The sequence below is a fragment of the Schistocerca serialis genome, chromosome 2 (assembly GCF_023864345.2).
Source record: "Schistocerca serialis cubense isolate TAMUIC-IGC-003099 chromosome 2, iqSchSeri2.2, whole genome shotgun sequence".
Lineage (NCBI taxonomy): Eukaryota > Metazoa > Arthropoda > Insecta > Orthoptera > Acrididae > Schistocerca > Schistocerca serialis.
The window spans coordinates 648,274,600-648,396,495 of NC_064639.1; the positions used below are offsets into that span (position 1 = coordinate 648,274,600).

Consider the following 121,896-nt stretch of genomic DNA (forward strand, 5'->3'; position numbering starts at 1 on the left):
TATAAGACAATCTGAGCAGCCGTCTTATATTGTTTGCAGATGACGCTGTCGTTTATCGACTAATGAAGTCATCATAAGATCAAAACAAGGTGCAAATCAATTTAGAAGAGATATCTGAATGGTGCAAAAAGTGGCAGTTGACCCTAAATAACGAAAAGTGTGAGGACATCCACATGGGTGCTAAAAGGAACTCGCTAAACTTCGGTTACACGATCAATCAGTGTAACCTAAAAGTTGTAAATTCAACTAAATAGCTAGGTATTTCAATTACGAACAATTTAAATTGGAAGGAACAAATAGAAAATGTTGTGCGGATGGCTAACCAAAGACTGTGGTTTATTGGTAGGGCACTTAGAAAATGTAACAGATCGCTCGTCCGTCCTCTTTCAGAAGACTGCTGCGCGGTGTGAGACCCTTACCAGTTAGGAGTGACGGAGTACATCGAAAAAGTTCAAAGAAGCGCAGCACGTTTTGTATTATCGCGAAATATAGTGGAGAGTGTCACAGAAATGATAGAGGATTTGGGCTGGACATAATTAAAAGTAAGGCTTTTTCGTTGCGACGGAAACTTCTCACGAAATTCCAATCACCAACTTTCTCCTCCGAATGCGAAAATATTTTGTTGACACCGACCTACGTAGGGAGGAAAGATAACCACGATAAAATAAGGGAAATCAGAGCTCGTACGGAAAGATATAGGTGTTCACTCTTTCTGCGCTCTATACGAGATTGGAATAATAGAAAATTGTGAATGTGGTACGATGAACCCTTTGCCAGGCACTTAAATGTGATTTGCAGAGTATCCATGTAGATGTAGATGTAGATGTAATTATTTAGCTATTTTTACGTATTAATTTGATATTCAAACTCGTAGCTCTTCTTTGCGTCTTTTCCGTCTCCTTTATTAATCTAATCTGGTAAGAGTCCATTACTGATGAACAACATTCATGAATTAGTACATTCATGAATTAGTGGTACGAACGTTTTTCTTTCATAGATCTCTTCCAATGAATCTTAGTTTGGCATCTATTTTTTGTACAACTGATTTCTCATGGTCTCTAGTTTTACGAAAAGCAAACTCTTGGTCATTTACGTACTTCACGCCTGCCAAAGGCTTAATCGCACAGCAAAGTACTTTCCCTCCTACGTACGTGCAGTACAGTAATAGTTGTTTGCGATGAGAGAAAATTGACAGTCCTTGCATCAAGCAACGATGGCGTGTACGTCTTGGTGCAATACAGTGTCTTTCCCATACACAAGAGCTTGGTCGACGAGCCGCTTCATGGAGATCATGAGTTTATCTATAATATCATCTATACATTCTGTGAGTAATAACTGTCTTCAAGAGCAACTCGTTGCCACGTACTTGGTACTTTCATATCTGATGATTAATCCCAATGTTGGAATACTAACAGTGATAAATTCCCTCAATTTGTGTATGCAGTAACTGTATTGGGCCTAAGGCTATTCTCTTTTGTTTTCAGGTCTTCTGGAAGGAGCGTAACGAACAGACACATCGCAAATAGCCTCCATTCGTTGCATGTTGTGGAGAACAGTATCTTAACAAGCGAACTGAAATCTTGTGTACATTATGACATACTGATGTCGTAACATGTTCCATTCTTCCTGTTGATGAATACTAGGCATAATCAATGAATGTCGAGTATAGTTTCCTTCAACTTACAGCCCGGAAGTGAAAGTGCTACCTGAGTCTCTCCCAGAGTGGCCGATGGGAGATATATCTCCGCTAACCGAGTTGGATTACACAGCCGGAAACGTTTGTTGTATCAGTAACGACGGGTGTGTGTTCTAGATTAAATCACATCCACCTGCGTGGTGCAGATGTTCTACAGCTTACTTAGGTTCCGAAAGCTCTGTGAGAAAACAGATTGACTTTTCTGTGCGCTAACCTTGTTAAAGATATGACAGTGTGCTGTCATTAACACGTCACAGACTGTTTGGAAGCCAGAGAGCGAGGAAGCCTAATGTCGTCGTTCACAGTTCCTGATGGAGAACATTATGTTTGTCGTAGAAATATTGTGCAGAAGAGCGGGACCGCCAAAATGGACCATATTAGCTCACATCTTTTCACTAAGAAATATTTTAATCAATGATGTAACCGGGATAATTTCGTTCTCCTCATTACCCACTGAGATGCAGCTTATGCGAAAAAATCTCATCTGCCTGATGATTCAGAGCTATTAGCTGCCTTGACATCTCTAGCAAGTACTTTTGAGGCCCTTGCGCGAAGCACTGGATATTTATAGTACATATGGGTACGGTGAAGGCCGAATGTGAGTATGGAGGTTAACAGATGCCAGACGATTAGAGTGCGGTCCTATGTATTTATCATTATTTTCACGTAACTTTTGCCAATGTCTGCATCTCGACTGGGCTTAACTCCCTTGCCGGTTCTCAATGTATTTCCTCTAAGAATAACTTGTCGCATGGGTCCTCCAGTGCTTCGATTTCGCTTTACTTTCTCAATCACCAGCCTAGCAGTAGTATAGAGAGTTGAACATGTATGATACCCCGGTGGCGTTCTATGACTATTCAGCATGTAATCGATCGTGGTTAACTTTTGATACTTATATTTCCAGTGGTTGGCTTTTCACTCAAGAATTATCGCTGCATTTTAGTTTGTAAAAATGAAATGTGAACACATTTCAGCCTTGGCCTACCTTAACAACAATTGCAATACAGAAAGTTACATCTTACAATCAAGTGAACGTTGGCACTTGTTCTTCAAGTCGTCCTTCCATTTGGATGCACTGGTCTCCGCAGTGAGCTACAAATTTTCACAAACATCCCCTGGATCTTCTCGTAAATCTGTACAAGAACGTACATTTCACTGCTCCAATTCACAACTGTGCTGCACACTTCACTTTGAGATGACCCCAGACTGATAAATCACGGGAGGTAACATGCACTTGGGGGCAAAGTTTTCGATCGTACTCGACCTCTCCATATCGAAGCGTACTGGCTTGTTAGATCTATCACATCAACAGCAAAATGTTCCCATGCCCAGTTTTACATCTGCCACATCCTCCAAACATAGCCAATGGGTGAAATTGATCCCAGACTTACACGAAAAGTTTTAATTAGTTTTTCTATATTTTATACTGAAGTCAGTGGCGGGGCTTAACCATATATTCGTAAATGTCTCGCTCACAACTCATTTAAGGCATTTTTTTCCTCTGTTATCGTATATTATCGCCCATGCCAGTTTTCACTACTCATTACGGCTTGTAGATTGAAAACGAGTTCTTAGAACTGCTCCTAATACACCATCGCTAAGGTCAGCAACACAAACTCAGAACTGGAGAGCTAAGCGCTTACGTGAAAGTGCGTAGAATTAAGTGACTTCATATGGACTTCACGGTACAATTATTTATGAACTAGTTGGAGTACCCGGTTTCGCTCAGGGAATTCATATGAGATTGGGTGGTAGTTGGAGAAAAAGCAAAAATCTTAAATTATAAGAGGCAAAGAAATTTTATTCAAATCACGTTCTAACTATTTACAATACTCGTTAAAGTATAAGAGGTAAAAAATTATTGAAAACATATTCTTATTATTTACATTACTTGTTTATAAACATCATTTTTCATTTTATTACCCGGGATATATATGTACAAATTTTTCGAATTTCCTACACGAGAGCAATCTGCCTATGTTTGACCGTGAGAGAAGCAGGATTCTTTGAGGTTGATGCCCCAGTATTTTAAAGTTTGTCCTTGCACTTTGTTAACTGTAAAACTGTAGGCTAATTTGATGGGAAATTGAAATATTTTAAATAGGGATGCTAGTGCAGTAGAGATCAGTGGTATTCTGGGGGTAAATAGTGTATTTCTTCTGTACTTTCGAGTCATGAGTTCGGCTTTGATGATGTTATTCGATAGCTGTTTGACGATCATCCTTGTTCCATTACACACTTTTCGTGAGTTGAGAATTCTGAGAAGTACGGTACGAGATCCAATTTTAAGTTTTAAGACAGTATAATGGCATTCGTGGTACTTGAAAAGAGTTTAGAAATACTGTAGGGAAGTTCGCATTTCTTCAAAGTTTATAACCGTGTCGATCGATTTGTGTATTGTCTCTACAACATTAATTTTCTTTTGAATATTGAAATTGATATCATCGACAATGTTATCTTTAGATGCCAAAAATATACTTTCAAGCAGCCAGTTCGGATTGGTATTTTTGTGAACAGTGTTCGGATAAATTTTGTCGATGAGTTCGTTTCTAGCAGTGACTACGTAACAGAAAACACTGTTGACTTTAATGAGGCCGGTCGTCTGGTATTTAGTATACGTGTTTGTAAAAGTTGTTGAGCAAAGTATGCTATGGTTTCGTCTTTCGATAGTTCAGCTCTCATATTTTCTGTTAGTAGCAGTATTTTGATGTGTGGCCAGAGATGTGTCTTTCTTTAAGCATACACTGATCTCGCCTGCTGGTGTTGACTTGGGGATAAATGGAAGTGTTTGTCAAAAACCTCCTGAGAGTATGAGTAGAGCTCCGACCATCACTTCAGAGTTCCCTCGCAAGTCTTGCAACGTTCTATCCATGGCTGCGAGTGGTTTTTTTTATGTGCCATTGTACATTCGTCCAAGAACATAATTTACCTGGTTTTAGAAGCTCAGCACGTCCAGACGTTCTTGACATTTACATACTGGGAATTGTTCTTCGGCTATATTCAGGGCGTTGTAGGGCGTAATGGGCAGTTCGTCGTCCTTCCATGTGTGTGGCTGCAATGTCGAATGATACCAGTGCAAAAGCGATGTGTTGTTTAGTTCGTATTTCAGCCAGCAATAGCTTTACTAGAAACGATTTCCCTGTGCCGCTTGGAGCGACCAAGTAAGAAATTCCGTCAGTGGTGTTATCGATCAGGTCCACGACAATGTTGTAAATTTCTTTGTGGCTCTCATTAAGTAGTGGTTTGTTCTGAAAAAGGTACTGAAGTAGTTCATTGATGTCGTAGCTTTTTTCGTTTGTAATTTCGTAGTTTAGAACACTGATAGCATTGATTCGTGAAGCTTGAATCCAAGATAAAACTAAGGTCTGATAGTTTATTGATAAACATTTACCATCTAAGCGAATGAGTGTTTCATTGAAAATCTCGAAGTTAAATTCAGTGGTCTCTTGAGGATGAACTTGTCCGATTTGGTACAGTATGTCATCACTCATACTCTTTTTCAAGGAGTCCCATAGCTGTTTTAGATTCGATTGGTTACGTGTTATTAGAATTGTGGCTTTCAACACTGTACCACACAAGCGGCTCGTAGTAAAATTACGTGCTTATGGAATATCGTCTCAGTTATGTGTCTGGATTTGTGATTTTCTGTCTGAGAGGTTCGTAGTAATTGACAGAAAATCATCGAGCAAAACAGAAGTGATTTCTGGCGTTCCCTAAGGCAGTGTTATAGGCCCCTTGCTGTTCCTTATCGGTATAAACGATCTGGGAGACAATCTGAGCAGCCGTTGACAAATAAAGTCATCAGAAGAGCAAAACAAACTGCAAAACGATTTAGAAAAGATATGGGAATGGTGCGAAAACTGGCAGTTGACCCTAAATAACGAAAAGTTTGAGGCCTTCCACATTAGTGCTTAAAGGAACTCGTTGTACTTCGGTTACACGATAAATCAGTCTAATCTAAAAGCCGTAAATTCAACTAAATACCTACGTATTACAATAAGAACAACTTAAATTGGAAGGAACATACAGAGAATGTTGTGGGGAAGGCTAACGAAAGACTGTTTTTTATTGGCAGGACACTTAGAAAATGTAACAGACCTTCAAGAAGACTGCGTACACTACGCTTGTCCGTCTTCTTTCAGAATACTGCTGCGCGCGTGGGATCCTTACCAGATGGGACTGACAGGACTGACGGAGTACATCGAAAAAGTTCAAAGAAAGGCAGCACGTTTTGTATTATCGCGAAATATGGGAGAGAGTGTCACAGAAACGATACAGAATTTGGGCTGATTAAAAGAAAGGCGTCTTGCGTTGCGACGGAACGGTCTTACGAAATTCCAATCATTAACTTTCTCGTCCGAATGCAAAAATATTTCGTTGACACCGACCCACATATGAGGAGCGGTCACCACTATAAAATAAGGGAAATTAAAGCTTGTACGGAAAGATATAGGTGTTCATTATTTCCGCGCGCTATATGAGATTGGAATAATAGAGAATTGTGATGATGGTTGGATGAACCCTCTGCCAGGCACTTAAATGTGATTTGCTGAGTATCCATGTAGAAGTAGATGTGGATGTAGAAGTATTTTCTTCGTTCAACTGAGGCTGTGGGTAAGGCTTGTTGTAGTGTTAATTTCCAGTGGTTGTCCTTTCCAGTATTCCTAAGCGTCGACATGCTTCTCTGTACGTGTGACATAGGTAATCATCAACAGTCCTGAGAGCTGCGAAGCTTGTTGTTTCCCGTATTTTGTGTAGCAACATCAGAAGATGAAACATTCGGGCGTTGTTCCGAGGTACGGTGTAGATTCGGACTTGTGCTCCAGTTTTCATGGTCCCTGGATAATCTTCTACTGTAATTCCTTTTTTCGCGGTTGAAAGATTTTTCTTGCTGTCCATTCTCCAAATGAACCGCTAGATGTTCCACAGTTAGTTAGCGCTCGTGTGTGGGAAAACCGAAAATCTGCACGCTGCTTCGTTATTGTTGATGCATCTTCCCATTTAGCACACGAGGACGTCGGTGTTTCTGTTATGTTGTTCCCTGTCTTTTGCTACTTGAAATACTGCCATGTCACTGCTTTTATTCACAAATTTGCAACATATTTCATGGATTTCACTGAATAGCAGTATTAATTTTTTTATGTGTTTACGTGAAATAAATCTATTTCCACTTCGTCGCTGCCTCGTATTCGTATTTTTGCTGTGGAGCCGTCGTTTTTGGGTGATCGTTTCTGTGTCTGGGATAGCCATCGACTTCGGTTTGTGTATCGTCCAAATATGGGGTTGCGTACTTTTTTGTACATTTTCCATCACACATACAGGGCGAACTGGGGTTTAATGCAACGAATGGTCCTTGAATCATTTTTTTATTGGTATTTCGAAGATTTTCGGATGTTCTTGCGGACTGGGAAATTCAGCTTGGATGATTTTGTCCATGGGATTGATTCTGACTTGTAGCCATATGAGATTCCATGAGTGAGACAGTCCTTGTTTTTTCCATTCGATTGTGACCATCCAGCGCATAACGGTTCCAAAATGTGGTGTTTTGTGATGATTTTAATAATTCTCGTTTGCTTTTGTCGAAAAACTGGGGCTATTATGTCATGTCGATGCATGGTGGCTTGTCGGTATCTCAGTTATTCTTTGATTTCTGGCCACAAGAGTTGCATGTGAATTTTATGTAGAGGTCATGTCGTCCGTACTTTCGTGAGTCGGTGTTCGCAGCTTAAGTGTATTCGTGCATGCATCTCGGACTTCCTTTGTATGATGAGGGTAGGATTACCACTGTTCGAATGTCATCAATGTTTCCGTCATTTATGACTGCACCTCGAAGGTGGATGTATACTTCCGTGCGTACTTTCCACAGTGTTCCAGAATACCCCACAACATCGGAGAGTGTTCTGGAATGTTCCACAATGATATGGGGTGTTTCAGAATATTCTGGAATCTTTAGCAATATTACAGACTATTCCCGAACATTACAGAACATTGCGGATCATTGAGGAAAATTCTGGAATGTTTTGAGGAACTATCGAATACTGTCGAATATTCTGGAATGTTCTCGAATATTCTCGAATGTTCTGGAATGTTCTAGAAATTTCTAGAGGGCGAAACTTCCCAGTCTTTATGTCTTCAAAAGTATGATCTTCAGGTAAAAACTGGACCCTTTTTCACAGGTAGAGGATAGGAGGCTTCCACATCATATAACTGCCTTGATCGGACCGGGACTCGTTTGTGAGTTTTAGCGGCACGGGCATTGCACACTTACTTTTACAACAGATATTAATTATCATATACGTCGCATTTCCAAAGGCAGTTCGACAACTACTCAATTTTGCACATAATGTGTAGTCATTAATTTCGTCTGAGCTCAAATAACGTGATACTGCATTTGAAATGAAGCAGCGTAAAAGTGACTTTTTATTTTTGCCTACACGTTGAGGGACAAAAAACGGAAACTGCAAAAACACAACACACTACCATGAATAATGCGGTGTACAAACCAAACTGGCATATGAAACAACTTTCAGTCATTTCGGTTTCGTTTTCAAGGGAATCTTATACCATTCCTTCGGCTAACTAAGACCAAATGCAGGTAACGATGATGGAGATGGGTAGCGATCACACATCTTTCTTTCCAAAGTAGACCACAAAGTTGCAACACTACTGAGATCTGGTGACTGTGGTGGTGACCAGGTAGGCGACAGTTCATCATCGTGATAAAAAATCCGGACGATGCAATTTGTGCGAACGGGGCCCTGTCGCCTTGGAACACAGCATCACTATTGAGAAACAAACATTATACCATGGGATGGACATTATACCATTGGATGGTCGTGTGATAACTGGCATTAATGTGAACTTGCCGAGTAACTATAGGTACCATGGAATACCGCGATACGACTGCTCAAATCACTATCGAACGCTCGCCATGTTTTGCTTTTGGGGCTGTAAAAGCGGTCAGAAGATGGAAACACTCTGAAATAAAACACCTGCTCATATGACTTTCATTCATTCGCCTATGGCTTCGGCAGCACGTTTTCTTGTCACGGACATCTGCATCACTGATGGTGGTTTGGGATTTTCAGTTCTTCCTGTAGTTCCCAGCTTATCTGACACCTCTCGGTCTTAGTTTTAAGAGGGTTCGCGAGTGCCACATTCAGTTCTGCATTGACTTTTTCAGCTGCTGTCCTATTTTCCTTCACAGTCCTTTTCAATGACCATCTGTCGCGATCATTCAGTACAGACTTACGTCCGCGTTGGGATTTAGCGGAAGTTTTTCTGTTTTCCCTGTATGCGCTATAAATCTGCCGATACGGTGCCTATTGAAACACCAAACACATTGGCTACTTTGGTTACGGGAAAACATACAATACGAGCCCCAACAATTTGTCCACGTTCGAACTCACTGAGCTCCGACACAATGCTCTCGCAACTGTACAAAACGCTGTACTGACCACGACTGATACTTACAACGTGAGAGCGTACATTGAGCGTTTGCCGTTCGTGATCAAATACAACAGCGCAAATTGCAGGCTTGGCTACCATTTCAATTTCCGTTGAAGTATACATGTCTCGCGGATTGCCATATTTTTGCTCAGTCCCTGTAAAATTCACAAAATTTACTTACTGTCTCCTTTAATTTTAATTGTACGACAGTGAGTTTACGTACATCAAAAGAAAGTTTTGCATCACCTCAGTTCTCAGAACTCCTGAAGACAGACGTTGACTATGGATATTGTATCACAGACACAGTCCCCTTCCCTGTTCAGAGATGTTACTAAACCCGCCCAGAGATTTAAACAACCATACATGAGCAGCGACTATTAGACGCAGGGGGTACGACACCTGATCAGTTCCAGTCACTCCAACAGAAAAGATGTGCACGGCTCCTGTTGTCTCTGGTTCAGCCATGCCTGGACGGTCAATACCGCGGTTCGATCGCGTCCGCATTGTTACTTTGTGCCAGGAAGGGCTCTCAAAAGGGAAATGTCCAGGCGTCCGTGAGTGAACCAAAGCGATGTTGCTCGGACGTGGAGGAGATACAGACAGAGACAGGAACTGTCGATGACATGATTCGCTCAGTGCCTCGTCAGGCCGCCCAAGGGCTACTACTGCAGTGGATGACCAATACCTACGGATTATGGCGTCGTATTACAACTCAAACTGTGCGCAATAGATGTGTGATGCGCAACTTCGTTCCCGACGTCCATGGCGAATACATCTTTGCAACCGAGGCGATATCCATCTTTGCAACCACGACAACATGCAGCGCGGTACAGATGGGCATAGCAACATGACGAATGGACCGCTCTGGATTGGCATGACGTTCTCTTCACAGATGAGTGCCACATATGCCTTCAACCAGACAGTCGTCGGAGACGTGTTTGGAAGCAACTCGGTCGGGCTGAACGCCTTAAACACACTGTACAGTACGCGCAGCAAAGTGGAGGTTAGTTGCTATTGGGGTAGCATTATGTGGGGCCGACGTACTCCTCTGGTGGTCATGGAAGGCGCCATAACGGCTGTACGATACGTAAATGACATGCTCCGACCGATTGTGCAATCATATCTACAGCATATTGGCGAGGCATTCGTCTTCATGAGTGACAATTCGCGCCCTCATCGTGCACATCTTGTGAATGACTTCCTTCAGGATGACGACATCGCTCGACTGGAGAGGCCAGAATGTTCTCCAGACACGAACCCCATCGAACATGCCTGGGATAGATTGAAAAGGACTGTTTATGGGTGACGTGACCCACCAACGACTCTGAGGGATCTACGCAGAATTGCCGTTTCGGAGAGAAACAATCAGGATCAATATTGCCTTGATGAACTTGTGGATAGTATGCCATGACGAATACAGGCATGTATCAATGCAAGACGACGTGCTACTGGGTATTAGAGGTACCGGTGTGTACAGCAATCTGGATCACCACCTCTGAAGGTCTCGCTGTATGGTGGTATAACATGCAATGTGTGATTTTCATAAGCAAAAAAAACATTGGTTGATCTCTATTCCAATTTTCTGTGCAGGTTATGGAACTCTCTGAACCGAGGTGATGAAAAACTTTTTTTGATACGTGTAAATGACCACTGAAAAACACCTTGATAGCCTGAAGACCTCGTCTCATGCAGCTAGTGAGCACCGTCCCTCGTTGTGATCAATGGGTGGCCGTTTCTTACATGCCTACTCTATGTTCAGAATCAATGCACAAACCCTCACTGATTCCGTACCTGTCCGACGCCCCGACGAATTACTAGCAAATATACCTGGGGTGACTTTTCTTTCAAAATAGGGTTCTTCCACACATTTTTCGGATATCATACAATGCAGCAATAGTAAACATAGTAGCGATAAATATATTCAGCGTATATCATTTTTTTTCAGCAGCAAACTTTCAAAGATATGTAAACCTGCCCACTGAATCAGTTCTGTCCCGTAAAAATTCTGTTGGTTATGTAAGTGAACCAAGTAAAAAAAAAGTGTTTGAAATCCTAAGGGACCAAACTGGTAAGGTCATCGGTCCCTAGACTTACGCACTACTTAAACTAATTTATGCTAAGAACAACACACAAGCCCATTACCGAGGGACGACTAGAATCTTCGGCGGGAGAGGTGGTGCAACAAGTAGAACCAGACAGTAACAAGTTATGGGGCAAGGGACATAACTCACCAAATTAATATAGGAGGACCTGCAAAGGAACTCGCGCAGATTCAATGTTTTGTTTTAAGTATGTCTCAATTTTGTGCGACACTCTGTGCGAAGGACATCTATACAACAGCACTTGGCTTTAATTGGCAAATTCGCCACAGCTGCAAAATACTAAAAAGCTACAATCTTTTACTATGGAGAATTTTTGCACATGCACAGAAATAAAACAGTGTAAAACTTGACTGAGAAGAAAGAGTGTATCCATCAAGTGGATACGTACTGCGATAAAACCTGATAAACAATAGATTGAAAATCAAAGTCGTCGTCTTGTAAGTCAGATGTTACTATTGGAAAGCAACTGTTGCTCGCTAATTGTGTTACATAGTATGGTGTCGGAAGTTAACTATCGGGCGAAATGCTGATTACTTACAACAATCGATCGCGCTCGTTTCGAAGTCAATGTCCCTGTAACTTAGAAAAGCATACTTGATACCAATAGAGCAGTAGTGAATTACCTGAAAAACGAATGATCCCAGTGTTCGTTCACCACAAAGAAATGTCCAGTCTGAAATTACTTCACGCTCTGCTACTGAATGGGACACAAATAACTTCGGTGATAAAAAGAATATACGACCGAAATCGAATAAAACATTTAATGACGCAACGATTTCAACAGCAAATGCCAAACCATATTTGAAGCTCAATCAAAATGCTCTGCAAGAGGTTGCTATCAAACTGGTTTGTGATTTTGGTTGTATACAGGATCACACTGGCGTACGAGAAGAATCAAGAAGAATTTCTTCGTAACCAGCATTCCCGGCTTTTTAGTAGAGCTCATGAAGTAAAGCAACAAAAAAAAAACTGTGCCATTTCGGCAGCCAAGATGCCCGGGTGTAAATGTGAAAGCTCGTGGACCAGTCGCAGTCAACACCTTGTTGGGAATTTATACATTTACCATCGATGGTTATGGGATGGATGTTGTTGGACACCAGAACCATCTTTACGTATGACTGATGAGAATTACCAGACTGTGACTCAACTGCTGCAAATTCTTCCACTGCCACTGCTACTGCGGCCACACCTCCTCACTAGCACCCAATATAAAGCCAACTTTATGCCTAAAAGGTGACATAGTGCATACAAGCACCTAAAGACAAGCTTGTAGCCCGACCAATAAATAAGGATAGTGTCGTCAACAACATGCAGGTGGGGAACACGCATCGTAGGGCTATGGAGAAGATCAAACTTATCAGAGTATAACCAGGTGTCAAGTGTGGCACAAGCCTCAGTATAATGCCACCGCAGATGAAGCGGGTAGTTGCCTCACCGGACAGGCTCCATTTCCCCTGCTTCAACTTGTATATAGTTGTGCAACTAATACCCCAGAAGTTGTGGTGACATGCGCCTGACTCAGAAGGCAAGTTTACCAGTGGGCGCCAGTGCTGCATTATAGTTACCAGGACCTCTTCCAACTCCATCTATCTCACCTCACATGCATGGTGAGGCCTAGCGCAGTCCAGATGAGATTAAGACATCATCACTTCTTCAAGAAATCAGAGCAGTTGAGTTACTAATGTACATGAGGCGTTCAGTAAGTAATGCAACAATTGTCTTCTGAAATCAGGTACGTTTTATTCGGGATTCCAAAGCAACATATTATTCCCCACCCTTTTGGTAACAAAACCATATTTTCCAACAAAATACCCGTTATATATGATGGCCTTCAGCTACCTTACTGGGAGGACTTCTATGCCCACAAGTTTCTACTGGTCGACGTCGGAGTCAACGTCTTGCTCCAACAGTAACCTCCTTATCATTGACATACTCGTACTATTCCTTGTGGAGTGTATCCTTCATGGACCCAAACAGACGGGAGGAGCGAGATAAGGAGGGACATCCGGGCTGTAGGTTGGATGAGGAAGCTCTACCCGACCTTGCTCCGATGATGACAGACGCCTTGCCCTACGACTCACCGTGTTTTCTCTCTGCCAGGTCTCCGTAAACATTCAGGATGCATCTATGAATATCTTCGAAGCTCTGTTTTTTAGCCAAAGGAAACTGAAAGACAGCTCTCTCATTGGAACACACCTCCGTTGTACACGACATTGTGAAGGCTACGTTCAGCGTCGCTACCTAGCGGAGCTTCTTCAGGCTATAGGAGCTGCAGCGAGAATATTCCACAACAAATACAAAACTTTTTCAAGCGAAATTGGGCAAGAAAAAATGTGTTGCATTAATTATTGAACGCTCTTAGTAATACGAACGTCTCACTTGATTATTCTGAACATTGTACACGCTCAAAACAACAATGCACCTAACTTCTCGCTTACTGACAGTCCTTCAAAGTGTTATGATTTGGTAACTTATACTATCCCACAATTCTAGACTTTGATGTTCTCAATTCAAGCGACAAAATAAAATATAATTATTTCAGTATCTCCATCTATGCTGACAGTGGAGGGGCACACAGCGCAATGTCATTTTGTTCTAAAAAGCATTAAAAGCATCCTCAGGATCTACTTTCATTATGTTGGTTATTCATCTTACATAAATGATAGATTTCGGGATTCACAGCCTATGAAGAGTCATCAGCGGTATGTGAAAAACCGATAATATCTATATCGATTGAAAGAAATAGGTCCGAGAATATGTAGCCGATAACCACCTGTATTAATGTCAGTAAAAAGCGCCACGTTTGTGTCTAAGGTACGGTATATGAAGGGAGATGAGAAGCCCACGAAAAACAAGAAGACCCTCACGCTTGTGTGGTGGCGTTCGCCTCAGAGGTAAGCTGATTCGAGTTCTGGTTGTGCAAAGTTTTCACTTGCAGTATTTGGCCTGCAAGAGGTGGATGGGTGGTGCTGTAAAGATCCAGATCACAGATCTTCACGCCAGTGCCCTGCATTAATTTCCTACCCTCACCGCAGGGCATCATGAAGTGAGGTCAAGACACTGCTGATCCGTTCGCCAGATGGGGACATTAAGCTTGGCAGTTCCCTTCGTGTTGTTCGAGGGGAATAGGCTTTCTGCCGGTACCGGGATTCGTGCACTCCCTTCATTTCATCCATAACAGCACAAAACCAGTACCACACTATAAAGGCAGTCAGAACAGGTTGGAGGAAGGCACCGGCAAACCACCTCCACTGGGACCGTGCCTAGGACGGCGATGCTAGATTCTTGTGTATGCCCCCTCATGGTCATTTCCTCAATGTGCGACTACTTACTTTTTATTCCTACTATAGACAAAATTACGTGTTGCCAATACTTCTCTGACAACACAAACAAAGTCGAAACGTATCCTGTAATGTACAGTCGTGCTCAAAAGTATCCGAACGACCTGAATTGCATTTCGCCTGATTCGAATGCAACCCACATAACGCAGCTGTCTAGCAGGTCCTCTGATCGCTCCTTGGTACAAACGTTTGACTGATGAAACTGGTTCAAACAAGTCACCACTAGAAAACACTGCTCCGTATCGCAATAACTCAAGATGTAATGTAATACCAAGGTACTAAAAAAATATCAGGGAACACCTTATCACAGATAAGACTGTCCTTAAGGCTAGTAAACTCACATTCATTACAATAAATGACATACCTGAAATGTTACCACTCTCATTATTACGTCAGATAGGTACTTCACGTACTAAGTTCGTCGTATTCCTGATTTCCTCTTCAAAGTAACATACCGTACTTATTATTTAACACAAAATGGCATTAAAAATTTAAGTTATTCAATAGCTGCTAGTTGAGAATATGGATGAACTTCAGATGACACGACGAACCGTCTCGTTCTGCATATGGATTCAAACCCAGATCATGCAGACTAAGCAAAGACTTCTGACTGACGGAAACTAACAGTCATTCCTGACTAGGCATACAGAGAGTAATATACCTCGATTTTAGACAGTATCAGTTAGCAAATATCAACTTTAAATTACGTAACGTAAACATTTTTAACGGACGCGAATTCCTACCCACCATCTATTGCCCTTATTGACGAACTACGAGAAATGTTAAATATTGCTTCTTCACAAGTAACTTACTTGAAATGCCGTGAGGTAAGGCTTTGTGTTGGACAGGTATTCGAGCCCAGACCCTAATTGGATTGTTATCGAAGCACAATCAACTGTGAGATATAGGATTTTCTCGGCAGTAGCTAGATGTTTTAACTAAAATGACGAGACGAAACAATAATTTTTTCCTTCCCAGGACTACAATCTGGCACCTATCGCTGTTATATTCTAGAGAAAACGAACGTTTAATATGGGTTTCTTACACCAGCAGCGACATGTGACCATGTTTGACTAGAAATAATATGACGCAGAGTTCTGTGCTGACTGGGAATCGAACCCCTCACACATCGTAGTTGACTGCACACAAAGAGACGTCAGCTACCGAGTTTTTCTCCACCAACAGCTCGGAATAAAATCCTTGATCTTACAGCGATCTTGGAAACAGTTCTGTGTCTCACTGGGAGTCAAAAACGTCAGATATCGTCAGTGTTGTCAACGAATAAAAATACATTAAAAATCAATATTATTATCCACCAGCAGATAGGTGTTCTCACGCTAGAGCTTGATACTATATAATGAAAATTGTAGTGCCTGGCCAGGATTGGAATCCATTCACGCGCAGTATGTGGAGATGCTGAGGAATCTGCAGTTTTGAACAAACAACAAATTGTAGTCGAGCTGTATTGTCACGATGGGATCAAATTCCACGTTAAGGGCGGTCTGAGTTGCATTCCCAGTTCAGAACCAATTTTATCGACATACAGAAACTCAAATAAAAGATGGAATAAGTGTCCTGTGACCCTACATAGCGTTTGTTTCGTCACTAGAAATAAATAACTAGTATAAGAAATGTTACTGCTGATAGAGTTTCTACGTGTCGCGACTCCTCACTTTATTGTGGATCAACTTAACGTCGACTTGGTAGAGAAGGAATATCACGTTTAACGTGAATTTCACATCACAATGCCATTATACTTTCTTCACTTGGCGTAGCCAGAAGAGAACAGAATGTGTCTCTCCTTATCAAAAACCATCACCAGAAGTTGGAATCGAACCCTGACCACAAGTATACCAAACAATCATGAATCCAACAGACCACCAAACCCTCTTCTCTGTCATTCAATTTGCGACAGCTAGCGTCCCGCACTGTAACTAAGACGTCGCTTGTTCCGGTACTTCACTGCCACATTTTTTAAACGCAATTGTGCTGTCTGCTGATGTTATCTATCTAATGCAACTTTGAACATAATTCCCTTCACTTCTCAACCCAAAATAGTCGCATGTGGAAAAAGGGCTAACTTCTGCGACGTTTTGTTCTTATCAGGTTTAATAGATGGCCAGGCAGCAGATGCATCTCGAAACTTTTGTATTATGTATGGGGAGAGCGCATCGTGCAAAAATACGCCAGGAAAATATTTTCTACATTAGCTGTCGTGTGGCAGTGGCATTTTATTCTTCATCAAACCTTGTTTGACAGCGTTAAGTCAGAACAAGTTTTCTACATGCATGTAATCAATAAACTGCATGTGCATTGTCTGACTGTTATAGATAACATCAGAGAATTCGCATATATCGTTGATGATTAATTTATCTCTCATGTTAACTATTGTTTTAACAACACTAAAAGAAACCTTACGAAAATTGTGCACTGTATTATAAGAAATGAAATAAAACTACCCACGATAATCTTGCGACGAAAGTCTGTTTCAATAAAACTGAGTATCTGTACACAAGCGTGCCTCTATCGGCACGAATTAATAAAATACTACTCACTTAGATTTCGATTGGGTCTGTGTTTGATTGGTATGCTGTGTCATACTCAAGTGGTATGCAAATGTGGCATAAATAAAGTTATGTATTCCTAGAAACCCAAAATTTGCTTGTCAGCAGCGGAAAGAGATGTTACCTGTTGTGCAGGATTGTAAGTTTTTCACCATTGCACTATGAGCGGAAAGCATTTTCTTGCGATTTCGTTATCGATGTTTGATCTGACTGCTTGTAGCTCTTTCACAGAAGGGATAAAAACGTTACAGTCAGCAGGACTGGAACCGTAATCCAGAACAGACGCTTTTTCACAGGTCAGCAAGTTGGCGCAGAGCTAGTGAATAGGCATGTGTCTGAAATCCGTCCTACTAGGTCAATGGTGACTAGAACACGTAGACCGCTGTTTAATGGGCAAGATTAGTTGCGATTTACACCAGCAATGTCTTTCATGGGCTGAAAACAGTAAATTTATAATATTTTGTTACAGCTCAAGCGATAATAACTCAAATTGACCAATGGAAATGACAGGAAAAATCAAGTGAACTCGTCGATCACAGAGTTGCCAAACATACCTTGCCTTGTTGCCTAATCTCAGTTACATTGCCAGTAGGAAGAAGACAAACCGATGTGATCCCACAGCGGCCTCGGAAGTGACCATAGCTGGCGGCTGAAAGACGGGGCTGCGACGGCCTGGAATACGTAATCCGTCTGATTCACGTTTCTATAACTGGGCTTAGGGACTGGAGTGTAGTTACTGATAATACTCAGAAGTGACTGCAAACCAAGCTTCATAATTCAGTAATTTCCATAGTTGTTTTTATATTTCATTCGTAAGTGTACTCATAACTAAGAAACTCATTCACAGAAGTTTTTGTGCCTCGCCGATAGGCGAGCACAACAAACAAATAAAATAAAAGGATGTGTGTGTGTGTGTGTGTGTGTGTGTGTGTGTGTGTGTGTGTGAGAGACAGGCTGTCAGTATAAGCACATTACTGTTGTCAGTATGATGTTGCACTGCCTAGGGCGTGTAATAATAAAGGGCCCGTTTAGGTCAGGTATATTGTATACAGAAGTGGAAGAAATGGTTCAAAATGGCTCTCAGCACTTAACATCTGAGGTCATCAGTCTCCTAGAACTTAGAACTACTTAAACCTAACCTAACCTAAGGACTTCACAAACATCCATGCCCGAGGCAGGATTCGAACCTGCGACTGTAGCGATCGCGAAGTGGCAGGGAGAGCACCACTAAATTCTACAATCCGTATGCGTTGCATACACACAGAAATTACTGTTACAGTGTACTATTGCAGCCCAATGAGTGAATTGTATACTTTCCGGTGAAAAAGATCACTGCAAACAGTCTAAGCTACATTAGGTTACTTAAACTGGTTTCACTCTGACCTAGAATTTATGGTCAGCGACTAAGTGTAAGGTCAATGAGTAGGATGCGGGTTTTGCAACTGTGAAACACTTTCCTACGTTACAGAAGCGAATATTAAATTTGAATATATATTGCGAAAATTTTGAACTTGGATAGCTTAGAACGAAAATCTTTCTCTTTATTGCAAAGTAAAACAATTGATTTTCTGAAACATTCTCCACCATACACAATTTGAAACAGGTCACGTCGACCAAATCATATGAAAAGACTGACAGCGACGTATATCGGAAGGCACTAAGATCCCTTGGCTTTTGGTTTGGCAGTATTTGACAGCCATTTCTAGGTACATGTCAAGGAAGAAAGGCAGAGCGTTTTTGTTATTAAGTAACGTCTTCATCAATTACTTTAGTTTTAATGTAATCTATGAGTAATTGCTGATTGTTTGATATTAACATGAAAAAGGACTCCGTAGACAGGGAAAGAACCCTCTTCTTGGGCAAGTGCATCTATAATGAGCAAAAGGCATTAAATGATGTCAAGCACATGTGGTCCAGCAGCGGTATGAAGAAAATTATAGTAATAATGACGGTAATAATCGAATTATACGGTAACTTCACACATCACAGTGGATTTTCTCGAACTAAGAAATTTGCTGAATTAGTGAAAATTACAAAATGGCTTCACATCGAGGATACGATGCATAGAAGAGTCTTTACATGCTGCTGACATGAGAATAGCATAAGCTCCTCGTCAGTAGCTTATTTCTACTTAACCACTTAATAGACTCTCATTTTTTCCACCGTGACTAATTTTGTAAGCAAGGCACATCATCCGTTACAGCACACTCCTGGGCCTGGGTAATGTGGCCACAATGGTCTGGTGGAACGAACTATCACAGGTGCAATGCGTGGGTTCAGGCATTAATTTTTAAGAGACACAAACAGATTTACTTTATCTCTGGTAACCTCAAGAGAAAGACGTTATAATCCAGAATCCGCATTACACATCACGTTCCTTCATTCCAACTTAGCAGAAGCGTTTTCCGTTGGGAAATGACATAGGCGGAAGTTATGGTAAACAGAAATACTGTCTCTACTAAAGTTACTTACATTAGAAAATTTTATTTTATTTGATGAACCGATAGCCATTTAAAGGAACAGAGCTCTTATTTCACTTGTACTTGATTGAACTAGAGACGTTGAAAAATTTGGTGCTGGACTTTGATTCGAATTCGTATCTCCTCTTTCGAGGAATTAAATCTCTCGGAACAGTATAGTTCAATCATTTCGTTCCTTTCCCCAATACTGCAATCTTCTCTAGTACTCCTCAAAAGGTAAATATGTGGGTCCGAATTCTGATCCAATACAAAAATATTCATAATTTCATTTCAAGCCCTATCACGTGCACACCAGTCTGCTAGTGAAAATTAACGTTCATTTTTAATGCCTGTTCATGTGTTGCCAACAATGGCAATAGGTGTCGTTATTTCTGGTGAAACATGCACACATCTTACTGTTGGTAAGTAAGCAATTGATACTTAAGCTATATTCGTGGATGATAAAGAAGGATGGTAGGTGTGCGGCTCGATTGTCGCTCAGGCACGAAAATTTTTATCCTTATTTTAGATCCAAACACCTAGCGGCTGGTAAGAAAAACCGATACGTAACATTTGATTTTACTTAGTTAACAATCCGATTACGTGTGGGTTCGAATCTCCGTCACACAACTTCACATGATGCGCTTCATCTTAAAATGTATACACGCTTTGTTACTTCTGAATGCAGGTTTATCAGATATCTTTCGTGGTTAGTTAACAGGAACGAAAGGATCTTTATAGGAGTCCAGGTTTATTACAAAACTGTCGTCTTTTATTTTCAAGTTTAGATGTGGTTGCTGATATTGGCGAAAATTTCGGTAATTCAAGCCTCTTCATGACTAGTCATCAATATGATATGATTTGGTTAGATTAATACTTGTTCCATAGCTCATGAATGCGGCCTTTCGTAATGATGTGAAACGTGTCATTTTAAAAAGAGATTTCTTTGCATACCATGATTCAGTTTCTTTACAAGAATTTTTTACTCTCTCTCTATCTCTCATTCTTCTTTATTATTATCTCTCTCTCTCTCTCTCTCTCTCTCTCACACACACACACACACACACACACACACACACACATTCATTTTTTTTTATTTGCTTGTTCTGCTCGACTATCGGCGAGGCACAAAAACGTCTGTCAATGAGTTTATTGGTTTTGAGCCCCACTTACGAAAGAAATATAGAAACAACTATGGAAGTTACTGATTTATGAAGCTTGATTTGCAGTCACTTCTGAGTATTATTAGTAATTACGCTCCAGTTACAGAAATGTGAATCAGATGGATTACGTATTACAGGCCGTCGCATCCGCGTCTTTAAGACGCCACCTATGGTCACTTCCCAGGCCGCTGTGGGATCACATCGGTATGTCTTCTTACTGCTGGTAATGTAACTGAGATTTGGCAACAAGGCTGGGTATGTTTGGCAACTCTGTGGTCGACGAGTTACTTCCTGGTGTGCACGGAATTAAGCCTCAAAGTTCACTTGATGTTTCCTATTATTTCCATTAAATAATTTTGAGTTATTATCGCTATAGCTGTAACAAAATATTGTAAATTTACTGTATTCAGCCCAGGAAAGTCGTTGCACGTGTAAACCGCAACTAATCTCGTCCTTTAAACAGAGGTTTACGAGATCTAGTCACTACTGACCTAGTAAGACGAGTTTCAGACACATGTCTTGTTCCTTGCTTTGTGGTAACGTCCCGACGTGTGAAAAAGCGTCTATTCTGGTTTACTGTTCCAGTCTTGCTGACTGTAACGTTTTTATCTCTTCCGTGAAAGAGCTACAAGCAGTCAGATAAAACATCGATAACGAAATCACAAGAAAATGCATTCCGCTCATAGTGCAATGGTGAAAAACTTACAATCCTGCACAACAGGTAACGCCTCTTTCCGTTGCTGACAAGCAAATTTTGGGTTTCTGGGAATACGTAACTTTATTTATGCCACATTTGCATACCACTTGAGTATCACACAGCATACCAATCAAACACAGACCCAATCGAAATCTAAGTGAGTAGTATTTTATTAATTCGTGCCGATAGAGGCACGCTTGTGTACAGATACTCAGTTTTATTGAAACAGACTTTCGTCTCAAGATTATCGTGGGTAGTTTTATTTCATTTCTTATAATACAGTGTACAATTTTCGTAAGGTTTCTTTTAGGGTTGTTAAAACAATAGTTAATATGAGAGATAAATTAATCATCAACGATGTATGCGAATTCTCTGATGTTATCTATAACAGTCTGACAATGCACATGCAGTTTATTGACTACATGCATGTAGAAAACTTGTTCTGACTTAACGCTGTCAAACAAGGTTTGATGAAGAATAAAATGCCACTGCCACACGACAGCTAATGTAGAAAATACTTTCCTGGCGTATTTCTGCACGATGCGCTCTCCCCATACATAATACAAAAGTTTCGAGATGCATCTGCTGCCTGGCCATCTATTAAACCTGATAAGAACAAAACGTCGCAGAAGTTAGCCCTTTTTCCACATGCTACTATTTTGGGTTGAGAAGTGAAGGGAATTATGTTCAAAGTTGCATTAGATAGATAACATCAGCAGACAGCACAATTGCGTTTAAAAAATGTGGCAGTGAAGTACCGGAACAAGCGACGTCTTAGCTACAGTGCGGGACGCTAGCTGTCGCAAATTGAATGACAGAGAAGAGGGTTTGGTGGTCTGTTGGTTTCATGATTGTTTGGTATACTTGTGGTCAGGGTTCGATTCCAACTTCTGGTGATGGTTTTTGATAAGGAGAGACACATTCTGTTCTCTTCTGGCTACGCCAAGTGAAGAAGGTATAATGGCATTGTGATCTGAAATTCACGTTAAACGTGATATTCCTTCTCTACCGAGTCGACGTTAAGTTGATCCACAATAAAGTGAGGAGTCGCGACACGTAGAAACTCTATCAGCAGTAACATTTCTTATACTAATTATTTGTTTCTAGTGACGAAACAAACGCTATGTAGGGTCACAGGACACTTATTCCATCTTTTATTTGAGTTTCTGTATGTCGATAAAATTGGTTCTGAACTGGGAATGCAACTCAGATCGCCCTTAACGCGGAATTTGATCCCTTCGTGACAATATAGCTCAACTACAATTTGTTGTTTGTTCAAAACTGCAGATTCCTCAGCATCTCCACATACTGCGCGTGAATGGGTTCGAATCCTGGCCAGGCACCACAATTTTCATTATGTAGTATCTAGCTCTAGCGTGAGAACACCTATCTGCTGGTGGATAATAATTTTGATTTTTAATGTATTTTTGTTCGTTGACAACACTGACGATATCTGACGTTTTTGACTCCCAGTGAGACACAGAACTGTTTCCAAGATCGCTGTAGGATCAAGGATTTTATTCCGAGCTGCTGGTGGAGAAAAAATTGGTAGGTGACGTCTCTTTATGTGCAGCCAACAACAATGTGTGAGGGGTTCGATTCCCAGTCAGCACAGAACTCTGCGTCATATTATTTCTAGTTCAAACATGGTCACATGTCGCTGCTGGTGTAAGAAACCCATATTAAACGTTCGTTTTCTCTAGAATATAACAGCGATAGGTGCCAGATTGTAGTCCTAGGAAGGAAAAAATTATTCTTTCGTCTCGTCATTTCAGTTAAAACATCTAGCTACTGCCGAGAAAATCCTATATCTCACAGTTGATTGCGCTTCGATATCAATCCAATTAGGGTCTGGGTTCGAATACCTGTCCAACACAAAGCCTTACCTCACGGCATTTCAAGTAAGTTACTTGTGAAGAAGCAATATTTAACATTTCTCGTAGTTCGTTAACAAGGGCAATAGATGGTGGGTAGGAATTCGCGTCCGTTAAAAATGTTTACGTTACGTAATTTAAAGTTGATATTTGCTAACTGATACTGTCTAAAATCGAGGTATATTACTCTCTGTATGCCTAGTCAGGAATGACTGTTAGTTTCCGTCAGTCAGAAGTCTTTGCTTAGTCTGCATGATCTGGGTTCGAATCCATATGCAGAACGAGACGGTTCGTCGTGTCATCTGAAGTTCATCCATATTCTCAACTAGCTGCTATTGAATAACTTAAATTTTTAATGTCATTTTGTGTTAAACAATAAGTACGGTATGTTACTTTGAAGAGGAAATCAGGTATACGACGAACTTACTACGTGAATTACCAAATGGTTGAAATGGCTCTGAGCACTATGGGACTCAACTGCTGAGGTCATTAGTCCGCTAGAACTTAGAACTAGGTAAACTTAACTAACCTAAGGACATCACAAACATCCATGCCCGAGGCAGGATTCGAACCTGCGACCGTAGCGGTCCTGCGGTTCCAGACTGCAGCGCCTTTAACCGCACGGTCACTTCGGCCGGCCGTGAATTACCTATCTGACGTAATAATGAGAGTGGTAACATTTCAGGTATGTCATTTATTGTAATGAATGTGTGTTTACTAGCCTTAAGGACAGTCTTATCTGTGATAAGGTGTTCCCTTATATTTGTAGTTCCTTGGTATTACTTTACATCTTGAGTTATTGCGATACAGTGCAGTGTTTTCTAGTGGTGACTTGTTTGAACCATTTTCAATAGTCAAACGACCGTACCGAGGAGCGATTAGACGATCTGCTAGACAGCTGCGTTATGTGGTCTGCATTCGAATCAGGCGAAATGCAATTCCGGTCGTTCCAATAGTTTTGAGCATGACTGTACCAACTACTTTCCCGTATCAGGTTTCGTACCGTATGTGTTGGAAGGGAAACGTTTTCAAATAGCTTTACGTAAAGTGTCAGTGTTACGTGACAGAGTACCAGCGATCATGAAATGCATTGAATCGATGTGTATCAGACTGGTTTGGATAACACATCTGGTAATGACACTTGTATTTCGAGATGCGTTGTATGAATAAGTACACTTATGGTTCTAAATTATGGATAATTGCTGAATGTGGTGCCAGACAACGTGGCAGTAAACTAGACTGGCGCTAATAGCATAGCCACATAGGCAACACACACGACACAGATAAGTTGAAAAAACCGTCCCGAAACACATGTGCTACAAAATGCCAATGTTTCCTGCGCATGTATTCCGACACCAGTGTGCGATATGATCACCATGCACACGTACGCAGGCCGCACAACAGGTTAGCATTCTCTGGATCAAATGGTCGCGCAGCTGTTGGGGTACAGCCTCCCATTCTTGCACCAGTGCCTGTCGGAGCTCCTGAAGTGTCGTAGGGGTTCGAAGACGCGCAGCGATACATCGACCAAGAGCATCACAGACGTGCTCGATGGGGCTTTGGTCTGGGAAACAGGCAGGCCACTCCATTCGTCTGATATCTTCTGCTTCAAGGTACTCCTCCACCATGGCAGCTCGGTGGGGCCGTGGGTTATCATCCATTATTAGGAATGTGGGACTCACTGCACCCCTGAAAAGGCGGACATACTGATGCAAAATGACGTCCCGATACACCTGACTTGTTACTGTTCCTCTGTCAAAGGCATGCAGGGGTGTACGAGCACCAATCATAGCCCCACCCCACACCACCACACTACGACCTCCATACAGGACCCTTTCAATGACATTAAGCGATTCGTATCTGGTTCCTGGTTCACGGCAGATGAAAACCCGGCGAGAATTACTGTTCAGACCATACCTGGACACGTCTGGGAACATAACCTGGGACCACTGTTCCAATGACCATGTACTGTGTACTTGACACAAGGTTTTACGGGCTCTCCCGTGACCAGGGGTTAGTGGAATTCACTTTGCAGGTCTCCGGGCGACCAGCCTCCAGTCGATCTAGTATTCTACCCCTCATAAAATCGTCAATAAGTGTTCTTCGAGCCATTTTCAACACACAGTCACCATTAGCACGTCTGAAAACGTCTGCACACTTACTCGCTACACCGTACTCTGACATGCACCAACACACCTCTGCGTACGTTTACTGCTGCCAGCGCCACCGTGCAACCACCGCAGCTCAAATGCACCGCATGGTCATACACCGAGGTGATCTAAACCCGCAAAACGACCACCAGAGCGATTTTTCGCCATGTATCAGCATTATCCTTAATTTATGAGCATGAGTGTAGTAATAATAACGTGCAGCCTGACGAAGTAAACAATCTTTCGTATAATAATTCTCATCATTTCTTACCATCAATTTAGCGGTGCTTCCAGCAATTTACTTGCCTATACGTGAAAGACTGCTGTGAACAGCAGTGAACCTTATCAGTGAACGCACTTGTGCAATGTTCAAAGGTTTTCAAGTTATCTACTAGGGAAACGTTCTTTTAAGTACGTGTATGAAGTGCACTAATTTCTTCAGGAATTAATGTATCTTTATTGCTCATACTTTCATGGCTTCTGGTTTTATTTTCTCTTGACTTGAGAACTCATTGAACTAGTATTTTACGAATATAGTTTCCTTACAAAAAAGGGCACCGAAAAGAAATAATGCATCATTATGTGACAACAGTATTCACGGTGTTTCAGCAACTGTTGATCATTATCGATGTAGATGCAGATAAAGGTGCACGACATTCGGCAAGTTCGGCTTAGCTTGTTACGGCTGTTTTACAAACATAACAAAAGCCTATCTTTACTGATGTGGGCAAACTACACGAAGTTCTGTGCCCTGTTGGGATGGCTATATTTTTCATAACCAACGAAATATCATTTTAATGTTTGGCTAAATGTGTGATAATTATTGTAATTATTCATCTATTGTTAATCCCTTTTACTTATTTGATGTTTTTGTTGGAATGGAATGTAAGATATCAATTTGTTTTATTATCTGGTATCAGAGGTTCCATGAGAAATATCGCATTTTTTTAATTTAAAATAATGACAGTATTTGGAATAAGTAAAGTCGTTAGGATAAGGGTAGTTGCGGGAATATAGAGAAAGCGCGTTTAAAAATGAAATAATAATCCTTGTATGTACATGTCCATACACATAATTTGGAACAAAATTCTTGACAGAGCATTACGATATCCTGTGTAAAAGATATTCGATGCAAAAATGTAATCTTCCCGTACATTTTGTTATTCATTTTCTGTAAGAAATACAAAAATGTTAGTTGATTTAGTTAGCCCTGAAAAGGCTACATAAAGTTGTCCATGAATAAAGAAGGGATTTAGTAAGCAAAATCCAGCTCTTTGAAGACTTTGTCCGTGCGACTTGTGTATAGTGATCGCAAGTGCAACTGTGATAGGCGTCTGATCTCTTGTCAACTGAGAACATGCTTGGGACAGATGATTTTAAGTTTATCCGTGGTATTGCATCAGCGGAGAATTAATTGGAAACTGGGGCCAATGAGAGACTTTCGCGCTTTTACAATTGTAAGAAATGACAGTATTTGAAGTAAGGGTCGCTGGGATAAGGGTAATTGGCAACAATGACAAATATGTTTGTCGTTTTGGGATAAGAAGTTCGTTTGGAAAAGTCAACTTGTACGACGGGCTGAGCTAATGGATTACCACAGCGGTCACAGTTATTATTTGTGACAATTCTATACCCAAATTAACCGGTTTATAGGTACTTACTGCAAAGAAAATGGTATTTATAACAATAAAATATGAAAAGGGAGTCTCTTATTCGTGATCAATAAGTAAGCTTCATAATATATAGGTACGAAGCTGGGTATCCATGGTGCCCTTTTGCCTATGATGGTTAAAAGTCTCTTTAATATTAAAATTTTCCATTAATAAATTTTACCGCAAAATAGGTATGCAATGTGTCAGAATCCGGCTAAAAACCCTTCCTAACAATACCTGATTCATCCCTCTACGGTTAGTATGTGTTGAGGAAAAGGAATGTTGACATGAGAAATAATGTGTATAATAAATTTAATTTATATAAATTTTGTCTGAAATATTATTTTATACGTTTAGGTCCGATAGAAAAAAAATCATCTCTGCTAACATTTTGGGAGAGTAACGAGTGAAAGCAGTTTGTCTGTGCTCGGAATGGGTCATGTAATGACAGACGGGTGCGAACGTGGCGTTAATTAATCGAGAATTAATGATTTCACGGAAGTTAAATGTTAGAAGTATTTTAGAGCAGTATGAAATATGGTGGAAACTGGAGGACTTTGAGAGAAAAAGAGAAGTACTCAACTGGGACGGAGGACGCAGGTAAGCTTATGGAAGCGGGAGGACCACAGGACTTTCTGAAAGCTATTGCTCCTAAAAACCCAAAATTTTCGAGAAGGGTTGTGACTACAAATTCAGCGGAGAAGAGGAGATGCAAGAGGGAAAAATTTGGAATAAAGAAGGACAACAAGGTATAAGATTTTCGAGATAGATAATTTGTGAAGAATCAGCAGAAAAAACAACGGGAGGCCAAAACAAACAACACATCGAGAAGTAGAGAACCTGAAGGGAGAAAATGAGATAATCTCATCAAGAAGACGCCATTATGTTGTGTTTTCACTGTGACAGGGCACTCAACAATTATCAGTTTGGTTTAGATTGAGGAGAGATTGTGAATGACGCAAATACTAAGAACTGTGTTGCGGAAAGTGAATGTTCTCAATTATTTCGTGTAGTAAAAGACAGTTGTATTAATACATTTGTCAAAATTAATTTATTTCGTGTGATGACCAAAGCACGCAGTTATGTGACAGTAAAAGTTATTAAAGAGACGAGACAATAGGGAAATATATCATCATGCGGTCATCTGTTGTTCGCTACATGTAAAACCAATCGTATTACCCTAACAGTGAGAGTTCCACACCCGTACGACGCACCGGAGCGACAGAGGGAATGTATTAGGCATTATTTAAAATTATTTTTCATTCACCAAGATAGCGACTGTTCTGTTCCTGCAAATCGTAAAACATCTACAACACGGTGACACCGGAGCTCATCTGCGACAGTGGCTGCACCTTGTGAGACAATAAAGCCTTCAAATGATGTATTTAGGTCATCAGGTAAATACAAAAGCAGTCTCTCGGTGAATCAATGGGTACGTTTTTGTTTCCTGAACGATAAAAATTTTCTATAAGTTAAAAGTTCTTATTGCATTACTTAAATTGAGTTTGAAAACATTACTACGTAAATGCAACACACGGCACAGAACATCTACAACGTCATGTAACCTTGTAATTACAGATTGATTGTTTCTCTAAATATATTCACATGCAACTCATGAGGTTCACATATACTCCGTGACCACAGTACCATAGCATCTGACAGAAGTTTCGTAGTAGATCATTTACATTAATGTCTCCTCTTTGAGCTTTAAAAATTAGTACAGAAGTGGTTTTATGAACTTCAGTAAGTCGCGTTTATTTGTACATTGATGACTTTTCTAATACAACTGTGTACATTCACACACAAACAATATTTTGACTGACAGCGCTTATTACATAGTGTGCAGATTAATCCGTATACATAAATATTTGGCTTTTATTTACACTATAGTACCTTCATATCATAGAAGTCTTACTAAATATAGTTGCTCGTAACGACATTTCCACGAGAATCTGCAGAAACATTCTATCATTTAGTTATCAGTTGTATATACACTGAGGTGACAATGATCATGGGTTAGCGATATGCACATATATGGATGGCGGATTATCAAGCACACAAAGTTTAAAAGGACAGTACATTTGTGGAGCTGTCATTTGTACGCATGCCATTCATACAAAAATGTTTCTGACATTATTATGGCCGGACGAGGAAACTTCAAAGACTTTGAAAGCGATCTGGTCGATGGAGCTAGACGCCTGGGATATTCCATTTCGGAAATTATTTGGGCAGTAACAATATTTCGAGATCCACAGTGTCAAGAATGCGTCGAGAATTCAGGCATTACCTCTCACCACGGAAACGGAGCTGGCGACTTCTTCCATTTAACGACCGAGTGTAGCGCCGTTTACGTACAGTAGTCAGTACTGACAGAGAAGCAACACTGCTTGAAATAACCGCAGAAATCAATGTAAGACGTACGACGAACGTATCTTTTAGGACAGTGCGTCGAAATCTGTCGTTAATGGGGCGTGCCAACAGACGACCGAAGCGACTGCCTTTGTCAACAACACGAAATCGCCTGAAGTGCCTCTCCTTGACTCGTGACCATACCGCTTGGGCCCTACATGACTGCAATTCTGCGGTCTGGAAAACCGTGGCCTGGACAGATGTGTCCCGATTTCAGTCGGTAAGAGCTGACGGTAGGGTTCGAATGTTGCGCAGAACCCACGAAGCCATGGACCACAGTTGCCAACAAGGCACTTGACTATCTGGCGGTGGCTCCATAACGGTATGGGCTGTCTATGCATGGAATGGACTGGGTCCTCTGGTCCAGCTGAACCTATCATTGATATGGTTACGTTCGGCTACTTGGATACCACTTGCCATTCACGGACTTCATGTTCGCAAATAACGATGGAATTCCTATGTGTGACATTCCGTCATGTCACTGGACCACAATTGCTAGCGACAAGTTGTAAGAACATTCTGGACAACTGGAGCGAATGATTTACCCACCCAGATTACCGACATGTCCCCTCGAACATTGTAAATTTGTTAATTCGTGGTAAGACCATATGGGACCAAACTGCTTAGGTCACCGGTCCCTAAGCTTACACACTACTTAATCTAACTAAAACTAACTTACGCTATGGACAAAACACACGCCCATGCTCGAGGGAGGACTTGAACCTCCGCCGGGGCAGCCGCGCGGACTGTGACAAGACGACCCTGACCGCACGGCTACCCCGCGCGGCCCTCGAACATTATGGGGCATAATAATGAGGTTAGTTCGTGCACGAAGAACTGCACAGGCAGCACCAACGCAATTTTGGACGACCGTACAAGCAGCATGGCTCTTTTTTTGCAGGCGACATCCATCGACTTGTTGAGTCCATACCACGTTGTGGTGCTGCACGACGCCGGGCAAAAGGAGGACCGACACGATATTAGTAGGTATCCCATGACTTTTGTCGTATTAACAGGGGCATGCACCTTCTTGGCTTCCAACCATCAAGAAAGTAAATAAGCAGCCACCAGCCACAGTGCGCGAGAAATACGACCAAGAAGCCATCTCTGCGGCACGATAGTATTTTGATAAGCATTTCGCATCTCATGGTCTGCCTGTTTCGCTTTCTATCCAATGGCGACCGTAACAGTTTCATTCAACAGATCCACTTCTTCAGCATAAGAGCTGGATAACTCTATTTTATAAGTGAATGCAACAATGGTCTATCAAATTTTCCTCTAACCGCGATCGCCGGCCACGGTGGCCGTGCGGTTCTAGGCGCTCGAGTCCGGAGCCGCGCTGCTGCTACGGTCGTAGGTTCGAATCCTGCCTCGGGCATGGGTGTGTGTGATGTCCTTAGGTTAGTTAGGTTTAAGTAGTTCTAAGTTCTAGGGGACTGATGACCACAGCAGGTGAGTCCCATAGTGCTCAGAGCCATTTGAACCATTTTCTAACCGCGATCACAATAAGATCTTGAAAGATATTCCTTTAGAGGGGTCGAAATGTCGACCGTGTAGAAGAAACTGGTCATACCGCGATCTAATATCTAGAATATTTTAACTTCAATGACAACAGCTACGAAAGGCTGCCGAAATAAACAATTTAGGAATTAATTGCTTACGCTGATGAATCTTGGTGTCACATTATTTTTGCGATCGTAATGGGAAGATAAAAGATAATTACTGTATCTAACTGACATTGAGGTTCAATGGGAAAATAGAAGATAATTAATGAAACTAATTGACAGTGAGTGACGATCGCGAGACAGTGTGCAGTCACCTTATCTAGAATGCGTTTTCTTCTCAAGTCATTACATCATCATGTGAGTAATTACGCTTAATAGTATGACAGAATAATGTGATCATTTAGAGCTCTATAAGATACACATCACTTTGGAGTGAACTTCGATCACAGACTGCCTAGAGCTACATCTCTGGACTAATAACTCACTGCCTATCACAATTCATTCTACGACACAATTATGTTCAGGTTTTGAAGTTGATAATAGAAACCATTATAGATAGTCGACGTGAGAAGACAACCTTACATCGCTTTAAAGGTTCACAACGAAAACTTAAAACAACAAAAAAAAAAAGATTATAAAGAAGCAGGACCATTTTGCTCTGTCCAGCAAAAATGTGCTGAAAAAATAAGTTAACTAAAAAAACGGCGTCACAAAACCACCAGAAGCTGTCGTAGCGGGTATTAATTTATGAACAGCTAGTTCCAGTCAAGGGATCATCTTCATGTCACGGATACGGTTACATCAGATTAAAGGGACATCGCTGGTTCTGGAATGCACTGGTATCGCAAATTAAAGCAACACACCACTGTTTCCCCTTCCAGTGACTAATTCTCGATATAATCATACAAACTGTCAAGCAGATGTCCGTACAATCGTGTGCTGCACGGTAGATGGCATTCCGGTCAATGGACAACCATGCCAATGATGACGTCAGGGCACCCATGAAACGGATAGTATTTGTTGGGTAGTCCCACATCCACAATCGCTGTTTACACAGTCACAGACGGTGCAGTATGGCACAGACAAAACGCCTGCCGGACTCTGCAGTGGGGAGGCATAAGAAGAATGGGAGAAGTACAGTCGCAAACTGATGAGGCTCGATGGATTAACGTGAATCGTTCTGTTGTTTCTCAGATGTGGCAACAGTTTATAGAGGCCGAAACTGTATCCAATGGCCGGCCGCGGTGGTCTAGCGGTTCTAGGCGCTCAGTCCGGAACCGCGCGACTGCTACGGTCGCAGGTTCGAATCCTGCTTCGGGCATGGATGTGTGTGATGTCCTTAGGTTAGTTAGGTTTAAGTAGTTCTAAGTTCTAGGGGACTGATGACTACAGATGTTAAGTCCCATAGTGCTCAGAGCCATTTGAACCATTTTTTGTATCCAATGACCAGGGTTGGGTCGATTACGTGTGACATCAGAGAGAGAAACCGTTATTTAGCTGTAAGGGTACAACGGTACCACCCTAGTACCGCACGGCAACTGGCATCTGCCCTCGCCGCATCCACTGGACGTGTTGTATCGAGGCAAACGCTGTACAAAATGCTTCGGCAGAGTAGCCTTTACTGTCGGACACTTGCTGTGTGTGTACCTCTGACGCATCTTCACAGAAGGGAAAGTCTAGAGCGGAATCATCATCGTGTCACCTGGATGGTCGAACTGCAATCTAACGTTCTTCTCGCAGATGAGCTCCGATTTGGTCTGGAGAGTGATTCTCGAGGGATTCGTCTTTGAAGCGATTGCGGAACCTAAACATTGTGGAAAGAGACCAACATCGAGGAGTATCCTAAAGTTGTACAAAAGGTTTATGCTGACCACTCGAACAGTTCACCATAAAATTGTACGCGTGATCGGTAAGGTTTAACTGCTTTCAGGTATTGTGACGAGTTTTTGAGACTTCATGTGCTGTTGTTGCAAGGTGCTATGGGCCAAGACTTTGTGTTTGTGGACAATAGTGCTCGACCTCATACAGCATGGGAGGTTGATGTTTTTAATAAACGGAAGATACTGCACCATTGCGTAGACTGCTCGCTCTCCCGATCTGAATCCCGTAGAGCATCCCTGGCATGCACTGTGGCGACGGGTTTCATCACGTCAGCGTCCACCAGCAACCACTCTCCAAAAATTAACTTTTCATAACTGGGATTCACAGTCATGTGAAATTTTTTTAAAACCATCATGTTTACGCCAGTGACTGTTAAACCTTTTATTTACACTGTTGCAATTTCGGTCTTAGGCCCTTATCAAGAGCAGATGTTTTGGCTTTAAGCCATGTCAACTTTATACAGGCTGACACATTCATGTGTCGTTGTGATTGGCTGTTGTATACATTCGTAACGCCGCTAAGTAATGCGAGCACACATGTCCATATATCGTAAAACAGCACAGTCTGTACGTACACATTTTAGTTCCACCATCACTAGTAACTTTCAAAGTTAGCACTTGCTGATGGCCTAAGGCCTAAATTGCAATAGTGGAAATAAAATGTTTGTCACTGGCGTAAACATGATGTCTTTCAAGAAAACACTCTCCAAAACTTGCGAGCATCTCTGCAGAATGGACGTTACTGCCTCAACATGAGACTGATGACATCATTCGCTGCATGTCCCATTGTTGTGAGGCCTGTGTTGCTGCCATAGATGGCGAATCCCTATGGTGAGCACATTAATGAGTTGTCGATATGTTTGTGCTAATTCGTTAAGTTGGTAGAAACGAAGAACATTTTTGTCTACCCTTACGCATTTGTATTTCTATATGTTCTGTATACTTTACATTGTTTCTACTTTACTACCTTGCAAGTATTCCGTTTATTGCTTCAGTTTTGAACACCAGTGCACATATTTGTTGACCTCATGGATACGTTTGTTAACCTCATGTAACCATATCCGTGACTGGAATATAGCGTGGTTTCGTGGAACTATTCTTCAAATACACTGAACCTGCAGCACTGTCTACAGACAATTTTTACGGCAGGTTTTTCCGCGACGGACACTGAAATTCTGCCTCATTTGCTCACGTACAGAGGAAACACTTATTGAGCGGCAACTCTTTTATCAGGCATATCATCAGAACAAAAACTGCCGCTGTATGTTTGCTATCACTTGACAGAATGTGATGAAATGATTGATTACCATGACAAGAGAAAAAAGGTCTCATTGGCGGTGCCTTCGTATCTCAAGGAGCAACAGTCTCGCAATTGACATGAGGTTATAGCAACACTTAGTGTGTTCCCTGGAGCACATAGGGAGTGAAAAACTGCACATTCTCGTGTAGAACGTGGTTCTTGAGTGGAAAGAAAGGAATGTTGCACAAAATATAAACATAGCACAGTTTCTATTTTTATACACTGCTGCACTACTGGACAGCACTTCCATCTCTTGAGCTCTAAACGAGGTCAGATTTCTTCCCAGACGTGTGCACGAGAAGAAAAGCGACTGCCAAAAATTACTGCTAAAGAGGATTCTGGTTTTGCCATCACAACATCGCAAGTCAGTCAATACTGACGCTACACTGAATTTAATTACACTACTGGTCATTAATATTGCTACACCACGAAGATGACGTGCTACACACGCGAAATTTCACCGACAGGAAGAAGATGCTGTGATATGTAAATGATTAGCTTTTCAGAGCATTCACACAGGGTTGGCGCCGGTTGTGACACCTATAACGTGCTGACACGTGGAAAGATTTCAACCGATTTCTGATACACAAACAGCAGTTGACCGGCGTTGTCTGGTGAAACGTTGTTGTGATGCCTCGTGTAAGGAGGAGAAATGCGTACCATCACGTTTCCGACTTTCATAAAGGTCGGATTGTAGCCTATCGCGATTGCGGTTTATCCTATCGCGACATTGCAGTCGAGATCCAATGACTGCTGGGAGAATATGGAATCGGTGGGTTCAGGAGGGTAATACGGAACGCCGTGACGGATCCCAACGGGCTCGTATCACTAGCAGTCGAGATGACAGGCATCTTATTCGCATGGCTGTAACGGATCGTGCAGCCACGTCTCGATCCCCGAGTCAACAGATGGGGACGTATGCAAGACAACAACCATCTGCACGAACAGTTCGACGACGTTTGCAGCAGCATGGACTATAAGCTCGGAGACCATGGCTGCGGTTACCCTTGACGCTGCATGTCATCTCAGGTGTACTCAACGACGAACGTGGGTGCAGGAATGGCAAAATTTCATTTTTTCGGATGAATCCAGGTTCTGTTTACAACATCATGATGGTCGCATCCGTGTTTGGTGACATCGCGGTGAACGCACCTTGGAAGCTTGTATTCGTCATCGCCACACTGGCGTATCACCCGGCGTGATGGTATAGGGTGCCATTGGTTACACGTCTCGGTGACCTCTTGTTCGCATTGACGGCGCACTCTGAACAGTGGACTTTACATTTCAGATGTGTTACGACCCGTGGCTCTACACTTCATTCGATCCCTGCGAAACGCCATATTTCAGCAGGATAGTGCACGACCGCATGTTGCAGGTCCTGTACGGGCCTTTCTGGATACAGAAAATGTTCGACTGCTGCCCTGGCCAGCACATTCTACAGATCTGTCACCAATTGAAAACGTCTGGTCAATGGCGGCCGAGCAACTGGCACGTCACAATACGCCAGCTACTACACTTGATGAACTGTGGTATCGTATTGAAGCTGCATGGGCTGCTGTACCTGTACACGCCATCCAAGCTCTGTTTGACTCAATGCCCAGGCGTATCAAGGCCGTTGTTACAGCCAGAGATGGTTGTTCTGGGTACTGATTTCTCAGGATCTAGGAACCCAAACTGCGTGAAAATGTAATCACATATCAGTTCTAGTATAATAAATTTGTCCAATGAATACCCGTTTATCATCTGCATTTCTTCTTGGTGTAGCAGTTTTAATGGCCGGTAGTGTACATCGTCGTTAGCTGAATCATTAGAGATATTACTAGCTTTTTTCTTCGATCATTTGTCTGACTGGTTTGATGCTGCCCATCACGAATTCCTCTCCTGTGCCAACCTCTTCATTTCAGAGTAGCACTTGCAACCCACGTCCTCAATTATTTCTCAGTAGTTTTCAACCTCTACAGCTCCCTCTAGTAGCATGGAAGTTACTCTGTGATGTCTTAACAGATGTCATACCATCTTCTTCCTTCTTCTTGTCAGTGTTTTCCATATATGCCTTTCCTCGCCGATTCTGCGGAGAACCAGCTCATGCTTTACCTTATGAGCCTACCTAATATTCAACATTCTTCTGTAACAGCACGTCTCAGATGCTTCTATTCTGTTTGGGTTTGCCCATAGTCCATGTTTTGTTGTCATGCAATGCCGTGCTCCAAAAATACATTCTCGGAAATTTATTTCTCAAATTGAGGCCTATGTTTGACACTTGTAGACTTCTCTTAGCCAGGAATGTTCCATTCGTCAGTGTTATGGTTGTAATATCGCCATCTTTGTATATATACATCCATGTGATGAAACTTGGAAGTGTGTGAGTGGTGCTTTACATTACGTGCATATATACACCCAAAAAGTGCATTTTACTGTTTCCTCTGCTGCAAGATGATAAACATCCTGCACTGGAAACTAATGGCGCGGATTCGTCATTGACACCACCACCCGAAGGCAGTTTTTTCAAGTGGGGAAGCAAAACTCGAAATGACGTAAAACATGAACTAGCCGTCTGAAGATCAACCTATCGGTTCGAAACCGGCAACGGCGCTAATTAAATAAATAAATAGCATTGTAAAAAGTGGCTGGTTGCTGTAATCTTCTTTGTAAGAGTCAGCCTATATTTTGTACACAGCCACGGGCTCAAAACGTCAGTTTTAGACACAATAACAAACGGGAATGTCATTTCCTTTTCAACTGTTGGCGCAAAGTCGTTGGAGCGCGTTCCAAATTTCCGTTGCGGTGCTCCCGACATCTTTGTGGCCATTTACGAAGTTCAAGAGATGTGGCCAGCGGCGTTCACACGTAAGGATGGCTTGTTGATGGCTCCGTAGAAGCACTGTTTATTCACAGCCCATAGACTAGATTCTCCGACCGTCCACATTCATACCAGATCAGCATAATATTTCAAGCTATTGTCAGAGCGCAAACAACATTTTCAGTTTTATATAAACACAATAACCGTCAATATAAGCTTGTTTCAGCTACTAACTAATTTTGCGTTTCATAGCCTAGTGCCAAAGCGCAGTCAACATCTTCATTTTCGTGTAAACGCAGTAACCGTCAGTATAAGCTTGTTTCACTCACTGATTAATTTTACGTTATGTAGTTCACGTGCATGTCACACCAGATATAACCTTCATCCAGTTCAGTATATTTGGTGGGGCTTTAACACATGCCACTGATAGCATGAAATATTACGTTCCTCTTCTCACAACTTTGAATTCCCCAAATAAGGATGTAAATAAACTGATTTCGGAAAACTGCGGAAAACATTTCGAAGTTCCTAAAAAAAAGCATGAAGCGAATAACTTAAATACAGTACCGCTGCGGAAAGCTACGTTATGATTTGTTGGGCTTGCATCATTTTTCCTCGGTGAATTTCCCTTTGCAGACGAGGACAGAACTCGGTTCAGCGAGAACGAAAATCGACGTCCGATACTGTAAAGTTGTCGAGGGTGCATTCTTTAAACGGACATTGGCAAATTTAAGGTTGACTGTGCTCAGTGATACACTTACTGTTTAACAGTCGTCCTTACAATGTTCACATACATTGAACAAAATTACTAACGAAAGAACAACTTTACAGAAAGATAGGATACATGTAGGTAGTGTTATGGTGTCAATGTGATAGTGATGTGTCCAACAGAAGCGTCGTATCATAGAGAGCTGTGAGAATTTGACTACGTGGAAATGGTGATACGTGAGTTGGCAGCCGAGTGTCTAACGCCCGACAAATGGTTAAAATCGCTCCAAGCACTATGGGACTTAATATCTGAGGTCATCAGTCCCCTAGAAATTAGAACAACTTAAACTTAACTAACCTAAGGACATCACACAAATCCATGCCCGAGGCAGGATTCGAACCTGCGACCGTAGCGGTTGCGCGGATCCAGACTGAAGCGCCTAGAACCACTCGGCCACACCGGTCGCCTAACGCCCGACAGCAAGCAACGTTTCCCATAGGTATGTCAAAGTATACATTAGACTCGACCAACGGAGGACATTTCTCTGCACAGGTGATTCCCTTATTAACTTCCAGATCTGTCACGATTTCGTGAGAAACAGGAGCATGAAATCATCTATCACATCGCCGAGAAAGAAATACGTTCGTGAAAGTGTCTTTGCTTGAGGTTGTAAATCTTCAGAAGGACGCACATATCTCTTTGTCTTTCTACCACGAATTCTGGCTGCATTGGTCTCAAGCCGGATGTGCAGGTGTTAATTCTAGAGACGACAGCCTTCAAACGCTTAGGGTTCACGACATGAACGAAAATCAATCTCATGCAGTACAAAACGTGATGAATAACGACCAAGTAACCCAGAGAGCGCGTTTAGGGTATTTTTGCATTCCTTCTTCCCGGTTTCTAGTGAAATCGCAGAACAAACTGTTACCAGCGTCATAAAGTCTTATATATATATATATATATATATATATATATATATATATATATATATATATATATTTTGTGCGTATTCACACTGTGAAGTGTCGTGATTGTTCTCTGTGAAACTGTGTCCCATTTGACTTTTCAAATTCCTACGTGCAAAGTTTGGACTTAAAATTATAGGACTAGTGTCTTCTTTTTTAGATTATGTTACAAAAGGAACTATGTTTCATTTTATTAAGTATCGTTTTATGTGGTGTGTCCTTCATTTACTTCCAAAACTATCACACAGAAACCATTAGGTTCCACAGGACAGTATTTCATCGCAAAGAAAGTCCTCAGAGCTAAAATATTTAAGTAACATAGCTTTCCTACGGGAATTTAACCGGATCTCGTCAACAAACAGAAACGATACATCTGAGAACAATTCCTACATAACGTACAGATAGCGACAACTCCTTATAGATACAAAGGACCAGTGATCTTACTGGAAGAAGAATTTCCAGAGAACTGGCGGTAACGGCTGTTCCCTGCAGACACAGAGCACCAGTGTGCTTGCTAGAAATACCAAGATAACAAATGAATCAATAACGTTGACTCACTGGAAGAAATACAGGTACATCTCATCCACCTTTTTTCAGAAATCTAACAAATGGCGGATTTTTCTATGAAACAAATCTCCTGGAACTGAAAATCTGGAGTTATAAAGGTAATTTTTGTTATTAGCGAATGCGTCATGAGAAATGGAGCATAAGCTTGGACTGAATGGGCATGGGAAAGTAAATTTATTATGTGCTTTTTGAAAAAAACATTTAAATATTCGCCTTTAGAAACACAGGAAAAACACGTAGAAAGCTTGTGTATAGCCGTACGGTGATCCGATAGTGACTCATGTCCTTTATTGTTTTATCCAGTGTGAAATCTCACTTTGAATGCAAGGCAGTTCACGCATGTGATGTTAAAGCTTCGCTCGAATGACTAATAAAACAGAACAAAATATAAAGTCGTCAGTACTGTCAATACTTTGCAGCTGAGACTGCTAACGCTAGTCACACCCATCTCGTCCCAGATTAACAGTGTCGAAGGCCTTGGTGTAAAATATTATATTCGTAGCTATGTAGTCCAGTGGAGAAGAGAAATGGTGATGTATAGTTTCTCGTCGCCGGATTAGGGACCTATATCGTCGTTTACAGCTGAAATATCTTCAGGCTATCTAATTGAGTGAAACAGTCAGAAGTCAAATCTGTAACAGGCAGAAACATTTAAATGACTGCTAATGTAAATGCTGTAGAAAGAACAGTTTTACTGACACACATGAATGGGGAGTTCCTATAAATGAATCTTTTCTTAATCCAATATGAAATCTATTTAATGAACCTTAATATCCCAGAATTGTTCAAAGCGAAGTGCAGAGACTGCTTATACCTGTTCTGCAGTATAGATGACGTCGTCGTCATCAACGACTCCAAGAAAAGCAAATCAAAATAACCGCGAAAGTGTCCTCACGTGTCCTAGCGTGGCCACCAAAAGCGATTTACGAAACTGCAGTACCAGAGTTCGATCCTTATGCTTGCGTAACCAAAGAAAGTCAATTTCATTTAGTGTTTTTCAATGGTCTCTCCAAAGATGCCTATAAACCTACTTGTTGTCTGCGGACTCAGACACACACACACACACATACACACACACACACACACACACACACACGAGAGCGCACGTGCGCTCGCTCTCTCAAGAAGATTCCTCTGTGTCTCTTACTTTCTACAAAAACGAAAAACCGGGAGGAAGATTGAGATGAATGTGGAGTTTTTACATTGCTTTACAAAATAAGATCGAGACTTTTTCTGCTGTAGACGGCGTTCACAAATTGTGGTTCGTTCTTGTGCACCTACCTGGTGTAACTACGGAACTTAGCAGCCACATTAATACACCGCTGTCAAGTGAGATTGTAGTACCAGTTAAGATAGTATGTGAGGAAATTTTAGCTATTGTACAATACAGTACAACAAATACAGTATGTGATTAAATATGCAGGTGAGTTGGGTTATCCGTAGTGCGAAAATTAGAATACTGGTGGATATGTCTGACAGTAAAAATGGCTGTAGATAGGACCGGTACGAGAACAAAAGCGAATTACAATTTGGCGCCTCCTGGCCTCCCTCTTTTTCCCTCGTTTACTTTAATCCGTGCCGGTTTCCACTATTCGTCCTGCTTCTCACTCTACACAAATCTAGCATATGGGTGCCCCTAGCACCCCTCTGATCTTGGCGCCCCAAGCGGCCGGTACTAATTGTGAAACTTCATGTACAGAAATATCACAGCTGTGGTGCCTCTGGCGCCGCTCTCCGCTCGGCGCCGCAAAAGGCGGCTTGTGTTGCTTGGGTCTTAAACGAGCGCTGGTTCTCACGCGGCTGGGTACAAAATTCGAGTCTGGATGAAACATACAATATCGCTCAAAAGTAATTTGTAGTTTAACTAGTAAGTTAGTAGGTACGTTTGTCTGTATGCGGAATCAAAACAAACCTATTGTTCAGACAGAAGACTGCTTGACTTCGCCGCAGTTACGTGTACTGATTGCTGAGTGTATATAAGCATCGATTTTAGCCGTAAACAGTGTTTCTACCGCGTTAATAAGTATTTTGTAGAAAGGGAAAATTGGAAATACCCTAACTACATAGAGCAAACCTAATTTTAATAATTTTATTTATTTACTGCAATGCCTAAAACTGAAGAATATTCAGTAGATTTCAGACAAGCTGTCTTAACAACACTGACTCAACCCCAAACTCAGTCCTCCATTGGAACCTCACAACAGCTTGTGAGTATCTGCGCTCCGCTTCAGAAAAAGAGGGGGACGACAGAGAACAATACGCGAAGTGGTAGGCCAACCCCAAAAGAAGATAGGATCATTCAAAGGCAATCGATGGCTGATCCCAAAATTTCCGCCCGGGCAATAAGTGATGGATCATGTTTCGACAGTTAAATGTCGCTTAGCAGCTACAGATATGTACAGCAGGCGACTTTCTCGAATACCTATGGTATATGCGAAATATTGGAACAGGACACAACAGTTTGCTAAGGAGGATATGTCACGAACCATTAAAGAATGGGCAAAAATTCGATGGAGTAAAGAAATCAAGATTATATTCTTCCCCTCAGGCGGTTTACAGAACGTTCGAAGGCCGAAAAACAAGAGGAACGATGAAATACAAAGTAGCTACCATGAAGCACAGAGGAGGATGTACCATTGTGTGGGGCCATTTCTCAAGAACTGGTGCAGGTCCTATCACCGAAATCCATGGCACAATGGACAGTACGAAGTGTGGTGACATTTTAACGGACCATGTGATACCTAACGGAACTGGATTCAGCATGATAACCATCCGAAGCAGACTTCTGGCAATTTGGAGACAGCTCTGAAGCAGTACAAAATAATGCTATTCGACTGGCCCAGCCAAAGTCCAGACTTAAAACCTATAAAACAACTCTGGACCGAGCCGGGCACATTCTACAAAGAATTGTGTGAACTATGGAAGAAGATTGCTCATGCGCTATTTGCCAAACTCGTGGATTCCACGCCATTCAAGTGTGCTGCAGTTAATACACTCCAAGGGCTATGCAACCAAGTGCTAACCCAAGAACATTATGGGTCAAGACTTCATAACTGTTTACCTTCAGTCTAGTTTTAACAAAATGATTTTGAACCTACGTAATTTGTTCATTTGTATTTTATTATTGGTGCAAAGTTTAAGAAAGCGTAAAAAAAAAAAAAACGCGCTGCCACTCCTCTGCCCAGGTCTGCCGCTGGGCGTACCATTATTGACTAACAAGCCTCTGTTGCTACGTCAGGGGAAGCCGCAACAGTAGCCACCGTTCTGGCAGTCCATGATGCTGCAGTGTCGTCGCAGTGTCCGCGTTGATACTTGTCTTCCTCCGAACACGTCCATTTCCCCAATCAAGGTAAACGGGTTGGATAAAAATGTGGAAACACCGCGAGAGATGCAAGTTTGAAGATAAATGCCGATGCTAATCAAACTTGCAGATTGTGGTACTATATTTGACCACGAAAAGCACCTGTACAATATGAAATGATAATTAAACCGACACCCTAGCCGAAAACAGGCGTTGATATACATCATTGTGGACATGTTGAAAATGTGTGCCCTGTTCGGGACTCGAACCCGGGATATCCTCCTTATATGGTAGACGCTCCATCCATCTGACCCACCGAGGGCACGTTCCCCCTGAGATCCACATTCTCAACATGTCCACACCACTACATCCGTAGTGCGCCTAACAGATGTTTGCCCATCACACTCATTACTCGTGGCAGATGAAACTACCAAGTCCCGTACGAGTTGGAGCATAGCATGTGCGTTCGCACAAGAAGGTCAACGCCCTGGTAGCCATATTTTAAATGTATATGAGCAGCCCGTTGTGGCAGAGCATTTCTAGGCGCTTCAGTCTGGAACCGCGCGACCGCTACGGGCGCAGGTTCGAATCCTGCCTCGGGCATCGATGTGTGAGATGTCCTTACGTTAGCGGGCCACGGTGGCCGAGAGGTTCTTGGTGCTACAGTCCGGAACCGCGCTGCTGCTACGGTCGCAGGTTCGAATCCTGCCTCGGGCATGGATGTGTGTGATGGGGTTAGTTAGGTTTAAGTAGTTCTAAGTTCTAGGGGTCTCATGACCTCAGATGTTAAGTCCCATAGTGCTCAGAGCCATTTGTCCTTAGGCTAGTTAGGTTTCAGTAGTTTAAGTTCTAGCGGACTGATGACCTCAGATGTTAAGTCCTATAGAGCTCAGAGCCATTTGAACCATTTAACTGTATATGAAGGTAGTAGCTGTTCCGGAAACAGCAGATACCATTGATGACCGTCCAGCTTCTCTACAATGCAATGATAATTAAATCGACACCCTAGCTGCAAACAGGCGTTGATATACATCATTGGGGACATGTTGAGTGTGATAGGCAAGGATCGATTAGGCGCACTACGAATGTAGCGGTGTGGACATGTTGGGAATGTGGGTCACACCGGGAGCGTCAAGGGATAAGTCCCTGCAAGCACACTATCCTTTGTACCCTCGGTGGCTCAGATGGATAGAGCGTCTTCCATGTAAGCAGGAGATCCCGGGTTCGAGGTCTGGTCGGGGCACACATTTTCAACATGTCCCCAATGATGTATATCAACGCCTGTTGGCAGCTAGGGTGTCGATTTAATTGTCATATCATTCTACGGAAACTGCCGGTCATCAACAGACACTACGTTCATGTACACCTGTACAATGTCCCTATTACGGTGCAAGTGCCAGTCGTGGTCAGAGCGCTGATCTTTATAGTCGTGAGTACAGGATGTCGAATGTGGGCAAACTGTTGCTGTTCGTATGGAAGGTGCTTCCGTAAACAAGGGAGCCAAAGTGTGTCGCGCTTTAACAGGCACCGCATACAGGGAAAGCGGAGAAACATGTTCCACTGAGACCCTACCAGGACGAAAGTTTGTGTTGATTGATCGTGATAGACGTTTATAGAAGAGAATTGCGACGAAAAATAAGAGGACGGCAGCTGCAAGAGTATCTGCAGAACTAAATATCGCACTCGCAAACCCATACAGGATCAAAAATGTATGACATTGTGACCAATGCTGCGAGCTGTATGAATTGTTATATTATTCTGAAATGCCAAGATAGGTTTGTAAATTATTTTGTAGATTACCGGTGTCATCATCGGATCTTGTAACTATTAACAGGTATTAATAATCTCTACAAACTTGCAAATCACGTCGGGATGTTGCGTCATTTTACTATTGAAGGTAGCAAGGACAATCAGCAAATCAAACATAATACACCACAAATATAAAACATACATCATATTGTGCTGATATGCTAGTGGACTCGTTCACTTATGTCTTTCGTTTGGGTATTTTAAGTTTGACATGGTGATGTTCCTTGCTACCTTTCATTTTTAAACGACGCAACATCATCACTATGCGACTAGCACGTTAATGTGTTACAACACCCGATGATGACAGCACAGATCTGTAGAAATCCGAAATCAATTAAAAGATTTACAAATGTCTTGGCGAACCTGATATTTCAGAATAGTATAAAAGAACCTCTAAAGCAGCTCTACAAGCAGAGAGTTGCAGGGTGCGTTGGAATTGTAAAACATTGGCCAGTGGTGAAATTGCCCGTAACAGGAAAACGTGGTGCCGAAGCCGTAAATCCTGGACCATGAAGCAATGGAGCAAAGTCATTTGCTCGGACGAGCCTTACTGCACACTGTTAACAACATGTGGACGAATTTACGTCCGAAAAGTAAAATATGGCAGGGATTCAATGATGATGTGGGCAGCCATGTCGTGATTTTCCTTGCGCCCCATGATACCCCACAAGGTCCCATTACTGCCGAGGATTATGTTATCGTTTTGGCTGAAGACTTCCATCCAATGGTACAATGGTTGTTCCCGTGTCATTACGCTGTGTTCCAAGACGAGGCGACCCCTGTGCGCACAGCTCGCATCGCCCAGTACTGGTTTTTTGTGTGCGAGGATGAACTGTCGCCTTTCCCCTGGCCACCAGTTCTCAGTATTATTGGGCCTTTGGAGAGAAGGCTGCGTGATCGCTATACAGCTCCATCATAGTTAACTTGCCACCTCCATCATAGTTACCTGAACTTGCTACAATTGTACAGGAAGAATGGTACAAGACAAGCATTTATACATACCGAGGCGACTGAAAGTTGTTTTGAATGCCAAAGGATTTGCTACACGGTATTAGGTAACGTCTTCCATATTGTCGCAGAAGAAGCTCAGTGGCACAGTCACCATGGTGTAGTGGTTATGATATTGGACTTTTGTACGGATAGTCATGAATTCAAAACTGTAAAATTTTACTTTCTAGATTCGGTTCGAGTACATTCTAGAAGTGTCCATAAATGTCAAGAATCATTGTACTAGAATGTTCTGTAACTGTATATACACTGTATCTGTTCTAGCCGGAGGCACTTCGCTCCGCGCTCTTGTATGTGTAAGTAAACCTGCGTTAATTGAAGTTAGTGTTTGTCATGCAACTAATTACACCTTCTTATTCTTGACATTATTCTGGTGGAGACGCTGTGATGGCGCACATTATCGACAACACAGTGGCTCCCAACAGGCCACGACAGTGCCGAAGTTTACGTGGCGAGAACGCCGAGTTCGAGCCATATTTAACAGATTGCAATCTATCGGAGAGAGAAGAAGAAGAGGACGTTACGATGACAGCAACTGTGTGCCAGCACATGAGACATCCTTCTGGGTTCTCTGGTGACGATGGCCAAAATCCAAACACGTGGCTGAAGGTATATGAGTGTACAGGCAAATTTAACAAATGGGATGACACAGTGCGTTTGGCTAACGTACCTCTCTAATTGGAGGGCACTGCCAAGCAGTGGTATGAGAACAACGAGGACAAGTTCACAAGCTGGGAAGTACTCCAGGCGGAACTGCGTACGTATTTCGGCAACACACAACGACAGAAGTGCAATGCGGAAGAGAAATTAAAGTGCAGAGCACAGTGTCCAGGAGAAACTACAGCATCCTACATGCAAGACGTGTTGGAGTTATTTAAAATAGTGGATCCTAGAACGAAGGAGAAAGATAAGGTTGCACATCTCATGAAGGGTGTTGCTGAGGACATGTATCAAGCCCTACTCCTGAAGGAGGTTTCGACAGCAGACGACTTTATAAAATGATGACATTATATCGAGACAATGCATCAAAAAAGAATTTCACGCAAGAAGTTTGAACGGCTTCCAAACGTCGTATCGATGTCTGGGATGGAGGAAGAAACTGGTTTCACAAGTGTTCATCGTCAGATACTGAGAGAGGAAGTACAGGAGTCACTTGGATCGCACGGCGAGCAAAAAACCGAGATGCTTCGAGGTCATAAGGAAGGAAGCGAACTGACATTGAACCCAATCTCTCGTCTTTCATTTCTCTTTAGAACGGTGAAAAAGTAGAGACCGAGACGGAGTTACGTTCCTACAACGCCGCATGAGGAAACTGGTTGGGCACCACGGAAGACTGACGTCTACACGACCGAGGATAACCAACCAGTATGTTCCCACTGCGGACGACCGGGACATGTGGTGCGCTATTGTCGAGAAAGGCGGCGGATATTTGATGCCGCCCGCGGCAGAAGACAGCAGACCGATCTTAGCCGACGACAACTTGGCGACGACGAAGATGAACAAGAAGATGTGGGTGCAGGAAGACGTAGGTCACAATCTCCGCAAGCTAGCCGCTCTAGAGGACGCTCCCCAACACGCCGATCAAGGTCTCCATCGCCTTTTAGAAGCTCCAGCCGATCACCTACCCTCCGCAACCTGGAAAACTAAAGGGTGCGACCTTCCTTGTAGGTGAGGCCGCCGAAGAGAAAAATCCTCCGCCATCGATCACTACAAAAATGATAGGAAACTACGTCGATATCCTCATGGATAGGCGACCAGCCCAAGCTCTTGTTGACTCTGGAGCATCATATTCAGTCATTTCGGAGAAGTACCGTCGCCAGTTGCAGAAAACCGTATTCGTCGACAGCAAAACATCCCTGCAGAAGGTAGCCAATGGCAAGTATGTAAAACCCACAGGAAGATGTATCATTCGTATGGATATAAGTGGCCACACACAGCCCTTAGAATTCATCGTCTTACAAGAGTGTAATCATGTAGTCATTCTCGGATTGGACTTTTTGAAAGCTTCTCAGGTAATTGTAGGTTGTGGTCTGTCGAAGACTATGCTAGACGAGATGAGATACTGCGGACAGGAGGGCGCACATCCGAGTGTGTGGAGACTATGTGTGCTGGATGAAGTGATCATTACTGCAGTCAGCGCTAGAAAGGTATCTGTCATGTGTCATGCCATGCATCAACTCATGGAACCTGTAGTGGAATGTAAGAGAAGCATACCACTGAAGAATAACTTGGTCATCCCAGCCTCTGTCGTCTCGTTTAAGAACGGATTCGGTGAATTGTGGATAGTTAATGTCGCCGAGAACCGCAGATCCTTCCAAGATGCATGTGTGTAGCAAACGCTGAGTCGTTAACTGCAGAACATCTGAGCGTCATAGAAACCTCCCATGCCGTCTGTGGGCGAAATTAGCGGTACCACTACGAGACAATATCATCTAGCACGACTATCACCAGATTTTACTATGGAACAACAGAAGAAGATACTTACCATTCTTAAAGAGTTCTCTGAATGTCTCAATCCACAGGTGAAGAGCAAATGAGACAAATCGATGGTGAAGTACCGGATGAGCACTGGAGACCATCAACCAATAACCCAGAGAGCATACCGTGTGTCAGCAACGGAACATCGAATAATTCAAGACGAGGTAGAAAATACGATGAAGAATGAAATTATTCAGTCTTCGCAGAGTCCATGGTCGTCATCAGTGGTTCTCGTTAGGAAGAAGGATGCCAGTCGGCGCTTTTGTGTTGATTACAGGTAACTTAATAAGATAACTAAAAAGGACGTTTACCCTTTTCCACTAATTGACGATAAACTAGATTGTCTGAAGGGGGCTAAGTTTTTCTCAACCATGGACATGTACTCGGTATACTGGCAAATCGACGTAGATGAGGCTGATGGTGAGAAAACTGTATTCATCACTCCTGAGGGCCTGTTTGAGTTTAAGGTAATGCCGTTTGGTTTGTGTAATGCACCCGCAACTTCTGAATGGATGATGGACAATCTTCTAAGCCACCTGAAGTTAACGATGTGTCTTTGTTATTTAGATCACATTATAGTGTTCTCAGAGACATTTGATGAACATTTAAAAATACTGAGGGCAGTTCTTAAGTGTCTCCAACAAGGTGAACTAAAACTTTATACAAGAAGGTGTCGCTTTGGAGAAACAGAAATCAAAGTACTTTGACACCTTGTGTCAAACGAAGGTGTGCGGCCAGACCCAGACAAGGTGAGAGTTATAACGGAATTTCCTATTCTTAAAAGTATTAGAGATGTGAGAAGCTTCCTCGGATTATGTTCTTATTACCGTTGTTTTATCAAAGACTTTTGTATCAAAGCCAGACCACTCAAACAGTCGTTAAAAGCTGATGCTAAATTTATCTGGGGTGGTGCTCAACGAGATTCTTCCGATGTGCTGCGAAAAGCTCTGACGACTGATCCTGTACTTGGTCTGTATGATGAGAGAGCTCCTACAGAACTACGCACGGATGCCAGTGGGTATGGGATCGGTGCTGTTCAGGTGTAAATGTCGGATGGAAAAAAGAAGGTTATTGCCTATGCTTCTAGGAAACTCACAAAAGCCGAGAGAATCTACTCATCTACAGAAAGAGAATGTCTTGCTGTGATCTGGGCCATGTGCAAATTTCGACAGTATCTCTATGGAAGGCCAGTCACAGTTGTTACAGACCATCATTCACTTTGCTGGTTGAGAGGTCTTAAGGATCCAACACGACGATTCGCCAGACGGGCACTACGTCTTCAAGAGCATGACATTACCATACTGTATAGAAGTGGGAGAAAACACCAAGATGCCGACTGTCTCTCAAGAAACCCTGTTCAAGACCATCAAGACTTTGATGAAGGTAGTGACTGTCTAGCTGCACTCCAATATTTCTCTGCTGGTTAGAAGGAGGACGCCAAGATATCTTAAATTGTGCTTGCCTTAAATCGGTCAGAGGATGTGAAAGGACAAATTAAGGTAGTTAATGGATTACTTTGCAAGAGAAACTTTGATCCGCTTGGAAAGAGGTGGCTAACAGTGATTCCATAACACATGCGCTTAGATGTTCTAAAAAAATTCCATGACAGACCTGAGGCTGGACACATAGGATTTATTGACATACGATAGGCTCCGCAAGAGATTTTTCTTGCCAGGTTTACTTAGGAGTGTCCGTCACTATGTGTCGCACTGTAGAGAGTGCCAGAGAAGAAAGGCGGTTCCTCAGAAGCCACCTGGCCGACTCATAGCAATTCCATCAGCCGAAACGCCTTTCCAGCGTGTTGGAATTGACCTCGTCGGACAATTTCCAACGTCCGCTAGTGGAAATAGATGGATTATTATTTGCACTGATTATCTGACACGCTATGCCATTACAGAAGCTTTGAAAACAGCCGAAGCAGCCGAGGCAGCCAAATTCATCGTGTAAGACATTGTATTAAAACGCGGTGCCCGAAGGTCGTTTATTACGAATCGAGGGAAAGTTTTTCAATCGAATCTTGTGACAGGGATAAACCGTCGGTGCAACATTACTCATCATATTACGACTGCCCACCATCCACAAACTACCGGGCTTACTGAACGCCTTAATAAAACCTTGACCGACAAGCTATTAATGTTCGTCAATGTTGAGCAGAGCAACTGGGTTGAGGTGCTACCTTTCGTGACGTTTGCCTGCAACACCGCCAAACAAGACAACGCAAGATTTACGCCATTTTTCCTGGTGCATGAGCATGAGGCGACTGCGACGATGGACACTGTGTTTTCGTTAAATCCTGACGACGAGGACGACGACTATATCGGCCAGGTTTTAACCAGAGCTGAGGAAGCTCGGCTGTTAGCTCGACTCCGCACCCTGTAGGTTGAAGAAAACGATCGCTGAAGGTAAGACGCGAGCCTCCACCCTGATGTGTACCAGCCTGGTGGACCTGTCTGGATCTTCACTGCTGTTCGGAAGGTTGGTCTCTGTGAGAAGCTCCTCAGGCGCCACTGTGGACCGTATAAGGTTGTAAGACAGTTTTCTGACGTTACTTATGAAACTGAAGTTTTCGACCCCGACATAAGACGATGAAAGATCAGAGATACGATCCACGTCCTTCGAGTGAAGCCCTATAAGGATCCTGCATCCAAGTGTAAATTCGAAGCTCTAGCGACAGGCAACAAGCGGAAAGGTGACGAAGAGCGTAGCGGATAAGGAAGTTCTCCGAAGACCACCGCCAGGGCGAGCATCAGTTATCAGGAGTCGGAGTATGCGGGACCGATGACTCGTTCCCGGACTAGAAGGACGCAACAATGAGACGCTGTTCTCTTAACGAGGGAGCAAAGTCGCAGAAGGATCTTCGCACAGTAGTCACCATGGTGTAGTGGTTATGATACTAGACTGTTGCATGGATGGTCGTGAGTTCTCAACCCATATGCACTGTAAAATTTTACTTTCTACATTTGCTTCGAGTACATTCTAGAAGTATCCACAAATGTCAAGAATCATTGTATTGGAATCTTCTGTAACTGTATATATACTGTATGTGTTCTAGCCGGAGGGAGTTCGCTCAGCGCTCTTGTATATGCAAGTGCTGAATAGACCTGCGTTAACTAAAGTTCGTCACTCATCTAATTACACCTTCTTCTAAGTGACAACCCCTGTATGCGCCCTGGCTCTACGATACTGTCCTTTCTGGCACTAGTCACATGGGGCAACTGAGAAATAGCGTAGCGTTGAGTGTAGCCCTCCTACATCTCTCTATTCTGTATGGATTCTCGAAAGGCCATGATCCGGCAGCTGCCTAATTCCGAAAAGTGGAATTCTTCAGTTTACATAACACGATCTTCCCACAAGCAAAAGATGTTCAGTAGCGATTGCTGAGTGAGACGCTCTTTATCTAATTCTTTCCTTATCTTCTGTATGTAGACAGAGGCACTTTTATCTAGTTTGTAGTGTTTTACTGAAGTGCTTATCATTGGGCTGTCCCATTTAGCACAATTTATGCCATATTAATGTTTGTGTGTTTCACAAGTTTAAGGGCCAGTAGTTCTACCATAGCACTGACAACGTTAATGAGCGTAGACTTTTATTTAATAAAATCCACTGTCTTAATTCATCAGATACGGAAAGTGGATTACTGTCACAAGAAGATCAACAGCGGCGGATACACTAAAGCTGAAACGTATGACTAAACTGAGAGTCAGCTAGTGACGTGCATGCCATGCACTTTCCGCGCCAGCGGTAACCTTCGAGGAATTGACATCTCACTGATAACGGAGCGGTGTCCCGCTATCTCACCCACACTGGGCGCGGCAGGCTGACCACCGGGTCAGACGGCCGGCAGACATGGCACGAGTAGGAGGCGCGGTGACGGTGACCATCCCGCAGGGCACGCTCAGGGGCCGCAAGGCCAAGACGCCCTCTGGCCGGCCCTACAGCGCATTCCAGGCCATCCCGTATGCACTGCCGCCTGTCGGCCCTCTCAGGTTCAAGGTGAGTTCCCTTAAGAAATAGATTTACTACTATCGAGTAGTTTGGTAAAGCTATAGTAATCTGTTAATGCACTGATCTTTTGAGTCATCTCTCCCCTGGTTTCAAGTGACTCGCCACTATTTGTTTCCCGTTCCAACCACTTCATCTGAGTTATTACTGAAATACATTCAAATTTTTGTTTTATAAAATATTTGGCCTCTACAGCACACTCTAGCATGCAGCAAGTACTCCATCTACAACATTCTCCTCCGTTATCAAACTGACGATTCATTGATGCTACAGCATGTGTCCTATCACCTTACTCGAGTTGTGACACAAATCTATTTCCTTATCAGCTCGATTCAGTTCCTATTCATTAGTTGTCCGCTCTTCCTACTTGCGCCACCACCGTAGCTGAGAGAGCAGGGCGTTTCCATACCCTGCAAAGGAACCCGTTTTCGATTCTCGGTATTGGCAGTGAATTTTCCTTGCTAGAAAGATTGTCACTTTGTACCCTGAACTTCGTTAGGTCAGTCTAGGAACTAATTGACCGATTAGTAACGGTGTCAAGGTCAAGAAACCCGACAGCGACTGGAGAGCGGTGAGCTGTCCACAGGCCCCTTCCAATTGCGTCGGGACGATGCGTCGCGGCCGCCACCCCGTCTACGGCGAGGACGGGGAACTTTACCTAACCTTCCCATTTAACATGCAACACACTTCTGTAGCACCACGTATCAAAAGCTGTTATTTATTTACTGTGTGGCAGTTTATCAACAGCGTTTCACTTCTGTAAAAGGCAACCAATAAATTATTGCTTAGAAATTTTCCAACATTTATGTTTACTGTTACCAAATTTGCCTTTTTCAGAATCATTTTCTCACTTTTGACAATGTATATTTTATATCCTTTCAACTTCCGCTGTCTTTAGTTATTTTTCTGTTCATACATCAGAACTCATATACTACTTACAGTGTCGAATTTCCTAATCTAAATCCCTCATCATCTGATTTAATTCACGTACGTTCTATTAGCCTTGTTTTACTTTTATTGATGTTCCTCTCGCTACATATTTTCAAGACACTACCCATTCCGATCAACTAATATTCCAGGTTCTATCATTCTCTGACAGAGTTACTTAGCCATCAGCAAACTTCAGACTTTTCATTTCTTACCCTTCACCTTTAACTCCCTCTTCAAATTTCTCGTTGCTTTCCTAGGCTACTTATTCACTACACGGACTCAATAACATCGGGGATAGGCTGCAGCCCCATGTCACTCCTCTACGAACGAATGCTTGCCATTCATTTCTTTCCACTCTCTTAACTGCAGTCTGGCTTCTCTACAAGCTATAGATAACCTTTCGCTCCTCGTATTTTATCCTTCCTGCCTTCAGAATTCTCAACAGTATATTCTAGTCAACGTTGTGAAAAACAATCACTAAATCTTCATACACTGTAAACAAGGGTTTCCTTCCATCACTCAGTGTTCCCTGATCAGTCGTACTGTATAAAATTTGACTTCGCCAATGTTAAGCTCAGCACTAAGAACGATGTCTAACGCAAAGACGACTAGGTGTATTGGCAACAGAGGGCTTATTTCCCACGAATTGCATATAAGATAAATCTCTATTCCTTCTTACTGTTTTTCTCGCCTCTCGTTTACATTTACCGACATGATAGCAAATCGATAACCTTCCGCTCTTTGTACAGAACGACAATGAGAACACACTTTATGAGGCTTGGAAAGCGAACAGCCGAAGTCTTTCCTCCTCCCAATACTTCATCATTTTCTTAATCCTACTGCAAATCCTATTTCTTCAGATAATTTTGAAAACTGGCTCGAAAGAAGACGTAGATATTCGATATATAGTGAACCAGAATTAGACAAGGTAAACGAAAAAAAATGAAAGTTGTTAGACGGCTATGAAACAAAGCATTTGCGGAAGGAATTCGCCGATAACAGTATAGGACATGTCCTGTTCCAGAAGACAGTTTAGAGGTTCAAAATCGTGATACAGGCTATTGAAGCAGATGGACTAAGAAGAAAGGAGAGTACAGGAAAATCTAAGCTGCAGTGATCAACTAAATTTTGGTGCTGAAGTGTTGGATTCGAGGCATTTGAGATGTGGTACTACAGACAAATGTTGAAAATTAGGTGGACTGATAAGCCGAGGAATGAGGAGGTTCTGCGCAGAAAGGAATATGTAGAATATGTGGAAAACACTGACAAGGAGAATAAACAGGATACATGTTAAGACGTCATGGAATAACTTCCATGGTATTAGAGGGAACTGTAAAGGATAAAATCTGTAGAAGAAGACAGAGATTCGAATACATGCAGCAAATAATTGGGGACGTAGGTTGCAAGTGCTACTGTGAGATGAAGAGGTTGGCGCAGGTGAGGAATACATGGGGGGGGGGGGGGGGGGGGGGCGCTTCCATCAAACCAGTAAGAAAAGTGACGGCTCAGAAAAAAAAATGTTGGGAAAGAATTCAATAAATAAATTTATTACGCTAAAAATATGATAATATAAATTTTTCAAATGACAATGCCTTTCTCAGCAACAGAATGTACTAGTAATATTTTAGTCTCAGATTAGTTCTCTATTGGAATTTACATTGAAGTTCATCATCCAGAGACCTCTTATGTTTCCAGAATCGAGGTTAGGACTCACATCCTTGGATTTTTCGTTTTCACTCTCCCAGATAAGACATATAAACATGCTTCACACCCTCAACTTTCCATTAACGAGTGCATGTATTCCTGTATTAAAGATTCACAGAGACCTTTCTACAAACGTGGGAAGACTGAGGTTCCAAATCCAATCCAACTATTATCCGTAAGGTTTCGCTAGATTATTTTCTCCATCAAGCTCTCGAGAGCTCTACGCAGAAAGTCCTTCAGATGAATCTTCGTGTTGTATGAAATTGAAAATGGAAAACAGTTACAGTCCGATATGCGATTGGCAAACAGGAGATGTGCACTGTTCCGGGTGGATAACGATTGGGGAGGATAACGACCATTTTACGGAAGGAAGGAAAGTACTAATCCAGGGTCCCATAGACGAGGGCATCGACGAAGTCAGCAGACACGGATTTTCATTACAAACAATAACCTCTATATGGCCTACAAAGTTAATGATCACAATTTAAGGAACTCATTTGCTTCATTAAAAAATACTGAGGAAACGCAAACCCACAGTGAACAAGTATGGGACATGCCATCAGCTGTATCCTTTGAAAAGGAACTAGCCGGGCTTTGAACTGAAACATTTCAGAGAAACTATCGAAAAAAATCTGAGTGGACAGATAGGAATTGGAATTTCTCTTCATCTGAAAGCGAGCCTGTCGTTTCCTTCGAATTGGTAGACAGACAGTTTTTAGCGGGCCATAGAGTACGATAGTACGGCCCAGGTTGTAGATCGCAGTTTATATCTGAATTAGGTCGAGCGTCGAGTAGAGTTTCTATCTGTTTTCAATGTTGGTAAAAAATGTTTGAAACCTATGTTTGTTCCAGTATTCCCAGGTAAAGATTGTGGGAAACAACACTATATTTAATTTTAGGTACGTGGACCATATACATTCAAAAACACTGTTTTCAAGCACTACGACTTCTATTAAGAATTGGTTTATTATTATATAAACACGAACAACCGGAGCTACACATATTCACTAGAAGAAGATAAGTTCGATGTTTGTGTTCGGTGTACATGATGGTGTCTTTGTTATAAGCCCAAAGGGTGGAAAGTAAACTTATACCCTATGTTACGCTCTTTATTCTCCAGCTCTTTCTTTATCTCAATATTTGTACCTTATTTCTTAATCGGTAACACAACATTTCATTTTTTTAAATTTTTTCTTTTCTGATTTTGCTGTGAAATGCATGTTTCTTCTTTAAATTTCCTTAACCCACCATGAAAACGAGTCTCACATCCCCTCAATTCGTTTAACACTCATCTCGCGAAATCGCCTCACGTATGGCCAGGGGACTCAGACAGTTTTTCTTTCCGTGTGAGGTGTATGGAGGTGAAAAATTGCTTCTTTCCCTCTACCCACCAAGGTCAACTTTTAAATATCTTTCCAATCTAGCACAAAAGTTCATTACATTTGAAGTCAATATCAGAGAAAGACAAGAGGAAGTAAATGAAAATAAGTCGGGAGAAATGATACTGTTCTGATAGATGCAAGTCGAAACAAGTAAATGGTATACCTTTAGAATCATTGAGCTGCTTTGAGAAAGCCAGCCACGACAAATCTGTTGAATCCAGATATCAAGCAGAATTTGATAGTTCAAAGTCAAAAGAAGGTTGGAGCAAACAGGTGTGAAAATTACCGAACCGCTAATTTAATATCATCGTTCATAAAAATGACAAATTATTCACAGAATAATCAAGAAATTGGTAGAAGCCGACGTTTGGGAAGATCAGGTCTGGGTTCTGATGAAATGCAGGAACACTTGAAGTCATATTGTCCTTACGACCTCTCTTAGAAAATACGTTGAAGGAAGACAAATCTACGATTGTAGCAATTGTAGGTTTAGGACATGCTTTTGACGATGTTAGCTGTGATAATTTCTGAAACTCTGCAGGTAGCAAGGGTAAACTACAGTGAGTGAAAACTTATCTACGACATTGTACAGAGACCAGACAGTGACTACAAGTATAGAAGGTCGTGAAAGAGAATCAGGGAACCTACAGGGTTGTACCCTCTCCCTAATGTTATTAATTTATAGATTCAGCAAGCAGAAACTTAGGAAGGTGGTTAGACTTAGGGGAGAAGAAAGAAATGCTTTGCACTTTGATGATGACACTGCAATTCAGTCAGGTACGGCAAGGTACTGAGAAAACTGTTCAGTGGAATGGATAATGATTTGAAATGAGATTGTAAAACGAGCATCAACGCAAGTAAAACAAGGTAATGGAATGTAGTCTAATTAAACCGGATGATGCCTAAGGAATTAGGTTAGGAAATGAGACAGTAAAAGAAGTCGATAGATTTGGCCGTATGGATAGCAAAATAACGGAAGACCGTCGAATTTGAGAGGATATCAAATGCAGACTGACTGTAGCAAGAAATGTGTTTCTGAAAAAGAAGAATGTGTTAACATTGAACACAAATGTAAGAATCTGGTAGTCTTTTCTGAAGGTATTTGTATGAAGTGCGGCTTTGTACGGAACTCATGAAAAGAATCCAAATTTTTGAAATGTGGTGCAACAGCATAATGTTGAAAAATAGATGCACATCTGCTAGGGGCTTTCAATAAGTAACAGAATACTTTTTTTCTCCACCAGTGTCAGTTGAAAAAATGTGAAATTTTTTATGTGACATCGTAAAATGTGGTGCAACAGCATAATGTTGAAAAATAGATGGACATCTGCTAGGGACTTTCAATGAGTAAAGCAATACTTTTTTTTTCTCCACCAGTGTCACTTGAAAAAACGTGAAATTTTTTATATGACATCGCAGAATATTATTGCTTCACTCATTGTATTTTGATGGAGGTCCGACAGGTGGTGATGCTACACGCCGCCTTCTTCTGGTGTTACGTTAAATCAGTAAGTGGCTCGAAACAGCATATCCAGACACTCTGGGATGATGATGGCATTCAAACAGAGGATGACACACGTAAAGCTGAAATACTAAACACCTTTTTCAAAAGCTGTTTCACAGAGGAAGACGGCACTGCAGTTCCTTCTCTAAATCCTCGCACAAGCGAAAAATGGCTGACATCGAAATAAGTGTCCAAGGAATAGAAAAGCAACTGGAATCACTCAACAGAGAAAAGTCCACTGGAACTGACGGGACACCAATTCGATTCTACACAGAGTACGCGAAAGAACTTGCCCCCTTCTAACAGCCGTGTACCGCAAGTCTCTAGAGGAACGGAAGGTTCCAAATGATTGGAAAAGAGCACAGGTAGTCCCAGTCGTCCAGAAGTGTCGTCGAGAAGATGCGCAAAACTATAGACCTATATCTCTGACGTCGATCTGTTGTAGAATTTTAGGACATGTTTTTTGCTGACGTATCATGTCGTTTCTGGAAACCCAGAAACTACTCTGTAGGAATCAACATGGATTCCGGAAACAGCGATTGTGTGAGACCCAACTCACTTTATTTGTTCATGAGACCCAGAAAATATTAGATACAGGCTCCCAGGTAGATGCTACTTTACTTGACTTCCGGAAGGCGTTCCGCACTGTCGCCTGATAAAGAGCCTATCGAATATCAGACGAGCTGTGTGGATAGATTGAAGAGTTTTTAGCAAACAGAATACAGCATGTTCTCAATGGAGAGACGAGTACAGACGTTAAAGTAACCTCTCGCGTGCCGCAGGGGAGTGTTTTGGGACAACTGCTTTTCACAATATGTACAAATGACCTAGTAGATAGTGTCGGAAGTTTCGTGCGGCTTTCCGCGGATGATGCTGCAGTATACAGTGAAGTTGCAGCATTAGAAAATTGTAGCGAAATGCAGGAAGATCTGCAGTGGATAGGCACTTGGTGCAGGGAGTGGCAACTGACCCTTAACATAGACAAATGTAATGTATTGCGAATACATAGAAAGAAGGATCCTTTATGGTATGATTATATGACAGCGGAACAAACAATGGTAGCAGTTACTTCTGTAAAATATCTGGGAGTATGAGTGCGGAACGATTTGAAGTGGAATGATCTCATAAAATTGTTGGTAAGGCGGGTAGCAGGTTCCGATTCATTGGGAGAGTCCTTAGAAAATGTAGTCCATCAACAAAGGAGGTGGCTTACAAAACACTCGTTCGACCTATACTTGAATATTGCTCATCAATGTGGAATCCGTACCAGGTCGGGTTGACAGAGGATATAGAGAAGATCCAAAGAAGAGTGGCGCGTTTCGTCACAGGGTTATTTGGTAACCGTGATAGCGTTACGGAGATGTTTAGCAAACTCAGGTGGCAGACTCTGCAAGAGAGGCGCTCTGCATCGCGGTGTAGCTTGCTGTCCAGGTTTCGAGAGGGTGCGTTTCTGGATGAGGTATCGAATATATTGCTTCCCCCTATTTATACCTCACGAGGAGATCACGAATGTAAAATTACAGAGATTCGAGCACGCACGGGAGCTTTCCGACAGTCTTTCTTCCCGCGAACCATACGTGGACTGGAGCAGGGAAGGGAAGTAATGACAGTGGCACGTAAAGTGCCCTCCGGCACACACCGTTGGGTGGCTTGCGGAGTATAAATGTAGATGTAGATGCCTTCAAAATGGCGTAACGGAGGTGCGATCCAAGCAATCACTGAGTTTCTTTTTGCGGAAAACCAGATCATCACAGATATTGATAGGCGCTAGGAGAATGCCTGCGGAGACCTGCCAGCGAACAACAGCACGGTGTCTTGTTCGTCGAGGTGTCTGTCATCATCATACTAAGATCGCGCAAGCCTGTCCGTAGCGTGCCATTCGGCCGCACACAACTGGAACTTGCGGACTCTCTCGTTCTAGGCGATGGACGGAACACCTTGCTACACAGCTGGACGTCCCTATTGGCAGCGTTGACGCCATAGTCCACCAGTTACGGTACTCAGTAGTTGCGTTCCGGCTGGGCTCCTCGCCGCCATAAAGAGCAACAAAGAACCATCTGAGCAGAATTTCTTCCACGTCTCGAGGCTTAAGGTGACACTTTTATCGAACTTAGTCGAAGGCGATGAAACATGGGTTCATCACTTCGAATCGGAAACAAAACGGCAATACTTGGAGTGGCGACACATCAGCTCTCCTCCGAAGAAAAGTTCAACGCCGCAGGTCATGGCGACAGCCGTCTGGAACTCTGAAGGGGTTATTCTGTTTGATGTCGGCCCTCATGATGCAACGAAAAAATCAGAAATGTACCGTGATACCCTTAGGAAACTGGAGAAATTATTTCAGCGTGTCGTCATAAAAATGCAAACCAAGTTCTCCTTCTTCATGACAATGGAAGGCCTCGCACAAGTCAACGCACCTGAGAGATGAAATTATTTCAGCGTGTCGTCATAAAAATGCAAACCAAGTTCTCCTTCTTCATGACAATGGAAGGCCTCGCACAAGTCAACGCACCCGAGAGATGCTCACGGATCTTCATTGGACTGTTCTTTCTAATCCTACCTACAACCTGTATATGTCAGATGTCAGCTGCCGACTTCCTTCTCTGTGGTACAATGAACGAGGCACTCCAAGGAAAGCAATTCCTGGATGTCTGGGAGGTTATTGATGCAGCAAGACGCTGGCTCCGACGTCGTCCAGTAGAGTGATACCGTGCAATGATACCATGGCTCTCCAACTAGAATTGTATAAGGCCATCGCGTTGAACGGAGGCTATGATGGAAAATAGGGTTTTGTAAAAAATGTTCAAGTTTGTGTGAATTCCTAAGGGACAAAACTGCTGAGGTCATAGCTCACAAGACTTTCACAAGACTTTAACTTATGCTACGAACAACACACACATCCATGCCCAAGGGAGGATTTGAACCTCCGACGGGAGGGGTCGCGCAAACCGTACATGGCTCCTCAAACCACGCGGCTTCACCGCTCGGCATGGTTTTGTTACCAGAAGATTGGGGAATAATATGGCGCACTGGAATCCAGATTAGAATCAACTAGATTTCCGGAAAAGTTGTATTACGTTACTTATCGAACGCTCCTCGTAGAACAAGTAATGAGGAGGTACTACACCAGTTTGGGGAAAAATTATATTTATGGCACAGGAGGCATCCTGAACCTTAAGGAATTTTCAGTTAGATAATGGCGGGATATGTGTGTTTGATGGGGTGAGCGGGGAGGGTAGGGGGGGGGGGGGGGAATTGCGGAGGGAGTCAAACTCTTGTATACAGTAAGCAGGTTCAGTTCGATATTGGTTACAGTTAATATGCACATGATAAACCAGTCTTCAAAAAGAAGGCAACGAAACATTCGCAAATCTCATTACAATCTCTTCGTGGAGTTGACTTCAGTTTCCTGACTGAGCCTGGATGTTACTGAGGTTCTTCGGAGGCATGCCTTGTAGGTTTCACTGTTTTTCGATTTAGTTCGCAGATCTGTTATTATCTTAAAAAGTATTTTTCGTATACCACCAGTAGTGAATAGCTGTTCTCTCAGCAAATAATCAGAAAGACAAAAGTGATGTTGTTATGCCATAACATGGTTGGAGAACATCACTGTTATTACTTCAACTGGTTCTTAGAAGGATATTGTTCGTTTTGCTAACGCTGAGAAAGGAAAAAAATTACCGAATTCAAATACTAGCTTGTTAAAGCAATTATTCTAGTTTTCTGTCATTAATGCTTCCTTACCTGCAGGATATCCGCTCCATTAGCTGAATAGTCAGCGCGTTGGAATTCCACGCACGGGGACCCGGGTTCAATTCCCGGCTGGGGTGGGAGATTTTCTCCCCTCAGGGACTGGCTGTTGTGTTGTCCTCATCACCATTTCATCCCCATTGTCGACGCGCCAAGTCGCCCAATGTGCCGTCGCACTCAGTAACACCAGCACTTGGCGGCCGAACTTCCCGTCTGGGAACTCCCGGCCACTGGCGCCATGCGATCATTTCCATTTCCTACCTGCTAGATATTCTACGTGTAATTCCGTTTCAGCATTCGTTATCTAGGAACAAGCAATATTTCTCATCTCTTGATTGAATTTTTCTAATTTAACTAAAAATTACGTGTAGCAAGTCGTTCGACATTGTTCAGGGAAGTGAACAGTCTCTCAGCGTAATGATTGAAGTGCACTTTGGAGCACAACACAGGCACAAGTGACCACAAAGGACGTATCTTCAGGCAGGTTTCAGCAGAATATAATTACTTGCCTACCAAATGTAATTAAATTCTCCGCGCTACTTACTTTATAGAGATAATGCCATCTCGTGCTATGAACCTGTCATGTATTCTCGCTTTATCTTATCGGTTCACATGTCGGATAACACAGAAGTGTACGATGTGTTTTTATCGTTTCCTCGTGACGGTAAATAGACGTCTTTCCACCTGACGCTTGCAATTTTGGAAATCGTTTCATTTTTTAAAAGTCTATATTTTAGGTAACAGGAAATATATGGTCAGATCCTATGGGATCAAGCTGCTGAGGTCATCGGTCCCTAAGCTTACACACTGCTTAAGCTAACTTAAACTGACTTACGTTAAGGACAACACACACACCCATGCCCGAGGGAGTACTCGAACCTCCGACGGGGGCAGCCACGCGAAACGTGGCAAGGCGCCTTTAGACCGCGCGGCTACCCAGCGCCTTTGTATTTTACTGTGGTTGCCTAGCGCCAAGTAAAGGCAGCCAATAAGTGATAAAACTCTTTCTCCGCGATTTTGTGACAGTTAAATAATAAGAAAGTGCTCATAGTACTTAAGTTATCAAACGCTCAAAGAGTTCAGACATCGAAAAATACTACTAAGAAGGTACAATGTAAAATTTCGGATACAACACGCTGACGACAAGGTTGCCGCTACACTCATTGGGTCGGTCTTCCGCCACTGCGATTCCTTCCATAAAGCCCAAGCTCTCTATGACTGGTTCTGCCAGACACATGCCAAGTCCAGTATATTGATGCACTAATAAATAATAAATAAACAAGTTAAATAAGATAAGAAAATGATTGCAACCTTAATACGAAATTGTGTTGTCAACACAGTGCCTAAAATAAGTTGAATACTAGCTGTAGTATTTCCTGACTGACATGATGGATTTGAATAAAATTATTAAACACGTGTACAATGTAGTGACAAAAGTCATGAGGTACTTCCTAATATCGTGTCGGACCTCCTTTTGCCTCGTTTGGAGCTGCAACCACATGGCGTGGACTCAGCAAGCCGTTGGAAGTCCCCCAGCGATATGTTGAGCTATACTGCCTCTAAAGCCGTCCATATTTGCAAAGTGTTTCCGGTACAGATTCTGTTCACAAACTGACCTCTCGATGGGATCTGCCCAAAATGTTCAGCAATACGAGCAAAACAACTGCACGGGTTACCATAGTCCAACTTCAATTCACGACTTCAGCCTGTTTCCCCCTTCTCAGGTCGTCAGTATTGCCGAGGCTCTCTAGCATTAGGATGGCACCCCAGATTTGCACGTAAATGGGAAATTGGCCGACACCTGGCAAGCGAATTTCGGTATTAAAACATCTTCCCTGTACGAGAATATATGTAAAGCATCTCCAAACTAACATTGCATCGTAATTCGGAATTACAAAGGCACTGCAGTGTGGTATTTATCCACTGACACAGGGGAAGCGACTTTCAAGTAAAATGTCTCCCCTGTACGGGAATATAAGAGTACATATCGCAGACGCTCGGGTAATGACGTATGAAGGTTTTGATCTGACCGTGAGTCATCCACGGGTAGCCAAATGGTAGGGCGACGGCTCGCGATAAGCAGCAAATCTGGGATTCGAGTCCCGGTCCGGCACAAATTTTCATAGTCGTCAATCCATTATACAGCAGGTGATCGTCCATTTCGAAACTGACAATAGATTTCATGTACTTGTTTTCATTTTTCAGTCTCCCGAACCACCAGAGAAATGGAGTGGGATACGAAATGCAACAGTTGATCCAAACGTGGCGCCTCAGATTAACGTATTTTTGGATAAACAGTACCAAGGAGACGAGGACTGCCTGTACCTCAATGTGTACACACCTAAGGTAAGTTCCAATGATTTTTGTTATTCACTGAAGTTTCTCATACTTTTCACTGCAATCTTAAATTCGAAATTCTCTGTTTGCGAGTCATCACTACCTATAACAGTTCCCATATGACATGTCAGTCGTGATGTAAATATTGGCTTTCAGTTGATTTCGACAAAATTAATGTAGTGTAATATACTGAGATGTATCAGATGGTCAGTAACTCGTTTCTTTATTAGCATAAAGGTAGACATTAATTTTCCACCCGTGAAGTGAGTCTGAAAAGGTTACGCAACAAAATCTCCTGTCCAATAAAACACTGCTTGGTCATCATGACACGTCATACTGGTTCAAATGGCTCCGAGCACTATGGGACTCAACTGCTAAGGTCATTAGTCCCCTAGAACTCAGAACTAGTTAAACCCAACTAACCTAAGGACATCACAAACATCCATGCCCGAGGCAGGATTCGAACCTGCGACCGTAGCGGTCTTGCGGTTCCAGACTGCAGCGCCTTTAACCGCACGGCCACTTCGGCCGGCTGACACGTCATACTACTTTGTAAAAATGTTGTAGTGTTCTGTAATAGGATGACCGGAGCAGGTGACATAGCTGGGTTGTAGGGCGTGGCTGGGTAGAAGAAGGTGGCTGTTTTTAGGAATCTTCCTCTTTATTGTTGGTTCTTCCAATATGTTTTCCGGTAGCTCAGCCCCACCACTCGTGTCGTGGTGGAGACGCGCTGATGCACGCAGCACAAGGAACGCGACGCTGGGCTCGGTCAGTGGCTATACAGGCGGTAGGAGGTTAGCAGCATGAGGCCTGGCCCTGGCCCATCTCGCCCCCTGCAGACGTGGTGGCTCATGACGGCGCTGGGAGTCGCCGGTGCAGCAGCGGACAACGCCTTCCACCGGCCGGTCCTCAGGGACAGCGTCACTGATGACGACAACGTAACAGAGACCGAACGCCCAATCGGTCGAACCGATGCCGACACCCACCTCTGATGCCCTTAAATAGTGCAGACGGCTGCTGAATCCGCCGGTTACGTGACGCCGTGTTTATTAGACTGTTCTCAATGAGTTGGTTGACGCAACCGCGCTACATGCGGCCCGCGCTTGCGTAATTCTGCTAATGCTCCATTCTGGCTGTTGATGGCTGCCACACATGTACACACATACCAACGCTCGTTGCAAAACTGTGTCACCTGCGCCGGCTAGCCTTCGTCCGCTGTCTGCCGTGAGGCTGGCGCATCACGCACTGAGACACACTAAATCACAATTTCGCACCACATTTCCTAAAAATAATCCCTTGTGCTCTACAGTTCTTATAGGCCACAGTCCACGTCTCCAGAACCGCATTCTTCTGCTTTTGAACACGTCAGAAGTTACTAATTTCCTCGCAATACTTTGTGTAGTGAGTTAAAGGTATGTTCAAAAGGGATCACATCTGTACGACGCACTAGCCACTGTATTGGAGAAATACCCACCTCTTTCAGCATGACATGCGGCAACTGAGTTCTGTGAGGTTCTACATCTATATCTACATTGATACTCCGCAAGCCACCCAACGGTGTGTGGCGGAGGGCACTTTACGTGCCACTGTCATTACCTCCCTTTCCTGTTCCAGTCGCGTATGGTTCGCGGGAAGAACGACTGTCTGAAAGCCTCCGTGCGCGCTCTAATCTCTCTAATTTTACATTCGTGATCTCCTCCGGTGGTATAAGTAGGGGGAAGCAATATATTCGATACCTCATCCAGAAACGCACCCTCTCGAAACCTGGCGAGCAAGCTACACCGCGATGCAGAGTGCCTGTCTTGCAGAGTCTGTCACTTGAGTTTATTAAACATCTCCGTAACGCTATCACGGTTACCAAATAACCCTGTGACGAAACGCGCCGCACTTCTTTGGATCTTCTCTATCTCCTCCGTCAGACCGATCTGGTACGGATCCCACACTGATGAGCAATACTCAAGTATAGGTCGAACGAGTGTTTTGTAAGCCACCTCCTTTGTTGATGGACTACATTTTCTAAGCACTCTCCCAATGAATCTCAACCTGGTACCCGCCTTACCAACAATTAATTTTATATGATCATTCCACTTCAAATCGTTCCGCACGCATACTCCCAGATATTTTACAGAAGTAACTGCTACCAGTGTTTGTTCCGCTATCATATAATCATACAATAAAGGATCCTTCTTTCTATGTCTTCGCAATACATTACATTTGTCTATGTTAAGGGTCAGTTGCCACTCCCTGCACCAAGAGCCTATCCGCTGCAGATCTTCCTGCATTTCGCTACAATTTTCTAATGCTGCAACTTCTCTGTATACTACAGCATCATCCGCGAAAAGCCGCATGGAACTTCCGACACTATCTACTAGGTCATTTATATATATTGTGAAAAGCAATGGTCCCATAACACTGCCCTGTGGCACGCCAGAGGTTACTTTAACGTCTGTAGACGTCTCTCCATTGATAACAATATGCTGTGTTCTGTTTGCTAAAACCCCTTCAATCCAGCCACACAGCTGGTCTGATATTCCGTAGGCTCTTACTTTGTTTATCAGGCGACAGTGCGGAACTGTATCGAACGCCTTCCGGAAGTCAAGAAAAATAGCATCTACCTGGGAGCCTGTATCTAATATTTTCTGGGTCTCATGAACAAATAAAGCGAGTTGGGTCTCACACGATCGCTGTTTCCGGAATCCATGTTGATTCGTACATAGTAGATTCTGGGTGTCCAGAAATGACATAATACGCGAGCAAAAAACATGTTCTAAAATTCTACAAGAGATCGACGTCAGAGATATAGGTCTATAGTTTTGCGCATCTGCTCGACGACCCTTCTTGAAGACTGGGACTATCTGTGCTCTTTTCCAATCATTTGGAACCCTCCGTTCCTCTAGAGACTTGCGGTACACGGCTGTTAGAAGGGGGGCGAGTTCTTTCGCGTACTCTGTGTAGAATCGAATTGGTATCCCGTCAGGTCCAGTGGACTTTCCTCTATTGAGTGATTCCAGTTGCTTTTCTATTCCTTGGACACTTATTTCGGTGTCAGCCATTTTTTCGTTTGTGCGAGGATTTAGAGAAGGAACTGCAGTGCGGTCTTCCTCTGTGAAACAGCTTTGGAAAAAGGTGTTTAGTATTTCAGCTTTACGCGTGTCATCCTCTGTTTCAATGCCATCATCATCCCGTAGTGTCTGGATATGCTGTTTCGAGCCACTTACTGATTTAACGTAAGACCAGAACTTCCTAGGATTTTCTGTCAAGTCGGTACATAGAATTTTACTTTCGAATTCAATGAATGCTTCACGCATAGCCCTCCTTACGCTAACTTTGACATCGTTTAGCTTCTGTTTGTCTGAGAGGTTTTGGCTGCGTTTAAACTTGGAGTGGAGCTCTCTTTGCTTTCGCAGTAGTTTCCTAACTTTGTTGTTGTACCACGGTGGGTTTTTCCCGTCCCTCACAGTTTTACTCGGCACGTACCTGTCTAAAACGCATTTTACGATTGCCTTGAACTTTTTCCATAAACACTCAACGTTGTCAGTGTCGGAACAGAAATTTTCGTTTTGATCTGTTAGGTAGTCTGAAATCTGCCTTCTATTACTCTTGCTAAACAGATAAACCTTCCTCCCTTTTTTTATATTCCTATTAACTTCCATATTCAGGGATGCTGCAACGGCCTTGTGATCACTGATTCCCTGTTGTGTACATACAGAGTCGAAAAGTTCGGGTCTGTTTGTTATCAGTAGGTCCAAGATGTTATCTCCACGAGTCGGTTCTCTGTTTAATTGCTCGAGGTAATTTTCGGATAGTGCACTCAGTATAATGTCACTCGATGCTCTGTCCCTACCACCCGTCCTAAACATCTGAGTGTCCCAGTCTATATCTGGTAAATTGAAATCTCCACCTAAGACTATAACATGCTGAGAAAATTTATGTGAAATTTATTCCAAATTTTCTCTCAGTTGTTCTGCCACTAATGCTGCTGAGTCGGGAGGTCGGTAAAAGGAGCCAATTATTAACCTAGCTCGGTTGTTGAGTGTAACCTCCACCCATAATAATTCACAGGAACTATCCATTTCTACTTTTCTACAGGATAAACTACTACTAATAGCGACGAACACTCCACCACCGGTTGCATGCAATCTATCCTTTCTAAACACCGTCTGTACCTTTGTAAAAATTTCGGCAGAATTTATCTCTGGCTTAAGCCAGCTTTCTGTACCTATAACGATTTCAGCTTCGGTGCTTTCTATCAGCGCTTGAAGTTCTGGTACTTTACCAACGCAGCTTCGACAGTTGACAATTACAATACCGATTGCTGCTTGGTCACCGCATGTCCTGACTTTGCCCCGCACCCGTTGAGGCTGTTGCCCTTTCTGTACTTGCCCAAGGCCATCTAATCTAAAATACCGCCCAGCCCACGCCACACAACCCCTGCTACCCGTGTAGCCGCTTGTTGCGTGTAGTGGACTCCTGACCTATCCAGCGGAACCCAAAACCCCACCACCCTATGGCGCAAGTCGAGGAATCTGCAGCCCACACGGTCGCAGAACCGTCTCAGCCTCTGATTCAGACCCTCCACTCGGCTCTGTACCAAAGGTCCGCAGTCAGTCCTGTCGACGATGCTGCAGATGGTGAGCTCTGCTTTCATCCCGCTAGCGAGACTGGCAGTCTTCACCAAATCAGATAGCCGCCGGAAGCCAGAGAGGATTTCGTCCGATCCATAGCGACACACATCATTGGTGCCGACGTGAGCGACCACCTGCAGATGGGTGCACCCTGTACCCTTCATGGCATCCGGAAGGACCCTTTCCACATCTGGAATGACTCCCCCCGGTATGCACACGGAGTGCACATTGGTTTTCTTCCCCTCTCTTGCTGCCATTTCCCTAAGGGGCCCCATTACGCGCCTGACGTTGGAGCTCCCAACTACCAGTAAGCCCACCCTCTGCAACTGCCCGGATCTTGCAGACTGAGGGGCAACCTCTGGAACAGGACAAGCAGCCATGTCAGGCCGAAGATCAGTATCAGCCTGAGACAGAGCCTGAAACCGGTTCGTCAGACAAACTGGAGAGGCTTTCCGTTCAGCCCTCTGGAATGTCTTTCGCCCCCTGCCACACCTTGAAACGACCTCCCACTCTACCACAGGTGAGGGATCAGCCTCAATGCGGGCAGTATCCCGGGCAACCACAGTCGTAGTCCGATCAGGGGATGCGTGGGACGAGCTGGCTGTCCCCGACAAACCCCCATCCGGACCCCCACAGTGATGCCCATTGGCAACAGCCTCAAGCTGTGTGACCGAAGCCAACACTGCCTGAAGCTGGGAGCGAAGGGATGCCAACTCAGCCTGCATCCGAACACAGCAGTTGCAGTCCCTATCCATGTTAAAAATTTTTTTGCAAAGAACGTCTGAACTAATCTACAGAGAGCGCAAACAAATCGACAAAATTTAAACGGTTATTAAAATACAAGATTGCCTAGTAAATGCAGTAATGCTGCTACTTGCGCACTGCTGACACTGCTCGGCGGCGGAAGGAGACTAAGCGAAATTACACTATTCAGGTACTAAAACGCGATGCTACACTCTCAAATACTGTAATACGCCCGAAATTTATGATTTAAACAATGCAAAGAAATTAAGAATTAAACTATGTAACAAACGAGGAGCTAGGAGTATACGACTTGCTGCTCAGCTGCTTATCCAACGGCGGCAGGGAGCACACACATCCATATGGATGAAAAATTTAGACAACGTTGGTCGCAAAACAGTCCAAAAAGAAGCGGTCACGCTAAATGACTTTGCAGGTTCACGATATCCTCGGTCAATGCTAGAATCATCTGGGTTGGGGGGAAGGGGAGGAAAGTGTCAGCCGTGTCAAAAATAATGGCACAGTGAAGTGTCGTTTCTGACTGCACATTGTGTGGGAATCACCGTCCCATGAAAAGTGGTCGTTCCATTGACGTCCTTTATGTCACCTCCTGAGGTCTCTTCGTGTCTTTTGGGAGCGGCAATGCGTCTGAAACATTTTTCTCGCCCACCGATAAGAAACAGCGTGTCTTCTACACTGGGAATCGCTACTCTCATCTCTATCGCGTAAACGTCAGCAGGAGGGGTGAAATTTGGATAAGAGGGAGTACGACGAAATTCCCGTCGTGTGACACATTACCAGTGCCGTTGGGCAGAATCGTGCCGAAATTTGGTGCAATGTGACATTATTAGTCCATCTGCAATTCACATGAATCTCCAAACTCTGTCCTTATTTTCGCATGTGTCGACACGCCGCTGTTTGAAGCGTCATTGTGCCAGAGGGTGACGCATTTCGTTTTTGCACCATTACAGAGGAAGCACATTGGAGCCAAATTTCAGGCATCTGCGTCGGAATGCAAGACAATTCGAAAAGACATCCATTTAATTGTGTGGTGCAGCATATGCAGGTTGTTCGGAAGTTCCTGTTACAAACATCTAGAAGCTATATAATGAAGGGAGTACATAATACACTCCTGGAAATTGAAATAAGAACACCGTGAATTCATTGTCCCAGGAAGGGGAAACTTTATTGACACATTCCTGGGGTCAGATACATCACATGATCACACTGACAGAACCACAGGCATATAGACACAGGCAACAGAGCATGCACAATGTCGGCACTAGTACAGTGTATATCCACCTTTCGCAGCAATGCAGGCTGCTATTCTCCCATGGAGACGATCGTAGAGATGCTGGATGTAGTCCTGTGGAACGGCTTGCCATGCCATTTCCACCTGGCGCCTCAGTTGGACCAGCGTTCGTGCTGGACGTGCAGACCGCGTGAGACGACGCTTCATCCAGTCCCAAACATGCTCAATGGGGGACAGATCCGGAGATCTTGCTGGCCAGGGTAGTTGACTTACACCTTCTAGAGGACGTTGGGTGGCACGGGATACATGCGGACGTGCATTGTCCTGTTGGAACAGCAAGTTTCCTTGCCGGTCTAGGAATGGTAGAACGATGGGTTCGCTGACGGTTTGGATGTACCGTGCACTATTCAGTGTCCCTTCGACGATCACCAGTGGTGTACGGCCAGCGTAGGAGATCGCTCCCCACACCATGATGCCGGGTGTTGGCCCTGTGTGCCTCGGTCGTATGCAGTCCTGATTGTGGCGCTCACCTGCACGGCGCCAAACACGCATACGACCATCATTGGCACCAAGGCAGAAGCGACTCTCATCGCTGAAGACGACACGTCTCCATTCGTCCCTCCATTCACGCCTGTCGCGACACCACTGGAGGCGGGCTGCACGATGTTGGGGCGTGAGCGGAAGACGGCCTAACGGTGTGCGGGACCGTAGCCCAGCTTCATGGAGACGGTTGCGAATGGTCCTCGCCGATACCCCAGGAGCAACAGTGTCCCTAATTTGCTGGGAAGTGGCGGTGCGGTCCCCTACGGCACTGCGTAGGATCCTACGGTCTTGGCGTGCATCCGTGCGTCGCTGCGGTCCGGTCCCAGGTCGACGGGCACGTGCACCTTCCGCCGACCACTGGCGACAACATCGATGTACTGTGGAGACCTCACGCCCCACGTGTTGAGCAATTCGGCGGTACGTCCACCCGGCCTCCCGCATGCCCACTATACGCCCTCGCTCAAAGTCCGTCAACTGCACATACGGTTCACGTCCACGCTGTCGCGGCATGCTACCAGTGTTAAAGACTGCGATGGAGCTCCGTATGCCACGGCAAACTGGCTGACACTGACGGCGGCGGTGCACAAATGCTGCACAGCTAGCGCCATTCGACGGCCAACACCGCGGTTCCTGGTGTGTCCGCTGAGCCGTACGTGTGATCATTGCTTGTACAGCCCTCTCGCAGTGTTCGGAGCAAGTATGGTGGGTCTGACACACCGGTGTCAATGTGTTCTTTTTTCCATTTCCAGGAGTGTATTTTGACTACGAACCCATGTCCTGCAACGTAGAAGTTATAGGCGCTGAGGACTAAATGTAAAAGGTTTCTATGAAGATTTTACAAACTTTCCAGGATGGTGGAGACGAATAAATGTATCAATTTGAGGTGAGGTTCCGTGGTTCGGAACTGAATGAGTAGAAAGCTACAAGTGCAGTAGATGCACCGGTACCGTTGTTGCTAAGAATGTACGATAAGCAACTGTCAGACGTGGTAGTATGGTCGAAAACAGAAAAAAGTCTAGTAAACGTGGGCTCTAGGCTGCATATCTGAGGGGCTATGAGAATTTCTCATCTTCGCTGGTGTGGAACACATCTCCTCCACTGAAGAAGATATGCATTATAGAGCTCACGTCTACTACACACTTTTCTTCTTCATCTGAAAGTTGTGTACACTGCATTTTTAACAACAACAGTACCGGTACATCTATTCCACTGTCAGAGATATCACACCGGTTTTTTCTTATAAATTTCGACTCTTTCGTTCCCGAAAAGTGGAACTTTATCTCACATTGATACATTTATCTTCCTCCATCATCCTTGAAAGCTAAATCACCCTGTATATACAAATATTTTCAGGCACAGGCGCCTGTAACTGATGCTCTGTAGAGTCGTTTGTTGACGCGTCCGGTCATATAATATCACGTAATTACTTCCCTCTATTAGTCCTAGAAGTTTCGAACGGGAATTTTCCAACACCCTGTATTGCACAAGTGTTGTTGATACTGTGGCGACGATTCTGCACTGAAAATAATACATCCAGATCCGTTTCAGACGACGACTCATGCAATGTTGGAGCCGTCATCGGTAGGTTGGTCTCGTGGTGTTGCAGTTCCTGAGTGTGCACGACCAGAAACCCCTCGACATTGACGTATTAACGGTGTACTATCTTTTGCTTAATACGACGCACTACACAGTGGCACTCGTGAATCAGTTTCTGTTCATTGAGCTACGTGGCACAGTTATTCACACCAAAACACAGTCCTAATGGTGTTCGAATCTGATATCGTGCAAACGCGTTGATGCTGAATGACCGGAACAGGACATGAGTAGGAGTGCGTCCTTGGCCGAGGGGTGGAAGCTCAGGCTAGCAGGCGGCAGAGGACGAGTAGTGCATCCTCTTCTCTGGAGTGCGGGATGTACTTTCCGATGAGCGCTGAGTGAAATAGTTCGTGATGGGGCCACCGAGGGGACCAGTATGTTGGCAATAACGTGCTGAACCCGGCAGCTCAGGAGTTCCCTTGGCCTAGGCGTGAGCTGCATTTCTTACCCCCCCCCCCCCCCAATGCCAGCGGAGCCGGTCCGGGGCAAGAGACGGGTTCCCAATCTTTTTCGCTTGTCTAATTTCAACATGGCTGACGAAGAGACAAGCGATTCGTGTGCGGCTGGAAGGGCATCTAAGCTTCCTCCCCACAAGGGGCCTGGGGCAGACTGAGGAGAGTGTCACTGAGAGACATGCCAGGATAACATAGTACCTGGATTCCAATTTAAGAAATTGTAAGGTAAGCCAGCCTGCGAAATGAACTCACCCCTTGGGCTATTGGTCACGCAAAGCTCGAGGGACGAGTTGAGGAGACTGAGAAAGAAAACGAAAGGCTGCGCAAGCAGCCCATCAAACCATGGGCAGGTGTGGCCACTCAAGCGGCACCCAATCCTCAGACGACCAAAGAAATGATAGTTAAGGTATCGCAAAGACCGGACACGGCTTTCTTGTGACCCTTGCCCTGTCAAGATACGAAAACGGTTCAGGAAATATTTACGACAACGATAAACCCTGCTAAGGAGAAAATAAGGTTCAACAAAGTCAAAGAAACAAAAAATGTGATATAGTAGTCGTTGAAACACAATAAAATAAAAACAAAATACTAAATAACCAAAAACTTTGTAGAGCTGTTAAATGCAAAGCACTGAAAAAGAAGAATCCCCTCGTTATAATGTATGACATTCCACTCACATTGCATCAAAATGAGTTATGTGAAACTATAAGGTCGCAGAATTTTGACGATATGAGCACTGAAGATCTTAAGAATGCATTCCAGTTGAGCTTCGAAACCGGACCTAGAGAGCAAGACGTTGTACACCACGCTACTGAAGTTTCAGGGAAAATGTGGAGAAAGCTTACGGCTATGTGCAAAATACACATTGATTTCCATGCCATAAATTACGGGACTATTTGGTGATGCCTCATTGCCACAATTGTGGAGACCTGGATTACATACGTAAGTACTGTGATCGGAATCCGGTTTGGTCCAGGCGTGCAGCGGAAGACGATATAAAGAAGAACTGCACCAAACCTGGAATCTGTATTCCCTGTACGAAGAGAGGCAAAAAGACATGTAACGACACTGGGAGGAAGTGCCCCACGTACAGGATGTCGGAGCAGAGGTTAATATCTAGAACTGATTATGGCTGAGGCCACAACAGCACACAGAATGCCAAACAGAAAACCCCAGTGCGAAAGGAGAAGGGATGCGGAAAGGGCCCAAGGTTTAGGCAGTTCTTGAGAATGGTCGCAGAAGTCCGAGCACGAAGGGTGTAAATGGTGGACACTTGCATTCAGACCGACCCTTGTGACCGAGAGGACGCTCCCTCTCCCGACCGCCAGGGCTGCAGATTGTCAGAAGATCGGGCAAGGCAAGTCGGGAGTCCTGTTGTGGCGGGCCGACTGGTGTTTGTGCTGGAGAATACAGCAGAAGAACAACCGGTACAGATTAGTGCTGTTAATAACACGAATGTCGACACAACACCAAGTCAACTTAGGAGATTGGAAGCAGATCAGTAGATAGTCAGAATCACCCTAATATTGAATACTCTATGCAATTATCCCGCCTGGATTAGCCGGCTGTCCTGATCACAGAACTAAGACACGTGGTGCGTATAGGACACAAGTACGGCGGTTGTATGGATGTGACTAGGTGGTTGTTTAGGTTAGAGCGTCTCAGAAAACTACAGAAAGGGAGTGAGTACGGAAGGGTGTAGAACAAACAGAGGAAAGTAAAGAAATGGTTCTAATGGTTCTGAGCACTATGGGACTTAACATCTGTGGTCATCAGTCCCCTAGAACTTAGAACTACTTAAACCTAACTAACCTAAGGACATCACACACATCCATGCCCGAGGCAGGATTCGAACCTGCGACCGTAGCAATCCCGCGGTTCCGGACTGAGCTCCTAGAACCGCTAGACCACCGCGTCCGGCAGGAGAGTTCTACGGACATTTTTTATAAAATATTTAAATTATCTAGTAGGTATAGTCGGAAGCTTCTTCAGGCTGCAGAAGGCCTATAACATTGTTTCTAGAAAACCTGCAACACCAGAAGACCGTAATGCGGCAACTCCTGCAGAGGATGGATGACTGACTCAAGCACTAATAGTTGACAATGGAATTAATGTAACATGTTACTCATAAATAGCAAAGAGGTCCATTACTGTGCGAATAGACTGTTAGCTGTAATTCATTGGAAATAGTAACAACCGAAAAGTACCTAGTAATAACAGTTCGTGTCGATTTAATGTGGACTGTTCACATATAAATAGTTGTAGGAAAAGAAGACAGTCTGTGATTCATTGAAAATTTCTTAACAACATTTAATGTCGATTTTGTACTCCACTGGTCCTAAGAACTGGTTAGAGGATGTCACCAGCATTGTTGATATTCTCTCATCTTCATACAATATAGGCTTTCAAAGCCGGCGTCTTCTTCATTTAAAGCTCCCGGGCTGAGAGGTTGTAGTCAATGTATAAAACTGCTTTCTGACGGTGGATGTCGACTTTGCGCCCACAGAATGGGAATCGATTATTTTAAATAGAGAATAGTGACGCCATCCAGAGATAGTCGCAGAGTCGGCATCACGTGACATTTGGTGGTGCCCTCTACGCGATTTATAAATGCGATCGCCCCTCAAGCCTCGAAAGACGATTCCCCCAGATGGAGATGAAAAGTCCGGAAGCAGTTTTATACATGGATCACGGCCTCTCAGGACGGAAGTTTTAACTGCAGAGGATTGTCTCGCCATTTTCTACTCGTGCTGGGTGTGCGAGAGTTATGGTGACCGTGCTTGCCAACCGAGTAGTGAGAAATTTGTACCCAGATTTTTGGCCTTCTTGAATAGAATATCATCCCGAGTTACGGGATGGGCAACAAAAGGACCGCAGACGTGTAGTCGAGAATGCTCTAGTCGATCCTTTCTTCAGTTGCTTTGTACAGTGACGATGCCTTTCTACCGGTGGATATCACGCTGTAAAGCGGCCATCACAGGCGCCAAGGCTTTATCAATAAGCAGCGTTACTTTTCAATGTTTAATCTTGTGTACTGAACTTGCATGTGCTGACTGCTATTCGCTGTACTCGTCTTTGTCTGTGTTGTAATGCTGAACAATGCTAGTGGCATCATAACGAGATCGATACCTGATTAAATGGGTCACAAAATCTGGAAAGGTGTAAGTATGTGATAGTATTTTAACTGACTTGAACAAATTAATTAGAAAGGCAACTTTATAAACTAAATAACCGACACTATTGAATTCTTTCTTGTGTAATGTAGTGCTAAAATGCGTGACACCATAGCACGTGACTTGCACTTCTGACACACAATATAACAGTAAAAAATGATGCATAAATTAACCTAACGAATTCTGAAACAATAGATTACTCCCCTATTAATTAACGAACGCAGTCTGACTGAATAAAATTCCAACAAATGAGTACTACACCCGTGAATGTCAGTTTGCACTGTGAGAAATGTCACTTTGCACTGTGAAAAATAAAACTGTCTGAATTTGAAATGAAATCTGAACTGAAATTCAATCAGCCTGATATGGTAATGAATTCTGAAAAGCAACAGCTAACAATAAACGATCTTACTACTTCGACTGTGCTATAGCTGGCCCGAACAAATTTTAATGACTTACCTGTGTCAGCGGTAACTTAATGCACCTCGTAGTGAGGAACATAAAATATGAAACGCCGCAGCGGGTGAGCTAAACAGGAAAGAAGAAGCCTTGCGAAGCGAAATGCGGGGATGTGTAATTACTCTGAACAGATCATGCTTCAGTTTTAAGGGACTGTGTTCTACTTTTTGTGATGCAACGATAAATATAATCAAAATATGTGAAAATTCTGAGTTCGCTACATAAATGAAAGTTATTTAAGGTTTAGTAAGGTGTATCAATACAGTGATTTTTACAAAAATTATCCTTTATAAAAAAGATTCTTTGCCATGAAATTTACTGGAAATGATAAAGGAGTGGTAAAACTAACTTTAGAAGCCATGTGAACTGTTAACTCTACTTAATCTCTTCTGAACAATAAACTAACTAACCTGAACCAATAAATAAAAATTCCATGGAAAAGCTTCACATTTGCATCTACATGATTACACTGCGATTCACAATTACACTCCTGGAAATTGAAATAAGAACACCGTGAATTCATTGTCCCTGGAAGGGGAAACTTTATTGACACATTCCTGGGGTCAGATACATCACATGATCACACTGACAGAACCACAGGCACATAGACACAGGCAATAGAGCATGCACAATGTCGGCACTAGTACAGTGTATATCCACCTTTCGCAGCAATGCAGGCTGCTATTCTCCCATGGAGACGATCGTAGAGACGCTGGATGTAGTCCTGTGGAACGGCTTGCCATGCCATTTCCACCTGGCGCCTCAGTTGGACCAGCGTTCGTGCTGGACGTGCAGACCGCGTGAGACGACGCTTCATCCAGTCCCAAACATGCTCAATGGGGGACAGATCCGGAGATCTTGCTGGCCAGGGTAGTTGACTTACACCTTCTAGAGCACGTTGGGTGGCACGGGATACATGCGGACGTGCATTGTCCTGTTGGAACAGCAAGTTCCCTTGCCGGTCTAGGAATGGTAGAACGATGGGTTCGATGACGGTTTGGATGTACCGTGCACTATTCAGTGTCCCCTCGACGATCACCAGTGGTGTACGGCCAGTGTAGGAGATCGCTCCCCACACCATGATGCCGGGTGTTGGCCCTGTGTGCCTCGGTCGTATGCAGTCCTGATTGTGGCGCTCACCTGCACGGCGCCAAACACGCATACGACCATCATCGGCACCAAGGCAGAAGCGACTCTCATCGCTGAAGACGACACGTCTCCATTCGTCCCTCCATTCACGCCTGTCGCGACACCACTGGAGGCGGGCTGCACGATGTTGGGGCGTGAGCGGAAGACGGCCTAACGGTGTGCGGGACCGTAGCCCAGCTTCATGGAGACGGTTGCGAATGGTCCTCGCCGATACCCCAGGAGCAACAGTGTCCCTAATTTGCTGGGAAGTGGCGGTGCGGTCCCCTACGGCACTGCGTAGGATCCTACGGTCTTGGCGTGCATCCGTGCGTCGCTGCGGTCCGGTCCCAGGTCGACGGGCACGTGCACCTTCCGCTGACCACTGGCGACAACATTGATGTACTGTGGAGACCTCACACCCCACGTGTTGAGCAATTCGGCGGTACGTCCACCCGGCCTCCCGCATGCCCACTATACGCCCTCGCTCAAAGTCCGTCAACTGCACATACGGTTCACGTCCACGCTGTCGCGGCATGCTACCAGTGTTAAAGACTGCGATGGAGCTCCGTATGCCACGGCAAACTGGCTGACACTGACGGTGGCGGTGCACAAATGCTGCGCAGCTAGCGCCATTCGACGGCCAACACCGCGGTTCTTGGTGTGTCCGCTGTGCCGTGCGTGTGATCATTGCTTGTACAGCCCTCTCGCAGTGTTCGGAGCAAGTATGGTGGGTCTGACACACCGGTGTCAATGTGTTCTTTTTTCCATTTCCAGGAGTGTATTTACCTATCAGAGGGTTCACTGAATCATCTTCAAGCTATTTCTTTACCGTTCAACTCTCTAACAGAGAGCTATGATTTCTCTTATGTTACTATGCTGATCGTTCCTCCATATTTAGGTGGGCGCCAACGAAATATTATCACAATCTGAGGAGAAAGTGGGTGATTGATATTTCATAAGAAGCTGCTGCCCAAACGGAAGACGCCTTTGGTATAATGATAGTCACCCAACATCTGTGGCACTCTGTCCCCTATTTCGGTATAGTACAAAATGAGCTACCATTATTTGAACTTTTTGATTGACCTTCGTCGATCCTGTCTTATGAGGATCCCAAAACTTACAGCAATACTGCAGAAGAGGACGTACAAGACTAGCGTAGGCAATCTCTTTAGCAGACCTGTTGTATTTTCTTAGTGTTCTGGCAATAAATCGCGGTCTCTGCTTTGCTTTACCCACAACTTTACGTATGTGATCGTTCCAGCTTAAGTTACTTGTAATTGTAATCCCTAAGAATTTTGTTGAATTTATGGCCTTTAGATTCATGCGATTTATGGTGTAACAGAAAATTAGAAGATTCGTTTTGGTACTCATGTGGATGACTTCACACTTTTCATTATTTAGGGCGAATTGCCACTTTTCGCACCACACCGATATCTTGTCTAAATCGTTTTGAAATCCGTTTTGAACATCTGATACTTTATAAGAGTTAAATGACAGCACCATCTGCAAACACTCTAAGAATGCTACTCAGATTATCCCCTAAACTGTTTATGTAGATTACGAACAGCAGAGGTCCTATAACACTTAGTTGTGGAAGGCCAGGTATTATTTCTGTTTTACTCGATGACTCAATTACTACGAATTGTGGCCTTTCTGACAGCAAATCACGAATCTAGTCGCATAACTGATAGTCCAAAGGCACACAATTTGATTAAAAGTCACTTGCGAGGTACGGTGTCAAAAACCTTCTACAAATCTAAAGATACGGAATCACTTTGATATACCCTATTGATAGCACTCATTACCTCGTGAAAATAAACAGGTAGTTGAGTTTCAGAAGATCAGTATTTTCTGAATACGTTTGTGCTGCTCGTCAATAAATCGTTTTCTTCGAGGTAACTCAATATTCGAACACAGTGTAAGTTCCAAAAGTCTACTGCATGTCGGCGTTAGCGATATGTTTACGGATCTCTGAACGAGCGATCGTTTGTATTTGACTGCTACATAAGGTGTTGTAGCATCAGCACACTCTGCAAGGGACCTGGTTGGTGTACAGTCAGAACCGGTGGCCTTCCCTTTATTAAGTGATTTAAGCTACATTACTACACTGAGGATATCTATTTCTGAGTTACTCATGTTTGCAGTTGTTTTTGATTCGGATTCTGGAAAATTTACTTCGTCTTCTTTGGTGAAGTAATTTCGGAAAATCGTATTTAGCAACTGCACATTAGTGGGCACTGTCATCAGTAATATCTCCATTATTGTCGTGCGGTGAAGGTATTGATTGTGTCTTTACGTTGGGGTACTTTACAAACTACCGGAGTCTCTTTGAGTTTTCTGCTAGATTTCGGGACAGAGTTTTATTGTGGAAAGTATTAAACGCATCTCGCACTGAATTTCGCGCTACATATCGAGCTTTTGTATAATTACACCAAACTTGAGGGATTTACATCCTTCTAAATTAGGCGTCCTTTTTTCGTTGCTTCTGTAACAGTGTTCTCACCTGTTTTGCGTACGATGTGGGATCAATACCATCTCTTATTGATTTATTTGGTATTTGTCTCTTAATAGCAGTCGATACTAATTCTTTGAATTTAAACCGCATCTGGTCTACGCTTACATATTCATATTGGAAGGAGTGGCGACTATCTCTTAGGAAGACCTCAATCGAATTTTTATCTGACTTCTTTAATAACTGTATTTTGCGTTTACCTTTGGTAGGTTTGGATGTTAATGTGTTCAGTCTCGCTACAACAACCTTGTAGTCGGTATTCCGTCATAATTATCCCTATTTGCTCACAATTATTTGTTGCTAAGAGACCAACTGTGTTTTCGCAACCATTTACACTTCAAGTGGACTCCTGAACTAAATATTCAAAATAATTTTCTGAGAAAGCAATCAGAACAATTTCTAACGAAGTTTTATTCCTACCTCCGTTTTTAAAGACGTATTTTCGCCAGCATTTTGAGGGTAGATTGAAGTCACCATCAACTGTACCTATATGAGTAGAGTACTTATTCTAAATGATTCAAGTTTTCTTTAAATGTTCAGCAACTATATCATCTGAGTCGGTAGAAGGAACAAATTAGTAATTGATTTCGCTTATCAAGTATAACCTTTACCCTTACTAACTCACAGGAAGTATCTACTTCGATTTCACTACAAGCCAGATTACTTTCGAAAGCAATAAACACTCCATCACCAACACTATTATGTCCATCCTTTCTGAACACGGCTAGATGTTTTTCCAAAATTTCGGCTGGACAAATTTTCGGCTTTAGCCTGATTTCAGTGCCTATAAAAATTTGAACTTCAGTTTTTTTGTTTTGTTTTTGACCGCTGGTTCTTTTTGAACGTAGCTGCTATTGTTTATAACTACAGCTCCGATTTTGGTGGTGTTGAGCCACAGCCATGCAGTATGTTTTGATCGAATAAACCGCCATTTTACTGTGTATTACTGTATTTACCTTCTGTACTGTCTAGATTTCGGCTTTTATACCATTATAAAGAACAGTGCTAAAAGTTCTTAGACCGCTAACATATCACATATGTTACGGCAGTCCAGAGGATGTAAACGGGACTAACACATGCCTTTAAGATGTAACTGACAGTTACATCTTAAAGGCATGTGTTAGTCTTGTTTACCTGCTTTGTACTTCTTTGTACTTCATCTAAGAACTTTTGGTATTGTACTTGACAGTTGTATAAGAGCCAAAACCTAAATATTACAGAAGATAAATTCAGTAATACAAAGTCAAATGGCGGTTCACTCATTAAAAATTATTTCTTTGTCTACTTTCCTCTGTCTGTTCTGCACCCTTCTGTTTTCACGCCCTTTCTGTAGTTTTCTGAGACGCTCTAACATAAACAACCGCCTAGTCAGATCCATACAACCGCCGTTACCCGAGTAGCCGCTTCCTGCTTATAGTGGACTCCTGGTCTGTTTATTGGAACCCGGAAACGCACGAGCTTTTGGCGCAAATCGAGGAATTTGCTGTCTACACGGTCGCAGAACCATCTGAGCCTCTGATTGAGACTCTCCAGTCGACTGTGTACCAAAGGACCACGGTTGGTTCTAGCTACGACACTACACATGGCGAGCTCCACCTTCATCTCGCAGGCAAGAGTGGCAGTCTAGACGCAAGAAAACAATGTGAATCTTTTCCAATCTAAAGCGACGCATGTCGTTTGTTCCGACATGAGGCACCACCTGCAGTTGGCTGCAGCGACACACATCGTTTGTTCCCACATAAACAGCCACCTGCACTTGGCTGCACCCTATGCTCTTTACGGCTTTCGTAAGCACTCTTACCACATCTGGAATGACTCCCCATGGTATATACACAGAGTGATCACTGGATTCATTCCCCAGCTTGGCAACCACGTCGTTAATACCTCATTACATTGGATCTCCCTATTACCAGTAGATCCACCCTCTATGAATGCCCAGACCTTTCAGGCCGAGAGGCGTCCTCTGGAACAGGGCAAGCGATCTGATCTGGCTAACGGACTTGGTCAGCCATACATAATACACAAAACCTGTTTCGCAGACGAGTCGGAGTGGCCTTCCCTGTTTTTACTACCTGCCTCTCCCTAGAGCGACCACCCACTCGCCCACTGGAATGGGGTCAACCTCAGTGCTGGCAGTAAGCAGGGAAGTCGCATCTGTGGACTGATCAGGGGGATAGGTGAGAATTGCTGGACATTTCCCAGATCTCCACGCCCCCCCCCCCCCTCTGCCTCCCCTGTGGAGCCCACTGGCAGTAAGCTCAAGCTGTGTGACGAAGTCAGCTGCCTGGAGCTGTGTGCAGGGGGTCACCACCTCAGTTTACATCTGAACACAGCGGTCACTGTACACTACACAGTTATTAGAATGGTGGACTGTGCCTTGTAAGCACACAAACAAGCAAGAAATCGAGGAAGTAAACTAGTATACACACAGACAATTGAAAATAATTCACTCATGTTTGAAGATCGTAAATGCAATTCGCAGCCCGCATCTCGTGGTCGTGCGGTAGCGTTCTCGCTTCCCACGCCCGGGTTCCCGCGTTCGATTCCCGGCGGGGTCAGGGATTTTCTCTACCTCGTGATGGCTGGGTGTTGTGTGCTGTCCTTAGGTTAGTTAGGTTTAAGTAGTTCTAAGTTCTAGGGGACTTATGACCACAGCAGTTGAGTCCCATAGTGCTCAGAGCCATTTGAACCATTTTTTTGCAATTCGCAAACAAACGGTGTACTCACTATATCTGCAACAGCAATGGCAGGCGGGCTCTCTCATCGACGGTGTAACCTTCTATTATTCAAACACATCATAACTATGCGCAACCAAGCAGTGCAACAACAACATTACCTCAGATCTTTGCTTGCCAAATTAATCTTTACCGAATCATATTCTATAATTCGTTATCCTATTTATCTTTATCTCTTTTCTCTGCAGCTAACTCAGACCGCTCAGTAGCATAGACAACATGACTTACAATAGTAATTAGCTCTAACAATCAATCCAAAAAATGTTCAAATGTGTGTGAAATCTTATGGGACTTAACTGCTAAGGTCATCAGTCCTTAAGCTTCCACACTACTTAACCTTAATTACCCTAAGGACAAACACATACAGCCACGAGTGAGGGAGGATTCGAACCTCCGCCGGGACCAGCCGCAGCGCCCTAAACCGCTCGGCTAATCCCGCTCGGCGCCACACTTTCTTCAATTGCAATATTTCGTGTTTTTTGTCTTTCAGCTTCCGACAACAGCCAATGCCAAACTGTATCCAGTCATGGTGTGGATTCATGGAGGTGCGTTTACGATGGGCTCTGGAAACTCGGAATTTTATGGACCTCAACACCTGCTGGAATACGATGTTGTGCTGGTGACAATCAATTACCGCTTGGGTGTGCTAGGTGAGGCAACTGCATTCTTCTATGTAGACGCTATGTGGTTTAGTACAAATGTTCTACTAGCAACTGACACTGTGCTGATAACACTATGTTATCACCTGTTTGTCTTGCAGGTTTCTTATCAACTGGAGATGAGGTAATCCCTGGGAACGCTGGTCTCAAAGATCAAGTGATGGCCCTCAAATGGGTGAAGAGTAACATCGCCAACTTTGGAGGAGACCCACAGAATGTCACAATATTTGGGGAGAGCGCTGGCGCGATTTCCTGCCATTTGCTACAAATCTCTCCTGCAGCTAAGGGTTCGTCGTTATAACTTTCCACTTTCCTAGCTGAAATGGTCATTTCTTCATGGGTCAGCCCTTGAAAATTTCCTTAATATGCATTTCGTCATGATACGACGTGGGGCGAAGTCTTAGGCGCTTATCAGTGTTCCTGGTTGTCCATTGGTAAGATACTGGACTGCTTCTACGTCGTATGGTGGTTCGAATCCCTGTACGGCCAACCAGGTTAAGCTTTTCTACGATTTTCATTAATGGCTTAGGACAAACGTTGGGATGGTTCGTTTGATAAGATACTGCGATTTACCATCCCTTCGTTTCTTATAACCATCTCAAGCCTCGTCTGCATTGTTGACGGACGGTCCTTTTTTCAGACGCATAGATATCAGACTCATCGTGCTACAAACTATGTGTTGCTCGCGAGCTAAATTTTACTACTTATTGCATCACTGATTAGTCAACAAATGATCTACCGACAAATGAACATAAATTCTAGCCCAAGCTAATCTTGTAAAACGGTCTTATAAGGACTGACAATCTCTTGGCTCAAATGGTACAAGTGGCTCTAAGCACTATGGGACTTAAACAGCTGAGGTCATCAGTCCCCTAGACTTAGAATTACTTAGACCTAACTAACCGAAGGACATCACACACATCCTTGCCCGAGGCAGGATTCGAACCTGCGACGGTAGCAGCTGCGCGGTTCCGGACTGAAGCGCCTAGAACCGCTCAGCGACAGCGGCCGGCTGACAATCTCTCTTTGAGCCGAAAGACAAGGTCAAAAGAGTGACCACTTCAACCAGTTGCCAGCGGGACTCATCAGCAGAAGCAGAGTTCTCAAGATGTGGAACAGTTGCCGCCGAAATATTGAATGGAGTTGATTTTACGATCCGGCAGCGAACCCGAAGAGGTTTTCAAGACCTATTACGCCGGGAATGCCTGTGATGTCAACTAGTGATACAATCGCAGCAACACTAAATGAGCTAAGTGTATGTTGGTCTGACCAAAGGACATGAAAAAGTACGTTCTTGAAAGTCAAGGTACCACAACTAATTGGCACATAACTTCCAGAGGATTCTCCATCTAGACAAAATACGATAACAAAACCACACGTCACACGAAAACCAGAATGCGTCAGCTTTCCACGGTAAACCGTTCATTCGTTTTAACTAGTCCGTCTCTTCCGACAAAACCATCTCCAGTTGGTAGCTCCAAGGTCTAATGTGAGACTCTGCCGACCAATCACTTGCGCATTATACATGCTGCAACACCGATCGATGTGGCGTAGTGGTTAACACACTGGACTCGCATTCTGGAGGCCAGTGATTCAGATCAACATTCGACCATCAAGATTTAGATTTTCCATCGTTTCCCTAAATACGAAGGCTGCCTCGTGATGGCTGGGTGTTGTGTGCTGTCCTTAGGTTAGTTAGGTTTAAGTAGTTCTAAGTTCTAGGGGACTGATGACCATAGATGTTAAGTCCCATAGTGCTCAGAGCCATTTTGAACCCTAATTACGAGTCCAGGCAAATTCTGGGATGGTTCCATGTAAGGGACGCGGCTTATTTCCATCTCCTTTCGTTACTAGCCTGAGCTGGTGCTCAGTCTCTAATGACCTCGTTATTGACGGAAGTTAGGTCTAAGCTGCCTTTATTTGTTTCTAAGCCGCACACACCACTACAAAAATTTAAAAAGTAGCACTAAGCTCCATGTAAACTTTCCATACCAACATAGCATCTTTCGTGTTTAGTCTGTATCAGTAACGTCCGACTTCAGAACATGTAAAAGTTTCAGTTATCGCCTAGGTCCAAGAGGGTCTACAGCTATCCTCTTACATCTGGGATCACAGACCGATCGACACTCGTATCTCATGACCACCAAGTATCTCGCAAATTGTTTTTACTCCATAACTAAAAAGTGATTGACTTTAAAGTCAAACGCTGTGTTCTTGATTTGTTTCCCCTTTTTCCAGCAAAGAACAAATGCTGTCTACTTGCAGGATTTTTGGAACTCTTATTTCCCACTTACGCATAATCGGTAGAAAGCTTCTGACCAGTATGTGAGCTTACGTCGACACCAGTAGCTTTCCCAATAGTCTGTCACAGGTTAAAGGTCTCTTTTGTGATGACAACATTATAGTCATTGAATGAAATAAAACTCCCTGCTGATGGTGATGAATCCCTCAAGGAGGTTCACTGTTGTTACCGCGACCGGAACGGTCACGGGGTGGCCGTGAACGAAACCGCGGCGGGATCAAACAGGAGCGCCCCTGCGAAAACCTCATGAAATCAACAATGACCACTAGTACACAGAAATAAGCAAAGTAGGTTCAAATGGCTCTGAGCACTATGGGACTCAACTGCTGTGGTTATCAGTCCCCTAGAACTTAGAACTACTTAAACCTAACTAACCTAAGGACATCACACACATCCATGCCCGAGGCAGGATTCGAACCTGCGACCGTAGCAGTCGCACGGTTCCGGACTGCCCGCCTAGAACCGCGAGACCACCGCGGCCGGCTAAGCAAAGTAGACACGATGTCTGTTAGCGAGATGTCGAAAGACTCAGGCGAATATCAGACTTCCTCGCTGAGTTTTTTTTAAATTTTGTTTTCTTTATTGAATTTCGATTCCCCCCTTCGGGGGGCAGCTGGAAGCAGCTTAGTATGCCGCTCTTCTGCCTACAGTCTTTGTTTTAAAGGAGAAGATAAAATATAATAAAAAAAATCAGGCGATAAAATGGAAGACTTAATGGGTAACATGGCGAAAAAAAATCGTGGAACTTAAAAAAATAGAACAAAGGGATGATGATGCTCATAAAAATACATACGAATCAGACAGGTAAAATAATAAGTAGATAATTAAAAATACACAGTGACAGTCTGGTTACTGTTTGACACATTGCTCGCATCCCGTGGTAGTGCGGTAGCGTTCTCGCTTCCCACGCCCGGGTTCCTGGGTTCGATTCCCGGCGGGGTCAGGGATTTTCTCTGCCTCGTGATGGCTAGGTGTTGTGTGCTGTCCTTAGGTTAGTTAGGTTTAAGTAGTTCTAAGTTCTAGGGGACTTATGACCACAGCAGTTGAGTCCCATGGTGCTCAGAGCCATTTGAACCATTTTGAACTGTTTGCAAAGGACATAAAATTCACACCCAGCATGGTTTCTGTTCGCAACACGGGAAAAGATGAAACAATCCTGAACAGTCACTGGAACACTGCTCTAAAATAGGATATACCACAGCCGAGAGCACATGGCGAAAAAAAATCGTGGAACTTAAAAAATAGAACAAAGGGATGATGATGCTCATAAAAATACATACGAATCAGACAGAGCACATGAGGGGATACTAGACAGATGAGGGGAAGATAAGAAAGGGGGAAGGTGAGGAAAAGGGGGGGAGGGGGCGAAAGGAGCCAATGGAGGATGAGGACCCATAAGAGGGGTGGGGGGTGCTGGTCAGACGCGACAGGGAGTGGGGAAGGCAGAGGACGGGAACACAAAGGGACTCAGGTGGGGGTGAGAAGGGAGGTAAGGAGAGGTTAGGCGGGGAGATAAACAGGATGGAAGGGGCGAAGAGGGAGCCCACGGAAAGGATGGAGGGGCAGGTGAGGATAAGAGTTGATAGGAGGGATAAATGGAGGGAGAGAGGGCATCATCCGGGAGGGGGAGTTGATGGAAGCCACCTTGCGAAAGGAGATGAAGGGTGTAGAGATGGAGGGTAGGGGGTACACAACAGTGAAGACGTGGCAGGGGGTGAAGATGGTAGAGGAGACGAGCAACCACGGGGTGAGGGGGATCAAGGCGGCGGGATATGTTCGAGGAATAAGAGCAGGTGGGGGAAAGGAATGAGGTCATAGAGGATCTGCATGGGGTACGGGAGGTGTATATGGAAGGCGAGGCGGAGTGCATGACGCTCAAGGATCTGGAGGGACTTATAGAATTTGGGGGGGGGGAGGGGAGGGGGCTCGCTGAGTGAGAGGCAGGCGCTTAAATACACGGTAGGGTACGTCACGGGCCAGAAGCGCGTGCAGCCACGGCTTACGGCATGACGGCTGCAGAGACCTCTAGTGGTAATCGACGTCCATGCCATCTGGTGCGGATTCGAAACCCGCAGCGCTCGGTACCAGATTTACTATTGGGCAGTGTACAATAAAGTGACATTTAAAAGAAAGTGAAAAATCTCTGGAACACCGGTTTGAAGAGTGAAAACGACACTTTCAAACTGTGAAACATATTTCCTAGCAATGGATTCTGATTACCATTTGAAGTCATGTGAACACAAAAAGATACTTGGAAAAAAGAATCTTATCAACTTGCAATGTCCTTGCTGTCATGCCTTCAGTTTGTAAAAGCCAATGTCTTTTAAGTATGTAACATTCGTACATGTACTCAGTTCTTACCTATGTAACTTCTTCATGGAGAACAAATACCCAAAATATGTACACATTTGTCAAAATACAGAGAGGGGCCTTATAGTAAGAAGCTACAACAATCGCTTTCAGTATAAAGATATGCTTAAAAGAGTGGGACCTTATCTGCACCAAGGGAGTACATTTACCTCTTAGTGATGTACATCAAAAATAGCTAAAGGAACAAGATCTAAACTGAAGTTACATTTACCAAGTGAGAATAAATTCCAAAACAGCGCTTTCTAGCATGGAATAAAATTGAACCGTAAATATTTGCTGGTGAGATTAGAGTGATTACCATACAACTTCACTGAGAAGAAAGTAAGTTTGGATGTGACTGCAGAATATTTTATTACGTACAATGAACGGTTATTTAGGCAAAGCAGAATAAGAATGCGGTAAAAATTGTAGCGCAAAGATATAGCAAACAGCTCTGTTAACCCATATCGCGCCACACTTCGGCAGTATAACTTCATTTTTCTCTCCTGTAATCTTTACGCCGAAGCACTGAAGTGAGTAATACTAACATCTAATCTCTTTCTGAGATCAAAATACTACTCGTTAAATAAAGACGGTGACTCAGTTTTTTAGTCAGACAAGTGGGGAGGTGAGGTACTCGAAATGAAAACCAAACATGATCGTTACAGTCCTGTTGTCAGCGGACAGTTTTTATATAGTGTGCCCAGTGAATGGTTCTGAGAAACGGTTGAACAGTGTATTATTAGCTTTTTACATTCTGAACTATCTTCATAGTAAGAATATATAAACAAAACAGTATTGCACAGCAGTGATACCGAGCGAGATGGCACAATGGTTAGCACACTGGACTCGCATTCGGGAGGACGACGGTTCAATCCCGCGTCCGGCCATCCCGATTTAGCCGCCGCTGCAACTTCGAGTGTTCTCATAGTGTTGTATCAACTATCCAATATCCCCATCGTAGAAAGAAGCCGCCTGTGCTTTTGGCCAGTTATCTGCACTGGTCTGCAGCTCGTTGTCTGTGGAAAAGTTTTGTCTCCATAGCCAGCGGTTCTTGTGAGCAGAGATGAGACTAAGGGGGAGCCAATTACGGACTGTATTGTGGGTGATCAAACACTTCTCATCGGAAACGCTGCAGGAACATCTTCATTGCCCCTGCAGTGTGTGGCCGAGAATTGGCATGAAGAAGGAACTGCTCGACAGTTGTGTCATGTCGATTTGCATGACACAGGCGAAACCTGTAACCAGGCCCTCATACTTGGCGGCAGACGCTATTCCCTACCCATCTTCACGTGGTCACTGTCCACTCAGAACTGAAAAGAGTGAAGCGACGTGATCGACGAGCACACTAGAGACACTGCCCAACACATCTGTGCAAAGAGTTATCGGATTTTCCCAGTGGTTTCCATTTCGCGACTGATAGGAACTTTCTTTCTGGACGACCCTGGTATTACGGTAGTATCATTCGCATTCCCGAAACTTAGCCATGTTTGTAGACCGAACCTGTGTTTCTCGTCGAATGGGCGACTGCTCACATGCTGAAAACATTGGACTGCGTTGTCATTGGCAAAACTAACTGCTTACACAATTTTTGTGGTCGCTGTACATACCAACTCCAGTTAAATTACATTTTACTAAGTCTGAATAAGAACCATGTAGGATACGGATACTCTTCATTGGCACCATCACGAACACGTATTTGCTTATGTTACGTATAACATATTCACCAATCTCTGAGTACTCGATGTTACCCACGTACATATTCATTTCAGTTCTATTAATCAATATTCTCCTTCCCCTCCCTTCTCTGTCCATCTCCTACTCGCCCTTCCCTCTGCCCAAGTCCCCCATCCCCCCAATTCCCTGTCCATCCCTTCACGCCCCTCTGTCCATCTGCTACTCCCCCCTCCATCTCCTTCTTTTCCCTATGTCCATATCCTCTCCTTCCGTCTCCCTCTACATCTTCTTCTCTTCCGTTTATCTTTCCTTCTTCTCGTACCCCTCTCGCCCTGTGCCGTACTATGATATAATTTCGTAAGTATATTCAGCGGCGTATGTGGGTACTGCCTGCTAAATATCTTCCGAATAGATTTAGTATCAAAGAAATAATAAACTCAAACGTCATGCACGATGCGATAGTTTTTTCTCGCATATCACAAGGAAACCCTTGAGTGTGAAGTCGTAAAAGGCCAATGATGTTCATGGCATTAACGCCCCATGTAATACCGGCTGCAGACATAATACCGGTTGCTAACGGCACGGGGAGAGAGACTGGAAGTATCCAATGGTGAGCGCAAAATGAGGCTACCGACAGTACTACAGTGCTAGTGGTGTTGATAAAAACCAGACCAATGGCAACGATAAACAAAGCAAACATTGCATTATATCTACAACAACAGTTACCGAAGTTGCCATTTCGTCAGAAAGGAACGCAAGGAATTTCGCAGAGTGAGAAAGAATTGGCAAATGAAATATTAGGTTTTTTGCATGAAGAGTTATTGTAATTGTGGTGTCGTATAAGCTCGACTGTGCAGACAATTTACGTTGCGAGGACAACGATGACAACGAGCGAAAGTGATACTGACACAGGTGGCTAGCCATGTAGTTCATTACTCTTGCCGGGCATGGAGCCTTAAATCCCGTCTGCAGTGAATTCGGTTTCGAATAAATCCGCAGCAATATAACCGTGTAGTGCATCAGAAAACTAGGGATACTGAAGAGAGAACAAGGCCCACATGTTACAAAAACTTGTGTTTGTGCGTTTCAAAGATGAGCGACAGTTTACAGAATGTACATGAAAATGGCCTACAAGTTACGCATATCAAATTGCGCGGCATAAATTACAGTGGTTTCGAGAGAAGCAGTGGATGACTGCATTACTTCAAGCAGTGCTCTGGAATTCGAAGACGTAAGCTAACGAAATTTCAACAAAGCGTCAAGTTGACGATGCACAGCAAACTGCGGAATCAGCACGAAAATGTGTGGGGGAGATAAACGAACCGTTCAGTAAGGAATTATTTTCGACTCCGATCGGTGGGTATATGAAAGCGAAATGTATGTGAAACTAAACATGGAATCCTGGAAATTAGAGGTACCAAGAGAGTTGTATCAAGAAGCCAATCGTATGCAATTATGCTGACCTTTAATCTCAGAATGGTAAGTTGGCTAGAAAGTTATTTCTTGCGCAATGAGAAGCTAGCGATGCTCTATTCCCTACGATTCATTCTTGCATGTGTGATCTTGCGAGGGCTATAGCGAATATTTACGCCACAGAAAGCGTGCGGCCCGCAGCTCGTGGTCGTGCGGTAGCGTTCTCTCTTCCCGCGCACGGGTTCCCGGGTTCGATTCCCGGCGGGGTCAGGGATTTTCTCTGCCTCGTGATGACTGGGTGTTGTGTGAAGTCCTTAGGTTAGTAAGGTTTAAGTAGTTCTAAGTCCTAGGGGACTGATGACCATAGATGTTGAGTCCCATAGTGCTCAGAGCCATTTGAACCATTTGAAAGCGTGCGAAAATGGGCGTAAGAGAATTACAACTGTGGTGTGAGCACTGCTTTTGCACAGTAGCTGGTCAAAATAGCTTGACTTTGCTTGATATCTGGTCTGCGTGTAAAATACATACCTCTTCAGATTATCCCTTCTGAAAAGACCGTGACATTGCTCAAACTCAGATGTTGGTTTTTCTGTGCCTATAAAACTTATTATGGCACTATTTGCAACTAGTCAGTTTCACGATAAGCCAATGGCCGAGTTTGTGGAGTGCAATGCATACGCCACATAGACGGTTGATTTCTACAACTCTCGGACACTCCTGATGCACATGGTGAGTTATTAGCAGTCAATATCTGTCCTGTCATAATTGCTAACACAGCACTTTCAAATGAGCCTTTATACAATCTGAACATGCGACCTCGCTCTGAAGGAGGTTCCTTGTTTATGTAACGTTATATCTCCTACACTACGTCCCATTCGGTGGTATAATTTTGCACACAAATTCAGTGCTATATGCGAATACAGTCTCCATTGACGATAAATGTGTGTGTGCATGTGCAAGGGGGGGGGGGGGGGGGGTCTGTCAGCCAGAAGAAGTTTTGTAGAAGTCTGAAATTGTTAGCAAAATTTGTTCAAGTCAGTTAAGTGCTCTAGTTCTCAAGCACGGGATATAAACTCTGGGTATGCGCGCGGCATGGCATGCATTTCTTTTTCACGCCGATACTAACCTCCTTGACAGTTATTTTGTTGTCACTCGCACAGCGATGCTTCCCATACAGTAAGTGACGTGTGTACCAACTTCAGTTGAAACTGGTCTAGTGGTGGGTAATGTGGAACATACGTACTCATACGTACTCATAATTTTTATAATATGTTTGAATAACTTTATTCGTTATTCAATATTAATTAAATATAGCCTATACGGTGTCCATATCTAAGCTGAAATTACCGGTGAAAACCCCATAAAATCCATCCTGTGATTCTGGAGATTAGCGTGTTCATACAGACGCACAGACTGAAAAAGGTTTAGTAAAACATCAAATCACGGTATCTTTTCTCTGATCCAGTTTTGACGAACTGAAGCCGATATGGTACACAAAGATACACTCGGTTACTAGCTAAGACCGCATGAACATTCGTCTTGTAGCTTTGGAGATTAGTGTGATCATAGACAGACAGGTACGACTGTTTTACAGATTTGTTGTTAGTATTGATATAGATCTGGCAGACAGTATGAAGATAAAACGTGAAAAGCTTGTAGAGGTATTGCAGGATACGTTGTACTGAGAAACATCTGTTAAGAAAAAACATTTGATACAGTGTGCCCTTTCCGATTTAATTAGCACTGAAGTTAGCCAATCACTTCATTGCGCGTACAAATCCAAGCGTCCTGTGAGAGAAACGGACACCACAGGTGTTATTCGTTTGGTTTCTTAATTTAAAGTTATCACTTCTGAAAAAGGCACATGTTAACTGGTAATGAACATTGAACAAATTGTAACTCGCGAGATCGCAGATGTCTGTGCGTTACTCCGTTTTACTGGGTGCAACTGCTTAAATTGGCGCGCACGATGACCCGATTGGGTAATTCCAACGCTAAGTAGCTCTGAAATGTCGGAACGTATCGAATTCTTTCCTTGAAAATTATTTCTGAGGACAACCTTCCTGAAACACCCTTACAAGCTCTTCAGACTGTTTCTGTCTAAAGTGTATATTACTGAGGTCGGTCTCGAAAAGGTGGAAGGTAAGGAGATAACTTCCCTTCATGGACGAAGTCATAAAAGACGGTACACAAGGACCTGGAGCGAAATTAGTCACATACGTTTCAAACGAACCACTCTGGTATTTGTGTTCAGTGATTTACAGGATCATAGAATACCTAACTCTGGATTGCTCAGCGGGGACTAAACTTCCGTCCTCCCGGAATGCGAATCTGGAGTCTTACCATGGTTCTGCGTCTCTTGATGTCAGTCCAGCTATGTACCTAGGAAAGAAAGTTGACACCAGCATGTGTTCCACTCTCTAGTTCCACTTTTAAACATGCAGAGAAATATTCTTCGGAGCCCCCACGACAATACGCCACGTATGTATAGTAGTGCAGGTTTGATACGACGTTTATAAGTTTTAAATTGCTCTACTTACGGAAAGATTCTGACGTCAACTGGCGCGTTTCACATGTGTTACGATAATCATAGGGCTCCAAAAGCCCATTTCCCAGACATTGGATCACCATATCTGTTCTCGACAGTGAAGAAAGCAATCTCATGTGACTACCAATTCCAACGAAAGGGGGTCTGTATCAATATCCTAATGCAATTAGTTGCAATTTCCCGTTGTATTAATTAAATATCGTAGAAATTTTAAATAAAACATTTAACTTCTAAAATTATCTATACCAATTCATACAATTCCCCCAAACACTTGCTTGAATTGTAAACAAAGTCAAAGCTAAGAGCCACGCATCAATAGTTGGATTCATACATGCTGCGTTTTGTACGTACAGGAAGGACCTTCAATCTAATTAATACCCCTTATATATCACAGAAACGATAAATTAAATGCCGTCTTCTTTTAATTCTCCGTACACGAATTTGATTTCAAAACAAGAACTTTCATGGAACTTAATAGAGTTTCACGTTATTTCCAAGCAGCTAAGATCTGAAAACATTTCACCTAATAAAGACCTAAGTATTCATTTTTATCTGAAATGACACTGGAATCATTCAAGAAATTTTATGAACTGTCTGACCGTTGTCCATACTTCCTGCACCACTGCGGCAAGTAGTAATGAGTAATTGTCGTAAAGTTAGTCTAGGGTGTCCACACTCCATAAACAAGTTGTTGTCAATCTGACTGTCTTCTAAACGACTAAAAGCCGTAACGAAGTGAACTCGAAGCAATATTATTCCAATAATTTTGAGTCTTGTATGAAACGAAGACAATGCCAGATGAAACAGGGGCCATCTTGTGGCAAGCTTGATGATACGCGTCGAGTCATTTTTAATGTGCGCATAGTCGGAAAACGGCACTTCCGCACATGTTCCGTGACTCAGAAGTAGAGGTCGATTGTGTCCCGCTTGGAGCTGCAGGGATGGAGGTTCAGGCGACCTCGTATAAAGCTCGCAGAGTTTTTCACGTCTACGAACTCTCCCGTGATTACAGTAGTACTTTCTCTCAAGACCCGCCATGCCAGGTATCCAAACTTTCAATCTGCTAGATTGTTTTCTTTTGTGTTCAAAGTGGCTGACAGAACATATCTTGGAGAATGAATGTTCATTCTGTAACGAGATGTGTCCGAAACGACCTGACAGACTAAAACTATGTGCCTGACTAGAACTCGAACCAGAAACGCTTGTCTTTCGCCGGCAAACACCCTACTAACTTAGCCGTATGCGGTACTATATGTCAAGTAAACTATATGTTTGCAAGCGATGCGAAATGAACAACCTCAATAATCTCTATCAGATGATCAACTGATCCTAATATTACTTTCACGAGAATGTCTCGCGGACTTTAAACATACTTCAATGAATAGTTGTTCAGTAGCGTAATCTTTTGTTTATTTTTTTATTTTTATTTTTTATTTTATTTTATTTTATTTTATTTTATTTTTGCAGGTCTATTCCACAAGGTTATCTGCCAAAGCGGCGTGGCGTCTTTGGAGCTGGTGTCGGCTCCTATTAAGGACAGGACGTTTCGCCTGGCGCAGTCCCTCGGCTTCACGGGAGACAGTTCAGAGGAACTACTGGCCTTCATGAGAGACCAGCCAGCGCAGAAGCTTGTCGAGAATGTACTAAACGGCCTGACCAAAGAGGTGGGGTAAATGTGTCCAAAATTCCTGAGGTGTTACTACGAATGAAACAATACTTTTGTATTCCGCACTACTGTGGACTGTCTCTGTCGATTAGGAAAAGCAGAGAATGCAGTCGCTGATACCTTTTCCGCCAATCATAGAACCGGACAGCGTGAAGGACGCTATCATCACACAAGATCCCATGGAAATCCTGAAGAGCGGCAAGTTCAACAAAGTGCCTACCATCATAGGTGTCTGCTCTCGCGAAGGAATAGTGTTCATTCGAGGTAGGTACACACGAAACAGCCGAGAGAACTACTGAATATATAGACTATAACTTAGTATCTGAAAAATGACCTGTTCTAACGATAAATGACTGAAGATTTATCTTTATAATATTCGAAAATGTAACATTGCATTTGTTTATAAATAGTGATTGGTATTCGTCTCTTCTTATTGATACTGTTGACAGACGCAGTTTTCTCTCTCACGTCTACTATTCATTACATGTCTTAAAAAAGAAGGGAAAATCTACTTTCACTGTATGATTGTTGAAATATTTTTCTCCCTCGCCATAACACTCTAATGCAGTCTATGTTTCTCAAGTATTTGGGAAAACGAAGAAACTCATAATCAAACCTGTTCATAACACTGTGTAATAATAAAGAATAGCGTTGCACTGCAATTATAGTATTTTCCGAAAATTATTTTCAGTACCATATGGATCCAAACATGATCCCTTACACGTCTGTCTAGTACAACAAACCTGTCGCTGCTAGATTAATTATAGCTATTACACGAAAAGTGAGACGATATTTTTAGTTTATAAGTGCAAAAAGAAGATGACTGAATTTATCTTCATTATCACACGGATCTAAACATGATCCCTTAGACGTCAATCTAGTAAAACAAATCTGTCACCCGCTTGATTAACTATTGTTATTACACGAAAAGTGGGAAGATATTTTTAGTTGATGAGAGCGAAAAGATGACTGAAAACGAATTGAACAGCCACTAGCAGAGCTACAGCTGTGGGAGGAATTAATCGAAAATTTTTATCAGGCAAGTTTACATAGTTTGTCGAAAGCCTGCAACAGTGAAGGCCAGCAAGCGAATGGAAAAAGGTGCAGGTGACTACAATCACTAACATGGATCTGAGAACAGGTGCTGTTTGCCGTCAATATGTTGTACACCACTGTTCATTATATTTAACAGCACGAGGAACAACAAATACAGAAATTTTACTTATTTCGCAGACACAGTATGCCAGGAGGAATATGTTTAAATCCATAGCTGATCTGATGATATACAGGACGCAAAACTTATTACACATAGGTGCCATCTCTGGCAGCAGTAAAGGCTCTAACACTATTGGACGTCGAGTCGAACTGCACAGGGATGACACAATTACGTTGTTCCATTCTTGTTCATCTCTATGCTAGTCGATCAATCGTAGTGACTGTCGATATTGGCGTACCAATCTCTCAGCAACACACAACCAGATGTTTTCAGTGGGTGAGAGATCACAAGAAAGTGCTGGCAAGGCAACAATCGAACAACTTAACGTCAAGCTAGATCAGGACAACTGCATTTATATGTCATGTAGCCTTGCGACGACACGGAGATCTTGAAGATGGAGCACTACCACTGGCTTTAACGCGCCAGAAATGTAATAGCTATTATCTACTTATCGGCTTTGGGACCAGAGGTCATGGGGCTGTGCCGGTCTCGTATGACGATGGCGAATGAAATCTCGAACGTATTTTATTCTCGGAGCCTCACCATGAGGTTACATCCTTCGTGATGCTGTACACAAAATAACGCCTCGCCTTATAAACTTTCCTCATATAAAGAGTATAGTCTGTTGTCATAATGAACACCGAAACAATGAAACTGCTAGCGCTAGCCTAATTTACGTGATTCCATTTATGTAACCGTTGCATTTTCATAGAATAGTCCCACTAAATGGAGCTCTTCCAATCACCTCCCTCATAGTGAAAGAAATTGAATATCATGTGGTTAGGGCCTGCTATCGAGTAGACTGGTCGCCTGGTGCAAGTTCTTTTTTAGGTGACGCTACTTTGGTGACTTGCGCGTCGATGGGAATGATATGATGATGATGAGGACCACACAACATCCAGTCCTTAAGCGGGGAAAATCTCCCACCGAGCCGGGAATCGAACCCGCGCCCCTGCGCAAGGCACTCCGTCGCGCTGACCAATCAGTTATGGAGGCGGACCCTGATAGTGTTTTTACGTGATTATTTTGAACAACAAATCTTTTCCTGGAAAAACATAACGCTTTTCATTAACATTTTTTTCTGAAATTAATACAAAACTTATTACTTCAAATGTTTTTGCTTCTTAGCATTGCTCCTCAGTACTTACACTAAGTGATATGCTCTAGCAGTTCACCACTAACTAATCGAGTACTATTGATTTTTTTTCTCTTTGTTATGGCATTGTCACCAATCGTCAAACGTAAATTTAGCCCAGGTCTTGATACATTTTCTTCCCTCACTACAGACGAAAGCAGTGTCTGCAAAGTATCTTGAAGTATTGCAGACCATATACGATAAATCGTTTGTACTACGTTAGACGCTTATTTCAGCGTACGAGTATAATCTTGTTGCTAGTAAATTAAAAAAATTACATTTCACGTAGTATTAGTGAAAGAACTAGTGAACATTGACGATAATTTTGATGCTACAGGTATTACCTTCAGTGACCACTGCCGTTTCCACTGTAAAATTCGTTGTGTTCACAATGAATATTACCATGTAGTGTCCTTAGATGATATGTTACTGTACCATTCACTGGCATTACACCTATTGGATATGCTTTCTCCTTAACTAAACATGAAAAGTATTTTTTGCGAAATTAGTATTTGCTTTATGTCAAATTCACCAATTCCGATATGTTTTCTGGATTTAACAACACCACTTTCTCTATCTGAAATTCTAACTGATGCAGTGTAAATATAAAAATTCCAGTATTTCAAGATAGGAAAACCCTATTATCTCTTTGGAAACAACTCATTTGTTCTGTATTTTAGACCACAAACTGAGACATTCTGTAATCCGGTCAGTCACAACCAATGTTACTGCAGCTGGAGATTTTCTTGAAGTATTGCTTATAATTTCAAGCAAATAAATACGAAAAATTGGAATTACAAGTCTGTTACTGTTTCTTAAGAGGCTCTTGATTAAACAAAAACTTTACGGACTACAAAAGCGTAGGTTTTCGCAGCCGGCGTCCTTATCAGTAAAGTTTTACTTGGTGTGTAACCCTGTCAACATCTGATATAACTACCGACCTTCTGAATCAGGTAACTTGAAGGGTTACCCTGATGAAAACTGAAAGCAATGGCTGCCATAACGTCGGCAGTTTTATCACAACATGACGGTATCGTATATTTACAATAATTTCATTTAATAAAATATATTCATTACGACCTGATCTGTTAGTTGTTTGTTTAAATGCTCTGTGAACAATGTTTTACATTTCAGTGGTGCTTCATTAACTGAGCTGTCCCCACATTCCTGGCATTTTCATTCACACGGAGGCTTTTAACTTTCACTTTTTCTCATCACTTTTGATATCACGTTGATGTCCACCAATTTTTTTTAGTTGACATATTCAGTGAAATATTTTATAGAACCCTCTTATTTTACAATTGTTTAAGGAAACTTTTATAGAGACTGGCAGTACATTTTTGCAACAGAAAGTTCAGCTGTTAGAAATATGTATTCCGTAGCATCATGGTGATAATTATCCACTAGGATGTCATGAACCCACTAGTGGGTACTCTTTCGTAACTTCTGTTTAATCTTAGTTAAGGGGACATATATTCTATGCTTATCCCTTGGATATAAACCAACAGAAGCAATTTGTTAAACGAAATACAATATAAAAACACAACACTATTTTGTCATCTGGTTTTCGAGAAAACATGAGTCATTGATTCAGATACTTTTACCTTCTCAGCTGTTACGTCTGAGAAAATACCTTACCTCGTCGGCACTTGGACTGAAGATTCTTGAGTACTGAAGTTTCTACTAGCATTAAATTATTCCTCTACTCCTGTAGATTGTGAATATCAGCATAACTCAGATCAAAGTATTTTTAAGTTACATGCCTTTCCTAAGTCACTTATTCTTATATTTTGTAGTTAATCTTGTAGCTTAAAGCTTCTTGTGTTGGTCATTAGAGAATGAAAGCAGTAGCGGAATAATATACATCCGAGACACGTATTCCTGCTTGTTCATGCAGGTAGCTGAAGTTGGTTTACATCTGCAGAACCTTCAGCTTAATGTTTCAATATTACTATCCCTTGTGTAACTTTTCAGCACTGTAATGTCCTCTTTTGAAATGGAACCAAAGGCTACGGATGTACAATATACGTGCAAGTGCGATACAAACTAAGTGAACTGCACCAATAAATCAGAAACAGATTCACCCAACACAAAGAAGATCGGACAAAAGTGCTTCGAGACCAAAAGAAGCAAAACGTGTCTCGATAAATATAAAACCATTGAATTTGTTCCTAGCGATGATACTTTTACGTAGGAAGATTACAGTTAATTTCAGCAATAATCGAAGCGGATGCCGAAATAACTATGTTGGTAGAGGGTATGTATTTTAATTCCTTGAGTGTTTCGTCTTCTGACAGATCAGACACGGACCGCCACGAATTCCTCTCCTGCGGCAACCTCTTCATCAGTCAGTAGAACTTGCAATTCATGGACTATTTGTTGGTCGTAACCCGATCTTTGTCCTCCTCTGCAGATTATACTCACTACAGTTTCCTCTATTAACAAGGAAGTTATTCACAGGTGTCTTAATCATGTCCTATCATCTAGTCCCTTCACCCATCATTGCCCACTCATTCCCTAACAATCCACCTAACTTTCAACACCCTTGTGTATCACCACATCTCAGTTCATCGATATCTGCTATTCCGGTATTGCCACAGCAATTGTTCACTACAATGCAATGTTGTAATCCAAACGGTCTGCACATTCTCAGAAACGTCTTCCTCAAATTAGGACTTTTGTTTGGTACTGATAAACGTCGTCTGGCCAGGAATATCTTATTTGTCTGTTCCCTGTGCTAGTCTGTTTTTACACTTTCCTTGCTTCGCTACGGTCGCAGGTTCGAATCCTGCCTCGGAAATGGATGTGTGTGATGTCCTTAGGTTAGTTAGGTTTAATTACTTCTAAGTTCTAGGCGACTGATGACCTCAGAAGTTAAGTCGCATAGTGCTCAGAGCCATTTGAACAATTTTTTTGTTTTGTTTGTTATTTTGCTTCCAAGGTAGCCGAGTTCAGTGGCTTCGTCTACTTACTAGTCACCAATTTTAATGAGAAGTTTCCCACTACCTCATTCCCACTGACTCTTCTTACTTCCGTATTTCTTAGGTTTACTCTCACTCCATCGTCTGTTGTCATTAGACTGTCCATACCAGTCAACAGATCTTGTAATTGTTCTTCATTTTCCCTGAAGACAGCAAAGTAATTAGCGAATCTGATATTCTTTGACCCAGATTTTTAATCCCACTCTTAAACCTTTCTTTTATTTCCGTCATTGTTTTTTCTATAGATAGAATGAACGGTAGAGGCGAAAGTCTGCTCCCCTGTCTTACATCCTTTTTAATCCAAGTGCGCAGTCCGTGGTCTTCAAATATTGTTGTTTCCTCTTGGTTCATGTGCATGTCTATATAGTTCGTCTTCCTCCTTAGAGTACTCCTAGATTTCACATAATTTCTAATTGTTGCACGATTTTCTATTATTTTCTTAGATCGATAAATACTATGGATGGCTCTGGTGTTTCCTTAAGTCTTCGTTCAGTTTTCAAGAACAACGTCCGAAAAGCTTCTTCCGAAGCCGAGCTGATCGTCATCTACCAGCTCTCAGAGTTTCTTTTCCGTTCTTTTGTGTATTATTCATATCAACTGCTTGGATGCGTGAGACATTAAGCTGATGGACGGTAAACCTCAAATTGTTCTGTCCTTCCTGTATCTGGAATTGTGTGGATGATATTTTTCGCAATTCTGATGGCATGTCAACACAATCGTAGACTGTTCACATCAGGATGAACGAGCGTTTGGCTGCCCTTTGCCCCATTATATTAGAAATTCCCGAGGAAACACATCTATCCTTTTATCTTATTTGATCGCTGGTCACCTAAAGCTCTGTTGAAATATTACATGTAGATTGACGTTTCTTCTCAAATCACGTTACAATACAAGCTTACCTCTGGCAGAGACCTTCATTGTATTCATTCTACGTATTCGCTCTCTCCTCCGCGTTTAAAAGAGGTATTTCCTCTTAGTGATGCCACCTTTTCTTTAAATTTCTCTGAAGGTTGAGTTAACTTACAATACTCATAGTCAGCCCTTCCTACTATCGTTTCTTCTCCGATTCATTTACATTTCCTTGCAGCCATTTCGCATTGGAATACCAGCGCGTCTTATTTATTTCATTCCTAAGTGGCTTACTTTGATGTGTTTCTGCTTTTCTTTAAATATTTTTGTGCTCTCTTCTTTTTTTAATAGGTTGAAGTATTTATTTGCGTTACCTTCCTTGTACATATGTTTGTAGTCCAACTTCCGTGACTGTGCCTTTAGGGATGTCCAATCACGTTCAGATTAAGTGGCTACTGTGGTATTCATTATCGCAGTATCTGCAGCCTAAGAGAACTTCAAACGAACCTCATCATTGCCCAGTACTACGTATATCACATGTTTCTACAGTAATTCTTCCAGACCATTCTCTTTATCTTCAGTCTGCTCATCAGTTTACTACGTTGTGGTCAATTCTACGTCTGCTCCTGGGTACGCTTTACAGTTAAATACAAGATTTCGGAATATCTATCTGTCGATGATGTAATCTAGCTGGGAACTTCCCGTCTTTCTGTGTCTTTCCAAAGTACATCTCCTCTCTTCCTCTGAGAAAGATTACTTCATTTCTTTCATTTGTTACGTCCAGTGCATGAGAATTTTTAATTGCTTTCACCAGAACTGGCGGAGAACAAGGGAGCTATGCGGGAGCTCAACACAAACTTCCAAAGGCTGTTGCCAGCTAGCATCCCCGTCAAGAGGGAGGAACGCATCACCATCGCTCGAGACATCAAGAGGTTCTACTTTGAAAATCAACCTCTGGAAGACTCAACCGTCGAAATGTATGCTGATGTAAGTCTCAATCTTTTTCTGTCCTTTGTCTTAGCCAGCTGTATATATAAATGTATGTAGTGTTTTACTACGAACACACTCAATATTTTGTAGTGAAGTTTTTAGACAATTGGTAACAACTTTTTCTACTCAAACGTTTATGAGTTAAATAACTCACTTTAGTTTTTCCTCGGAGATTAATATAACTGAATAATGGAAATGGAAAACGCATTAAGTGCCACATCTCAGATCCCTCAGGAGAATCAAAAGGGGTAGTTGTAACATGATCAGTTTGTACCCAGAAGATTGAGTAGGTATTCTGACACCATAGAATTATGCTACTCACCGCATCTCCGAAAAAAAAATGAAAGAATGAGACAAAGTAAACAAAAAGTACTTCATGAAGAAAGTTCCAAGAGCCATACCAGGAGACTGACTGGGTCTAAGTGCCAATAAGAAAGTTTTTGCAAGTTGATTCTTGCAAAAAAGAAAACAGCAAGCATGCTTTTTATTTACACAAATAGCATTCCGACCGGGTTCGAACAGAAAGGTTTACTTTCATTATATTTGGTGTCGTTTACATTAGCTGTCTACTACTGTTTAATATAAGCAACAACAAATGTAAGACCGCCCAGGGTGGCCGAGCGGCTCTAGGCGCTACAGTCTGGAACCGCGTGACAGCTACGGACGCAGGTACGAATCCTGCTTCGGGCATGGATGTGTGTGATGTCCTTAGGTTAGTTAGGTTTAAATAGTTCTAAGTTCTTGGGGACTGATGACCTTAGAAGTGAAGTCCCATAGTGCTCAGAGCCATTTGAACCAGCCAACAAATGTAATACTAACATGAACAGCCGCCTGAACATGAATTGTCAATTCGAGAATCGTAAAGGCGCTATTTGTGGAAATAAGTGGCATTGTTACCATGGATGGTTGCTGTTTTCTTCTTTGTAAGAACAGATTTGTACTTTTTACACAGCCACACTTTTAAAAATGTTAGTTTTTGACAAAAAAGTGGGAAGAAAGTTCTGATTCCAAGTGCCATTACTACGAAGGCACTACGTTTTATTTGTGATAATGCAAGTACGGAAATACAGGAGTAGGTTTTTAACTAATTGAACTTTGGTTAACAGAAATTACTTCTCACATTTATTTTAAATTTTGGAACTACAGAGGGAACCACAACTTGTCACAAAGACCATAATCCGTCTAGTAACCCATGTTTAAAAAACTTTCTCCATGGTTTGGCACTTTCAGATATACTGCAAAATCACTATTAATTATGCTCCTTTTATTGTTTATTCTTCATTTTCGATCATCGCTTTCGCAACGAAAACCTTTCTTAACTTCTAAATATGCAGCTAGTTCTCTAAATAAATATGGTTATAATTTTTAAATGCGTTACTTTTGCCTTTAGGAGGAGACTTCAGACAGTAAGTTCGATACGTCTTCCCACACTTAGAGCTTTTGCGACAAGAATTTCACGTGTTAGGTGAGTAAATGCTCTGGGTCTGCTGTAAACACAGCTATTGCGCTACGGATAACAGGTGCATCGCAGTGTGGAAGTGAAATAGCCCAACAACTGGAAATCTTAAGTATGCGAGCTTGTCCGCCTCGGTAGCTGCACAGTCAGAGGGGCAGGATGCTAAGCAAAGGGCTGGGTTCGAATCCCGATTGTGTCGAAGACTTTATCCGTTCAGAGATTGGGTGTTTTGTTGTCAATGGTAATTACTATTGAGATGGCTGAATGGCCACGAACTGTAAGCCAACACGGTGAAGAAAAAAAAGTACACTAGCAAAAGGTCTAAATTTGAACATAGATTCCCTTAGAAATTCCGACGGTGTATGGACCAAATGCGATGTAAGGTCCAGACGTACTGAAATAGTGTCATCAATTTGGTCAATCCCACACGGAGGTGGATGAATCCTATCGGGAAGGAAGGCCATCGACATCTACTAGATTCGATAGTGACCAGGCAATCGAGGAGTCGATTCACAGCAGTGACAGGTTTTTTAACGGTGAGGACATTAATGTGCCGGTTCTCTAATGGCTCCGTGACCATGGAGAGCATTTCTATCGTCGATGGTTTAGACAATTGGTAGAACCTTCCTAGCGTCGGTTACAGATATGGAGCATTAAATAAATATTACTTGCCCTTCTTTAAAAGAATTTTTATGTTATTTACAAATTTCAACACCTTCTAAGCTTTTCACTCTAAATAAGATTATACAATAGGGTTAGTGAATGTACTTCTGTCCGAAAACTGGTTCAGGAAGCAGTAGTCCATGGTTCTTCTTAATCATGTCTTTTACTTTCTTGTGGTAATGTTTCCATAGCAACTTCATCCCATAACACGTATTTCTTTATAACTAATCGAGAAATAAAATAATAACTTTCATAGATTTAGCTTTAAAATTTTGTGACACAACGAAACATTTTATTAAAATTTTTCGTCCCCTATTTTACTCCCTTACTAGTTGAATTTCCAAAAATGCTGCAACACTTTTTTCTTTTCACTTCTTACTGAGAAACCAAACGCCAATCTTCATAGTTCTAGCGTCAAAATTGCCTTAATAGTGACATATTTTCAAAAAGTCTTTCATCTCCTATTTCAGCTGCTTGGAACTATAATTTCGAACATAACTTCTTAAAAAATACCTACAGTATTAGACCCATACCCTCTCCAAATTTCAAACCTTAGCGGTATTGGCTGGGCGATTTAGAGTCAGTCCGGCCCTATTCCATCCCATTAAGGGTCGAATTTCCAAAAACAGTGAAGCATGCATTTTATCGTTTCTAACTGAAAAGGCAAATAGCCATTGTCATACATGTAACTACAAAAAACGATTTCACAACTAAATATCTTCATAAACCATTTCACCCCTCTATTTCAGCCCCTTAGGGGTTGAGTGTTCAAAAAGAGTGAAATGTGTAATTTTTTACTTCTAAAAGAGAAGCCAAAGACTAATTTTCATAGACTTTTCTGCAAAAATGCTTGCAAACTGAAATATTTCTACAAAAAATTTCGTCCTCTATTTCACCTATATGGGTTGAGTTACAAAAAGCAGTGAAAAATCTACTTTTTGTGTCTGACCAAGAAGCCAACTTAAAATTTTTATAAATGTGGCTTTAAAAACGGTTTCATACTGAGATATTTCATAAGACACCCCTTTAGTGGTGGAATTTCCAATAGCACTGAAGCATGTATTTTTTCATTTTCAACCGAGAACTCAAATGACAGCTTTCATAGATCTGACTTATAAATGAATTTAGTAGTTCTATAATAATTATTTATTTTAAAGAAACTTTGACCCATTATTTTACTCCCATAAGAGTTAAATTTAAAAAATTGCTGAAGCACTCTTCAAGCAACCGACAGCTGAGCCTCCAGGCCATCACAATCTCCCTTTGGTCAAACTGATAAATCGTGCTCCTTCCCCAAAATGACAGCACGCCCACTGACACTACAAGCACCGTGTTCACTAGCTGGCGCTGCAATCGCCTGGACGCGTTTACATCGACAGTAGGTCGGTGGTTATAGTATTCTGGCAGATCAGTGTATACCTTTAGAAAAGGGTGAATAAGATAATTATAGTAACTGGATTAACCCCATAAAATTATGTACAAAAGCCCTAAATGTAAGACTGAAAAATGTCATGGAAAACATCATATCTGAAGAACAAACAAATTTTGGATAGGGACGGTCAATATTTGACGATCTTTTCACAGTACATCAAGCTATAGAAAAGAGACGAGAATTAAATAGCGGGAATCCATCTTGCTGTTATAGATTTTCAAAAGGCACTTGGTACAGTGAAGAGGGAAATGCTATGAAATAAAATGGCTGAACGAGACGCTCTATCTCATTTCATCAATGCTATAAAGAGCTTATACACAAACCCCGAACTGTTATAGATATTGGAAATAAAGTCAAAAAGCCGATAAAGACAAAAGAAGGGTTAGGAAAAAGATACCATATTTTTCCGGCGCTCTTTAGTGTTCACATAGATGAAGTGATCAGTAAATGGAAAAAATTGACTACATGTCATTTTATGCGCAGATGGCCTCACTGCGATTGCAGAGAATGAAGATGACTTTTGGATGGTGGTCTATTAGATGTAGCAGATAACCTCACGTTACAATCTGACACTGTCTGCAGATAAAACAAAAGTGATGCCATTTCAGGGCATACAGCCAGTAAGATCTAAATAGCCTTGAATAACAAAATCTTGGCTTCCGTGGCCGTTGTCACCGTCAAAAATATTCTTCTGTAATTTTGACTGCATTGTCAATATATAAAATTGTCCGACGTTTCGGCCACTATTGTTAACGGCCTTATTCAGGGCTTTGTGCTGAGCTGACTGCTGGATATCCGGCCGCAGTGGCAGAGCGGTCCTAGGTGCTTCAGTCTGAAACCGCGCGACCGCTACGGTCACAGGTTCGAATCCGGCCTCGGGCATGGATTTGTGTAATGTCTTTAGGTTAGGTTTAAGTAGTTCTAAGTCATAGGGGACTGATGACCTCAGATGTTAAGTCCCATAGAGCTCAGAGCCATTTGAACCATTTGACTGCTGAATGAGAGAGACTTTAAATCTTATATTTGTAGCGGAAGCAGCTGTTTACGTGATTTGATAGGGTACTTGAGGACATGGGTGTTAGTGGTTCTTTATTGGTCTTTATATTATTTATTTCCTTTAAGCACTAAAGCTCCAAAGAAACTGGTATAGGCAAGCGTTTCCAAACACGGTGATATGTAAACAGGCAGAATACGGCTCTGCGACCGGCAACGTCGGTATAAGAGAATAAGTGCCTGGGGCAGTTGTCAGATCGGTTAATGCCACTACAATGGCAGGTTAGCGAGATTTAAGTGAGTTTAAACTTGGTATTATAGTCGGAGGACGAGTGATGAGACGCAGTATTTCCGAGGTAGCCATGAAGTGGGAATTTTTCCATACGACCATTTCATGTGTGTACCGCGAATATCAGGAATTCGGTAAAACATCAAATCTCTGAGATCGCTTCGGCTGGAGTAAGATCCTGCAAGACTGGGACCAACAACGACTGAAGAGAATCGTTCAGCTTAACAGAAATGCAACCCTTGCGCAGACTGCTGCAGATTTAAAGACTGGGCCATCAACAAGTGTCAGCGTGCGAACCATTCAACGAAACATCAGTACGGGCATTGGGAGCCGAAGGACCACTCGTGTACCCTTGATGACTGAACGACACAAAGCTTTACGCGTCGCCTGGGCCGGTCAACATCGCGTTTGACTTTTGATGAATAGATAAATGTTGCCTGGTGGGACGAGTCCTATTTCAAATTGTATTGAGTGGATGGACGTGTAGGGGTATGGAGACAAGTAGATGAATCCATGGACCCTACATGTCAGCAGGGTAGTGTTTAAGTTGGTGGAGGCTCCGTAATGGTTCAATTGATTCTAAGCGCTGTGGTCATCACTCTCGTAGGCCTAGAACTACCTAAACATAACTAACCGAAGGACATCACACACATCCATGGAAGAGTCTGGATTCGAACCTGCGACCGTAGCTGCAGCGCGGTTCCGGACTGAAGCGCCTTGAACCGCTCGTCCACACTGGTCGGCGCTCTGCAATGGTGTGAGGCGTGTGCAGTTGGAGTGATATGGATCCCGTGATACATCTAGATACGCTTCTGATAGGTGACACATACGTAAGCATCCTGTCTGATCACCTGCATCGATTCATGATCATTGTGCATTCTCACAGACTTGAGCAATTCCAGCAGGACAATGTGACGCCGCGCACGTCGAGAACTGCTACAGAATGGCTCCAGGAACACTATCCTTAATTTAAACAGTTCTCGCACTCTCCCCGTGCCATCTTAGGAATGGCGTGGATGACGTTTTTCTGAATACCTCATGGTATGTCTGCAGAATCATATATCCTACAAAACAGTTTGAAAAGTCATTAGTTGCCACTTAAGGCAGTGACTTGAGAAATTCAAACAGACTATCCTTTCCACCTTAATTGTAGGCAAGTCTTGTAAAACTCTGTTAATTTGTAGTAATGGATCGTCTATGTCTTCCTTATCAAATGGCTCTGAGCACTATGGGACTTAACATCTGAGGTCATCAGTCCCCTAGTACTTAGAACTACTTAAACCTAACTAACCTAAGGACATCACACACATCCATGCCCAAGGCAGGATTCGAACCTGCGACCGTAGCAGTCGCGCGGTTCCGGACTGCGCGCCTAGAACCGCGAGACCACCGCGACCGGCTGTCTTCCTTATCGACCAACCTTCTTTCATCAGAATCGTTGAGGTCTTCAGTGTGCTCTTTATAACTGTTCCGTGTCTCCTCTACATTGTACAGTGGGGTTCCTGATATCGCTTAATGTTAACGCCTTTGTCTTTCTTTCACTGAAGACTGTTTTGACTTTATATGCTGACTCTGTCCTTCCGACGATCATATCCCTTTCTATTTCTTCATGATTTTGCTGCAGCCAACGGTTTTAGCTACGTTTAGGTGTGTATTGATTTTATTGCTAAATGATTTATACTGCAGTTTTCCTTCATTTTCCTGAATATTTGAGTACATCGTCTTTGGTATATCAGTTGAAGTATTTCCTCCGTTAACAAAGATTTCTTTGCAATTACCTCCATTTTCCTGTCCTACTTTTGTGATTTCTTCTTCAACTTATCTGCCCGCTGTGGGCAGAGATAGCTTCAAGAGCAACTCACCATTCATCAGTACTTCAGTAGGCCAATTCTTTACACATCGGTCCTTCGTGGCGATTCACTACTATTTCGGTTGTACAGTTCATTATTGGTATAACAGTGCTTTTTTGAGGCTAAGTAGGGAAAATGATATAGATAGGTAGTAAGTAGACGACAGCTAATTTCTTTACGTAAATGACGTTCTTTAGATTTAAGAACCACTGCAACCACTACTTAATGGTTTTTTTCTACCAAACTATTGCTGAATAGGCCTCCGATCATAGAGAACTCTGTTCAAAGTCTCTTGAAAGAAATTTCAATAAATTCATTTATGTGCATATTTCTTACGAGACGAAATTATGTGTCTCCCTTAGCGTACAAAATAGTGCCCCAGCTTGTTACGAAACTTCGACATCCGTTTCATTGCGTGTGACAAGGTATATAGGAAATCGACACGTTCACTGTCAGCATTGTGCAGTAACGTCTCACAACGATCTCCGCCGAAATTGTTTCCTTTGGTGTAGCCTTGTTGTTGTTGTTGTGGTCTTCAGTCCTGAGACTTGGTTGATACAGCTCCCCATGCTACTCTATCCTGTGCAAGCTTCTTCATCTTCCAGTACTTACTGCAACCTACATCCTTCTGCATCTGCTTAGTGTATTCATCTCTTGGTCTCCCTCTACAATTTTTACCTTCCACGCTGCCCTCCAATGCTAAATTTGTGATCCCTTGATGCCTCAGAACATGTCCTACCAACCGGTCCCTTCTTCTTGTCAGGTTGTGACACAAACTCCTCTTCTCCCTTATTCTATTCGATACCTCCTCATTAGTCATGTGATCTACCCATCTAATCTTCAGCATTCTTCTGTAGCACCATATTTCTAAAGCTTCTCTTCTTGTTCAAACTATTTATCGTCCATGTTTCACTTTCATATATGGCTACATTCCATATAAATACTTTCAGAAACGACTTCCTGAAACTTAAATGTAACTCGATGTTAACAAATTTCTCTTCTTCAGAAACGCTTTCCTTGCCATTGCCAGTCTACATTTTATATCCTCTCTACTTCGACCATCATCAGTTATTTTGGTCCCCAAATAGCAAAACTCCTTTATTACTGTAAGTGTCTCATTTTCTAATCTAATTCCTTCAGCATCACCCAACTTAATTCACTGCATTCCATTATCCTCGTTTTGCTTTTGTTGATGTTCATCTTATATCCTCCTTTCAAGGGTGTAGCCTTACTTTCAAATACATTGGTAGTGAATGTAGTATCGGTAAACTGCATTTTTAGCCTGGACTAGAGAATGAATCTGTCATGCTGAAAACTTGACAACTGCAGTAGTGCTTATGAATGCTGTTAATGAATCGAAGATTTTTTTTCTTGTTACAGCTGCGCGGCGACCTCTTCTTCGTGTACCCATCCCTTGTGGCGGCGCGAGTACAGTCTGCAGTCGCCGGGGCACAACCGGTGTATTTCTATCACTTCGACGCCGTCACGAACCTTAACATGTTCAAGAAGATCTTTGCCAAAGAAGATATTGCCGGTAAATACATAATTCTGGTCATAAAGTATCCTAGCTTGTTTTCTAGCAGAAATTACGAAATAATGAAGTAATATTCTTAATCGAAATATAAGAGGCGATCAAAAAGTTTCCGTTCTATGGCCGCACATCCGGAATCGGTATGCCGATCAGGAACGTCGACGTGAGCACTGAGGCAATCATCCCATCGGTGCAACAGGTTGAAGGTATCCGTCTGGTACAACAAGCTCTCATGAGTTAAAAAGTCAATATTTACCCGCTGTACCTTCTTTTTCGACAGAATCACAGACACTTCGAGGCTTGTTTTATGGGACCGAAGTCGTGATAATCCCCTGGCCAGAGGTCAGGACTATTAGGGGGGGGGGGGGATGTTCGTCTCGAGTGCCGAGTGCCATGGACAGGGCCAGCTTCCCAGATTGACCGACGTCTTGTGTCGAATCGCGACCACCACAGAACTTGGCGCACCATTCCACACGTTGATTTTCGACGTACATGCTTACCCACACACTTTCTTCATTCTCCAACAGATATCTGCAGGTGTTTGTCACTCAGCAGCCAAGAAAACAATAACAGCAAAATGGTTCCGTTTGATCACATTTGATAACAACGTCACTGTAGTTCACGATGTGACATTTACCACACGCCGTGGCAAAGACACGAAATCCAAACAACCCAAACAACTCCCCTGCATGCATGTCAGTGCTTATAGACCGGCATTGGGGCCCGCTACGTTGCTTATACGCTGGAGAAACGCTATCAAACTGAAACATTTTGATCGCCTCTTAAAAAAAAATAGCGAGGTATAAAAGTATAATAGCATTTCAGGTTGAACCACTTCCAACTTTATAATGAACGAGGTAACAGACCCTGCAGTGATAATCGATCATATTTATAGGGGCCTCTCATGCCGATGACGTCGTCTATTTATTCTCTGGAGAAATGTACAAAGACATCCCCAAAGGTCCAGAAACGGTGGAAGGAAAAGCAATAGCGCGTATGACCCGACTGTGGACGAACTTCGCCACTAAGGGGTAAGTACTGTAGCTGAACAATAGTATACCTCATGACAATAAATGGTTCAAATGGCTCTGAGCACTATGGGACTCAACTGCTGAGGTCATTAGTCCCCTAGAACTTAGAACTAGTTAAACCTAACTAACCTAAGGACATCACAAACATCCATGCCCGAGGCAGGATTCGAACCTGCGACCGTAGCGGTCTTGCGGTTCCAGACTGCAGCGCCTTTAACCGCACGGCTCTCATGACAATACATTTCTGTTATTTGATAGTGTAGCTCTGTAGATTGGCTCTTCTTCGTCAGCTCGCCTTGCCCCATTACGACGTATTTAGTTTTGAAAAAAAAAGAAAAGTCAACATAAGAACAGAAATCTGTGATAACCAAGGTATGTAACTCGTGTTACAATATCTTTTTTATCCCGTTAAAAAGCACACTGGTCGTTTTCGAGCGCTGTGGGTGGTGCTGAATTGTTTCTATTGGCCATGTGACTCTCCCCTACAGACGTAAATCATGGGAGTGAAGTGGTGTGTACGTGCCAGTTACTTGTGTGGGGTCAGAGCAGTGTGATCGGTCGACGTGAAGACATATCAGAATGGCAGAAAGGAACTATCATGTTTGGATGTTCCATGACCAAACCGTCAATAAACATCACCTTGGATTGTCTAAGGTACAGTAAATTTCCATGAAACAATGAAACACTTTTGTTGCGCCTTCATTGCTCATATGCTTGATTATTCCTCTGACAGTATAAATCTTCAGTGTTCTGTTGATTGCTGTCAGCCGTCTGAAATGGCCAGTGTGTCGACTGCGATTGAAAATGAAGAAAACAGAGTTTCGTGCTGTTGTTGAACATTTTTAATTGAAGGATTGGGCTGCCGTACAAATAAAAACATAATGGGATGAAGTTCAAGCTGACACTGCACCATCGTTGAAGACCTTTAACGTTTGGATTAATGAATTTGAACGTCGCTGGACAAGCACCGAAGACGATGCAGGCTCCGGTTCTCTAGAAGTGGTCACTACAAGAGAAACCATTGAAAAACTTATGATGCGGTGATGTAATACCGCCAAATAAAAATGCATTACATTGCTCACACTGTAGGCATCGTAGCTGAGCGAATGCATAATATGCTGCATGGCTATGAGGCAACTGTGTTCGAGTTAGGTGCCGCGATTGGTTACAGTCGAGCAATACTCATCTGGCAAAACATTTCAACACAACGTCTGGCGATGTTTAATCACAATCTGAAAGACTTCTTGGACCAATCTGTGACGGTTGATGAAAAGTAGACCCAGAACTACCCACCAGAATCAGTATATGGGACAGAGGCTGATGAAAATTCACCGAAGAGGGCATAGACCATTTTGTCAGTTTGTACAGTGGAGGCCACTGTTTCTTTTTGGATTCCCATGGAATAATTCAATAAATTACTTGGAAAAGGCAGAACCATAACTGGATCGTTTGAAACTTGTATTGGCTGCAAAGAGAGCAAGGTGGGCAGGCAAAATTGTGCTCCTTCGCCAGGATAATGCACCATACCACATATCAGTGAAAACGATGGTGAAGGTACATCGATTGGGCTTCGATTTGTTTCCTCATCCGCACTATTTACTAGAGAGCCAAGTCACTTCTTCTCGTTTTCTGTCTTATAACTTCGGTTTGTAGGGAAGAAAGTTTCATGATATCAGGAAGTGGTTGTTGCAGTCAACGAATATATTTTGCAGTCAACGAGTACTAAGAGCAACAGAACCTATTTTTCCTATGGGATGAAAAATCTGGAGGATCGCTAGACCTAGTTCATATCCCTCAAAGGACATTATGTCGAAAAATAAGGTGAGTTGTTCACGAAACAAACTCCTTTACCAGACTTATCAAATCACCGTCGAACTACTGGTAGCCATATACACACTGTTAAGAGCACTAGTTGTAGAAGTATCCTAACCGATTGAGACCTCAAACACGTGTTATGCCTTACTACAGTCTGTCTGTCCGAAACAGGAATTGCTGCTGTAAGGAAATGCAAGCCGATTCGTACCAGTTTTCGAACGAACATTGCGATCGAGACTGCATGGAATGGAAATACGAGTCTGGTGCATCGCAGATAACCAGTGCTCTCATGATTGCCAGAGAGAGGGGTGCAGTGTGGTCCGGAGAGTAGTTATTTGGCCACATTATAAATGATTGAAGGCAACGCGTGCACAGACGGTCTGAAGAAGTGTTTACTCCGCAGTGTGTGGCGGGCTGCGTTTAGGTTGGCGGGTTGGGAGGTGATTTCTTGAACATGATGTTTATTTTAACATTCTCGATGACCAGATGTTGTCCATTCATCTACATCATCATGATGAATGAGATGTAAATACTCCCGTTTTGCAGGTTATCAATAGGCACGTTCGAACGATGACCATTAAGGGTTCCGATCACTCCTCGACTTGGCTGCTAAGAGAAACGATATTAAATTCTTTGGATGACATCGAGAACTGTTGATAAAATTTTTCGTGTTGAATAAATCGCTCCAGTTGTAATTGAAAAGTCCTCTCTTTGGATAAAAACGTACACACGACCTGGGTTTCAGGATGTAAATCCCATCTTGTTTCAGGATGTAAATTTCATCTTCAGGCGCTTAATTGAGTACTCAGAATGACACCGGGCAACCGGAGCCATGTAAGCGCCCAGCCGGAGGCTCAGCAATACCGGTTAGCAGCCGGCCGTGCGAACCGCAGTGAGAAATCTCAGTACAAATATATGAGTACACACATAAATCAGGGAGTGAAAGCCACCGGAACTAATTCCGAGGGCGAGGGGACAAACGAAGTGGTGGAAGTACATCTGTCCTCACACTGCCATTAACATTGATGAACCTTGTTTAACATGCCATCCCCTTGACGACACGGGATAAGGTCAGTAAAAAGAAAACGGTGAACTAAAGATAGATATTGGGAAAAGTTGGAAATGAAGGAGGTGAGACCTGGATAAGTGTAAGTACCCAGAGATTGTTCAGTTTCAAATTAAGCAGTAGGCAACGATTGACAAACGAGATAAAGTAATGCAGTAGAAGATAATTGGGTAGCTTTGAGAAATTAAACAGTGAATGCAGCAGAGGATCAAATAAGTAAAAAGACAAATTCTGGTAGGGGTCGCTGGACGTAACAATAGGTATTGAACTGATGAAAGAAAAGAATTAAAAAAATCGGCAAATGGGGCAGACAAGGAGAATACGTACACCTCAAAAGAGAGAATTGACAAAAGAGCAGAATGAGTAGAGGAAAAGTGTCAGTCCACAGGGCGTTCGAAAATTCCCATTAAGAAATTCAAGGGCTTGTAGAGGGGAGAGAGTACATAACATTTTGAGTGGGAATCCATGTTCGGAAACGTACCGTCCCCGTTCTACGATGGCTTCGATTCAGATGTTTAACTCTTGCACTTCTTGAGGAAGTGACTTAGGCGTAACACAGTACAACTATTAGGTAACTGTTCAAAGGAAACAAACGAAACATCCGTTGATCACTTAAGTGTATTTGCTTGTATTAACAGTGAAACATTATGTGTTTACATTATTCCGAAACAAGAAAGAACCCAGAATACTGTACGTACAGAACAATATTGATGCATTACAACAGCGGGTCGAGGTAGCGACCACCAATATTGTTACAGACTTGAAACTTCCTGGCAGATTAAAACTGTGTGCCCGACCGAGACTCGAACTCGGGACCGTAGCGTACACGCGGCTGTAGACTGAAGCGCCTAGAACCGCACGGCCACAACGGCCGGCCGTAAATAACTGCCCACTGATTTCTGTTTGCAGGGGAACCTCCGGATGCTCATCAGGTAACTTTGATGGCAAAGACATTAACGTGATTTACCTGTGAGTTCCTCTAACTACTGTAGCACGATTCTGCCTTCCAGAAATGGACAACAGTAATAGCGAAAGACGACATTTGTCGTCAGGGAAGACATTAAGCATGAAGGGATGCAGGCGATCCGCGGCTGACATGGTGCCTTCCATTACTACCACTCATCCCATTTTATCACTGCGTCACGTATCCGCGACGCCATTTGGAGGCATCCAAGTTTGCAGTGGGCAGTGGTCAAAATGTTTTGGCTGATCAGCATAAATCCGGCGATCGCGGCCGCCAAGCCGTTGGATCACCTCGGCCTATCCATCTTTCACTTGTCATCTGTTGAGAATTCACTGAACAGCACGTGAGAAGTGACGTGGAGCCCCATCACGCTGAAAGGTACACACTAAATGACATCAGGTGACCGTCTGACATAGTGCACGTTTGCCCTATTACATACCAGGAGAAGCAACTCTGAGACTTTTCTCTTTCCTTCAGCAGATGAGGATGCCTTCCACATTTGAAATGAAATCGTCGTCGAACTGGAAGGTGCTGTCGTATGGGTTTCTACTCAAAGTATTGTGTACACATTCCCCTCTTTAAGTCCGAGAAATTTGCAACGGGGCTTTGTCATTCACCCTGTACAGTCGCACGTATAATTTGTAGACACACAAATGCCTCTATAGGAAAATTGAAGAGGCTTTTGGAGAAAAGAGAAATACCTTTATGTATGTCAAGAGCCCAAATGAAAAACTACTACGATACTACATAAAGAATGGGCACCTTCGGAAATCATGTTTTCTCCTTCCACCATCGCGTGACAGAGGTCGTCCACGGACTCGCTGTACTCCAGCTACTGAAAAAACTATTGTGGATGTAATACACCAAGAACCTCAGCGAAGTACACATAGCTTAGCAAGGCAGCTGCATGTCTCGCAACCCACGGTCGTTAACGTGCTGCACTGGGCTGCACCATCATTATGCTTCCATTCAACACCTGCATCCTGCAGATCGCCATCAGTGGATCAATGGTTCCAACAAGAACAGGAAGCCAACGATGGCTTCGTGGACATTGTAATATTGTCGGATAAAGCAGCATACACTCATGAGGGTATCTTTAATATGCAAAGTGCCCACCATTGGAGTGAGGTTAACCCGCATGTCACTCGCGACCGTGGATATCAAGTTCGATTTGGTATCAATCTCTGGCCTGGAATATTGGGCGACATGTGTTTGGACCCCTACTTGTTGCCTGAAAGATTGGCTGCATGACTCTCAAAGTATCTGCCTGATGCGCTGGAAGCTGTTCCACTACAGTATTACTTTCAGAATTACTGTTGTCCATTTCTGGAAGGCAGAATCGTGCATAGGATATGGTTCCAACATGATGGAGCACCTCCTCACTCTGGTATTAATGTGCAACAGTACTTGGACAGAACATTTCCAGGGAAATGGCTCGGACGTTGAGGTCCAGTTGTAACGCCACCACGTTTACCTGACCTAGATCCCTTGGCTTTCTTCCTGTGGGGACACCTGGAGGAGCATTTTTACTCTACTCTGCCGACGGATGTGGAAGAATTGGTAGCTCGTATTCATGTTGCTCTTGTTACTGTGGACGCAGCTTCGCTGCCAAGGGTCCAGATCTATATGATCCGGCAGGTTGCACAATGTTTGGACGTGCATGGAGGTCGCTTATAGCATGTGTTCAATATGGGCGCTCAGATGTCACACATTAGCAACCATTGACAATAATATCGTCCATATTAATGACCGCATGACCTTCACAACAGAGTACGAAAAGTTATTTAAATTTTGTACCGAAAGCAGACCGCAGTTACAAGAGTTGAAGAATATGAAAGTGAAGCAGTAGTTGAGAAGCTACTGAAACATGGTTGCAGCCCATTCTCGATGTTATTCAATCTGAACAGCAAACAGTACAGGAGACCAAGGAGAGGTGTCTGGAAGGAATTACTCAGAGAGAAGAAATTAGCACATTGTAATTCTCTCAGTGACAGCAAAGGGCTTGGAAGAGCAGTTGGACGCAATGGTTAGAGTCTTTAAAAGAGACTGCGCGATAAACATCAAGAAAAGTAAAATAATGTAAATAGAATGTAGTTCAATTGGATGGGGTGATACTGAATGAATTAGATTAGGAAATTAGACACAGAGACCGGGGCTTCACTTTAACTGCAGCGTGTGTCGCAGCCTCGGCCAAATGGAATCCCAAGTTTGGCCAGGAGCGACATTCGTTCCAGACTGGGGCGGCTGAAGCACTAATGGCACTTCGACCGCGTCCCCCACTAATCCACCCGACTCAGCTTGCGACTGGCTAGTGACGAAAGGCATTGGGAGCGATAGGATTATAAAAAGAGAATGAAAACTTTTAGTGAAGACATCCTACAGCCATCACCTAAGGGTGACGGCGAGGTATGCAGTCGAAATATCGTGTTACAAAAATGGTGGCCTTCGGATAAACACCCGACAGCAATATAAACGTGCTTGGATCGCTAATGGCGTGCTGTTCACTATATTGTCATGACGTCGCTGCTCAAGTCTGAACCAGTCATTGATAGAACGTATTTCGTGAACACCTCCCCTGTGAGACGAGTTTCTGCGGGGAAGGACCGCACATTTCACCTGGTTCTAAGCATTCTGAACTGGGTGTACGGCAGCCGATGATTCCAGCCATTCCACTCTAATGATTCCTACCTCTTGCAGATGGATTCGGCCTTCTCGTGGTTTATATTCTTCAAAGACGAACCATTTGTCACTTTGCAGGACTACATAAGAGGTTAAAGTATCCTTGCCCGATACTGCTCGGCTGTCGTATTACTCTCGACAGCGATGAGAAGCGTCCAACATCTAACATACTACAGATTCTAAGTTTGATTGAGCCATCTCCCAGCTGATCAGTGGTACTGCATGCCTGCGACGTGCATTGGTTCCTGCCCACTGGAAACGATCTTCGATGAAGGAGACGTGACGTCATCGGAGGAGGTTCCATTTCAAGTGCTCCCAAGAAACTTATTTGATCATGTTTAGATGGCTGCATATTGTGTTGTGTAGGTGGACACAGATCTCCCAGATTCTCCCAAAACTAAGTTACACAGTTCTATTCCATTATCCTCCGAGTACCTACGAGCCATGACATCCGCGTAGCGATCATCAGCTGGTGGTATTGATCGCGTGCAATCGCTGCCAAGCACATATTATCTTCTGTGGCCTACGACGGCGGCGTAATGTTCGAATAGGGCGGGCAATTTCTCCTGCTGGCAACCATCCTTATCATAAAGTGACAATGCGCATACGGTCTCAGCTTGAAATCTCCTCTTCAGGCATTTCGAGAGAATGGAATATTCCTACAAAGACGAATAGTTCCGTTCACGATTGAAGGCATAGTCGGCTCTACCAAACATCACTGACACTGTAGGTTTACTTCTACGCCCATAACTACGATAGAGTTTATGTAGTCAAAAGCTAATCATGTCTTCACAATACCTCCAGTGAACACATCGAAAATTAATTTATATTTTTACGGTTCTTGTTTTGGTAGCAGACATGTATGAACACAAACTTACTTATTAATATAGGACTGCTCACGCACGGAACACACACACACACACACACACACACACACACACACACACACACACACACTCAATGTTTCGTCTGCTCTTCGATTATCAAACAAGAAGTGAATGGCGTCCTGCAGTGGAAACACCGGTGCTCGTCGAATCACAGCATTTGCATAGCTTCGGCGTGGCCAGTACTTGCATGGTTGCCTGTTCTGTCACACCACGTGCTATTGTTAATTTTGCCTTTGCCTTTATGGCAGAGGGAACAGGAGGTGTGGTGGGGCGGAGTCCTTGATCAGCAGTCTGATGTCCAGGACTAAATTCCACACATACACACACACACACACACACACACACACACACACACACAAACACACGCACATCACTACTCTTATCAACTCGCAACAGACCTACTGACATACATAGTGCTCACATTTCACCAACGAGGTATTCCTGCAGGCGCGGAGAATAGGAAAAACTTTTCCAATTAGGTGGCTTGTCATACGACTTTTATGTAATCAAACAAGAAATGACTGTTATCGTAAACCGATGCATCTTTTGTTTTTTTCCGTTACGAGCACATGCTCATGATACAAAACAGTTAAGTGTGAAACATCTTTTGTAACTTCTCTCATGATTAAACGATGGTTTACACGAAGCGAATACTTTATGTGAATGTAATTACCTGAACGCCTTTCTTGTTGAGAAGCTACTTTAATTAATCCATAATCGCTTTTGAATCAGAAAATAATTCATTAAACCTTTTTTTATAATTTCCGAGAACTTGTTACAAATATTCCAATGCTACCGTAAATCTTTCCCCATTTTCATTAAAAATATCACATTTCACTGTAGCACCCGTAAAACAGTAATTACTAAGATTATCACTAACTTGTACCACATTTCAGTCACAATACAGTATCTCGGAGAATGAACGAGATTTTCCTAGTGTGAAAGAGTGGAGTTAGACTGGAGATTGTGACGGATACAGTACTGCAAATCGCACGTCACTATGACGCTTCCTTGCCTCTCCTTTTAAAGTTTGTGGGCAAAAGTCTCGGGAAGGCCAGCCAAGTTCAAAGATGTCCCATATATAATTACCAGTTCTTGGAATTACGTGAAGTGTATGGCGCAAGTTTAGAAACGGTATTTCAGCTGTCTGCTACAGACAAATGTATAGTGAACACGAAAGCACGTCGCGGGCTAACTCACATGGGATGATATCGGCCCAAGACCCATGTGTCATAGCATTTCGGAGGTAATACAATAATTTGGATTTTATGGGTCAACATTGTCTAGGATGGACTTCCAATACCGCAAAAAATGTGTCCACAAATTAATTACCATACAAATGTTTGATGAATGGACTTCATGTCTCTTCCACAGAGCTATAGATAGTCTACTGATAGATCGCCGGTGGTTCGAATGTTGGTGTCAGGTATACATTTCTGTACGGGGGTCATATGCACTGCATAGGCATTAGAACATGACGGCCTTGTTTCCTCGCCAGCCCATGTGATTTGGCCACCGAAGTGCATTTCTTGAATAGTCCTGTAGCCTGAATTCCGACAGCAGCGTTAGAGAGGGTACCACAACAGATAAACACCACTCTTATCGGCTCTCATTGCAAGGGACACAATGGAGACATTTAGGACTTACCGTAGACTACTGATACACAATTTTCGGATCAGATAATGAACGTCACTACCTTTCCTGCCAAAATTCCTACACTTGTAATTCATAAATTTATCAGTATCGCGTCACCTTGCTTTATTTAAATGTATATCTGTTTGTCTGTACGTTGTAACATAATGATTATCATTTTACAGGAATCCGACACCAGATCCTGAAGATCCCACTCTGTCTGTGACATGGACCCCATTCAAGAAAGACAATCACTACTACTTGAACATCACAAAGGATGGACTGAGCGTCGAAAAGGACCTAATAAAGGAAAGAATGGATTTCTGGGACAAGCTCTACAGACTGAGAGCATCATTCCACTCATGACAAGCACCATGAACTGTGCTGCTGTGTACTGCAATAATATTCGCTAGACTCAAAAGTAACTTAACTGATTTATGTAGTGCTGCATCAGGTCCGTTTCTTTATGTTGTAATCAATAAAGTAAGTTCCTACTAAGGAAATCCGGAGACCGTAAATAAAAATTCACCATTTGAAAAAACCAAACAATTATTTCTGATCATTTAATGGCAGTATGTCCATGCTGAACAAAGCTCTTCGGAAACTAGCAAACGTCTGGACTGTGGTATCCTTGCAAGCCAAGCCGTCACTTTTATAATAAATATGCGTCTAAGTAAAGCTAAATGTTATTATCTTTACATAAAGAAAAGTATTATTTTATCAGTAACCTTCAAACCATGTGCTACTTACATGAGACTTCTATACAAAAGTAATCATTTTCAGAAGTCAAATTGATAACCAAATTACTTAATTCAACAAAACTGAATTTTAAATTGCTGGTGTACTCACGTACCATCACAATAAAATAAAAATTGTGATTAGTAAGAGGAGTGTGAATGAGAACAGTGGCATATTTAAGTTTACAAAATAATAAAAAGTTTCATTAAACCTTCAGAAACGACAATTTTTCGGAGAACCAGCTGATAAATCTTACACAAAAGTTGCAAACACGCATCAGTTAAGGAATGGTGATTGTTGACAAAGCATGTTTTGCGGTGGAAGCTATACAAATACTCCCCTGAGTTAGCTCCTTTTACAACGCAAGATGATTTTCTTT

The 121,896-nt window shown here is 42.9% G+C and overlaps 1 protein-coding gene across 1 annotated transcript; it reads left to right on the forward strand.

Annotated features, from left to right (window-relative positions):
- The first annotated feature begins 51,723 nt into the window (after positions 1-51,723).
- On the forward strand, positions 51,724-121,340 carry LOC126457725 (juvenile hormone esterase-like). The gene is made up of 10 exons (XM_050094261.1): positions 51,724-51,871; positions 63,356-63,496; positions 83,197-83,356; positions 83,467-83,652; positions 95,122-95,318; positions 95,413-95,584; positions 102,316-102,488; positions 110,555-110,708; positions 111,601-111,736; positions 120,965-121,340. Exons 1-10 carry the CDS (start codon positions 51,725-51,727, stop codon positions 121,143-121,145), a joined length of 1,647 nt encoding a protein of 548 aa, XP_049950218.1. The 5' UTR covers position 51,724; the 3' UTR covers positions 121,146-121,340.
- Positions 121,341-121,896: the final 556 nt, after the last annotated feature.

Coding starts and splice junctions, on each gene's coding strand:
- LOC126457725 (XM_050094261.1), top strand. CDS start 51,725: ATGGCACGAGTAGGAGGCGCGGTGACGGTGACCATCCCGCAGGGCACG. Junction 95,585..102,315: donor AGGAATAGTGTTCATTCGAG/GTAGGTACACAC, acceptor TGCTTTCACCAG/AACTGGCGGAGAACAAGGGA. Junction 111,737..120,964: donor ACGAACTTCGCCACTAAGGG/GTAAGTACTGTA, acceptor ATCATTTTACAG/GAATCCGACACCAGATCCTG.